Source organism: Acinonyx jubatus, chromosome B3, assembly GCF_027475565.1.
Source record: "Acinonyx jubatus isolate Ajub_Pintada_27869175 chromosome B3, VMU_Ajub_asm_v1.0, whole genome shotgun sequence".
Lineage (NCBI taxonomy): Eukaryota > Metazoa > Chordata > Mammalia > Carnivora > Felidae > Acinonyx > Acinonyx jubatus.
Genome location: NC_069386.1, coordinates 123,407,726 through 123,551,904, shown reverse-complemented (window position 1 = coordinate 123,551,904; position 144,179 = coordinate 123,407,726). Strand labels below are relative to the sequence as shown.

General features: G+C 39.7%; 1 protein-coding gene and 1 long non-coding RNA gene across 3 annotated transcripts; one reads left to right on the top strand and one right to left on the bottom strand.

The window, feature by feature from the left end:
• Window positions 1-40,766: 40,766 nt before the first annotated feature.
• Window positions 40,767-88,751, bottom strand: LOC113601570 (uncharacterized). 2 transcript variants are annotated; one of them, XR_003422862.2, is made up of 3 exons: window positions 88,607-88,745; window positions 77,191-77,398; window positions 40,767-41,008 (listed from the first exon to the last, which is right to left on the bottom strand). It is a non-coding gene; the product is annotated as an uncharacterized LOC113601570 (long non-coding RNA). The 2 variants fall into 2 exon arrangements; XR_003422861.2 differs by lacking the exon at window positions 40,767-41,008 and having other exon boundaries at window positions 77,159-77,398; window positions 88,607-88,751.
• A 210-nt stretch (window positions 88,752-88,961) lies between these two features.
• SEL1L (SEL1L adaptor subunit of ERAD E3 ubiquitin ligase) lies at window positions 88,962-141,816 on the top strand. Its single transcript, XM_015081765.3, has 21 exons — window positions 88,962-89,155; window positions 94,742-94,779; window positions 95,811-96,045; window positions 110,795-110,962; window positions 112,333-112,438; window positions 113,452-113,614; window positions 115,982-116,035; window positions 116,126-116,185; window positions 117,761-117,842; window positions 118,210-118,364; window positions 121,651-121,707; window positions 123,972-124,040; window positions 124,979-125,056; window positions 126,360-126,422; window positions 127,718-127,805; window positions 128,131-128,279; window positions 129,043-129,208; window positions 129,773-129,847; window positions 131,017-131,189; window positions 135,349-135,477; window positions 137,541-141,816. The coding sequence occupies exons 1-21, from the start codon at window positions 89,086-89,088 to the stop codon at window positions 137,748-137,750; spliced, it is 2,388 nt and encodes a 795-aa protein (XP_014937251.1). The 5' UTR covers window positions 88,962-89,085; the 3' UTR covers window positions 137,751-141,816.
• Window positions 141,817-144,179: the final 2,363 nt, after the last annotated feature.

Sequence of the window (144,179 nt, the reverse complement as noted above, 5' to 3'; positions counted from 1 at the left end):
ATTCATGGATTAAGTGGATACGCACAGTCCAAACCTATGTTGTTCAAGAGTCAACTATATATCAAAATGGTGAGGGGACATAGATGGGACAGTAGAAAGAGAGGTGAAGTTCCTCAGGAAGATGTGCTCAGGCAGGTGGGTAAGACCATGGGAACTGGCATGAGATTGACAAGAGTTTGAATCCCAGCTCCACCACTGACCTGCGTGAACCTGTCAAGCTACCCATCTTTTGTCAAATCTAAGACACTATCAATTTAAGACACACAACTATTTACTGGGAACAAGGCAGAGGTCATGGCTTGTAAGATGCATCCTGATTTCAGAAATACTAAAATTTAAGAAAATTTGCATATTCAAATCATGAAACATTGTACTTAATCTCTCTGAGCCTCAGTTTCCCCTACAGAGCAGGGAAGTTAACCTTGAAGCCACGAGGTTCTTACAGGTAACCAACGCCACCATGCAGCACAGGGAGAGAAGGTCCTGCTCCTCCCTGTAGCCCCAGCTCCATCTTATAGTGCCTGGGGCCTCACACACCTGTGACAGGCCATCCCAGTTGAAGCCCGGTCCACATGTGTCTTCCTGCTACAACCAACTGCCCCTCGGTCACCTTCTGGGCCAGCAGACAACACAGTCTGACCTCGGGAGGAAAGACCTGAAGAAGATTCCCATGCGGGTCCTGAAAGTAGACTCAGGGAGACTTGAGCAAGGAATTCTAAGGTCCTGATGACAGGGTGGGAGCAGTCTCAGAATGGGCAGGAATGCTTAGCCCAAGGACCCTTCAAACCATGGAGAGAGGTACAGCCAAGAGAAAGCAGGACGTGGGCCTGCTCACCAGGTTGCAAGGGTGGGCAGGTTATGGTGATCAGCAGGTAATAATAGATGCAGCATGCATGCCTCACTCCTCATCTGGAATCTACTGGAGGCTCTGCAAATGAGTGTTCTCCCTCCCTAGCAGAGAAAAAGTCCTAAACAGAGGCCATTGGTATAGCAGCAGCTACCAATTACTTGGTACCTACCACGTGCAATACAATGGGTTGTATGCTTTCCATTCATTTTTTAAATTTTAATTAGGAGAATTGGAGATGAAACTGAAAAGTCAATTGTGATCAGATTGAGGGAGGCCCTAGACGGTCGGCCAAGAAGTTTCGCTCACATGAGCACGAGACTCCCATTACAAAGCATGTTCCCATCACAGACTACCAGTGCTGTAGAGGAAGGAGATTCAGGGAACTCAGGTGAAAGATGACTATGAAATGGGGGTCAATGAGAAGGACCCCAACTATGATTCATGATGGTGGGAATGGAAAGCAAACGATGGCAAGGAGATAGACCGGAGAGTAAACAATTTGGGATATTGAAAAAGGACAGGGGAAAGGAATCACTCAGGAACTACATTTTTCCAGATGACTGGGGCATGATGGCGGCACTGGCAGGAACAGGGAAGTTACAAAGGAATCTGGCTTTGGAGGGAGGAGATAAACGTAAGTAGCTTAAAGTGATGATTTCACTCTCTGGGTTGTTGAGAGCATCTACTGTGCACTCAGGTTTGTTTATATTTCTCTGCCTCTGCCTCTAGCATATGTCAGAAATTGTCCCCACTGGTGCCACTACAGAGCTCTCATAACCCAGTGAGACCGTTATTTTGGTCTCACAATGCCCATCAAGACATTACTTTTCAGTCTGTCAAAGGACACAGCTCTTACTGTGTTGCCACAAAAACTACAATTTTGCTACAGTCCTAAAATCTAAATGGGGATTTAGGATCCATACTAATGAAACATATATGAAATATCTGCTTGTCTCCACCCTGCCCTTCTACCTATATCTGGAAACTCAGGATAGCCCAACAGCTCTAGAATCACAGTAAATACACTCCTTGAAGTTGTTAACATGGGACAAGAAAATAGAAAAAGTTAATACAACAGTGCCATCTAGTGAATGACAAGTATTTCAAAAGGGGACGGATCCGTCTTAAATTTCGATGTGTACATTTTACCCAAACAGATCCAGTGCGGAAAGAGGAACGGTATTGAATGCAGTTGCTTTGTGTCATCGTCAGCCCTCAGAAAAATCCCTCCGCGTAATCTGATATTGCCAAATTTACGGGGAATCTTAACAGAGGCCACATAAATAGAATGAAGAAATTAGTAGAAATCCATGGTTTCCTCCAGAGTCCGATGTTAAATAAGGAGAATCTAATACCAATCAGTAACAAGAGCCTCAACAGATTCCCAATAGAAGCCTGATCGAAGCCATGCAACCTCAGATACACCAGGAGCACCTCACACTCTGTGCTTCATGCCCAAATAGCCTAGGGCAAGTGAAACCTCTCCGACCTTCTGATTTTTCATCTGAAAAATGGTGATGATATAATAATGACCACTCATGGGGAGCATTATGAGCCCTAAATGAGTCATTTTAGGAAAAGCCTGTAACACAATGGTTTAGTCCAGTCAAGGTGACTTTTCTTCCATTCTGCCCCTTCTCCTATATCTGTTCACTTACCAAATGAGAGTCAGATATCTATGTATGTGTTTGAAAAAAAAAAAATGGTAGCGTTCACATTCTTAATAAATACTGAGGCCCTGCTATATGCCAAGCACCGTCCTAGGCTCAGAGGTAGGACAAGTTTCCTATCTGGTGGAAGTAACCTATTAATGTCAGAATTCTTTATTTTTTTTTTAAATGTTTTTCAATGTTTATTTATTTTTGAGAGAGAGACACACACACACACACACACACACACAAAGTGTGAGCAGGGGAGGAGCAGAGAGAGAGGGAGACACAGAATCTGAAGCAGGCTCCAGGCTCTGAGCTGTCATCACAGAGCCCGATGTGGGGCTCGAACCCACGAGCTGTGAGATCATGACCTGAGCTGAAGTCAGGTCCAAGCTGAACACGCTGAACCAACTGAGCCACCTGGGTGCCCCGTCAGAGGATCTTTAAAGAAAATACAGAATCACAGCGCAATGAGAGATGATAGTCTGTTTCAGGTATGGTGGGGAAGGAAAGTCTCTCAGAATAGATTTTGAATGAGTCGACAAGGCAAAGAGGAGAAGACAGACAAAGCTGAAATGTGCTCTCCTAGAAGATAGTGGGGAACACTCCCCAGGTTATCCAACCAAGTCTCGCCCAAGAGGAGAGGGGCCGAGAGCATAATCTAAAAGGAAGAGGAGATGTTTATCCCCCAAGATAGGTAACCTCTGCCCCCGATCAAGCCTTCCACCCCATTTGCCCCCAGTAACCTCTCTGTCACCATTTCAGGGACACGATTCCATCTGAGGAATGCTCCTGAGTTAACTACACTGCCAGATGGAAGAAATAAAAATCAGGACGCCCCTCTGGCTTTCCTCCTCCTCTGCTATTTCCCTCAGGGACAGCTCACCATTAAATATAAGACAGCAAAATTTTTGGTGTTCCAGTTTATCTGGTTCAGGGCTTATTGCCACCCAAGAGGGCTGGTCTCCACTGATCTTCAGCTTTGCACATCACACGGCCAGATCCGCATGCCAGTGGATCAAAGTTAGCACTTGCCAGAGTTATACATTACGCTACGAGACATTTTTAATTTTTCTCCAAAAACATTTTTTGAAAGCTCTATAATACCACACTTTGGCTGGAAGATACAAAGTTAAGCAGGTTTCTTTTGGAAGGGCTTCTAGGTCCTCAATATCCTAATAAGAATTGTGAATTTCCAATACAGTGTATGCTATAGTTCACAAAATTACTTGGCAGTGGAACCCTTTCTGTAGTTTCTCTTGGAAATACACTTTGCAAAAGGCCAACTTAGGTCTGTCTGGTTCCTGTTCTTCCTGCAGACTTTGCTAGAACTCTGCTGTCTCATGAAGCATTTTCTAGTGCATTACCGCTCCCTACCCACAGTCCCAAATCCAAGTGACCAACGCTACCCCTTTTCTCCCACGACTCTCTGTAAATATTTATGCCACAGCCTCTCTAACAATTTGGTGCCCTTGATTGATTTTTGGTGTGTCCCTTTTTACTTTATTGTAGGTACCTTTGAATCAGGAAACTTGCTTTATATGCCAGGTTCCAGGGAAGCTCATGAAAATCCCTGGGTATCTGCACAGTGTGTGGCACGAAGTTTCACGCAGGCAGGGAGGGAAAGGGGAAGGGAGAAGAGGGCAGACCTGACTTTGATTAAAAAGACTGTAGACCCAGTGCCACAATTTGACTTTTGATCAGTCACAACTTCTCTGGGCCTCATTTCCTCCTCAGCCAAACAAGACTGAAAACATGTGCCCCCACTTCCTCCTAGGATTGCTGGAGGGCTCTAATGAGATCATCAGGGCAAACTCAGCTCATAACTGGAAAGTAGTAGGCCGATGTAAAATAGCATCATAATTAGCACAGGGCCAAAACATTCCTTTCATGTCTTCCCCAAAGAGGCAAGGAAGGGTATCCTGCCCACAGTGCAACAAGCTAATCCATCCTTGCATATACATTTAACTAGAAAGAGCCTCCCAATTCCCAAAGTAATGTCTCTTTCTAAATCCTAATGCTTAGAATTTCTATGATACAAGATAGATGCTTTCATTCACATTAAATGTAATTTAAAATACTTAAAATGTGGGGCGCCTGGATGGCTCAGTTAAGCGTCTGACTTCAACTCAGGTCATGATCTCAAGGTTCGTGGGTTTGAGCCCTGCATTTAGCTCTGTGCTGACAGCTCAGAGCCTGGAGCCTGCTTTGGATTCTGTGTCCCCCTCTCTCTTTCTGCCCCTCCCCCATTCACGTTCTGTTTCTCTGTCTCTCTCAAAAATAAATAAACATTTAAAAAAATTTTTTAATAAAATAAAATACTTAAAATGTGCAAATATCATTGGTATCAGTTCCCTTCTTGGGAGGAAATTTCAAAAGGGTAGGATTCTGAGTCGTTAAAAATAAGTTCAAAGAACTATATGCATCGTTTTTTAAAACAACTAGGTTAGAAGCCACAAAGTGGAATGATAACTTCTTCAGAATTCTATGTAGGGAAATACTCAGATGAAACTAACTTTTGCTGAATATCTACTCAATAGAAAGTACACCAAACATTCTCAAACAAATAACAAGTATATCTGGTAACTCCAGCTGTTGGGGGTGGGGGGAAATCCACACTCTCAGACTGGAAAAACAGACACCAGACCTAAGCCTGAATTCAACTAAAAAAAAAAAATAAAAATAAATTACTAATAAATGAAGAATTTCTTTATGGAAACAGGACTAGGTTATCCACTTTGTAAAGCCTCTCTAGAATCAAGGCTGCAGCTTGTTATCTGATTATCTAAACGCAAGCCATTTTTGTAATTACTTTTATTGTTAATAAATTCTACCCAGTTTGGATGAGGCCATCAACATGTTAATGTGAATTTAGATTTTGAAAGAGAGAACCAGACAGCAGTCACAATCAGGGTGCCCGGATTTCTCCCAATTACTGCCCCCAATTATTTCCACACCTATCGCTGACATGTTTAATCTCCTTCTCCTGGCCTAACCGACAGCTCGCAGGAAAGAAGAATGCTAGCTAAGGCATTGCTCAGCAGAGAGTGTAGGTCCAATTTAAATAATTAGAAGCCTATTTCATTTCTTCTCTCCTTCTTGTAAGTGCACTTGAAAGGAATGTGCATGCCGAGCTTCCTGCCTTTAACTTGTCGAGGGATGACTTATTGACTTTTCTTTAAGCCCCTTTCTTTACCAGCCCCTCTCTGTGCATCTCCTAGGACACTGAGGATAATTTAAAGCTATTGGATGATAATCAATAAGCAAGGGTCATCGCTATTGCCTAGCTTAAAGGTCTTTGATCTAGTAAATCATCAATTACTGCCGCCTGTATTAGCCTTCCCGTTAACCGTGTGACCTGGACTGGTCCTCTTATTCTTCAAGTTAGATGAACACGAGAGCAGCAAAGAGTTTTCTGCTGATGAAGTGGGTTTGCAGTTCAACTTGGGCTAGGGGCCTGTCTCCACTTTCTGCAGTGACTGCCCTCCTCTCTTCAAGTGGTTAGAAATCTCTTTCCACATGGCAAAGGCCTGAGTCATAATTTTGTTGCTTGACTTAGAGACATTCATAGTTGTCCCCTTCATTGATTACAGGCCCATGAGAGCCAGACTTTATGAGGTTCTGGAGACTCAACATGCTCATCACTGACCCTGTATTGCTCTAAGTGCAATTCAAAGATACTTACTGCAAATGAAGATCCTCTGGTCAGAGATCCTCATTCCATATGCTTGAGATGGGTCCTAGGCATCGTCATTGTTAACCCCTGAATTACATCTGGAGCAACACTACGATGGCGATGAGCACAGGGGACTGTGTTCCAGGATTCTGCATTTTTAACAAACTGCGTAATTATTTTGCACAATGGAGTTTGAGAATCTCTAGTCTAGAAGAGATATAAACAAATAACTAACTTGTTATTAAGTAAAGATTAAATAGAGACTGGATAAAGCTACTCGAAATTTGCTGCTGGAGAACAGTTAAGAATAGGAGGGGATCAGAGATTCACCATGGTGTCTTGCCCACGAGGGTGACTAGAGAAGGTGATCATTGAGAATGGGAGGGATGATATTTCAGACAGAAAGAAAAGCATTGGCAAAAGCTCATGGAAGTAGAGTGCAGAGTTTATTGGGGAATTTGGAAATAATCTGATAAACAGGAACCTGAAATGCACACTAAGATTGAAAGTGTGATAGGAATTTAAATTGACAAGGAAGTAGAAGTCAGCCACAAAGGAACTTAAATGTAGTTCTTTAGACAGGAAGGTCAGAGATCTGGTCCTATACTTAAAAATGGATTTAAATAATCAAAAATTACAGAGGGATGGAAAGAAAATGGAAAGGTGGCCAAAATTATCAACATTAAACACCTCTGCCTACTGCCTACTTCATATTTACCCAATCCCATATTTGCTGAATATGTACTATATGCCAGACATAAGAGTAGGCTCAGGAGAAATAATACTAAATAACATAAGCATGGTCTCCATTCCATCATAGGGTTTACAGCTTAGCATTTACTATGTGGCAGGCACTGGACTAGCAGATAAGAAGCCAAAATGACGCCTCAAAGAATTTACAGTGTAAAAGAGGACTGGGTCTAACACACACACATAAACATATACACACACATTTACACATGTCATAATGAACAACGAGAAAGACAGAAATAAAATGTTAGAGGACTAAGTAAAGAAAGATTCCTTGAGAAGAGCTGTAAAGCATAGACAACATTTCTGACCAAGGGAAGATGGAGAAATAATGCATTTTATTTAGAAGTAAAGAAAACAATTGAAGAGGAATAGAGTGGAGACAATGGGGAGAAGGACAACTGTGGCAATGATTTGTCATGAGAGAGTAAGAACTAAGGGTCAGACAGGGCACCAGACACTGCACACATCCCTGACCACGCATCCTCTGAGCAACCCCTCAGAGCAAGAGTATTACCACTTGATATGTATGAAGACAATGCTTTAAGGAGTTGAAGAACTTCCACGGTGCCTGGGTGGCTCAATCAGTTAAGAGTCCGACCTCGGCTCAGGTTAATCTCACAGTTTGTGAATTTCAGGCCCACGCTGGGCTCAGTGCTGACAGCTCAGAGCCTGGAGCCTGCTTCCGATTCTGTGTCTCCCTCGCTCTCTGCCCCTCCCCTGCTTGCACTCTGTCTCTCTGTTCAAAAATAAATAAACATTAAAAAAAAAAAAAGGATTTGAATAACTTCCAAAGATAACAAAGTAAGTGAAAGAGTCAAGACTCATTCATATTCATTCATTCAATTTACTCCACAAATATTTATTGAACAGCTACTATGTGACAGGCAGATCTGTCCTGCACCAAAGTTCCTATAAGTTTCTCTCTGACATTTTAAAAATTAACAACATAAATAAAATTACCACTAATAGGTAATAGCATGAACAAGAAGAAAATGAAGACTATGGAAGAAAAAATAATAATGTTTATAGTAGGTTTTTATGCTTTGCAAAGCATTTTTACATAGGTATATCATTTAACCCCCACTAACACCTAAAAACAAGGAAGGAAAAAGTCTAATGCCTGGAAAATACTGTTTATAAAATGTCTAAACTTCTATTTTTATCCTGAGTTCTTAAAATCTTCAATTCTTAAGGGCTTTTTGTTTTTGTTCCCAAGGTTTTTGTTTGTTTTTGTTTTTTAATCAAAAACTAATTTTACTGTTTTTAAGAGGAAAGGGTAAAAAACAAAAATGGCCCATAATCTCACTGCTGAATTTCTCTTGTTAATTTTTTAACTATTTATTTTAAAATAATTTTAGACAGAATAAAATAGCAAAAATAGTACAGAGGTCTCATATTCCCTTCACTAAGCTTTCCCTAATTTTAACAAATGACATCTCCATAGTATAATTATTAAACCAGGAAATTATCCCTGGTTCAAAACTAATAACTGAACTATGGATCTTATTCAAATTTCACCAGTTTTTCTCCTACTGCCCTTTTTCTATTCGTGTACCTCACGTTGAATTCAGTCATCATGTCTCTTTAGCTTCCAGTCAAAGACAGCTCTTCAGTCTGCCCTTGTCTTTTATGATGTTGATACTTTTAATGAGTACTAGCTAGTTATTTGGAAGAATATCTACCAATTTGGGCTTGTCTATTATGTCCTGATGATTCAACTGAGGTTACATATTTTAGGCATATTACAGAATACCACAAAAGCAGTGCTGTGTCTTTCTCAGGACATCTTATCAGGAGGAACATAATATCAGCATATCTTATAACTCATGATATTAACTTTGGTCACATAATTATAAGGCAACGTCTGTTGGGTTTCTCTACTGTAAAGTCACTATTTCTCTCCTTGTAATTGATGGTATCTTGGGACAGATACTAATACACTATTTCTCCTCAAACATTTACCCGCTGATTTTAGCATCAATCCATGGATCTTCTTTGCAACAATTATTGCTGTGGTGTTTCCTGGCAGTGATTTACTATTTCCCACATTCCTTCTCCATATATCAGTTGGAATTCTTCTGTAATGAAGAGCTGTCTCCTCTTCCATGTATTGATTTATTTGATTATTTACATGAGGATAAACACATGGATATATATCCTTAATATTATTGTTACTTGTAATGTTTCTCAAATTGACCACTTTAGTCATTGGGAGTTCATTAGCTGTGTTCTGTTTTTGGTATAGCTTCATGTTTTTAATTTTTTTTTTAGACCTTCTTTACTTTCTGATATTATAAGATGTCCCAGGCTCATCTTATATTTCCTTGCTGCAACCCTAGAGTTAGTAATCTCTCCCTAAAGAAGACCTGATTTTTTTTTAATCAAAAATGAGATTTAGAGGGGCTCCTGGATGGCTCAGTCAGTTGAGCATCCAACTCTTGATTTCATCTCAGGTCATGATCCCAGGGTCATGAGATCAAGCTGAGTATGGAGCCTGCTTGGGATTCTCTATCTCATCCTCTTCCCTGCTCATGTGCTCTCTCTCTCTCTCTCTCACTCACTCACTCTCTCTAAAAAAAATAAATAAAGAATAAAAAAAATGAGATTTAGAAACATGATCTAGGCTCTATATGTGCTCATTGCTACTGGAGTGTCATAGTTCCTCGGTCCTCTAAGTACACATAGTTGGGAAATAATAGTTTGTATACAAACCCATGCTTATGCTTCCATTTATATGTATTTCTTTATCAATTTATCAGTTTACATATTTAAAAAACATAAGTTTATATGAATACTTCCAATAACAATCCAATACCACAAGACTGACTCCAGTCCTCCCCTCGTCTTACCCCAACAGTGACAAGCCTGGCCTTCATTATTAACACTATGCTCACTTATTTGCTCAACTGCAATATAAATATAAAGCATTTAGTTACACAACTTCTAAACCATACTCCTGTGACAAAAAGATTTATTAACTAAAGTATGGTACTTGTGTCTGATTCTTTCACCTTTAGCCTTACAGCATCCAATCAAAATACCATTTTCCAAAGTTACCTAGGTTAGTTCTTACTTCCCCAACCCCTTCAGTATTTTCAGTTGTAACACAACTGGGTTGTGTTATTTACTATTTGTTTTCTATTTGGAATCCTTCCCCCAACCTCTTACTTGATTGTAAGTATATATTTATTTTGAGAGGTATGTTAAACGTTATCCAAGGTTTTCTTTTCAATCAATTCAGAGATATAGACTTCTTATCTGAGCACCTTCCATGTTCCAGGGACAATCTGGGTATTTTTATTATACACGACTATAAAAACATATCACTTTAATGATCAACACCTAGGTGCTGAAACTATGCCAAAATAAAAAACTGATTTACTTTATCCACTAAAATGTGGTGCCCTTTTTCTCATAGCCTGTTCTTGTTTGCCAACTTTATGGATCTGTAGATTCTCATGGCCTAATTGTTTCTGTTGCCGAAAAATGTATTTGAAATAATGAGGCAACTATTGCAGTTTCTCGCAAAACAGTAATGCAATATACCTGTTGGGGTTTTTTTTAATTAGCTATCACTACTGATAATTCACCCTATAAAATGAGAATATTGGCACTATCTGCATGAATACAAAGACCCACTAAGCACTCTTGAGGACTCTGAGTGACCTAGATTTGGGCCTTTAGAAGACAGGATATCCTCCCCCCCCCCCCATATTTACAAGAACTTTCTGAAAGATGTCCAAGAGGTCATTGGTCCCACCTGACACCGGCCTCTGTCCTTACATGGTTCACAAATAAGTTGGAAAAAATGGATAGTGGATAATACAATTTCTGGAGTCAAAATTGCTGTGTGTCCTTAGGTGAATTTCTTCCTGCAGTTTCCTCATTTGTAATGAGGGATAAACTACATGTACAATTATATATGTGTGCGCATGTGTATAATTTATATATATAAATATATACCTTTTATGTATTATATAATATATATATTATTTATCCCTCTTTACAAATGAGGAAATGGAATTGTGAAATCATATGTGCCAAATGCTTTGAAGATTTCAGCATGTATAAAGCCCTCAGAACATGTCAGCTATTAGGGGGCACCTTGGTGGCTCAGTCAGTTGAACATCCAACTTTGATTCAGTCCAACTTCAGCTCAGGTCATGATTTAGCGGTCCATGGGTTTGAGCCCAATGTTGGGCTCTGTGCTGACAGCTCAGAGCCTGGAACCTGCTTCAGATTCTGTCTCCCTCGCTTTCTGCCCCTCCCCCACTCACACTCTGTCTCCTTTCTCTCTTTCAAAAATATACAAACATTAAAAAAAAAGAAAATGTCAACTATTAGAACTATCATCATTTCATCACTACTCAAAAGATAAACAACAATAGTACATGTTGATAGTGTTTCAGTCTTGACAAAAAAAAAGTCATCATCTGAAATGGACAAGAGGCAGAGAAAGAAAACTAACATTTTTTAGGCCTTGTAACTATCTAATCCTAACAATAATTTGGTAAGATCAATGTTAATAATTTCACTTGTAAAACAAAGATAAGTGAATCAAGGTCACACAACTACTGAGTGACAAGACTGGGCACAGATCCAGATTTCACCATTACAAAGGAAACTGGGGAGTGAGTTAGCTCTTTTAGATATGGACACTTGAGCATCAGAAAAGTGTCCTAAATAATTGCCAAGTGGACCCATAACAGATCCATAGCAGGATCACTCCAGAGTCAAGAATATGTAAAATAGGGCAAAGGAGACTTGGAACAGGATTTGGATCCTGGGTAGGAACATTCACTGATAAGATCCTCTTAGTTCTTTTATCTCTACAGAAAGGGATTCTATGTTTTATTCAACCCCAGCTAATATTCTTATTATTGTGATTTTAAATTCTAGTTCAGACATCTTGCTTATATCTGTGTTGATTGAGTCCCTGGCTGTCATTTCTACCTGTTCTTTCTTTTGGGGTGGATTCCTTCATTTTGTCATTTTGGAAGAATAAAAAGAATTAATAAAATAGAAAATTAAAATTAAAAAATTAAAACAACACAAAAAGATCAAATACAGGAAGCTAAATACTAGGTGTGTTTTGTCTGGCTGTTGGAAGAAGCTTGATAGAATTGAGAAAAAAAGGGAAAGAAAGGAAAAGAAAAGAAAAAAGAAAAAAGTAAGAAAATATTTAAAAATTTAGAAAGATGTACACAATAAAATAGAATAAAATGAAAAAAATAAAATAGAATAAAAAATTTTACAAAAAATTTTTTAAAAAACACAAAATAAAAATAAAATTTTCTTTCTATATCCAAGAATAAGAAAAAGAAAAGAAAAGAAACAAATAGACCAGTGAGCAGAATAAAATCCAAATGAAATTACATCCAGTTTCCCCTAGAAGTCTAACTATGAAGCACTTTATAGTCCATACACTAAGCAGGAGGAGAGACTTGTGGTGTCCTCTAAGGCCTGAGCTTGGTTGGCACAGTTGGGCGGGGCTTGGTGTAATGGCTCCATTCTCCACTAGGTGGCGATGATTATCTCACTGGGGTGGATCAGTGTGGCACGTGCGAGGAGAGGTGAAAATGGTGTCACCCAGCTTCCCAGTAGCTGGTATCAGAACTCTGTGCTCTCACCAACCCACAATCAAGCACCCCTCCTTTGTCTCCAGCTTCCATCCATTCCCTGTTTCTACACTGTCCACCTCCAAGTCAGCCAGTCAGGCAGCACCCCCCTTCTAAATTATATTTCATATGGGGCTGTGTTTCCAAACCCCTCACTGCTGAGAGCCCTGTGGCTTGGACCCACTCTGACCCTCTGGGGGAGGGTCTCACCAAGCAACGGCTAGGAGCCAGCTTGCCCCAGGGAAAGTTCATGGGATCACAGGCAGCAGAGGTTTAGAGATTATGGCAAAACACAACATATGGCTGGTGCCAGGTTTCACCGGCACCTGGCATTTTTGTTCCAATACCAGCAATTGTGTTCTCTGGGGTCCGCTGGGACGTATGTCCATGAGAAGGCCCTATGGCCTCTACCAAATGTCCTCCCATCAGGGAACTGCCTCTCCCCATGTGGCCAGCAGACCCCTCACACCTCGCTGCCTGCTCCTGGGGATTCGCTTCCCACCAGAGCTCTGCCAGGTGTCGAGCTGCAGAGTTTCTGACTCTGCTCTTCCCTGTTTATAGAGTCCTAGTGGTATTGAAACCTTCTCCTTTCTCCTTCCTCCTTTTCCTGTTCAGTCACTTGTGGGTGTTCCCACTCTTTCTCTCCAGCTACTTTCAGGGGGAGTGCTTTTCCTGGACTCTGCCCCCTTTCTCTGTCCTCTCTCCACAAAAACACCTCCCTATCCACCACGGCTTCTCTCTCCCCCAGTTCACCTCTCTGTGCCATGTACCTGCTGAGTTCTGTGGTTCAAGTTATGCAGATTGTCGTGTTAATCCTCAGATCAATTTTCTAGGTGGCCAAAATGGTTTGGTGCTGATCTAGCTGCATTTCAAGGATGAGAGAAGCTGAGAACTTCCATGCTGCTCCACCATCTTGGTCCCTCTCTCCAAGGTCCTCTTAGGAAAAACCTCTGGGTTTTTCAGGTCAGGATTTATCCCAAATACTCTGTGTCATTATTACCATACACACTCTTGGGCTAAGTTACCATTCTCCTAGCTCTAAAATACAATAGAAGAATTTCTAAGAGTTTGTACCTGGCATCTCAAATTGACAGCCTTTCAAGGCCTGCAAACCCATTTTGTCTGGGAGACATTGCCAAACCAAATCTGAATTCATTACAATGCTGCGTGCAAGCTCCCTATCCCCCAGTCTCCCCATTCCTCCCTATTACTTTAGACCAGTCCTCTTCATCCCTACCTTACGCATACCTTATGTGCCCAAACCCTAAGTGAGAGTTTTAAAATTGATCAAGTGCCACTCTAGATTGATTAAGTCAGAATATCTGGAAGGAGGCCAGGACAGAGATGATCTAAAGCTCCCATTCTCACCCAGGGCTGCTAATGAACAACCAATGTTACAAATCACTGGTCTAAGCCCTATTCTCAACATGTCCATCAATCTTTTTTTCTGTCTTGTGTTTCTGTCATTCCTTTATAGTGGTTGAATAGTGTCCCCCCAAAATTCGTGTTCACTTGGAACCTCTGAACATGATCTCATCTTTTCAGATTAAATTAGCCAAGGATCTCAAGATAAAATCATCCTGAATTTAGGCTGGACCTTAAATCCTATGACTGCTGTCCTTATAGGAAGAAGAGAAGACACAGGGAAACACATAGGGAAGAAGGTGATGTTATAATGGAGTTAGAGACTGAAACGATACACCTATATCATTTGCAAAGGAATGGCAAGATTTCTAGGAGCCACCAGTAACTAGGAAGAGGCATGGAGCCTACAGCCTTAAGGGGGGAGCATGGCTCTACAGACATCTTGATTTCAGACTTCTAGCTCCAGAACTGTGAGAGAATAAATTTCAGTGTTTTAACACACCCAGGTTATGGCAGCCCTGGGAAACTAATACACCCTCCTATTAACTCACCTAATGTCTGTTGAGAATTACTCAACTATCATAAATGTCTATGGATATACTTGTGCCTCCAGAAATAAACGGAAACTATCCCAACAATTAGAGGCCCCAAAAGGACTATAGAATGGAAATAACAGCTCACAAAAGACACAAATAGATAGGAGACTCTAGAACCCTCCAGGGACCTATGGAATCAGTTAGCAAAAAGAAATCTAGGCTTCCTAAATGCATTTTTGCATCACGTCATTTACCCTCTGCTAGTGGCAGTGGAGGAAATGTCTATTCTCTTTAGTGCCCAAAATGCTAAAAGAATAGACTCACTGTTAAGACATAAAGCCTTATTGCCTTCTCTCCAATTGTCTCCCCTCTTTCCCATGGTCTCTGCGTATTTCCCATGTTTCATAGTTGTTCTGCCTTTCTTTTATTCCTGCTCCCTCTGCTTTTCAGCCAGATGGGGAGGCAGCTCAACATCTGAAAAGATAGTCTTTCTTCCTCCTCAGGCAACAGCCACTTCCTCAAAACAAACCCGTAAATGGCAGCATCAGGTTGATACATCTTTAAGCCAAGTAGGTCCACAACAGAAGTCATAGTTGAGTCACCAGCAGTGATATAAGGACCCAGGATACACTAGCCATGGCTTGGCTTTTCCAACCCTCAGTACTGCCTGAGAATCTTTATGAAAATCAGGCAATGACAAGTAAGATTTACGATAAACACTTCTCAGCACCATCGGCCCCTGCGATACTCATTTGTGATTCATTGAATCCTTTCCCCACTGTGATCAAAAGGCCCTCAGTATTTTCCCTCCTTAAAAACCCAGTTTACTGATGGGAAAACTATATCCCAAAAGTCTTCTACAAATTCAAAGCCATATGTAGAGTTCCCAAGGGATAAATCTGCTGTTGTCTTCTTTTAAAAATATAGTTACATGTTGATTAGCCTTCTCTCTGAATATTCCACCGAAATATAATTCCTGCAGGAAGTTGGTGATCTGAGTTAACCTAATTTGGGTTGGAGATGGGGTAGGGATCATCCAAAGGATTCTGGCATTGGGGTATATTTCACATGGCTCTCCTCTTTATTAGTAGGGTTTGTCAGGAATGAAAAACATTAATAAGGAAGGAAAACTAATGTGGGAAAGAATTATTTTAACAGCCCTGCCATCTGAAATGCTTCCTACTGTTAATACTTCACAGACCAAACAACTCTATCCATGTGGTCCCCAAGGTTCCCTGCACATCCCAATGACTGGAGGGATGTCCAGGGATACCTGGGTGGCTCAGTCGGTTAAGCATCCCAACTCTTTCAACCCACATCATGATCTCATGGTTCATGAGATCAAGCCCCACACCAGGCTCTGAGCTGACAGCTCAGAGAGCCTGCTTGGATTCTCTCTCTCTCTTCCTCTCCCTGCTTGTACTCCCCCTGCTCTCTCTCAAAATAAATAAATAAACATTTTAAAAACTCCCAATGTCCAGGGAACTTTTAAAAATCCTAATGCCCAGCTCATCTCCCAGAATAATTGGATGGTAATGTCTGTGCATTGGAGCCAGTCAACCATTGTTGTTAAAGACTTCCAGGTGATTTCAATATGCAGCAAAATTTGGCATACTGAATGGTTACCAAAATGACCGGACATTTAGGTTTTTACCATAGCTCTAAGACTGTGCAAAATGGAAATAAGATTATCTCTCCCTCCCTATCAAATAAATAGATTTTCAATGACAAGGGGTTTTGAGATTCTTAGAGAAAAACATTATGTAAATACAGGCTATTATTATTGCAGGTTGGCAGGTGTCTGGGACATATATTTCATGCTCTTTAATCATCCAAATGAGGCCACATGTCCCAGGCATGTGGAGTCAGCCCATCATTATGCCTGATGCTACTGAGGATACAAACACAGGTGATGTGAGTGGTGGCAGGAGTTCCCATATACCACTGGGACAACCTTCAGCTGCACACTTTATTGGAGGCAAACCCCCACTAAGGTCTAGGATCTGTTGCTATTCACTTCTGGATCAGCATTGTGTATTGCACAGTAAGTGGTCTTTTCCTTACTGACTGCTGGGTGTAGAGGAACAGACCTTACTCTTTTATCACAGGCGCATCTAGCTAGCCTCATCATGCAAAATGAGAGTTTAATATTAGTCCAGTCATTTGAGTCCAACTCAACATAAAACATACCCCAATCTAACAGCAAAGTCTAGAACTGCTGATATACCACGCAGTAACCTCCCGAGTCTTGTTTTTTCTTTAGCAGTAACTACAGCAATAAAAGGTTGGAGGAGAGTATAAATATTTAAGGGCCAAAATAAATCTTTAAATGCTGAACAACCGACTTATGCAATGGGTAAACTGGAGACTGGTCCCGAGATGGCAGCTTGTCAAATAATGATAGAAAAAGCAAAACCTTGGCCATTCCTTCTCTATCAGGGTAGCATTAGTGTATGTCAGCTTTGTAATAGCTTAACTGGCTAGAGCCAGCAGATGGTGTTTTTATGGCCCTATATAAACAGCATTAAGTCATTTTAACTCTTTCCCCATAACTCAGGTTTCCACATGAGGCTGCAGTTGTCCACCTCTCTCATCCTCTGAGATGCTCATGAGGAACAGAACTTGCATTTATTAAGCACCCATTAAGCACTAGACACTTCTCACAGGGATTTATTAACCCCAATTTACAGAGAACAACTACTAGAAGCAGAGCCAAGATTTGAACTATTTGTTTGATTTCATGGCCATAGCTCCTCCCACTATTGCCTCATCACCCCTCAACCATTATTTTCATTGATTAAATGCACAGGGAGGGGAAAAACAGCTGAAAACTGCTTGCTGACTGTCCTCCTAATCCATGACTGAGTGTACAAATCAGTAGGGCCTGTTCCCATTTGAAATTATTGCTAGTTAGGGTTTCTCATGTGTTATTTGATATATCGATTATTCTATTTTACACTTGTAAGAAGTATTGTCTCTTCAGATATGAAATTTTATCTTGATTCCTCAATCAAATTAATTCCACCATGCATTGATTAAACTCCTATTTAAGGCTTTCAGCATTTTAAAGCAGTTTTCAAAAAGGTAAAATCATGACTCTGTCCAAATCATGTATGTCAAAGATTTTATTCAACTCATTAATTAATGAGGGAACCAGTGAGATCTATATATCCAATTTCATAAATGAATGTTAAGGTTGCTGGGTCACATACAAAATTGACTGATGTCTTACAGGGCATCATGACCTCTGAGGCTATCACTTCCAATAAACAGGTATTATTTGCCTCTCTACTGGACAAAAATTGACAGGTTAACCTATGCCCTTCTAGAGTTGTAAAATAGACCAGTCAATAGAAAATCAAGCCCAGAGGTGGGTTTAAGCACATGGTGATATCTTTTCCTTATTTTCAAGTTGTGGATAATTGTTCCGACCGTGTTTAAGACACTGAAGTAGAAAAGGTATGTGGTAGATGGTGCCTAGGAAGATCTAATCACTGTCTGCAAAGCCCTACAGTAAAATTTCAGGGTACCAAACTTGGATATGTTCATAACTTGAAAGGTATTCATAAGTAATAGGGTGATACTATAGTGTTAATTGTACACATTTGTGCTAAAATAAGTCAAAGTGGGAGGAAGATTATTACAAGCTGAGTTAATTAAGGAAGGAAGGCATCTTGGAAAAGAAAGTCATCTTTTGAGGAGAGCTTAACAAAAATTATAGAACCTGATTTAATTAAAATGAAAAATAAGAGTGACCAGACTCATGGCAGAGTAAAGGAAGACCCAGAGACGAATCTGGTGAGCGTTGGTTTGCAACCTTGGTAGCCCACTGCCTTCACCTGGAGAGCTTTTTAAAATCATGAAGCCCAAGCTGTACCTAAGGTAATTAAAATCAGCATTTCTTTTTTTTTAAAATATGTGAAATTTATTGTCAAATTGGTTTCCATACAACACCCAGTGCTCATCCCAACAGGTGCCCTCCTCAATACTCATCACCCACCCTCCCCTCCCTCCCACCACCCATCAGCCCTCAGTTTGTTCTCAGTTTTTAAGAGTCTCTTATGCTCTGGCTTTCTCCCACTCTAACCTCTTTTTTTTTTTCCTTCCCCTCCCCCATGGGTTTCTGTTAAGTTTCTCAGGATCCACATAAGAGTGAACACATATGGTATCTGTCTTTCTCTGTATGGCTTATTTCACTTAGCATCACACTCTCCAGTTCCATCCACGTTGCTACAAAGGGCCATATTTCATTCTTTCTCATTGCCACATAGTACTCCATTGTGTATATAAACCAGAACTTCTTTATCCATTCATCAGTTGATGGACATTTAGGCTCTCTCCATAATTTGGCTATTGTTGAGACTGCTGCTATAAACATCGGGGTACAAGTGCCCCTATGCATCAGTACTCCTGTATCCCTTGGGTAAATTCCTAGCAGTGCTACTGCTGGGTCATAGGGTAGGTCTATTTTTAATTTTTTGAGGAACCTCCACACTGCTTTCCAGAGCGGCTGCACCAGATTGCATTTCCACCAACAGTGCAAGAGGGTTTCTGTTTCTCCACATCCTTTCCAGCATCTATAGTCTCCTGATTTGTTCATTTTGGCCACTCTGACTGGTGTGAGGTGATATCTGAGTGTAGTTTTGATTTGTATTTCCCTAATGAGGAGTGATGTTGAGCATCTTTTCATGTGCCTGTTGGCCATCGGATGTCTTCTTTAGAGAAGTGTCTATTCATGTAAAATCAGCATTTCTAAGGGTGGTGTCTAAGCTCCTCAGATGATTTCAATGGGGAGCCATGGCTACTCAAGTGTGGTCCATAAACTGGCAGAACCAAAAGCACTGGGACCTTGTTAGATCTCTAGGCTCTCAGTGCCCTCTTATACCATGGAGCTTAGGTATTGGTGTTCTTGTTGTTTGGTTAGTTGATTTTTAGCACCCTGTCTGATTCATTCTAATGTATAATCAGGGTTGAAAACTCACTATGTTAGGAAGCTACCTACTCTTGAGGGAAGAACAAATGTGATAAAAGTGGTATTTTAGGGATTGTCTGACAATAAAATATAGTTACTTTTGGTTTAAGTATCTAACAGTACCTTATAGCTAAGGAGTGGCAATTAAATACTGGGGATAGTTGTTGGAATGAAGAGAAAAAAAGTCTCTAATAACAAGGATCAGAAAGAGTTAATAATAACTGGGTCGCCTCAGTGGCTCAGTCAGTTAAGTGTCCAACTCTTGATTTTGGCTCAGCTCATGATCTCACAGTCATGAGACAAAGCCCTGCATCAGGCTCTGTGCTGGGTGTGGAGCTTGCTTATATATATATATATATATATATATATATATATATATATATATATACACACATACATATATGTATATATATATGTATGTGTATATATATGTGTATGTGTATATATACATATGTATGTATGTGTGTATATATATATATACACATATATATGTGTGTGTATACACACACACACACACACACACACACACACACACACTCTGCTCCCCCCAAAAAAGAAAAGAAAAAGTTAATAACTGGGATTATGAAAGGGAGAAAATATGAAGAATTATTAAAACATGCTACAAGATTGTGGGGAGGAGAATGATTCAGAGTAGAATCAGCTCCAAATTGGAAACTTGGAAAAAGGAATTAATTTGGTGGGTATAATGGTTAATTTTATGTGTCAACTTAACTGGACTGGGACATGGGGTGCTCAGATATTTGGTCAAACTTTATTCTAGGTGTTTTTGTGAAGGTTTTTGAATGAGATGAACGCTTAAATTGGAAGACTGAATAAAGCAGATTGCCCTCCCCAATGTGGGTGGGCCTCATCCAATCAGTTAAAGACCTGAATAGAACCAAAAGCTCACCTTCCCCCAAGTGAGAGGGAATTCTTCTTGTCTGACTGTCTTTGAACTGGGACATTGGGGTTTTTTGTGTCTCTTGACTCAAACTAAAGCATCAGTTCTTCCTGAGTCTCAAGCCTGGAACTACAGGAACTATTCAGGCTGGAACTACACCATCAGCTCCTGACCTCCAGTTTGCTGAGTGCAGACCTTAGGACTTTCAGACTCTATAGTCACATGAGCCAATTCTTTACAATAAATCATACACACACACACACACACACACACACACACACACACACACATTATATGTATATATACATATAAAATATAAACACATGCTATAACAAAGAAGTCAGCCACCATCAGTTGGATTTAGTGGAGATTCAAAGACAGGGGAGTAGAAAAGAGAAGGCTTAAAGTATGTCCTCATTGAAGGCTGTCAGCATTGGGAAGCTGACGGTCCACTAAGGCACCCTACCTAAGTAGTTCAGGGAACATATTTGTCTTTCTCTCATTGATCTGAGTTGGAGCAGGGGCAAAAATTAGGGAAGCTAGCAGTCACTGACCAAGTCCTAACTTTTCTGGGCCAATTGTTGCAGAGGTTGTGGGTCAGAGTTCCATTGTCACATATGGTCTGGCTCTTGTCCATTTTTATATTCACTCTCTCACATGTTCAATGAATGCCCTACAATATTGGGTCCCATTTCTTGAATTTTTTCAAAGACTTTTTAAAATCCAGTTCAACTTATTCAATACTATTTGGCCACATCCACATTTATACATATACATTTAGATCTAAGGTCTCCAGACCTTAATCTCATCTGGCTTCTACTTTAGAACAGGGGAAGTATTTGACAACTATCTGTTGGAAAGGCCATAAGATCAAGAAACAACTGACAATGAGAGATAATTAGTTATAATAAATATATGCCACTCCATGAGGGGACTACACAGGAAAGCAAGGGAATTGGTCAAGAGGTAGGATTGAGGAGCACCTGGGCAAGAGCCTTCATCTTGGTTTCCACAGGAAGAAACAGACAAACAAGGGTAGATGGATTTAAGATTGGCCCATTTGACTAAGTGAAATAAGTCAGTCAGAGAAAGATATCATATGTTTTCAGTCATATGTGGATCTTGAGAAACTTAACAGAAGACCATGGGGGAAGGGAAGGTGAAAAAAAATAGTTACAGAGAGGGAGGGAGGCAAACCATAGGAGACTCTTAAATACAGAGAACAAACTAAGGATTGATGGGGGTGGGGGAGAGGGGAAAATGGATGATGGGCATTGAGGAGGGCACTTGTTGGGATGAGCACTGGGTGTTGTATGTAAGCCAATTTGACAATAAATTATATTAAAAAAAAAAAAAAGATTGACTTGTTTGAGCCAGGGTATGGGAGGTGCTAACAGGAGTGGTTCTTGAGAGGCTGGGGAAGGTTCAGAAAGGGTATGTATGGGAGACTCCTGAATCTGTAACAGTGTCAGGATTCTTAGCTACAAGTAACAGAAAGCAACTCTGGCTAGTGGAAGCAAAAAGGACATTTATTAGAAGGATATCAGCATCTCTCAGATTCAAGAGGAGACTCAAGACGTGGACTTGGAAAATAAGAGAAACAAAGTGAGCTCCTGGTCTGACAGGGACAACAATCTAGTCTGCTTCCTGCTGCTACTTTTGCCATAAAGAATGACTTCTACTGTTCAGACATCTTTATGACACACCCTCAAGAGTCTACATGCTGGGAGTTAGCCCCCAATTGGCCTAGTGAAGTCACTTGTCCACCTTGGCTTGTGCAGGCATAGGAAGGAAGAGAATCTAGCTCCTCAGCTTCCCTAGTGGGGGCTAGTATCTATGACACACCATAGCCTTACGTGTACTTCTTTCGGGTATACTAGGCAGTGAAGGACCTGGAATGTGGACAACCAGAAAAATAAAAAAATGTCCACAAGAGTCTTCCCTCTTCACTCAGCTGTTCTTGCTCAGGACGAAACCCAGACATTAAAAGTGTATGTTGTGTAAGATGTGTGATATTGTGGGTACACACAGAGACTGCTCTGGCCAAGGGTAGTGATCCATCATGGGCCAGGCCTGCACTGTGCCATGCTCTTCCCCCCATAGTTTCCATCCTCCTCTACTGGACATTACTAAATATGCACCATGCCAGGTCACTCTAGCTGGGCATGTAGATGTACCTTGGAAAGATGGCCTTTCCATTTTCCTTTGGTTAGTAAGGACAACAGTGTCCTTGGGCAGGGAATAGAACTGGATATATGTGGTTTTATTATCTGCACTGATACAAACATTGGTTAATCTGAAAATTAGACTCCAATTTACAAACATCCTACTGTCCTATCATTCCTGAGCCTAGAACCTGTCACCTCTTGCTCTAAATTCCTAGGGCCCATGTATTCCCTATCAGACAACTGAGGATGTTGCTTTATACTATTACTTTATGAATGTTAGTCTTATTCACTTTTCTTTCCAGCATTTGAAGAGATCCTGAAACACAATCTTCTTCCAAAAACTGATTTTCAAAGCGACATGTTGGGATAAGATCCAGGCCAGTCTTCTGAGTGATGCCACTTCTCAATATATGGCAACACAGGATCATCACCTGTGATTCCAGTGTCCCCTCAATCTGCACACTTGCTGCTGTGTCCCATAGTCTGAAAATGGAATTTCTTGATTCTGTCTTCGATCTCCACCACTCAATTCTTTTTGATCCTAAATTTGTTGTCCTGCAATTGCTTGTGCTAGTCCAGGTTTTTCTGCTTGATGTGTTTTGAGGTTTATTGGTGTCGGTGTACCATAGCTAAGATGGTATGATCCCACAAAATTGGAACCCAGACTCTTTGTTCAGTATCCAGCGCAGAGCGCAGATGACTTCTGGGTGTGAGTAGGTGTTGATGGTGATGACGATTTGCAGATAAACAGAGAAAGTCTATAGCTCTAGCGGGATCTGAATTAAACAGCTTTTATCGTCTCGCAGAGGATGCAGACCACTTATGTCTCTTGTCAAAAACCAGTGTTCCGATATCTGTCACCCCATTCCTGAATACTATGTTTCACACCAGCTAAATCTCTAGGTATCGGGAATACAATTTCCTGCTTCATGCTGGGCTCTGTCTAAAGGTTACTATTTTCTTCTGTTGACTGAGTTTTTGTAATAGGTTAAAGGATTTTTGTATGTGAGGTTTATTGAGCACTTGGGCTGTGTGGGGAAAACAGGTGTAAATTTTCAGCTATTAACCTAGTTACTTCTTGTGCCACTGAAATATTCTACTGAAGGTGCCAGCTGGGGTTAGCCACCACAACGGCAAACGCAGCAAGGGCATCCACAGACATGAGAAATATCTGTCACGTTAAATACCCCATACCATGCACCCATTAACCTCCTGATACAGCAGGACCAACGGAATAGGATTTGTAAAGGTGCTTAATATTTAAAGCATCTCATCCTGTGATACTGACCAAGAGTTACAGGTGGATACTGAGGTGGAAAGGCTACATGAAGTTTGCATCAGTATGTAAAACGACAAATATGAGCTCCTTTCTTCAGATTTACATTGCACCGATTTTAAAGAGCCTTAGTTGGCAGGTACAATATTCAATACTAAATTATGTTTCCATATTTAGGAGGTTCAAACATGTTATAAGACTCCCAGGGCCCTGTTTCTACCTCAGGCACTCAGGCTTAGCCTATGACCTTGGCAGAGCCATTCAGATTGCCATGAGCCCCTCTGTTTTCCATCTTGTTAAGTGGAAAGAATAATACTATGCACTTACTTTATGACACTGTGGTAAGGCTGAACCAGGCATTGTTTGCAAGGAACTTCCCCGCTCAGAGCAAAGCACTAGTGAGGCACAGTCCTCTACCTCAGACCTGCACTGCACTCTTGAAAGATTGTTTTCCTTCTACCTTGCTATTGTCCAGTTTAGGAATGGAAAGAACATTGGGCTAGATAGTAATAACAGCAATTCTAGTTGCTATCATAACTGTTGTGATGTTAGTGTATAGAGAGTGAGGGCTTGAATTTCTATTTCTAATTATGCTTCCTTATTTAACCATACTTCTATTTTTTACATTTTGATGCTTTGATATCTGGGGGGATATGACCCTGGGGGAACTCCCCTTCCAGAGCCCAGTTCCTACACACAGTAAACTTTTCTTCCTCAACTGTACATTTCAAATGCAAACAACCAACCCAGAGCCACACCCAACCTCCTATATCAGACTTTCGGGGTCTGAGCTGCTATTCCCCTGCCCTCATTACTTCGGGACCAGGTTCCACATAACTAGGGACAGCCCCTATGGCCCAGAGACCACTGAAATTAACCATTGGTCTACCAAACTAATTCCTTTTTCCCCAAGTTTCCAATTTGGGGCCAATTCTACCTTAACTCCTTCCCTTCTCCACAATCTTGAATCTGAGAGACACTGATAATCCTTCTAATAAATGTCCTTTTTGCTTCCACTAGCCAGAGTTGGTTTCTACAATGAAGAATCTTGACATGATTACAGATTCTGGAATCTCCCACACATACCCTTCCAGAACCTTCCCCAGCCTCTCAAGAACCATTCCTCATAGCAGCTCTCCATGCCCCCCCTTCCACTTATTGGAAGGCTATTGGGACCTATGTCACAGAAACAGCATGCTAAGTTCTTCCTGTGAATTTATTTGCCTTCCAATTCCTTTTCTGATATACTTAATGCCTGAGAGATTTCTCTGAAACTCTACCACCCGCTGCAAATATTCCAGCAACACAGAAGTCTGAGCTGAATGATCTGCATGCTGTAGGAGACACTCCAGAATCGGCAACCGGACAAAATGCAAACTTTTCAATACTTTAAATGCAATGCATTCTCATCATGTACCCAGGGCTATTTTATTTAGTTAGGTTTTCAGGGAATCTAACTTCTATTTGTCAGGTTTATGGTGTTGATGCTTCTCTCTCTCACTGAGGTGTTCAGAGTCTTAATTAGATAGAGAATGTGAAGTGCTTTGACAGCATCAGATGAAAAGTGCTAGAGAAATCCCTAGGGAGTTCCTTTTTTTTTTTTTTTTTGGCTCAAGAGACACAAGAAAATTAGAAAGTTTTAACAATTGAGCTAAGGTCTACAAGTAAACTTTTTGGTTTTTCTTGTGTGTCTTTGTGTGGCATGGTACAAAGTTTGAATTTGTTTTTAATCTCCTAACTGTAAATGAAAGAGCCATGTTGAAACCCCCTGTAGGACACATGAAATTGAAGTTCTCCATGATGGGTCTGTGGGATGTAAGCAATCAAACTATTGTCTGCAGACCTTGAATCTTTTCAACAAAGGGGAAATCCTTCCCAGACTCGTGTATTTAGTTAACACTTCCAAAGGGAAATCTGGGATCCAAATTTTAGCAGAGTTTGCACCCCCTCCCCTAAAATACACATCTCCTGAGTGGATGGCGGGGGGGGGTTCCCTTCCCTGAGACTGAGACATAATATTAATTTGTTTCTTAGGGTTTGAATTTGGGGTTCATTTAATCATGTCTCAGGAAGCCAAATCCTCTGTTTTGAGGCAGACAAATGATGGTGAACAGCAGTATGCACGGATCAAAAGCCTTTTCATTTCTAATGAAAGGATGTGGGTAGAGGCAGGACTCTCCACTGAGCCAGACTCCACAAACAGGGACTCATGTACCACCCCGGGGAGGGAGGCAGATGCTGATCCTAGAGCTGTGTGCAAGTAGCCACCTTTCCAGGGAAGGTTTTTTAAATGTAAAACTCACCTAATCTCTCTTTACTCCCCAAGTTGTTCACAACGTATCCTTTTTCCATTTTATATCTCATAGAAAGGTTGGCTTTAAACAACAACCCAAAAATCTTTGTTTCCATATTTGAGAACAATTCCAAAGAACTCACCTAGGAGAACTGGAAAAATCTATGTGCAGTATATATATCTGGAAAGGACATGTTGGTTTCCTTTGAATATTCCTATATATTTTCACAAGAAAAACAAATATTTGTTAATATGCAATAAAGTATCATTTCAAATGAGTAAAGGAAAGACAGAGCTGGGACAACTGGCTATCCTTTTGGATAAAATAAATCTGGATCCCTAAAGGACTCTGTACCAAAATAAATTCCAGATGTATCAAATATTTAAATATAGTTAATAATATATATTTGTACAAAAAATAAATCAGTGAATTTTGTTTATCATCTCTTATGGAAAAATCCTTTCTAGACATGACATAAGATTCAGAAATATAAAGGAAATGATTAGTAAATTTAACTACATAAAATGTTAAAATTCTTTATGACTAAAATGTCCTAATCGAAGTCAAAAGATAAGTGACAAACTGACAATTTTTAACAACTGTGACAAAAAATTCATGTCATGAATAAATCAAGATTTTTTAATAAACATATTTTAGAGAGAGGGAGAGAGAGAGAGAGAGAAGCCAATAAGAAAATCACTAAATAACCTGAACAAGCAGTTCACACAAAATAAAATAGCCCATAAATGCGGAAAGGTTGAAAATTAATCATAATTTTAAAAATACAAATTTGAAAAAAAATTGAGTTTCTCCCATTATCCTGACCAAGATAAAATATTTGCTAATTTTGGGTGTTACCAAGGATGTGAAAAAATGGGCACTCATTCACTACCATCGAGTGTGGATTGACATAATTTTTAAAAGGCAACTGGCTATGTGTAACAAACTTACACCTCTAGAAATTTATCCCACAGATATACAAATACAAACATAAATAAATATTTGCTGCAGCATTATTTGTAATAATTAAGATTCTGGCAATATCCTGTATATCCATTCAGTAGGGAATTGGTTAAGTAAATTATGGAAAATCTATACAGTAGACTGCAGCCATTATAAACATTGAGGTAGATCTGTATGCACTACTATAAAAAGGTGTTCAGGATAGATAGTTAATTACACAAGGATAGTTGCAGAAATGTGTGAGTGTAGTATGATTTCACTTGTGGAAAAAAATGTGCTTGAGATGCAGACTCACTGGACATTTCTGGAAAGAGACACAGAAAATTTCTAAGAGTCATTTTTCTCTACATAGTGGGAATTTCATTTTCATTTTTACTCTTTTGTACTTTTGAAATTTTTACCCTGGACTTGCTTTACCTTTACAGCTTAAAATCTAGTTTAAAAATAGAGGCTCGCCTACTACTTACCATTAATGAAACCAAAAGTTTTACTCAACAAATATATACTAAGGGTAGACTATTTACCAGACTCTGAAGATATCAAGTTGCCTACAATGCAAGCCCTGCCCTCCAGGAGTTCACCTTATGTCTTGAGAGGTGGGGAGAGACAGGCATATAAATAAACCATTGTCCCCCTAGTTAAGTGTGGCAGAAAGACACCCATACTTCAGGATACCCAACACTTTCCCAAGCAGGACTCCGAAGAAGCCCACCCTGAGCTCACTCGCACAAACCACAGCCTTTCTTGTCATCTCAGACGCCAGAATAAAAACCCAACCAGGACACAGGGTCTTCACAGGACGCCCCTGGAATTGGAATAGAGCCATCCTCTGAAAGTCTTTTGTCAGTCCATCAATGAAACATTAACCTTTGGAACTCATCTGTCAGAAAGCCTGGGTCAAGGGATCTGGCCGGCTCTCAAACATGAGCCCACTCTCCACAGGAACTGCAGGTCTATTAAGCCTTACATACGGAGCAATTATGAGGAAGAGGGAAAGTGAACGCTTGAGGCTTTCATAATGGGCAGAGGGGTCTCGGCTATGGCTGTGTAACAAGTATTATTGGCAAAGCTTCGTTGCCCCTCCCTCCAAACCCCGCTTTAATGCTAACATCCGGCTTGTCAAAAGAGCTTGTTTGATAGCTGTAAGGAGAGCTCAGAGGTAGAGTGATTTCCCAGCTCTCCACACTTCCAAATGGCAGGACTCCAAAGTCTGCATTCTTCCCACACAGCCCTGCTGTCAGAAGAAGAAAATCGAGGTCAAGAAACAATCCAGCATATAAAGATGAACCGGGCCCTTCAGAGCTCTGGGCCCCACATGGCCCTTCCACCTGCAGCTCCTAGTGAGCACACACTTTGCTGTGAAGATCAGCAAATGGGACTAATGAGGTGGTATAGTGTGATCCCGCTGGGAATATGGCCTTGTGCAGAGATCCTAATCAAAAGATTTCACAAACTCGGGCAGAAATTAAAGATGAGGCAAGTTCCGCTAGGTTGGGCAGGGGAAGATGTCATCACCCCTCATCAGCAGCCCCAAGCGAGTACAACTTTCATGAACAACTTTGGCCTCTTTCCTTCATACTGTGTATTATCTCAACAGGCCTCCAGAGGGGCTCCCTGTACATGAACAGCATGAAATAGCCCCACCATTTTCACAACCACTACTCAGAGAACCAGACAGAAATATTGTGTGGGTGGGAAGGGATAACAGAGAAGTTCCCACCACTTTCCACTGGCAACAAAAGCCCCCTGACAGGCGAGAACTCTCCAGAGGACTGGAGAGAAAGAGTCAGAGGCCTGGTCTTTTGGACCAATGTGGCCAGACCTTAGACAAATCACAACCTCTCTGGACACAGTTGCCTTGTCTGGAAAATACTGCCTGCCTCACAAACTATCAGGGTAAGTAGAGACATTAGTGTGTGAGCTTCATAACTGTAATGTCATATTAGCATGTACCCCTTGTCAGGTAGCTGACATGTACATTTCCTATCTCTGGGATATCATCCCCTCATAGTCAAGAAGCAGAGAAATGCAGAATATCTGTGCAATAGGTGCTCAAACTTCATATACATTTTCGGGACACCTGGGTTAAGCATGCAACTCTTGGTTTCAGCTCAAGTCATGATCTCACAGTTTGTGAGATAGAGCCCTATGTCAGGCTCTGTGCTGACAGCAGGGAGACTGCTTGGGATTCTCTCCCTCTCTCTCTCTGCCCTTCCCCCACTTGCGTGCACGAGCACTCTCTCTCTTTCTCTCTCTCCCAAAAAAAAAAAAAAAATTCCTATACATTTTCAACTTCAGGGGAGGCTCAGCAGATAATAAAAAAAGGGACTTACTTCACATTTGTCCTTCCAAAGAGATTAAATAAATTTCACAAATATTATTTTATTTCTTCACAGAAAATACCAAGGAAAGGGGAAAGAGGAGTGTGGGTGTGATGGGACACTGTAATGATAATATTAATAGTGTAATAGTGTGTTGGTCTACTGCTTGGTGCCCAGTTTCCTCACTGGTAACAGTTCCTACTTCATAGGCCACTGGAAGCAGGTAGTTCATGCTGAGTACCCAGGAAGCCCTGAATAGCTGTTCTGTTGTCCACAGCCCCATTCTGTGCTGGAGAAAATGAGGCAGAGATGATAACTTCCTTTTTCAGGAACCAGAAAGCGAAGTGCATTCCAGAGAAAGACTGATCCCCAGTCTGTGGCTTTCTCAAACCTGCCCCTTTGTTTTGTTTTCTACAATACAAGGACAAAACTCCTTACTGGCCTCCCTGCCTCCTTGTCCTGCTCCAATCCTTCATTACTGTTTTTTATCCTGTCTTTCTAATTCCCAAGGGTCAGGTCAAACCTTGCATTCTCCAAAATGCCCTTCATTTCTACTCAACATTTATAAAAAGCTTTTTTTAAATTTTTTTTTTTTTTTTTTTTTTTGAGAGAGAGGCTAGAAAGAGAGGGAGAGAGAATCCCAAGCAGGCTCCTTGCTGTCAGCACCAAGCCTGACACAGGGCTTGATCTCACAAACCGTGAGATCATGACCTGAGCCTAAATCAAGAGTCCACACTTAGCCTACTTAGCCACCCAGGTGCACCCCCCCACCACTCGGATTTATAAACTCAGTTTGGGCCCCTCCCCCAGGCCTCTTATACTCCCAGGCTCCACCCATTCACAAGCCCCTCCCATTCTTGGGATTTCCACCCCCCACTCATAGGCCCTTCCCACTATGGGGTTCTATGTGAGTAGCTACTCTTCTTTTACCATTCTGAACTAAGATGACTACAAATTTTACCTTAATTTTACACAACATTTTGGAGACTAGGTTGTAATATTTAACATGATTTTATTCCAGGCTCAGAGATAGGAGAAAAAAAATTATATTCAAGGAAGGACTTGTAACTCCTAGATTTGGCTGTTTTGAGGACTCCAAGATTGGCCTTTCTCAGAAACCCCCCATAGGGGGCGCTGTCTCCCTAGGCAGGTCATCTTCCTATACCCTCTAGAGTGTTCACAACACATCTAGGCTAGTCCATGACCAGGTCCAGAAATCAGATCCAAAGGGGCCCCAATCTAAGGCCTACCATCCTGCTACTGCCCAGGACAAATGATAATAGGCATGTTGGAACTGTTTACTCTCTCAAAGAGAAACCCATCACTGCCCAACTGGATGGGCTTGACCTCCAGTCACAACAGGAAGACTGCTCCATATCCAAGTCTGAGTTGTATCAAAGGTACAGTCCAGGGTGTACTCCCCCATTTTGGTCTTGCTCTTTTCTTACAGCCTTGCTCCAGTGCAAGGTGAAGACCACTCTTGCTGTCTTTTCCTGCCCTCCTCCAGTCTTCATACCAACAAAGAAACAAGTGACAATCTTTACCCATAGTTCACTCTAAATCAATACACAAGAAAGCAAGCATTTCTCTAAAAGAAATAGAGTCTTCAGAGATGCAAGAAGCCAACAAAGTAAACATTCACAGTTAAGTTCCTTTGAGCCACAGCCTCTCAGACACATCTTCTGATTATAGTGTGCGTCACATTTACCTAATAAAATTGTATATTTGAGTCCTTTCCATAACAAAGAAAAGGATGCTTCAAAAGATCCTCCAGTCTTTATTTCATTCAAGAGAGAAAATTGCTTAGAGTTTGAAATGCAGGTTTATCAGCTTTCATCACTCCCCTCTAGGTCCTGAGAATCTTAGGACCAGGCTTTCACCAAGATTCGGACTCTTGCCAGCCTTCTCTGACGAAAGGAAGGAAACACAGAGCTCAGGAATGGCTACTCACACCTGACATTACTGAAGAATATCGAATTTATTCCCCAACACCATTTCCTTTTCATTGTCTTTTCCCTCTGCAGTGATAATGGAACTTTGCCACAAGCCCACACCCATCCTCTTCAGCTGGGACTTCCTATCTCACCCTACTTGAGAGCCCAAGAAGTGAGCTCAGCCTTGAGGTTTCCAGACAGCAGGAAGGGCAGTCTCCCTACCCCTGAAAGCAAATGTCTTATAGAAATGTCCAATCTCTCGCTATGGGAAGTTCTTGTTTTGACACAAATTATATAGAAGAAGGAGGGGAAGGCCCTGAAAAACAAATGAACAACTTTTTAAAAAGCTTTCAGAATCAAATGTAAAATTCATTAAGAAAAGTAATGGAAATTTTATGGCTGATGCACAGATAAATTCATTGCTGCCTCTTAATTCATCAAGCCTACATACAAGAGTGTATACCAAATTAATTGGAACTAACAGCCTCTCAGAAACTCTAACCAGCTGCACACTCAGGGTAAACTAGTCAGAACAAAATAAAGAACCCCTCCTCCTCCTTCTTGCAAGCCTTGATTGAATTAGAGGCTAAGTTTTCTAAACTCTAAAAATGTCAAGCAACTTTGTTCTTCCATGACTGCCAAGCCATTATCTGCTGTTCAGGACCAACCTGGGTCACAACTAGATACAAATGGGGTTTTCTTGAATATTAAGAATTTCAATTCTGGGGCACCTGTATGGCTAAATTGATTAAGCATCGGACTTCAGCTCAGGTCATGATTTCATGGCTTGTGGGTTCGAGCCCCATGTCAGGCTCTGTGCTGACAGCTCAGAGCCTGCAGCTTGCTTCAGATTCTGTGTCTCCAGCTCTATCTGCCCCTCCCCACTCACACTCTGTCTCTCTCTCCCTCAAAAATAAATAAACATCCAAAAAAAATTTTTTAAAGAATCTTAATTCTGGGTGGCTCAGTCAGTTAAGCATCTAACTCTTGATTTGGGCTCAGGTCATGATCACACAGTTGGTGAGATGGAGCCCGCATCAGGCTCTGCACTGACAGCACAGAGTCTCCTTGGGATCCTCTCTCTCCTCTATCTCTGCACCTCTCCCTGCTCATTCTCTCTCTCTCTCTCTCTCTCTCTCTCTCTCTCTCTCACTCTCTGTCTCAAAATAAGTAAATAAACATTAAAAAAAAAAAAAAGAAGAAGAATTTCACCATAGCTATGAAGTCATGATCAAAAAGTTCTGGAAAAGAGAGATATTCTAACACTGACCTTAAATGGTGTTCTCATCCAGGTGGAGTTGAATATGAATTATTTACTTCCCATTATTTTCTAGGAGCTTAGAGAGAAGGCTTTTAATCCCTTTTTTAGGTTAACACTCTGGTTCTTAGACACGGTTTCCAAACAGGCTATCCAGTAGATACAACAAGAAAACCAAAGAGACTCTTTAAGTTATTTCAATTATTTGCTTAAAATAGAATGTGTAGGCCATGTCCCCTTGAAGATAAATCTGCACTATTCACCTTAATCTAAAATAAAGCCTTGTCAGACCATTGTAAATATTATTTTATTAGTAAATATTAATTATTCATTTTGACAATTTAACAATGTTAATTTTATGAATAACAAGTAACATTTATTGAGGGTTTAGGATATGCAAGGCAATGTGCTAAGCATTATATACATATTATCTCATAGAACCATCACAACAACCTGATGAGATCTATACTACTACAATTCCCATTTTAAAAATGAGGAAACTGATATTCAGAGAAGTTAAGTAACTTATCCAAGGTCAGACAGCTAGCATGTCTGGTCCAACCTTAAGTTTGTTGTGAAAGCTCAACCATCAGTTGATGGCCTGATAGGTAAAAAGTAAAGGCAGAAAGCTTTCAGGGCTTTGTCCTCAGAGACACCACAGAGAATTTGGGTGAGCCGACAGGAAAGCTTTATTTTAACAACCACAGATAGAAGGTGGTTTTAGTCAAAAAGGTGTTAAGGCTGGATTTTGATCCTTCTGTTTAGGATGCCAAATCCAAACTGAGAGGTTTTCAAACTCCTACAGAAGATGCCCTGAGATTCACCCACATGGAGAGAGGAGAAAACTTCCACATGATTCTACAAATTACTCATTTGGAGTTACATAGCTAAGAAAGAAGAGATAATCTGGAAACAAATCCTCACTTACAGTTATTAGAAGTGCTGGCCAGTTACTGTAAGAGGGAAAGTCTTCTGAGAAAAACAACTCCCTGATTTGAGTTACCTATTCTTTTTATCTCTTCCACACCACTGGGAGATCTTAGACAACTTCTAGAAGGCATCTTTAGGATAGCAACAGCCTGAGTCAGTATTGTCCATGGACTGGGGCAGCCTAATAAAGTCTGAGGAGTCTTCTCATAAAGGGACAAAAAAGAACAACCCCTAAATGGCAAGTTATTTTTCCTTGCAAGGTGTTATCACAATTTATCAATATGATAAACATTTGCTGGTTGCCTTCTGTATACCAGACTCAAAGTAAGATCTGAAGACCCAAAAATGAGTAATCATAAGCGATTTCCCCTTTCCCCTTTAATGAAGAGAGTGGCGATTCAAATGAAAAATTACAGTCATTTTAAACAGGGGGCTTTGGGGCTGGAACACAAAGGTAAATGCTTTGATCAGTCTACACCTTTTCAAAGATATATCTAATTAGGTCTCTGGAGAACTGATAACTTCAGACTTGCAGCATTTTGTGTATATGGTTGTTTTAACTGTGTTTTGGGATGACTGCTTAATTGGCCACTTGTAGGAGGTAGTGAGGAAGCAAATACATATGGAATTTGTTTCAGTGGTGGTTTTGGCAAAATCTCTATATCAGATAGAAAGTCATTTTTCTGTGAGTACAAGAAAATCTAATTAATAGCAGCTTAAACGTATAAGGTACTTGTCTCACCTAGCAAGAAGTCTGTAAGTACTTTCAGTGCTGGAAAAGTGGCCCAAAATTGCTACCAGATACTGAATCCTCTTTTTCTCTGCCATCCTTACCATGTTAGCCTTCATTCTCATGCCAGTTGCCTCCTGATTGCCAGTGGCTGCCACATTGCCAGCCATCATGTTTGAGTTCCAGAGAGGAATAAGGAAGAAGGAAAAGAAGAGACAGCAGATTTTGGCTTATATCTCATTGCCCAACACTATCATATGGCCCCTGCTGACTTCAAGGCAGACCAGAAAATCCATTTTTCTTTGTTTTTTTGTTTTTGTTTTAACAGCCTTTCTAACACAGACGGAAAAGGGAGAAAGAGGTTGGAAATGAAAGGTTAGTCAATAAAAACTGTTACTCCTCTCACCTATACAGAGAGGCCTAGGCCAGTTTTTAGGGTTCCTAGATGTTTTAAAAGAAAGAAATGCAAAAAAAAAAAAGGCAGTTTCAAGAAATGTCGTAGTGTTGCAGTGTATATATCATGTATTTCTAACAAATGGGCTTTCTTGATGCACTAACTATAGGTAGAACCTCATTTGCCAGTACCAACCTTTGAGAAGCCAGGCCAAATGGTGTTCCTACCTTCCCATTGCTCCCCCACACCTCCATGGTAAGTGTTGGTCATGGGCTCCATCAGCAATGATGATGGGAAAGGCCTGGAGGCCCTCTCAGTGAGTGTTCTCAAGAGAAATTTATCATGACCGTCTTCCACATAAACCAGGAGAAGGGAATCTGGAATCAAAAGGAGAGAGAAAGCTCCTGAAAAGAATCTCTATAAATCATAAAGGGATATCACTTAATAATGTTCACAAAATAAGAAAAGAGAAACATACAATATGTATGACTTATGTGTTATTTTGAAGGAAATCACAGATTTTTGCTTTACACCATTCCTAAATGAGTGCTTCCCTTTTTTTTTTAAGTTTATTTATTTATGATTTGAAAGAGAGAAAGAGCACAAGATCATGAATGGCAGAGGGGGTGGGGCAGAGAGAGAGAGAGAGGGAGGATCCCAAGCACGCTCTGCGCTGAAGTGGAGCTCAATCCCACAACCGTGAGATCGTGACTTAGGCTGAAACCAAGAGTTAGACACTTAGCGGACTGAACCACCCAGGCATCCCAAATGAGTATCCTTCTTACATTCATCCAAAACTCCACGTCCAGGTACAGTAGCCATGAGCCACATGTGGCTGTTGAGCACTTAAAATGTGGCTGGTCCAAATTGACATGCATACTAGTAAGTATTAAATGCATACCAGATTTCAAAGACTTTGTAAGAAAAAAAGAATGTTAAGATATCTCATTCATAACTTTTATGTTTTAAATGCATACTAGATTTCAAAGACTTTGTAAGAAAAAAAGAATGTTAAGATATCTCATTCATAACTTTTATGTTGAATACATGTTGGAACAATAATATTTTGGACATAGGAAATCAAGTAAAACATATTATTAAAGTTAAGCTCACCTGTTTATTTTTTTAACGTAGCTACTAGAAAATGTAAAGTTACATATGTGGCTCATACCTGTGGCTGACATGATATTTCTATTGTACTGAGCTGGTCTAGAAGGATGATACCTTACAAGCGCCTATCTGTAACAGATGCTGTGGTGCCCCGCCCATGTGCCACTGGCTCATTTCTGAGTTCACCAGCAGCCTCAAGGACCATTATATGCATGCCAACAGCTTCCCCATGCCCTCTGTAAGGCAGGATCTCTCTGCTTCTCTGCCTGAAGGCCTTTACTAGTGCCTTAGGAACTTGCTCAGGGCAGCCCACGATTTAATGCTCCCAGGAGCAACTTCCAATCAATAGAGGATGAATAAATGCCCCATCTTCAGCAGGCCTTCAGCAGGACAATTTTTTTTAATTTACTATTGAAGTATAGTTGATACACAATGTTATATTAGCTTCAGGTGTACAACATAGTGGTTTGACAATTCTACACATTAGTCAATGCTCACCACGGTAAATGTTGTCGCTATCTGTCACCATACAACATTATTGCAATATTATTGACTATATTCCCTCTGCTGTACTTTTAATCTCCATGACTTATTTATTTTGTAACTGGGAGTTTGTACCTCTTAATCTCCACCTACCCTTTGACAACCACCAATTTTTTCTCTGTATTTAAGGATCTATTTGTTTTTTTAGTTTTTTAGAGTCCACATATAAGTGAAATAGATTGATATTTGTCTTTATCTGACTCATTTCACTCAGCATAATACCTTCTAGGTCCATCTATGTTATCACAAATGGCAAGATTTCTTTCTTCTTTTATAGCTAAATGATATTCCATTGTGTATATGTATATGTCTTCATTATCCATTCATCTATCAATGGATACTTGGGTTTCTTCCATATCTTGGCTACTGTAAATAATGCTGCAATAAACAGGGGTGCAAATATCTTTTTTTAAAAAAACTGATGTTTTCATTTTCAGCTTTGAAGTGTGTTCTACAAGGCCTCTCAGAGGGCCCCCAAACAGAGCTGAGCCCCAGTTGCCCACAGCAAAAGCTTATTCATTAATATAGATTTTATTGACTCTTGACCCTTTCCAGCTTACCTTACTCATGCCTCCTGGAGTCACCTCACAAATGAACCCCCTGCCCCAGTGTTTTCCTCACCTCTGCTTCAGGGGGCCCAAACTAGGAGAACGACTCAAACATTTTCACAGCCCCTCTTTATGGGGCCCATGCCAAGTATGCTTTGACTTTACAACTCATGCTGAAGTTTTTTTCCTGGGCTATTATCAGAGAAGATGTCTTTAATTACTATTGTTTTTCATCAATTCATTTAGGACTGTATTGTCAGTGGCCTTAAAAAAGGACAAAAAAGATCCTGTTCTAATTAAACAAATAGTGTATCATTTGAAAGAGTTTGCATATTTTTTCCTTTCCAAGTAATTTGTTTACATTTAAACTGTGCTTATGTAGTGTTGTCTTAATTATCAAGTCATTAAGGACTTGGTCCTTAATGTGGTCCTTTAAACCATTTTGTTTTGCTTCGGGGCAGTGACAGTTTCTTATAGATAGAATCAAACTCCACAAGATTAGTAAACACTTTTCTCATCTGATCTGCAAAGAGGGGCACAACCAGTGGGGTTACAGGGTTGGTGGGGGACAGCCCCCATTCCCTGGGCTCTGCAAACAAGGATCAAACAGTAGGTATATCTATCAGGTATTCTGGATGCCCTGACCTGCAACACAGCCCTTGCCCTCTGATCCCTATGCCTGCTCTAACAGTAATGGTACAGTTAAAAAAAGAAGAAGCAGCAGAAGCAGAAGAAGAGGAGGAAGAGGAAGAAGAGGAAGAAGGAGAAGAAGAAGAAAGCTTTAGCCACCAAGGGATACAGATTTCAATCCTGTCTCCACCACTTGCTAGTATGACCTTCAAATCACTCATTCTTTCTGAGCCTCAGTTTCCCTATCTATTGTATGAGGGTGAGGGCTATTACAGAGTGAGCATGAGGAACATTTGACCCATGTTTATAACAGTCTCATGTTTAGATTTTTTTTTATTTTAAATTTATTTACCTAAATTCAAGTTAGTGAACATACAGTGTAGTATCGGTTTCAGGAGTAGAACCCAAAGATTCATCACTTACATATAACACCCGGTGCTCATCCCAACAAGTGTCCTCCTTAATGCCCATCACTCATTTAACACTTCCTCTGACCCACACCCCCCCCCACTAACCCTCAGTTTGTTCTCTGTATTTAAGAATCTCTAATGGTTTGCCTCCCTCTCTCTTTTTATCTTACTTTTCCTTCTCTTATGTTCATTTGTTTTGTTTCTTAAATTCCACTTATGAGTGAAATCATATGATATTTATCTTTCTCTGACTGACTTATTTCACTTAGCATAATACACTCTAGTTCCATTCACATTGTTGCAAATGGCAAGATTTCATTCTTTTTGATTACCGAGTAGTATTCCATTATATGTATAAATCACATCTTCTTTATTCATTCATCTGCTTTTTACACAGTCTTCAAATAAAATCTGTGTATATACATGTGTTTAAATGCACACATAAATATACATATATATTAAGGTTTTAAAAAAATCTACATTTTTATATACTTTTCTGGCATTTCTCTAGTTTTTGACACACTAGCAGCCTTAGATGTATCTTGGGCCTCTCTAGACCCAGACCATGAAGAGAATAAGAACTCCTATATGTCCAACAGTGGCTTTCATCAGGGCACAGTGAGAATTAGAAAACAGGAGACTTGTTCCACACAACCTGCCCTTTCTTTCTTCCCTTTATTTTTTCTTGGCAAGCTTCACATGCAACCCTCCCTGAGCCTTCCCACTATAGCCTTTCTGTAGTCCCTGGAGTCCCCCATACTCTATCTTTCATCTTGTGTCTGGCTGTCAAAACAGGCATTCGTGTGGACTGTCATTCCAGGAACAAATACTTGGTGTGGCCTCAGATTGCTCTCCTTCATGAATTATCTCCATAGAAGGCCCTAACACTCTCTTTCCCGATCACTAGACTAGACCCTGGTTCTCTATCCCTGTTGGATAATATATCCAGCAAAATCACTGGCATACACTACTCAGCCATTGCTGTTTCCCCTTCTTCTGCCTAATATGTTTCTTCTGGTCTCAGATCTCAGGAATCTGGAAGTTTATTCAGTGTTTCGTTTAATTGGAAATAATTAATGTGTGCCTACAAAGTACAGAGAGCACTTGCTAGATTCTAAAATAAGGGAAAAAAAGATGACAGGTTCTAAGAGATTTAAAATGCAGCCACTTGAGGGGCACCTGGGTGGCTGAGTTGATTGAGCTTCTGACTCTTGGTTTCTGCTCAGGTCATGTTCTCATAGTTTGTGGGATCAAGCCCCATGTTCAGCTCTCTGCTGACACTGCAGAGCCTGCTTGGGATTCTCTCTCTCCCTCTGTCTCTGTTCCTCTCCTGCTCACTTTCTCTCTCTCTCTCTCAAAATACACAAATAAATAGATAGATAGATAGATAGATAGATAGATAGATAGATAGATAGATAAAATGCAGCCACTTGACCTTCTGGGAATTTATAATCTAGCTGAATCTAGTATACAAAACCTAATGGATCCTCAACAGAAGCTTGTTAAATGAATAAAAGACATCTACAATACAATGAAAAGTTAAAAAAATTTTATGAGGGTTTTGATGAGGTTTGAGATGCTACTGACAGAGACACCTAGGAATGCCCAAATCCTGCCATAGCCTACCTCCCTTCCACACTGTGAGATCCCTGATATAAGGGAAAAGGACAAATAGGAATTAAAGAACTCTGCTATTTTTAATTTCCTGGAAATACGTGTGATTTAATTTCCTGTGAAAGGTTGGTTGATAACCTGATAGAATCATGTGTTCTGGCAGAAGGCCAAATGGGCCTTTGCCATCTTCCTAAACCCAAACCCTAATCTTGGGACTACACCACACTCTGGCTAGAAGCATTGTATAGGGTAGGCACACACTGAGCACCCACAGTGGGGGAGGAGGAAGAGAGAGGGAAGCCGGCCAGACCTGCCAAAGACTGCCTATCCAATTGCTGGTTACGTTTCTAAGATCACTGAAGGGAGGCAACACCTATATGTGAAACTAACACACAGTGGCCCTGACTCCTAGCAAACATGGCCCCAGTTTTGCCTCTCTTCCTGCTAGGCTGATGTGAAGCCGTGTCTCCTTACTTGACAAAAAAACGACAGACAGAAAAATGCTCTAAGACTCAAGGAGGAGCAAATTCACTTTGGGCCAGAAGAATAAAAGGGGGAACAGGGTATTATTTGGCGGAGCTGCTCTTGCCTTAAACATGGAAGAGTCTTTCCGTTTCAAGTAAGGTCAACGATAAATCTGCTCCTCCCCAACTCTCACCCCCCTGAACATCCTAGGTTTTCTTACAAGCGGGCTTGCTGTGTATTGCTTAGTATCTCCTACAATCTCAATAAGATGCTTGCTCCAGGAACAACCCAATTCTGTAGTCAATTACCAGCAGGCTGATCCCTCTTCCTAGCATACAGAAGAGAGGAAAGCTACTTGGTTGTCTAATGATATTCTTTTCGCAACTTCTTTCTGGGTATTTTCCATAATTGAATTGTCTGCAAACAAAATAAAAATTGTTGCTTCTAATAGTACGTGGCACTTCCTAGACCTTTTGAGTGAAATGTAACAAAGCACTCGAAACAAATGTTCATTAACTGTGTAGTTCCGGGGACAAGACACTCTACATTTCTTAAATGAAAGAGTGCAAGCAATCTAAAAATGTCTAAGAAATAATGAGTAACTCTTGTTCATGAGGTATTATGGAAAATAGCATTTTGGGACAAAAATTAATTTTACTTTTTAAAAAAATTTTAATGTTTATTTTTTTGAGAGAGAGAGAGACAGAGAGCGAGTGAGTGCATGAGTGGGGGAGGTGCTGAGGGAGAGGGAGACAGATTCCGAAGCAGGTTCCAGGCCCCAAGCTGTCAGCACAGAGCCTGATGCAGGGCTCAAACTCCCAAACCACAAGATCATGACCTGAGCCTAGGTCAGACTGAGCCACCCAGGAGCCCCGACAAAAATTAATTTTAAGATGTTCTTTATTTCACTTAGTTAACATATGATAGAGAGAGAAAAGTTATATTTTATGTTAGCTAGAGGAAATAACTTAAATATTTTGTTAACCCAACCCCTTTTATGTATTCTATCCCATTCTGTTACCTGAGTATCTTTCTGCTCCTTGGACCAAGTCTATATCCTGAATGTATGTTGCTTTCTCATCTCTGTCTTTATGGACCTGGAAACAGTGATAAATGTAATACAAATTACAAACCTATTTTTTCCACAGTTATTCAGCTTTTTCTTGTATATTGGGTCACACAATCACAAGTCTTGGGTCTTAAAAACTAGGCCAGAATGGTGAAAACAAATCCATGAAATCAAGATTCTGCATTTGGTTGTGTATTTGTACCTGTCAGTTTTTTGATATCCCATTATGTTGTCCCCTGATTTCAAAAACAATACAGTGTATAGGAAATGGAGAAAAGGGGCATTGGGCCACGGGAATACTCAGATGCTCCAGACTGCTCCAGCTTTCCATTCCTACCTTTAGAATCTCGAAAAATACCCAAAGCCTATTTAATACTCCATATATGTCTGACATGCAAAAGGACCTTGAAGGGTTTTGAAATTTGGATATCTAAAGCACCACACTCTGATGTCCCCCAAAGCTAACAGGAATAGTACACAAACTTTTTCCAGGGATACACTGAACATGATTCTAATCCAGGAAGGCTAGTTAGGCTAGTAATTGACAAATATGAGACGTCTATGCATTTGCTCCAATATTTGACTTATAGGCTGGTACAGTGCACCCCACAGCAGACACTTAAAGTGGGCAGTTTAAATAGCTGTCCACATGATCTAAGGAAAATAATACCGTGCCACAGATTATAGCGGGAAGGCGCCAAGGGGGAGGAAACAAAGTGTTTCGCTGGAATAATCCAGACAATCTATGGAGAGAAAATCCACTAGTTGATTACTCAGTTCGTTGATTTGGTTATTGCCATGCTACGCCAAACAAATGGACAAGATCAACAGCAGGCGTGCAGCTAGATTCCAGGATTCAAAGGCAAATGAGTTAAGGCACTTCTTTTCCACAAGCCCAGAATCTAATGGGGCTATCTATAAAAGAAAGAAAGGAAGGGAAAAGGGAAGGAGATAAGGAAAGAGGAAGAAAGAAAAAGGGAGACAGAAATAGAAGGGGGAGGGAGGGAGATAGAGTCCACTTGGGTAGTTAAGGAAAGAGGAGATGATTATTTTTAAAAGGTTCTACAAAGATGTGTCAGCCTTCATTCACCCAAAAGACAAGGTGATAGAGGCATCTGGGCCATGGAACACTTGGGCAAGATATTTGCATTTTCTATTCTATGAACTAGAACTTGCTGTCTGAATCTACTTTCTAAGTAATACAAGGAAGGAAGACTGTCAAATTAATATAACATTCCTTAAAAACAGAAAATACATTTTAGGGGCACCTGGGTGGATAAGTCAGTTGAGTGTCCGACTCTTGATTTTGGCTCAAGTCATGATCTCAGGGTCGTGGGATCAAGCCCCACATCAGGCTCTGTGCTGAGTGTGGGGCCTGCTTAAGATTCCCTCTCTCTCTCTCTTTCTCTCTCCCTCTAAAAAGAAAAAGAAAGAAAATACATTTTAATAACCTAGAATATTGGTTCTCAGTGTGTGAGCTCCTGACCAGCAGCACGAACACCGCCTGGCAACTTGGTAGAAATACAGATTTGTGTCTCTCAGCCATGGATTCAGAAACTCTGAGGCTGAGGCAGCAACATGTATTTGAAGATGCTTTTCAGGGAATTCTGATGCTAAAGCATGAGAACAGCGGCCCCAGAGCAAGCAACTTCAAATCATCCTGTGATATGCTTTCTCCATCTCACCAGCCGAGGTAACTAAAACGTTCCTATGCCTAATTCATAGAAATGTATTCTACTGGTGATTCCTACCATATGATCTCACTCATATGCAGAAATTAGGAAACAAAACAGATGAACATAGGGAAAGGGAAGAAAAAAAAGACAGAGAGGGAGGGAGGCAAAGCAGAAGAGACTCTTAATGATAGAGAACAAACAGGGTTGATGGAGGGAGGTGGGGGGGATGGGCTGATGGGTGATGGGCTAAGAATACTAAGGAGGGCCCTTGTGATGAGCACTGGGTGTTATACGTAAGTGAGGAATCATTGAATTCTACTCCTGAAACGAATACTGTACTGTATATTAACTACCTAGAATTTAAATAAAAAATTGGAGGCAAAAAAAGAGAAATGTATTATACTAGTGATTCCTAAACTTCTGTCCATGCATAGCATTCATACCTGCCTTGACAAAACTTTTCATTGATTCCCAGCAAAATGAGATAAATAAAATAACCAGGAGTTTTTTATGAAGCTAATTCTTTTATTCATTGGATAAATTTAAAGGCCTTTATTGTGAGATTATATTCTTCCTACCTTTTTACTGTTCAATCTTCATTCTTTTTTATGGAATAATGGTATTAAAACAACACTGACTCTTTTTTTTTTTTTCCAAATAAACTTAATTCACAAAATAGATTGCAGCCAATGTTGGTCTTCAAAATGTTGTTGTTGTTGTTTTTAATGTATTGGTCCAAAAATCCAAACATCTGTAAACCAATGAAATTTAAAGGATATGCATAGCTTTACCAGAAAAAAATGTCATGTGAGTGTATTTTTCTACCTGAAGCCAATAATGTTTTACTAAGATCTTTATCTATCTGTATTCCAAAAATGTCTAAATTAAGTTTCAGATTCATAAAACCAAGTTTCAGTGGTACATAAATTTAATAAATGTCCACCATCTCTAATGATTTTTATTCTAGGATTACCATTTTTTTTTTATTAACTGTCATTTGGAGGAGTTCTTATTTGTGAAATACACATGTAACAATATCTCCTCTGGAAATATGTGTGTGCAGGGGAATGTGGTAGCTTTTTGAGATCCCCCAAGCACCTTGCTGAGAGAACAGAAAGGGTGAGTAGAGAGAGTATCATAAATAAACTATTATTATTTATAATGTACATTCTTCATTCTCATGCACTAATGCACAATGTTATTTATTAGTGTAATCACTGTTGCAAGAATTGTTATTATTATTTCATGACATAAAACTGAAAATGGAAATTGGAAAATAGGAAGAGAAAAATACATTCTATCTTGAGGACATGTGAGATTTACTATACCTAATCTGCACATAGACAAACCATATTTATTTCTATTACAATACCTTATTCATCAATGTATTAAATCGCCTCCTACTCCAGTAGCCATTGAAGAATTAGACCACCAGAACACAAACCTCTTTCCTTCTTGTCATCTCCCACACCCTTCCCCTCATTTCTAGTCTTATAACCTTCCTAGTCCCACATTTCAACCCATCAAGCCTCAGATAACTGCAAGGCAGAGTCGGCTACTTCTGCAGACCCAAATGGTTCAGGGGTTTCTGGGGATTAAAAAATTCTGAATGCATCAGCTCAGATGTCTCCATCCCAAATTTCAGAGTCCTCCTTCCTCCTACTCAGGGTCTGGGTCTTGACCTGGTGAGGGAAACCTGCTGGGCTGTGAATTCAACCTTCTCTGGAGATCCACAGTTCATATAATTAAATACCGAGCCATCTCTTCAACCTTCCTGCCCTCTGGCTGCAATAGTCAAGAATATACCTACAGGGGCACTTGGGTGGTTCAGTTGGTTTGGCATCTGACTTAGGCTCAGGTCATGATCTCACAGTTCATGAGTTGCAGCCCTGCATTGGGCTCTGTGCTGACAGCTCAGAGCCTGGAGCCTGCTTCGGATTCTATGTCTCCCTCTCTCTGCGCCTCCCCTGCTCACACTCTGTCTCTCTGTCTCTCTCAAAAATAAATAAACATAAAAAAAAAAAGAATATTTATACCTACCAAGGAGGACCTCTAGCCTTCACTAGTCAGTGACTTAAACTGGTCATTGATCATCCTCAGTCTTTCACCAGGGCATCAATAGCCCCCCAGCAAGAGCTATTCAAATACAAGACCTTATCATTAATGCTTTCCCCAAACCCTTCAATAGCTTGCCTGAGCTATTGAACCACCAGTGTTCTCTCTTACCCCTGGCCAAGTTCTAATGATTACACAATTCCAGCAGGCCAAGGGCTAGCATGACTCCACGTGCCATAGGCAATGGGGCTTTCATTGTTCTCAATTTTCTCAGAGTCTGCTTCTTAGAAACATTTGTGTCTCAACTGGCTTAAGTCAGGTCCCCTAGGAAACAGATGCTGAAACAGCAGATTTCCATGCAGAAAGCATACAGGGAGTGCCCTCCTGAAACATACCTGCAAGGGAGTGAGGAGCAGAAACGGGCAGAGGGAGACATTGTTGGGGGTTGGGGGGAGGGCAGAGACCTTGGCATGTCACACAGGAGCTCTGAAGTTGGGATGGCTCTTAAGAGTTGACCCACCTTTGGGGCAAGGGGACGGGGCCTTTGTACCCCCACATCAACTAGTCATGAGAGTGAATGAGGCAGTTCATTTCGGGGGAGAAACTCAACTATGGGCTCTCAGCTGGCAACATTCCTGGCAGCTGGGAGAATGTGTGCCTAGTCCTGAAGGGGGCATATGAGCAGTGCATGTACCCAAGGGTCCACTTCATCCTGGGAATCAAGAACCAGGACGATGCAAATGACAAAGAGGGCCAGCACTTCCCAGCCTGGCATCTGCTGATTTCTGCAGCCTCATCTGCCACAGTGCCTCCACTCAGACTTCTTTAGCCAAACCAGTCTACCAGGGACACCAATACTCCAGGTATTACGTGAACTAAATAATTCACAAACATTACTGCCCCTTAGCCTTGGCTCAAAGCTTACCTCCTGCCTGCTTTCCCTCCTGCCTCCTCACTGATTCTCTTTTGACCCAAGCCCCGCCTTTTCCAGGAAGTCTTACTGGTGGCTTCAGCCCACACTGCCCTCCTGTGAGTTGCCGGCTAACACCCTGTACTCATCATGTGAACACTGACAATACCCTGCATCCACAATTCACTATTTTTATGTGCATTTTCCCTGACCTCAACCAGACCTGAAGTTCTGCTCCTGGCTAGGATACAACCTTGTACAGTGAATGAGTATGTCTCTGAGCCTCGGTTACTCTGTTTGTGTTAAGCCTGAAACTTATTAACTTATTACTTTAGTGAATATCTGAGCACCTACTATGTGTTGAGCCTAACAACAGACTGTTTCTTCAAGAGCTGGGAGGTGACCTTGTTTAAGAAATCTTTAGCTCAGCATGTAAAAGAGTAAACCAATGGACATGCCTCAGCCGTAGGAGGAGGAGAAAACAGGTACAAGTAAGAGAAAGGTAGATTCTGGGGAAAATGAACCTGGCGGTGAGCAAAGTCTAACCCCTGACTCCATACCCACCTTCTTCCACTGTGACTCTCTCTGAAATTCACTGCTTACACCTGATGTCCACAGTTCCTAATTTTAACCCAATTCTCCTGACTCCCCAAGGACATTCTTCTCCTCTCCAAATATAAAAAAGACTTCAGGAAAAACAGCAAAAATAAAAAATTAAAGTCAGTGGGGAGGAAAAGGTAACTTTGAGAGTTTGTCTTTAAATCTGTGCTAGTTCCTTTAGATTTTAGGGCCCCGAGGCAACGACCATTCTTTAGTCTTAACTTACTTTAAGCACCCAGCTCCCCCACAGGTGTTTGTCTCGTTGGCTTTTAGAATTGTGCCCTTAGAATGAACTTCTCCAGGGCTGGGGTAAATAAACATCCCTCTTCTATGAGATCATGTCTCTTTTTCATAAAGTATCTTTGTTCTGTTCTCCTGTTGTGGCTAAATGTGTGCTTTCTCGATTTTGCAAATGGGAAGACCCTGGAGAAAGGAAGAGTGAGGAGAGAGGGGACGGGTAGGAGGTTGAACATAAAAATGCGGCAAAGCACAAATCTTAGCACAGCCCTGTCCAAACGTCTGCCAGAGGCTCCTCTGGAAAGAAGCACATACTTCCAAGATGCAGACTTTCAATCCCCACGTGAGGGAATAAGGTCAGCCAAATCTGCCCACTTCAGGCTAAAGACCTGTGTCTAAGAGGCAGTCACTATAACCCTCACCTGTTCCCAAGTCTCCATGGACCTGTGTCCTCCCTGCATCACTTCATCACTGAGCCACTCCTTCCTGGGGTCTTGAAGTAAACCCCTCTAGGTGAGACCACAACAACTACATACAGTGCCCTATCTTCATTCCTGACTTCTCTACCCCCAACTCTTTTACTGTCCAGCAGTGCCTGGCCCGTGGTCCCTCGCTTCTGGACCAGGAGCACTCCAGGGTCTAGCTCCGGCTTTGTTCCTGAACACTGTCTTCTTTGCAGTCCAAGAATGTTCAGGTCTCCTCCATGTACACATTACCAATAACAGCTATTGACCACTGAGGCTTCTAGAATTAGACAATGTGCTCATCAGCAGATGAACCAAGGAGAGAAGAAAAGATAGCAAGGCTTCTTGATAACATGGAGTGGCCATTTCACCACAAGGACACACAGGTTGCTGGAATTACATCATCCTGATGAATGGCGCATGTGCTCCGCCAAAAAGGTTTCAGGGTCAACTCCTTTTCCCCAATCTAGGTTCTGAACTTCCGTGCTTCTCCGTAAGCTAGTCCTTCCATTCAAACTTCCCTGTTAGCCAAAGTAGAGGTATGAGCCTAAGCAAGCCTTCACTTCTCTGAGTCTCAGTGTCTTTACCTAGAAAGTGAGGACACAAAGTCAGCTTTAGTGTCTCTACTTCCTGGAGAAGGAAACTGTGGGTGGAGGAGCAGGACTTTGACATTAACCTTCATGCTCTTTTGACTCTGCCATGCCTGCCTGTGTAGAGCAACGAGTAAAGAATCAGACCAGCAATGGTTAGGACATTATGGACACATAGCTACTTTTTAGCCATAGTAGCTTTGTGTTTTACCTACTGTTTAGGCATCATATCCTCTTCCTATTAATATAACAAAATCTGCTCTTATTTTTGGTATAAAATTTTTATTGTTTCACTGGTTTTCATTGATGTATTTCCCTCTGTGTCGAATGCTTAATAAGTAGAATAAAATTCCATTACAAAGTCAATGAAAAAATTAACACCTATAAGTGTTCCCAGACTTTACAAGGTGTTATGCTTCAAGGGGAAAATTGAGTCATGGCATATTTAAGTATATGCAATGATGAATAGGTCTGACTGTTCTCTTGAAATTTCTTTAATTCTGCTAGTCTCTCAAAAGAGACTCCCAGTACCCAGACACTGTCACTTTTCTCCTAGACCACCCAAGAGTGGCCATGTACCACACCAGCCTGTCACCCTGCAGCTTATTATGACAGATCCCACAACCCATTCGGGCCAGCCAGTCCTTCTATCAACCTGTCCCTAAATATATTAGGCAGTCCATAAATGAGGCCTGCATGATTGCTATTCAGTTGACATGAAGCAGATATTCCCAACTTATCCTTTTTATTTTTCTCTCTACAAGTCTTTAAAAAACTAAACAAATTCAGAAAAGTACAAAGCAAAAACATAACAATCACCCAATTTCCACCAACCTAGAGTTGGCCACTATTAATGCATTGTGTTGACTTCCAGGCTCTCCTAGGTTTTTTTAATTTAAAAAAAACACTCATTTTCAGAAAAATGCTACAAACCTACTATAAAAATGTAATGAATGTAGGGGCGCCTGGGTGGCTCAGTTGCTTGTGTCCAACTTTGGCTCAGGTCATGATCTCACGGTCTATGGGTTCAAGCCCCGCGTCGCGTTCTGTGCTGACAGCTCAGAGCCTGGAGCCTGCCTCGGATTCTGTGTCTCCCCCTCTCTCTCTGCCCCTCCCCCACTCACCCTCTCTCTCTCTCAAAAATAAAATAAATAATAAATAAATAAATAAATAAATAAATGTAAAAAGAATGTGGAAAAAGAATGTAGAAACAAATATTGTATAACGAAGAATGTAGAAAACATAAAGCCAAAGTTTGAAATAAAATCAAAATCCCACAGCCAGGAATAACTGTTCATATTAAGTTAAAATGATCACACATGTTGGGGTGCCTGGGTGGCTCAGTTGGTTGGGTGTCTGACACTTGATTTAGGCTCAGGTCATGATCTCACATTTCGAGAGTTCAAACCTTGAGTCACGCTCTGCGCTGACAGGGCAGAGCCTGCTTGGGATTCTCTCTCTCTCCCCCTCTCTCTGCCCTCCCCCATTCATGTTCTCTCTCTCTCAAAATAAATAAACTTTAAAAAAATCTGAAGATTGCAGGATTTTTTTAAGCTACTTATTTTGATACAAGTTTCTCTTCACTCCCAGCTATTTGCTATGAGAGATGAAGACTTTCATATTCTCACATATCTTCCTATCCTCTCCCCTCTTCCTGATATTTGCTAGTTACATTATAGTTTCTACACTGTCTGTGTTAACAACACTCACATTTTGTTCTTTACACATAATTCTCATAGCTGTTTAACATGAATTCTACATTTATATGAATTTAGTGTTCAACACAGTATTTTCTAGGGTTTCTACATTCCTGCATTCTGCATTTTGATTCACACATTAAGTGGCTGGCTTTAACTGCATGTAGTTTTTTTCCCCAAGAAGCTCATACAGGTGCTGAATTCTTTAAATTCTTCTGTTTCCCTGTCAGAATGGCTAAAATTAACAACACAGGAAACAACAGATGGTGGTGAGGATGGGGAGAAAGAGGAACCCTCTTAACACTGTTTGTAGGAATGAAAACTGGTGCAATCACTCTGGAAAACAGAATGGAGATTCCTCAAAAAGTTAAAAATAGAACTACCCAATGATCCAGCAATTGCACTACTAGGTATTTATCCAACGGATACAAAAATACAGATTCAAAGGGGCACATGCACCCCAATGTTTATAGCAGCACTATCAACAATAGCCAAATTATGGAAGGAACCCAAATGTCCATTGACTAATAAATGGAAAAAAAGATGTGGTATATATATATATATATATATATATATATATATATATTATAATATACGTGTGTGTGTGTGTAGTGTGTATATATATATATATATATATATATATATATCACATCTTTTTTATCCATTTCTTCTATTTTATCACACACACACACACACACACACACACACACACACACACACACATAATGGAATAGTACTCAGCCATCAAAAAGAATGAAATCTTACCATTTGTAATGACATGGATGGAACTAGAGTAGATTATGCTAAGCGACATGTCAGTCAGAAAGAGAAAAATAAAAGACCATATGATTTCACTCGAAAACAATTCGAAAAACAAAACAAATGAACATATGAGAAGTAGGGTGCAGAGAGGAAGGAAAACAAACCATAAAAGACTGTTAATGATAGAGAAGAAACAGAGGGTTGATGGAGGGAGGTGGGTGGGGGATGGACCAAATGGGTGATGGGTATTAAGGAGGGCATTTGTTATGATGAACACTGGGTATTATATGTAAGCGATGAATCACTAAATTCTACTCCTGAAACCAGTATTACACTATATGTTAACTAAAATTTAAATAAAAATTTGGAAAAATAAATAAATGAAATAAAATAAATTCTTCTGTGTTTCAAATTCCCTTTACACCTGAACATCATCTTAGACAGGTAAGAGGGTTCACAGTCAAACGTTTCCCTAGGAATATTTTAAAGCTCTAGTTCCATTGTCTTCTGCCTTTAAAAACTGTGGGAAAACCTAAGACCAGTCTAGTTTTTTTTCTCCTTGTGAAGGACTTGCCTTTTCTCCCTAGATTCCTAAAGAATTGTTTCTTATTATTGAGTTTTAGCTTCTTAACTAAAACGTCTTAGTGTTGAGCTTTATTCTTCTAATTTTTCTAGAACATAGTATGCCCTTTGGATTTGTATACTCAGTGTTATCTTTAATTGAGAAAACAGGTTCTTCGTTATTTCCCTGAATATTTTTTAGAGCCACCCAATACTTTTATGTTGATTTGTTTTCTTGCATTTTACATCTATTAGTTTCAATTCGATTGCTTTAATTCTTACCCTTTTAATTACACTTACCTAGATTGCCTCAAGTCTTTCTTCTATATTAATAATTCAAATTTCAGCAATGTTTAAATGTTGTTCTTTGCTATTCCCAGTTATTAGTTCCATAGTGATATCATTTAGTTCTTGAACTGAATTCCACAGGTTTCCATAACTCCTTGATTGCATGCTATTGTTTTACTATGTTTGAGTTACCAATTTATTATATTTGTTCTCTTCTAAAGTCAAATTGTTCTATAACATAGATTGCAAAGCATTTTCTTCTGTTCCTTATGTTTTTTTCTAAAACAGAATCTGTGTAATATACTTCTTGCTTATTGACTTTGGTTTGTAGTTTGTTGTGTCTTCTGCTGTAGAAGGTTTGCATTCCTGCCATGCCATTTATATTTTGTTCATGCTCGACAGCCCTGAATGGACTTTCTAGCTGCTCTGTTGTAGTGGGCTGACTTCTTGGCACTCTTCCCACTGTAGCTGAGACAAGTTTAGTTTCCTGTCCAAAACACAGATGGGAGAGCTCACCTGGAATTGGTGGGTAGAGCAGCTTTGGTTAGAAAACTTAATCCTGCTCTCTTCCACCATCTTGATATCTGTACTGTCCAAAGGGCCACCCTTTGGCAATGTGTGTATCTTGTTCCCATTGCTAGATGACCATGCATGTCAGTGGGTTTCTCTAGTTCCATGCCTAACCAAGGAGCTACCTACCCCTATGCCCCTTTCTTTCAGGATTCATTCCCACTATTTCTCAGTCAGATGAAGAAAAATAGAAGGTTGGTTTGCTCAGTTTCCCTCTTTTCAAATTGGGATTATTCATGAGATTTCTCAGAATGTTATTGCCTCTGGCTTATCCAGTCTGGCTTCTAAAGAGTCCAGGGCAGCCTGGGATTCTACTCTGTTCCAGCATCTTCTCAGTGTCTTCACAGTGGCTAGTTTCTTTAACCTTATTGATATATACTATGTCTCTTTCCTCCTTTGGTTACTGTATTTTTGTTTGTTTTTGCTTTTACAGTTTTTCCTTATTTCATTGGGTTTTGGGGAAAAGATGCATTGTGAGTCTACCATATTAACCCAAAACATGCAAATTTCTCTAGACGTTGTTAAATTGTACAACATACTCCCACATGCACCCAGGGTTGTGAGAAGTTTCTGGCATGCTAGCTGTACCTATTTCCTTTCTGTCCTACTCAAGAATGCATATAAGGAAAGGAAATGAGAGCCACCCACTCATTCAGTAACTACTATTCTGTGAGCAACTACTCTATGGTACACACTGTGCCAGATGCTAAAATATATCAATGAGGAGAACAGAACACAGTCTGAACCACCATGGAGCTGAGATCCTCGTGAAGCAGGCAAACATTAATCAAAGAATCACACAAAGTTAAAATTATTTTACGTTTGTAAGATGAAAAGAACACTGTGGATGGATTGGTGGTCACAGTGGTCCACAGTGGACCACACTGGTGGTCACAGTGGATGTGTTTAATGCCACGGAACTATACGCTTAAAAATGGCTAAGATGGGGGTGCCTGGGTGGCACAGTCAGTTGAGCATCCAACTCTTAATTTCAGCTCAGGCCATGATCCCAGGGTCGCAAGATCCAGCCCCATGTCAGGCTCCATGCTGAGCATAGAGCCTATTTAAGGATTCTCTCTCTCTCTCTTTCTCTCTCTCTCTCTTCCCCTCTTCTCTCTCTCTCTCAAATAAAATAAATAAATAATAAGTGGTTAAGATGGCAAATATTGTTATTTGTACTTTACCACAATTATTAAAAATGAGAGTAAGTGTTATGAGAGGGAGAAAAACAGTGCTATGAAAGCAGAGAAGAGGGTAGGTCAGGAGACCCTTCCCTGAGGAAGAAATGATCAAACTAAAATCCAAATGAACAATAGGATGGAAGTTATTATAGGGATAACCTTGAAACCACTCCAATTTATAAAAAAGATAAATCATTCACAAATGTTGGTACTTTATTATTGGTATGGCAGGATAATATATTTGAAATATTAACCAATATTTTTTCTCTGTATCCCTTTTCACCTTTCTATCCTTCTCCTCCTGCCCACCCCCAAGCATCTAGGTTAGCCTGGACTTGTTTTGTGGGGAAAAGGGAGGCAGAGAGACACAACAAGGAGAAAATCAAACAGGCTTCAAGATTCATCCCAGATTTTGGTTTTCCCAAAAGGCCAGACATTAGGTGAAACAAAGAGAATTTGGGGTACAGGTTTTTTCTTTTAATTTTATTTTTTTAATTTACATCCAAATTAGTTAGCATATAGTGCAACAATGATTTCAAGAGTAGATTCCTTAATGTGGGGTACAGGTTTTTAGAGATAAATCATGAATAAAAGAGCAAGGCTCCCTCCCACTCCTAAATTTGGAAGAATTTCCCAAGCTTGAGGTAGAAAGCCTCAGGGGAAGCAATGAGATCATAGAAGCTGAGGATGCAGAGAAAGGGGGGCCTACTTTGGGCCAATCCCAGGGAGGCATTGAAGTCCCCAGGCAGGCTTGAGATGAGGCATCAGAGAGCAGGGAAGAGGCTCCCCATTCTTAGGGAAAAACTCTGGGAGGCAGCAAGATTCAGAGAAGGAAGAGATGCCTGGTGTTTCTGGGACAACTAGACAGGGCCACAGCAGCCCCACAGAGTGGGACAAGGCAATCTCTCTGCCCCTAAAGGCACAGGAAGTAGGTGAATGAGCTAATGAATCTGAAACTTACAGGAGAGAGGATGGATGTCTCCTTGGTAACCTGAGTGAACTGATAACCAGGGACCAGATGAGTAACGGACTTCTCAACAGGTGTCCATGGCCCAGATGACATCCAGGGCTTACAAGATTGCCTCTGTGGACACACCAGTGTCTTCACGTCACCCTCTGCCCCCGGCCGCACCACCAACCCCAGAATTAGACACACAAAACAACTAAAGGAAGTTTCTGTCATCCTACCAGAAGGAGGGAACAAAATGAAATGAGAGTGACTCAGGAGGATGAAGCGAGCTACAGTTTGGGCTGCCTGATTTCCAGGCTGAGATCCACAGGAACAGCAAATGTTCCCTTATTTACTCCTTACAGTTCCCAGTTTACACCCGTGTGTCATGGCATGAAGATTTAGAATCACTAATGCAAATGTTCGTGGCTGGGACGTTGCATTAGTCAAGTCCAGGACATCAGCCATGAGCGAGGGCCAGCACTGGGCCACTCCAACAAAGGGATCTGAGAAAGTCAGTTACAAGCCCTGATGCAAGAACTGATCACCGTGCCCTATTGTTTCACACACTGGCTGCTTCTTTCTTGTCACTTTCCATTTAGGAATTTGATAAATCTGATCTATTGCTTAATGATAGTGATAATGACTTCATTTGAGGTTTTTTAATCTCCTGCTGAATAGTAAGCACTGAAAACAGCACCTGGTACCTAGTAGGTCCACAATAAATATATGTTAAATGAAAGACTGCATCTTCAAATCTTCGATCTAGAATGTCTCAAAGTAAAGAATTTATATGAATCTCAAATGGCAGCCAGGAGGCCTAAGTTTAACAGCTTGACCAATTCCATGAAATTCTGGATTTAGCCAAAGACAGCCTGATGCTGTTAGATAACTTGGCTTAATTTTTAAGACTCAACAATTCAGATCCAGCTGAGTCCTCATTGCAAGAATATTCTCAACATCTGGAATGCAGAATACTTAATTGATCGTTCTTATCAATACCCAGTTGACTAGAAGCCTGGAGGTTAGAACCTGCCACTTTTAAAATATTATACTAAGCTATTTAGGCCTTTAAATGTTGCGTTAAACTCACAATATGGGAGTAACACTGTGTTGAGTGCTGAGAGCCATCTGTGTGGGGAGAAAGCTGTGTTCCAAATAGTGTGGTTATGCTTCCCTCTCGTGGTGAAATGCCATAGCATCTGAAACATTTCTGGGAAAACCTTCCCACACGGCTAACTAGTACTGCCAGTAATAAATGTGTGCTGACCATCTTCTGTGACTTTGTAAATGTTACAGATGTTTTTTACTTTATATTTAATCTCCGTAACAACCCAACTTTCACGGATAGTACTAATATCCCCAAATTACAGATGCAAAAAGTGAGGCTCAGATAAAGTTGGTATGCCCCAATTCACTCTAGAGGTCATAAGAGTGTATCCAGATCCAGGTGAGTCCAATTCCAAAGCCCATACTCTCTCCTATATTATTATTATCAATAATAATTTGTTCAAAGTTTTATCTCTGGTGTCTTACATGTAGTGGATACTCACTAAATGTTTGTTCCATGGATAAATGACAGAAGTAGCAGTTGCAACTTTGCAACAGAGTGTATATCACCTGTCAAGTGCCTGCCATGCACACATATCATTTGATTGTGCAGGGCAAAGTTAAGACTTGTTCTGATATAGTTTTCAGGTCATTATTGAAAAGCATTTAAGTACTGTCTTTATACAGATATATGCATTCATCACATAATAAGTATTAAGAACCTACTATGTGCTAAACATGGTTCTGGCTGTGGCAAGGCTTCAACAATTTGAGTGATGTCCCTAAAGGCTCGTAGCCATTGTGCTGCCTTTCCCTTCAATTCTCTAAGAGCTGAAACTGGACTGCAATCCTGCATCTATTTGCTGTGTGGTGTTTTGGAGCATGGGTCTTGATTATTAGCATTCTAGATTATCTAAATTACTTAATAGTAGTATGTAATAGCTTTAAAAGAAAAAAAAAGAAGAGGGTGGAGACTGTGTGTTATGCTTTTGAACTGCACTCATCAAAACAGCCCTGGCAACGTTGTCAGTATTTGTAAATCTGACCCTCCCACAGTTTTTGTAACTGTTAAGGGAGCCCAGCTAGGAATGGTAAAATGTAGGATTAAAGCATTAAGACCCCAAAGCTACCACCTGTTTCCCACCTTAATGAGCCACTCCACAAGGAAACATTCAGGAAACATGAGCAGCAAATGGGAAATTTGAGGCAAGAGCAATCTGAGTATCTATCCAATATATATTCCATTCAATTCAAAAACAAAAATATTTAAGTGTATGTTATTGAACCAGCAAGAAATGCAAGTCATTAAATTCCTATTTGTAAAACAACAAAGAAACCAAATAATCACTAAGATCCCTTTCATCTCCAGAATATTCTGATTGAAATTAGATGAAAATTGCCTTTCTGTTTTCTTTTCCCTGAGATCAGAGAATTCATGCTAAACATACCCCACCGTGTTCCAAAATCTCAATCTCTTTGTTACTGCCAATGTATTCATTCAATCAACAAAGATCTGTTGAATAATGCTGTGTGCACTAGCCTAATATAGCTTTGCGGCTGGGTTTGAAATGGAAGGAGAGCTGACATCATTACTTTATATTCTCCCTTCAGCCATCAGCTCTTTGACATCCTGGATGTTTCTTTCTCTCTTACAGTAGGTAAGCACCTTTCCAAAAGGCCTCCTAAAAAGTTAGAGAGGGGGAAAGAGCCAAACCATAAGGGACTCTTAAAAACTGAGAATACACTGAGGGTTGATGGGGGGTTGGAGGGAGGGGAGGGTGGGTGATGGGCATTGAGGAGGGAACCTGTTGGGATGAGCACTGGGTGTTGTATGGAAACCAATGTGACAATAAATTTCATATTAAAAACAAACAAACAAAAGGCCTCCAAAGTATGGCAGAGAGGGACAGAGAAGGAGGCGTTGGTGGGGAGTTAAACCCTAAAGGTGTTCTCCAGTAAAAAGTGGCCATGAGAAGGAGACAGGCAGGGAGGTCAGTCTTGTAGACTTAGTTGATCAACTGCAGGATGCACTGACCTTCCCCTTCTCAATTCTGATGTCTGAGTCTCCAAAGCTGAATCCTCCCATCCCCAAGTGTCACGGGCCTACATATAAGCTCTCTTCCTCAGAAATTGCTAAGGAGAGAATATTGCACAAAAGCCTCTGCTGTCCTCCTAGCCAGCTGGCCACAGCAGGCAGCCAGAGGCCAAGCAGTGGCGGCGGGAAGCTCATCCATGCAGAAACCGTTCACTTAGGACTCACTGATGGCCCTAGGGGCTCTCCCAAGTCTTCCTGGTGGCTGTCAGGGAAGCCAGAGATTCCCACAAGACTCATGCATGGGGACAAGTGGACTGAGGGACTTGAAGACAGCCTCAGGAGAGCCAGCTTGTCATTCATACCCCACAGACATAGACTTCCCATATTCCAGTCTTATCATAGCACACCTTCAGATTACTGGAATCCTAGTCAACTGCTAGCTAGGTGTTGTAATCTTTAGCAAAACTCTGACCTCTCTGGGTCTATTATCTTTCCTAAAATGACAGGGTAGGATTAGATAATATCAAAGGGCCAATCTAGCCCTAAACTTCACTTTTAAAGGAGTAAAAGTCAACTGCCATCCTAGGTAACCCCATAGTCTTCAAAACCGATGGCTTTGGAAGCTGCAAATTTGCGAGCTCAGTTCCACCTTCCCACCAACTTGCCCACCAAATTGCACAAGACGTGTAATTTGCTAGATTGCTACCTACATTTTTCAAGGCCACTGTGTCCCTAAGGTTGGATTTATTACATTTCCTACTAGAGTCCTACTAAACTGGACTCTAAAGTAAAACTAGGTAAATAAATAAGGAATGACTGGGATGCCCATTGTGAACAGAAGGGCTTACTTACCTGCTGCCTGAACTCCACAGTGCTTGCCTTATTTGGGTCATTTGGTTGTGTGTCAAGATGCCCTCCTAAAGTAAACCCTGCTGACTATTTGCTTAAAACTCCACATAACCTTGAACCTGAACCATTGTTTCTTAAGCTTCAAACACATAAAATGCTTTTCTGTGGGCCTAACTGGCAGTTTTTGTTTACATTCCTTCTAACAATGGCTTTTTACTCAACTCCCATTTGAGTACAACAAGCTGTTAGTTTGTTGCACTGACAGCAATCCTCCAGGGGCACAGCTGGATCCCAGCCTCACTTCTACAGGTAACAGCATTTCTGGGGGGTTTTTTTGCCTCTTATCTGTAAGCCAGGCAAGGCCTCTCCCATCTCCCCTCACCTCCTCCCTCTAGTTTACCTTCCCCAAATGCGGCTGCAGTCTCACTATAAGCATTAAAGTGGCTTTCTTTGCTTACTTTCAACCAATATATAAAGTTTCTACTCTCTGAACATTCTTTCTGAGTTCCCCAGATTTATTGCTATCCATTCTCTTCTTATGTCTCCCAGTCCATAGCCCCTGGCAACCTTCCACAATCATACAATCTCACTAACTCTCAAGATACCCTTTCAAAAGGAGTGAAAAACTGGGGTCTCTCTTTTCAGCCAGAGATTCTAGGGTGCCTACAGGCTCGAGACTCTGAAATGTTGGGTGATTTTCCCCCTAAATATCCATCTCTGTCACTCCCAGCCCAACATTCTAAGAGGGGCCTCCTTTGCTTGCTGAGAAGCACCCCTATTTACTACACCCATGTAGGTGCAGGCCTATGCACACACTGTCCATTATCTCCCAGCCCCTGCCCTGTTGTTTGGCCAGAGCCCTATGCGCTCTCTCTTGCAATTCCACTGCCAGCATGCCACATGGCAATTGTTTGCATTAAAAGAGATTGAGGTTAATTTTTTTAATCCCTGGAAATGTTTACAATAACTCCTGAAAGAAGTGGGGAATGGGTGATTGTGAGTAGTGCTTATATCCTGTAAGGACATCGTCCAACTGTAAAAACTAAGGCATCTCTCTTGGAATGAGTCATAAGTGTCAGCAATGAGCAAAGTTGTCAGAGTAGTTTTGTTACCAGTAATAATGCCAATGTTTTATCTCTGACTCCTGTGTCTTATTTCTTAATTGACTCTGAACCCAGAGAAGGAAGAAGGTGAGATTCGTTATCTTCCTCAAACCTCATCAAGGAAAACAAATATTAAACAGATAATATATAAATTAAAAGTTAACTGCAGACTGGGATACGTGCCATGGAGTATAACCAAGTGAGTGAGAAAAGTCTCAGTCCTCCTGGGTTTCTCCTCTACTCTCACTGAGCCACCACACTTACTACACTTCTGACACCAGGTGGAGGGGGGAGGTCCCCACACCAAGCATTTCTGTGACCCCAGCTGCGTGTTCTACAATTAACTCAGTAATGACACTGTCTACCCAGAGATAGTGTCAGATCCCTCAGGTGAAGGGCTCTGTCCCACAAGAATGCCCCTCCGCCCCCTTCAGATGCCAGCTGAAAGTCCAGGCTGTCCCCTGGCTTCTAAGCCATCAGCTATAAACCAGGTCCCCACCACAGCCTCCTCCGGTTCGACTGAGGCACATTAACAAGTACAGAATCAAACTAGACACCAAAGTGGCCAGGGAGGAAGCTTTCCACTGGCAATGCTGAGGGTCATGCTCGTGTTCCTCCAAACGGTCACACCCGCCCCTAGCATTTCGGGGGCTCAGGCTGTGAGTACAAAGGGAGGTCTATAGGCCACACCTCTAACAAACTAAAAGTTCTAAATTAAGCAAAATATGTTCTACCCTCCTGTCAAAACAAATACACCTTCACAAAAAGCCACAACTGCAAGCGGGCAAATATCAGACAGCTGAATTTAATTATTATTGCACATGCCTGGGTGTTCTGTTACCGGTCAAGTTTGGATGAGTCATAAAGTACAGACACATGTAATTTACAAATTACACACGAGTTCCGAAATATTTATTTTTCTTGCCTTAATTTCGGCAATGCCTCTAATTATGTTGTTTAATCATATTTTCCACAAAATTTCTGTTCTATTGATGGTAGTGCCAAATTATGTGATTTTTCTTGAGTCACTGAAGTTCTTACATGATTTTCTAATTCCAATTTTGGGAAGATATTCTGCTGAGGCTATAACAATTTGAATTGCTATGAAGTCTTTAAAGCCTTTTTGATTAATATTTTCTATTTTTTTAATGTGCCTTGTACCACAAATAATAAATTGCTTATGGAACAACTCTGAAAAACACAGCAACCACTGGAGACACAGGGTCTTCCTCACTGAGATTCGAAAGTGATGGAACAGGACTGTGTAGGGTGATGTCTTTCCTAAGAGTACAGCATGGAAAGGGGGAAAAAGAGAACTTTATTTTAGAGAAAGCTGATGAACACTGCCTCAGCCAAGTGATCAAGGTCAATATCAACAGTGATGAGTTGTATTGACTGCACGTACCCTTGATACGACGTGATGAAGAGGGTCCTTCACCTCTGGTCTTCCTCACAAAACCCATAACCTCAGTCTAGTCAAGTTCCAGTTGAGGGACATTCGACAAAATACTCTGCCAGTATTCCTCAAAATTGTCAATCTCATCAAAAGCAAAGAAGACCTGAGAAACTGTCACAGGCCAGAGGTCCCTAAGGAGACATGATTCAATGTAATGAGGTACCCTGAGTGGGATCCTAGAACAGGAAAAGGACATTAGGTGTAAAAAAACAAAAAACAAAAAACAAAAAAACTAGGGAAAGCTGAATAAAGTATGGACTTCAGTTAATAATAGTTTCTTAATACTGCCTCATTTGTTGTGACAAATGTCCCTTAGGAATGTAAGATGTTACTACTAGGAGAAACTGGGTATGGAATATATAGGAACTCTTCTATCTTTGCAACTTTTCTGTAAGTTTAAAACTATTCCAAGGTTAAAGGTATATATATATATATATATATATATATATATATATATATATATACTTTTTTTTTAATGTGATAGAATATGTCAGAAGGACAAAATGACCTCAGATGAGGGCTCCTAGCAGGAAAGGAGAAGCTAAGAAGACACTCACCATAGAGAAGATGGTAGTGCAATCATCCCACGGCCCAGACTGTCCTAGGAGAGACCTGTCTGGGCACAGTAGGCAGTGATTCATCTTGCTTCAGCTGACATCCTGACATCCTGGACACACTTTGCAGGAAGTAGCCATGTTTATGTCACCAACAGCCATCCATAAGCCTGGGAACCTCAGGCCATTTTTGCTCTGAGCCACTTTGACTGAATCAGACTGAGTGAAGGAGCTTCCTCCCTCCCACCCAGAGCGGGAGCCATATCAAGCAACGACCACAAGGGGGGGCATGAGGCCACAAAGAGCCCCAGGAGGAGCCCTGGAAGGGGGTGTGGAAAGCAGCTGGCCACAGGAGAACCTCACTTTCGATTTTTCAGGTCAGGGTAAGGATTGTGACTGAGGACATACTAGATGTGCTCATCCATCGTCACAGCAGCAAATAAACTGCATTGCAACTCATTTTATTTTTTGAACTCTTGTGCCAGCCCCTTCACTAATAGCAGACGGTCCTTCAGGGAAAGTTTACATCACAAAGTAGCATCCAGGGGGAAGAGAGGCAGTGTTCCTGGTTGCTCATCTCCTCCACTGTTCTCTCCACCCGGCGATGGCTCTGAACTCCCCCTTCCGACCTGGCCCACAGGTTGGCCCTGTGACACAGAAGATTCTGTGAGACATCAGCCATGTATTTTATGGCTGTCCACCTGCTCTGTTCCCGGCAACGAGCCTGCTGATTGTCATATTCCACCTTCCCTATCCCCAGGTACATGAGAGCATTCAGATCCCATCTGCACCCCCAACCACATTCTGGACCCTCCTGTGAATAGATGGGCCAGGTCCCCATTTTCACCGCTTCTCCATGCCTAGTGGTATGAGGAGAATCTATGGGGTTTGTGACCTCTCAGAATTCATATATTAAACCCTCCCCACCTATGTGATGGCATTAGGAGGTGGGGCCATTAGGATGTGATTAGGTTTGGATGAGGTCAGGAGGATAGAGCCCTGATAAAGGGGATTGGCACCTCATAAGAGTCTTTCTCCCTCTCTGCGCTCCACCATGCATGGATATGATGAGAAGGCAGCAGGCAGTCTGCAACTACGAAGAGAGAACCCAACTGTGCTGGCCCCCTGATCTCAGACTTCCAGCCTCCAGAACTGTGAGCAATAATCAATTTCTATTGTTGATGAGTCTCCCAGTTTATGGTATTTTGTTATGGCAGCCCAGACAGACTAAGACAGTATCTCAAAAGATCTAGGCAGAAAACGAGGCACAAAATGTCTTTATTTGAAACCCTCCAATTCAAGGAAGGAATTATTCTCCTGTCCCGGACATTCCTCATGACCACCTGCAGCCCATCCCCACAAAGACACACCCAACCCCACCACGGGTCTGTGTGGGGAGAGGCAAGGTGGGGTCACACAGAACACTCCTCCTCTCCTCAGGCCAGCTCATTGGCTCTGCTGCGGCAGATAGGGGCTCCTTTTACCTGTCTCTTCCTTCCTATTCCTGGAACAGGAAAGTAAATTCTTTTCTCTGTGCCACATCAAAATCCATCCTGCCTTACATTAGAGTGATATAAATCATGAACTTGGCATCTTTGTCTCACCCTATAAATTGTACCCACAGCTCTGGATGCTCTTTCCTTTAGCTATCAAATGAAGAGGGAGGACAGCTATTCTTGGCAGGTAAAAAGACAGTGCCTCAATTAATACTTTAAAAGACTTTCCCACCACATTGGTTTTCAAGAAAAGAATGCTAGAAAAAGAAAATGGCTTTAGGCTAATGAGGGCAGATAAGAGCTTAGAGTCACTGTACTTTAAACATTTAAGAAGCTGCCCTTATTTTTACTTTACATGCTAAAGTCACTCATTCCTAGTTATGTGGACATGGCAGGGTTGAATCCTGCTTTGCCAAATCATGACCTGGGTTGGGGACTGCCATGCGACATCAGGAGGCAGGGTGGGAGGCCATGGAATTGAAGACTGTTTGAAGGCAGCGAGCAGAGGCTCATACATATCCTGTGGGGAGGGGCAAAACTCAGGGGAGAGATCCAAGCAGCCACCCATCTGCAGGGTGCGTTCACTTCAGGTGTGTCATGGGCTTGTGTGTATCTGAGTCCAAAGTAGCGAGACTTGTATTGCTTAGTGTGCCCAAGTCTACAACTCTCGTGGAAAATAAGTTAGCAATTCATCTTAAAACAATACATATCCTGGAGGACCCAAGATGGCAGAACAGCATGGAAGGTTTTTTTGCATCTCACATCGATGAAATACAGCCAGATCAACACTAAACCATCCTACACAACTAGAAAACTGATTTGAGGATCAACACAACAATCTGAACACCCTGAACCACAGAACTCAGCAGGTACTATGGGCACAGAGAGGTGAACTGGGGGAGAGAGAAGGGCAGAAGGCAGGGAGCCGTTTTTGCATGCAGAGAGAGGATGGAGATGGGGGGGAGAGTTCGGGAAAAGCGCCCCCCCCCAAAGCAGCTGGAGAGAAAGTGGAAAAGGGGAAACAGCCACAGGGACAGAACTAAAAAGGGAGAAAGGAGAAAGGAGAGGGTTTAAATTCCATTAAGACTCTATAAGCAGGGGGAGCACAGAGTCTGAAACTCCACAGCTCAATACCTGGTGGTGCTCTGGTGAGAAGGGCGAATCCCCAGGAACAGAGTGGGGTCTGGGAGGTTCTCGGGCCACATGGGGAGAAGCGGTTCCACTGCTGGAAGGACATTTGGCAGAGGCTCTGCGACCACCCAGTCCCCGCAGATTGCAGAGAACAACCACATTCCCTGGTGCTGGAAGAAGGTCATTAAAGGTGAAGCCTGGTGCCAGATGGGTGTTGCGATTTTCCATAATCCCCGAAATGCTGCTGCTACACGTTCGCATGAACTTTTGCTGGGGTGGGCTGGCGCCCGGCTGCAGTCTCTGGGCATTGACAGCAGCACGGACCCGCGAACATTCCTGGGAGGGGCCGGCACCTGGCCACTACTCGGTGAGACCCTCCTGCAGAAGGTCTGAGTGGGTCAAACCTGCAGTCCCTCAGAAGTGAGGGCTCGGGGAAAACAGCCGCACCTGAGATACAACTCAGGAGGGAGGTGCCGTCTGGCAACCTGACAGCTTGTTCACTGACAGTGTAAAAGCATGGAGTGGACAGAAGCCAGAGACAAAGGACCGGTGTGTGACTGCAGGTCTGGAGAGCACAGAGTTCTGACACCAGAGACTGTGTAGCTGAGGGACGCCATTTTCACTGCTCCCGTGCATGCGCATACACACCTACGAGCTCCGCAGCAGTCCACCCCACTAAGCTAAGCAGCGCCATCTAGTGGAGAATGGAGCCGTTACACTAAGCCCTGCAACTGGGCCAACCTCACTCTCCAGAAACACAAATCTCTCCAACTACTTAGTTTACAGACTATAAAGTGATTCACAGTTTAACTTCTAGGGGAAAACCAAGTAATTTCAATCATATTTCAGTCTGTTCACTGGTCCAGCTATTCAGTTTTCTTTTTTTTCTCTGTTTCGTTTCTTTTCCTTTTCTTGAATATAGAAAGAAAAAAAATTACTTTTACTTTCAATTTTTATTGAAAATATTTTTATTTAATTTTTCTCTACTATATTTCTTTACTTTTGTGTAAGTTTTTTCAAATTCTATTTCTATCATTTCATTTTATTTCAGTGTATTCATTTTTTCAAATTTTCAAACTATTTCCCTTTTTTTTTCTTTCCCCTTTTTTCCTCTAATCTATCAAGCCCCTTTCAACACCAAGACCAAAACACACCTAGGATCTAGCATCATTTATTTGATTTTGTGTGTGTGTGTCTTGTTTTTAATTTTTTACTTTTAATTTTTTTTTTACCTCATTAATTCCTTTTCTGCCTTCAAAATGATGAAACGAAGGAATTAGCTCTAAAAGGAAGAGCAGGAAGAAACAACAGCCAGGGACTTTAACTAATACAGATACAAGCAAGATGTCTGAACCAGAATTTAGAATCACGATAATAAGCATACTAGCTGCAGTCGAAAATAGATTAGAACCCCTTTCTGCAGAGATAAAAGAAGTAAAAACTAGTCAGGATGAAATAAAAAATGCTATAACTGAGCTGCAATCTCGATGGATGCCATGACAGCAAGGATGGATGAGGCAGCACAGAGAATTGGCGGATATAGAGGACAAACTTATAGAGAATAATGAAGCAGAAAAAAAGAGGGACACTAAGGCAAAAGAGCACCTTTTTCAGAATTAGAGAAATCAGTGACTCATTAAAAAGGAACAACATCAGAATCATAGGGGTCGCAGAAGATGAAGAGAGATAAAAGGGGGTTATGTGAGCAAATCATAGGAGAAAACTTTCCTAACCTGGGGAAAGACACAGACATCAAAATACAGGAAGCACAGAGGACTCCCATTAGATTCTACAAAAACCAACCATCAACAAGACATATCATAGTCAAATTCACAAAATACTCAGGGAAAGAGAGAATCATGAAAGCAGCAAGGGAAAAAAAGTCCCTAACCTACAAAGGAAGACAGATCAGGTTTGCAGCAGACCTCTCCACAGAAACTTGGCAGGCCAGAAAGGAGTGGCAGGATATATTCAGTGTGCTGAATCAGAAAAATATGCAGCCAAGAATTCTTTATTCAAGATAGAAGGAGAGATTAAAAGTTTCCCAGACAAACAACAAAATTAAAGGCGTTTGTGAACACTAAACCAGCCCTGCAAGAAATTCTAAGGGGGACCCTCTGAGGGGAGAAAAGATGAAAAAATAAATAAATACATACATACATACATACATACATACCAAAAGCAACAAAGACTAGAAAGGACCAGAGAACACCACCAGAAACTCCAACTCTACAAGCAACATAAGGGCAATAAATTCATATCTTTCAGTACTCACTCTAAATGTCAGTGTACTAAATGCTCCAATCGAAAGACACAGGGTAACAGAATGGATAAGGAAACAAGATCCATCTATATGCAGGAGACCCACTTTAGACCTAAAGACACCTTCCGATTGAAAGTAAGGGGATGGAGAACCATCTATCATGCTAATGGTCAACAAAAGAAAGCTGGAGTAGCCATACTTATATCAGACAAAATAAAGACTTTAAAATAAAGACTGTATCAAGAGATCCAGAAGGGCATTATATCATAATCAAGGGGTTAATCCTCCAAGAAGACCTAATATTGTAAACATTTATGCACCAAATGTGAAAGCACCCAAATATATAAATCAATTCATCACAAACATAAAGAAACTCATCGATAGTAATACCATAATAGTAGGGGACTTCAACACCCCACTCACAGCAATGGACAGATTATCTAGTCAAAAAATCAACAAGGAAACAATGGCTTTGAATGACACATTGGATCAGATGGACTTAACAGATATATTCAGAACATTTCATCCTAAAGCACTGGAATACATATTCTTCTCCAGTGCACATGGAACATTCTCTAGAATAGACCACATACTGGGCCAAATCAACCCTCAACAAGTACAAAAATATTGAGATCATACCATGCAGATTTTCAGACCACAATGCTATGAAACTTGAAATCAACCACAAGAAAAAAATTTGGAAAGGTAACAAATACTTCGGAGACTAAAGAACACCCTACTAAAAAATGATTGGGCTAACCAAGAAGTTAAAGAGGAAATTAAAAAGTACATGGAAAATATGAAGATGATAACACCACAGCCCAAAACCTCTGGGATGCTGCAAAGGCGGTCATAAGAGGAAAGTGTATAGCAATCCAGGCCTTCTTAAAGAAGGAAGAAAGGTCTCAGATACACAATCTAACCTTACACCTTAAAGAGCTGGAAAAAGCATAGCAAATAAAACCCAAAATTAGCAGAAGACAGGAAATAATAAATATTAGAGCAGAAATCAATGCTATCAAAACAACAACAACAAAAAAACACAGTAGAACAGATCAATGAAACCAGAAGTTGGTTCTTTGAAACAATTAAAAAATTGATAAACCACTAGCCAGTTTGATCAAGAAGAAAAAGGAAAGGACCCAAATAAATAAAATCAAGAATGAAAGAGGACAGATCACAACCAACAAAGCAGAAATAAAAAACAATAATGAGAATATTATGAGCAATTATACACCAATAAAATGGGCAATCTGGAAGAAATGGCCAAATTCCTAGAAACGTATACACTACCAAAACTGAAACAGGAAGAAATAGAAAATTTGAACAGACCCATAACCAGTAAGAATTGAATTAGTAATCAAAAACCTCCCAAAAAACAAGAGACCAGGGCCAGATGGCTCCCAGAGGAATTCTACCAAACATTTAAGGAAGGGTTAATACCTATTCCCTTGAAGCTGTTCCAAAAATAGAAATGAAAGGAAAACTTCCAAACTCTTTCCATGAAGCCAGCATTACCTTGATTCCAAAACCAGACAAAGATCCCACTAAAAAGGTGAACTATAGACCAATTTCCCTGATGAACATGGATGCAAAAATCCTCAACAAGATATTAGCCAACCAGATCCAACAATACGTTAAAACAATTACTCACCACGACCAAGTGGGATTTATACCTGGGATGCAGGGTTGGTTCAATATTTGCAAAGCAATCAGTGTGATTCATCACATCAATAAAAGAAAGGACAAGAACCATATGATCCTCTCAATAGATGCAGAGAAAGCATTTGACAAAATACAGCATCCTTTCTTGATAAAAACCCTCAAGAAAGTAGGGATAGAAGGGTCATATCTCAAAATCACAAAAGCCATATATGAAAGACCCAATGCTAATATCATCCTCAGTGGGGAAAAACTGAGAGCTTTCCACCTAAGGTCAGGTATAAGACTGGGATGTCCACTTTCACCACTGTTACTCAACATAGTATTGTAAGTCTTAGCCTCTGCAATCAGACAACACAAAAATAAAAGGCATCCAAATCGGCCAGGAGGAGGTCAAACTTTCGCTCTTTTCAGATGACATGACATTCTATATGGAAAACCCAAAAGATTCCACCAAAAAACTGCTAGAACTGATTCATGAAGTCAGCAAAGTTGCAGGATATAAAATCAATGCACAGAAATTGTTTGCATTCGTATACACCAACAATGAAGCAATAGAAAGAGAAATCAAAGAATAGATACCATTTACAATTGCACCAAAAACCATAAAATACCTAGGAATAAATCTAACCAAAGAGGTGAAAAATCTATACACTGAAAACTATGGAAAGCTTATGAAAGAAATTGAAGAAGACACACAAACAATGGAAAAATATTCCATGCTCCTGGATAGGAAGAACAAATATTGTTAATTTTTTTTTAACATTTATTTATTTTTGAGAGACAGACCATGAGCAGGGGAGGGGCAGAGACAGAGGGAGACACAGAATCCGAAGCAGGCTCCAGGCTCCAAGCTGTCAGCACAGAGCCCGACGTGGGGCTTGAACCCACAAACTGCGAGATTATGACATGAACTGAAGTTGGACGCTTAACCGACAGAGCCACCCAGGCTCCCCACAAATAATGTTAAAATGTCAATACTACCCAAAGCAATCTACATATTCAATGCAATCCCTATCAAAATAACACCAGCATTCTTCACAGAGCTAGAACAAACAATCCTAAAATGTGTATGGAACCACAAAAGACCCCGAATAGCGAAAGCAATCTTGAAAAAGAAAACCAAAGCAGGAGGCATCACAATCCCGGACTTCAAGCTGTATTACAAAGCTGTAATCATCAAGACAGTATGGTACTGGCACAAAAACAGACACTCAGATCAATGGAACACAATAGAGAACCCAGAAACGGACCCACATACGTATGGCCAACTAATCTTTGACAAAGCAGGAAAGAATATCCAATGGAATAAAGACAATCTCTTCAGCAAGTGGTGCTGGGAAAACTGGACAGTGACACGCAGAAAAATGAACCTGGACCACTTTCTTACACCATACACAAAAATAAACTCAAAATGGATGAAACACCTAACTGTAAGACAGGAAGCCATCAAAATCCTTGAGGATAAAGCAGGCAGAAACCTCTCTGATCTTGCCCACAGCAACTTCTTACTCAACACATCTCCAGAGGCAAGGGAAACAAAAGCAAAAATGAACTATTGGGACTTCATCAAAATAAAAAGCTTCTGCACAGTGAAGGAAACAATCAGCAAAACTAAAAGGCAACCGACAGAATGGGAGAAGATATTTGCAAACGACATATCAGACAAAGGGTTAGGATCCAAAATCTATAAAGAACTTATCAAACTCAACACCCAAAAAACAAGTAATCCAGTGAAGAAATGGGCAAAAGATATGAATAGACACTTCTCCAAGGAAGACATCCAGATGGCCAACTGACACATGAAAAAATGTTCCACATCACTCATCATCAGGGAAATACAAATCAAAACCACAATGAGATACCATCTCATACCTGTCAGAATGGATAACATTAACAACTCAGGCAACAACAGATGTTGGTGAGGATGCAGAGAAAAAGGATCTCTTTTGCACTGCTGGTGGGAATGCAAACTGGTGCAGCCACTCTGGAAAACAGTATGGAGGTTCCTAAAAAAATTAAAAATACAACTACCTTACAACCTAGCAATTGCACTACTAGGTATTTACCCAAGGGATACAGGTGTGCTGTTTCAAAGGGACACATGCACCCCAGTGTTTATAGCAGCACTACCAACAATAGCGATAGTATGGAAAGAGCCCAAATGCCCATTGATGGATGAATGGATAAAGAAGATGTGGTATATGTATAAAATGGAGTATTAGTCGGCAATCAAAAAGAATGAAATCTTGTCATTTGCAACTACGTGGATGGAACTGGAGGGTATTATGCTAAGCGAGATTGGTCAGTCAGAGAAAGACAAATGTCATATGACTTCACTCATATGAGGACTTTAAGACACAAAACAGATGAACATAAGGGAAGGGAAACAAAAATAATATAAAAAGTGGGAGGGGAACAAAACATAAGAGACTCTTAAATATGGAGAACAAATAGAGGGTTACTGGAGGGGTTGTGGGAGGGGTGTGGGCTAAATGGGTAAGGGGCATTAAGGAACGTACTTCTGAAATCATTGTTGTACTATATGCTAAGTAACTTGGATATAAATCATAAATAAATAAATACATACATACATACATACATACATACATACATACATACATACGTATCCTATGGCCCAGTGTAAGGGTGCACAATGCTGAACTCTTTTTCAAAAAGACCTGCTAACAAAGGGTAACCTTAATTCATCATGAATTCAGGTGGATACCATGCTTCTCCCAACCTGATCCCAGCCAATGGCTGAGCACACAGGGGACTTGAGTCAGGCCACTTCTGCCTAAACAAACACACATCAGCTTTTGCCCTGGGCACCCCATCAGCTGCAACTTCCATCTCTCCCTTCACAGGTGTTGGCTCTGCACCATGGCCAGAGGGTTCCCCCAACCACTCCTGTTCCCTCCCTAATTTATCATTCTCAAGATTCTCCCACTTCCCACCTACATCTTCTTCTCAGAGACACAAATTGACATACTTAGTAATTTCACGCTTATAAAAATGTAATCCTTAATTCAAAATAAGACCTGAACAAAAAATGATTATCTAAGTATTATTTATAATGAGAAGGGAGGAGGGTGAAAACAACTTAAATATTCAACCACAAGAGGCTCCTGGGTGGCTCAGTCAGTTAAGTGTCCAACTCTTGATCTCAGCTCAGGTCATGATCTCACAGTTCCTGAGATGTGGCACTGAGCCCCTCATTTGACCTGGCTGACAGTAGGCAGCCTGCTTGGGATTCTCTCTCTCTCTCTCTCTCTCTCTCTCTGCCCCTCCCCTCCTTGTTCTCTCTTTCTCAAAATAAATAAACTTAAAAAAAAAAATTCAACCACAACCACAAGGTAAAGCTAAATGTAGAACAGCCACTCAATAGCAAACCATAGCGCCATTAAAATTGTTTCTGTGTTTATTCATGTGAACAAAATCACAGGTAGTACACCCTACCCATGACCTTTACTTCAGATTTCTTTGACCCCCTCTAACTGTCTACCCTAGTGCAGTGTGAAGCTTCCCGCAAGCCCCCTCTTGAGCAGGGGAGGGTGGATCCACATCTCCCTTTGCCCTCCTCACCCTCAGTCTCTGTCTGCCTGGTGTTCTGCCTCTGCCCTGCTGTATCAGTCAGGGTTCAATCAAAGAAGCATATACCAAATATGGGTATTTACATATATCATACATACTAGCTACATAAATCTGATCTTACACAATTGTGGGAGTTGATTAAATACTCCTCCTTTGTGTCTGATATTAGAACTTGAAGTCCACAAGGCAGACAGGCTGGAAGCAAAGGTGAAGTAAGGTACAGAGAGGACATGAGGGAACCCACACAAATGAGCCGGGGTCCACGATGACAGGCTAATAAGCCCACGTCACTTCTTGTGGCCTCTGACTTTGATAATTGCTCTGGGCTGAATATTGTTACCCCCCAACTCACATGTTGACATCCTCACTCCCACATGATGGTTAATGTTATGTATTAAAGTGACGGGGATGCAGGGTGCCCAAATTAAACATGATTTATGGATGGGTCTGCAGGTTGCTTCTGGATGAGATTAGCGTTTGAATGGGTAGACTCAGCAAAGTAGATGGACCTCCCCCCGACCCCCAGTGTGAGTGAGCAGCATCCAATCAGCTGAGGGCCTGAATAGAACAAAAAGTAGAAGAAGGGATGAATTTTCTGCCTGCTTGAGCTAGAACATCAGTCTCCTCCTGCCCTTGAACTGAGATTTACCCCATGTGTTCCCCTAGTTCTCAGGCCTTTAGTGTCAGACTATAATTACACTCTTGTGTTTCCTGGATCTCCAGCTTCCAGGAGGCAGATCCTGGAATTTCTCAGCTTCCATTATTACGTGAGCCAATTCCTTATAATAAATCTCCTTTTATACATATAAATTATTATATATATAATATTAATAACATAATATTTTTATTATATAATTATATTATAATTAATATAGTATAAATAGGATATAGCTATAAGCATATATGTATGTATAGATATGTACCTATATATACATTTATATCTTACTTACATATTTTTGGGGGGTCTTATTGGTTGTTTTTCTGGAGATCCCTAATATACCCCAGTACCTCAGCATGTGACTATATTTGGAGATAGTGTCTTTAATAAGTTAATTAAGTTAAAATTACTCATTAGGGTGGGTCATGATCTAATGTGGCCAGTATCCCTATAAGAAGAGGAAATTAGAATTGAAACACACACACACCAAGGGAATCTGATGTGAAGACACAGAAAGAAGATGCCATCTACAAGCTAAGGAAAGGCTTAGAGGAAACCAACCCAGCCAACACCTTGGTCTCAAACTCATAACCTTCAGAACTGTGGGAAAATACATTCCTGTTGCTTAGCCACCTGGTCTGTGGCTTTTTGTTATAGCAGCCCTGGCAAACTAACACAATGACATGGGCATCCTACAGAAGCCACAGCCCTTCTCCGTGAAATTTCATGCACCGGAATGGGAGATGCTGAAGGAGGGTTCAAGGAGATTAGAACAGTTGCACATTCAGTTGCTGCTTCACACCAACAGGGTGACCAGAAACCTACCCTGACCAGAAAAATCCACTGGAGAATGCGGTTCAGCCTAGACAAGTTGGCATACTACAAAGCCAACATAATCACCCAACACAAAACGTAGCCACTCCTACCATTTCCATTACAACAGGGGTTCTCAACTGAGTTTGCCCCCATGGGATACTTGGCAACGTCTAGAGATACTTTTAGCTGTCATAAATGGAAGGCGGGCTGCCATCGGCACCTAGTTGGTAGAGGTCAGGGATGCTACTAGACACTCTTCAGTGCACAGGGACTGCACAACAAGGAATTATCCAGCCCCAAAAGGTCAGTGGTCCCCAGGCTGAGAAACCCTGCATTGCATCAACAAATCCTTCACACCAAGAATTCAAACTTCTAGCAGATGCAATGAAAACTGAACTGGGGAAAGGAACATTGCACAGTGTGCAGCAGTGTACCATCACCTCTCTGTCCTTCCTCTCTCCCTCTATCAGCTCTTCACTCCCACCTCCCACACTTCCTGGGAGCTCCAGATTCTGCTCCTCCACCTTGCCGTGTAGCTTTCTCCTTCTCTGACATCTTGACATCATCCAATATCCTGAAACTCAGAGTCCCATCTTATGCCCCAAGGAATTATCAGAGTGGTTTTTTTTTAATACTGTGACATCTTCCCCAAAGGGAAATTTGAATGCTGAGAGGTGAGGTCCAAAAATTGTCTCCACCTTGAAATATATCTATATGAGTATACTCAAAATATTCAGACCAAAATAAAAAATCTGAAAGTGTATGACACTCAGGCTGAATTCTGAATATTGCAATTTGATTTATTTTCCCTTTTTGCTTATCTACACTTTCCATTTCTTCCACACTAAAGAGACATGTTTACTAAAGAAAAAAGTATGTCTATGGGGATGATATAGAACAACATGTAAAAATTCTTACAAAATAATGCCAAATGAATGAAGTATCAGATTTAGTTATATATAGTATATGACTCTATTTTTAAAGTATGGGGAGAAAAAAACCCAAAGGGGAATAGGGAAGGGCAACAAGAACAAATGACTAGAAAGAAACACATTATGGTGTTTTATTCAGAAAGCCACACCAGAAATGATTTTTTCTCTGTTGTTACTTGTCCTAATTTTTAAAAATTAATCCAATATACATACCCAGTATAACCCTCTGGCCTACAGTGTGGGTGAGTGCTTCAAATATGATGGGTGTCCTTTCCATGATTAGGTTACATTATATAACAGAAGTGAGGATATTTTTACAAATATCAGGTCCCTAATCAACTGACTTTGAGTTCATCAAAAATGGGGATTATTCTGGGAGGACCTGATCTAATCAGGTAAGCCTTTTAAAATATACATATACATATATATATATATATATATATATATATATATATATAAGCTAAGGAGAGCTTAGCTTGTGTGTATGTATGTGTGTGTGTGTGTATATATATATATATATATATATATATATATATATATATATATATATTGAGAGAGAGAGAGAGCATGAGTGGGGGACGAGCAGAGAGAGAGGGAAAGAGGGAGAATCCCAAGCAGGCTCCACACTGTCAGCACAGAGCCTGACGTGGGGCTAGATCTCACAAACTGTGAGATCATGACCTCAGCTGAAGTCAAGAGTTGGACACTTAACTGACTGAACCACCCAGGCGCCCTAGGAAGCCTTTTAAAAGAGGGTTTACAGGCCAGAGATTTGAAGCAACAGACTCTCGTGGTGGCCTCAAAGAAGCAATGAGTTTGTTGTTGCTATGAATTTTACATCCTCAAGGAAATGAATTCTGCCAATACTCACACGGGCTTGGAGGAGGACCCCCAGCTCTCAAATACCTTAGTTGCAGCCTTGTGAGACCCTGAGCAGAGGATTCATTTCCACTGTGCTGAGACTCCTGAAACATGGAAGCTATGGGAATAATAAATGTCTGTTTTAAGCAGCTTCATTTGTCATAATTTGTTAAGCACCAACAGAAAATGAATAGAACCAACTAGGCTTTCAGTGGAAAAATACATTTTAATAAATAAACCATAGGGGCACCAGCGTGGCTCAGTCAGTTGAGCGTCCAACTCTTGGTTTTGGCTCAGGTCAGGATCTCACGGTTTGTATGTTCAAATCCCACATTGGGCTCTGCGCTGACAGTGCAGAGCCTGCTTAGGATTCTCTCTCTCTCAAAATAAATAAACTTAAAAAATAATAAATAAATAAACCATAGAATGGGAAGAAAGACATCTGGGTCTCTATCATCACCATTAACTACCTATACGATCTTAAGTCACTTCTTAAGATGTGAAGTTTTAAAATATGTAATACGAGAGATAGAGGCTTGAAAATCCAATGATTCTAAATCTTGCCACAATCAACTCTCAGTTACTGCGCCTTTTTCTCCTCTTGCTTATAATGGAGTCTCATAGTGCTAAAGATAGGTAACCCATTAGTTAGGCTGTCAAAATCTTTTCATAATAGAGAGATGCTCTTTATAGCAGTATTTATTCTTCAAAATATGGCACTTGCCTCACTACAACCCAATTGTAATTTCAGAATAAAAATATATAGCAAAATGCTTAAAATCAAGTATACACAAACTAAAATGGCACAAAGGAGTATTTTATGAAATGGGAGAAAGCCCAACAAAAGAAGGATTAAACTGAAAGTGTGCTTCTTAGAATTTAGAATTGGGTTTTGAAAAGGAAGAGAATTAGAAAATAAAAGCAAGCAGCCCAACCCAAAGAAAGGAACAAGTAGGATTAAATAAGCAGGTAAAACTACATCTGAAACAGAATGTTTCTACAGACTGAATTGTGTCCCTCCTCCCAAATTCACATGTGGAAACCCTACCCGCCCCCTCCATGGGATGGTATTTAGAGATGGTGATCACCTCCTTTGGGAGGAGATTAGGTTCAGATGGATCATGAGGGTGGAGCCTTCTGCTAGGGTTACTGTCCTTGTAAGAAGAGACACCAGAACCTGAGAGCACGCTCAGTCTCTTTCACAGCCACGTGAGGACACAGGAAAAGGCAAGAAAGCTCTTGCAGGAGCCTGACCACACCAGCACCCTGATCTCAGACCCCCGGTCTTCAAAACTATGAGAAATACATTTCTCTTCTCTAAGCCACCCAGTCTGTGGTATTTTCTCATGACAGCTGACTAATACACATGTATAAGGGGGAAAGAAAAAAATAGGATTGCAGATGTAGAGGAGAGGAGGGAAAAAGATGCTTGGCGGCCATGCAGGGGAGTTTGAATTTGTTGCCCAAGGTTAGAAGAAGCCCTTATGACTTCTTGAGCCAGACAGATTGAGGAAAATGAGTCTGATGATAATCTCATCAGCAAGTTTGTGTGACATGAAGTTATGAGGGCTATAACCAGGATGGTGACCGCGGAAAAGAATGGAAGCAGAACTCCCAAGAAACATTAAGTGACTTGAATTGCCAGAACTTCAAAATAAATTTAATTATTATTATATAATGAACTCATTCCTTAAGCCTGACAAGTGAGAAACTCTGATAAGGGACATGGTGGGGATCTGGCTAATTAATGAGGAATTGATGAAGGAACCTGGTCCTCTTTAACAGAGGCACCTATCTCCTGGGCTCACCAGCAAACCTCTCAAAGTTTTCTGGAGAATCAATAAGAAATTGAAAATGTTGTTTGACCTTTAGTAGGACTACTGAAGAACAGAATACCCAGGTTGACCTCTTTCTTAGGTGCCAGCTGATCAGTGCTAAAAAATTGCTAGGGGCGCCTGGGTGGCTCAGTTGGTTAGGTGTCTGACCGGCTCAGGTCATGATCTCGCAGCACTTGAGTTCAAGCCCTTCATCAGGCTCTGTGCTGACACAGCTCAGAGGCTGGAGCCTGCTTTGGATTCTGTGTCTCCCTCTCTCTGCCCCTCTCCTGCTTGCACTCTGTCTCTCTCTCTGTCTCTGTCTCTCAAAAATAAATAAACGTTAAAAAAATTTTTTTAACTGAAAAAAGGCTTTACCTTTTTGGTCTTTTGTTATTAGAATGCTTTCTTATTTTATTGCCTTTATTCCTCATGACAGTTCTAAGAGGTAAACCAGGTTTAACAATCGTGATTTTGTAGACTCAGAAACTGAGCCTTAGAGATGTTACATAACTTTCCAAAGTTTCCACAGCTGAACTGCTGAACTGGCAGATGGCACAATTCAGAGTAGTGTCCAGGTCTGTTCCACAATATGGCTTTTTTTTTTACTTATTTTTTGGTAGCACATGAGACTGCTCATTTAAGTGCATTTTTTATTTTATTTATTTTATTTTGAGAGAAATCACATGCGAGAAAGGGAGGGGCAGAAAGAAAATCCCAAGCAGACTCCATGCCCATCTCAATCTCATGACCATGAGATCCTGACCTGAGCCAAAATCAAGAGTTGGACATTTAACTGACTGAGGCACCCCACGTTCATTTTTTAATACCTTTTTTTTTTCAAAATGAAGTACAGACATACCTCAGAGATACTGTAGCTTTGGTTCCGGTACACTGCAATAAAGCCAATATTACAATAAAGCAAACGTTGCAAAAAAGTGAGTCAAATGAATTTTTTGGTTTCCCAGTGCATATAAATTATGTTTATACTATAGCCTATTAAGTGTGCAACAGCATATGTTGTAAAAAATAATGTACATGCCTTAATTTATGCTAACCATCCCTGAGCTTTCGGTGAGATGTAATCACTGACCACAGATCACTGTAACAAATATAATAGGCACATTGTGAGTGCCCAATGAAAAAGTTTAAAATTTTGCAAGAATTACCAAAATGTGACACAAAGATAGGAAGTGAGCAAACGCTGTTGGAAAAATGGTGCCGATAAACTTGATCCATGCTGTTGCCACAAGCCTTCACCTTATGAAAAAATGCAATACTTGTGAAACGCAATAAAATGAGGTATGCCTATATATCTTAGCTTCTTTACTATTGCCGCTTATTACAAATTTCCACAAACATAGTGACTTAAAACTACACAAATTTATTATCTTACAGTTCTGAATGTCATAAGTCCAAAAATGGACCTTCCAAGGCCAAAATCACAAAGTTGGCAGGGCTGTGTTCCTTCCAGAGGCTCCAGGGATAATCCATTCTTTGCTGTTTCTAGCTTCTAGAGTCTATCTGCATCCTTTGGTTCATGGTCCTCTTTCAGAAATAGCATCTCCTCTTCTCTCTCTGACTTTGGCCCTCCCACCTCCCTCCTGTAAGAAAGTTTATGATTACATTATGATTATCCATTCTCATTGGCTAATCCGGGAGAATCTTCCCATCTCAAGACCCTTAACTCAATTACATAAGCAAAGTCCTATGCTTTCAAAGGTAACATATACACAGGTTTGGGGATTAGGAACATCTTGGTAGGGGGTGCATTAGTCTGCCTGCCACAAGGTATCATCTACATACATGAAAATGCATGGATCTTAAGGGCATGGTTCTATGAGTTTTGACAGATGTATCTCTGTCACTTATGTGACCCACAAGCTAATTAGACTATAGATGATTTCTATTAACCAAAAGTTCCCTTCTTCCCCTTTCCAGTTAATTTTCCCCTTCCCACCCTAACCACTAAGCAACTGCTGTTCTGAACTCTATCACTATAGGTTAGCTGTAACTGTTGTCGAGTGCCACAGGAATGGAATCATAAAAGATGAGCTCTTTCATGTCTGTTTTCTTTTGCTCAGCATGTTTTTGAGATTCGTCCATGATATGCACATATCAATAATTCTCTCCTTTCTGTTGCCAAGTAACACTCCATTGTATCAATATACCAGTTTGCTTATCCATTCACAAGGTGAACATTTTAAGTGATTCCAAGATCTTCCCTATTATGAATTTAGCTACCAGAAACATTATTGCATGAGACATTTTATGAACATAGGATCTCATCTCTCTTGAGCAAGCACTTAAGAATGAAAACATTAAGTTACAGGGTCAATATATGTTTCATGCACAAGGACTATGGATAAAAATTTTTTTCAGCAGATGTACCCTTTCACAGCCCTATAAGTTCCAATTGCTCTACATCCTCATCAATACTTGTCATTGTTTAAAAGTTCTGCCATTTTAAGGGGAGTGATATTTTGTTGTGATTTTAATTTACATTTCCTTGAAGACTAAAGATGTTGCACACCTTTTCACGTGCTTATTTTCTACTTACCTATTTTCTTTGCAAGGGCATGTTCAAACTTTTTCCATTTGTGGGATATTTTTATTATTATGTTTTATTCTATTTGTATATTTATTATTGTATTTTGTATTTCTATTTATTACATAAATATATACATGTGTTATATTTATGTTATTCATATTACTTAATTCACATTTATTTTATGTCTATGTTTATAGCCTGGATAGTTTTAAATAATATATTCATTATGTGTTTATTATCAAGTTCTTAACACATTTTGGACACAAATTCCCTTTAAAAATATGCACTGCAAATATTTTCTCCTGTTTTCTCTGTGGCTCATTCATTCATTTTCCAGAGATTTTAATATATAGAAAGACATAAATAGATATAGAAATGGGAGCACCTGGGTGGCTCAGTTGGTTAAGCGTCCATCTATTGGTTTCGGCTCAGGTCATGACTTCATGGTTTGTGAGTTCGAGCTCCACATTGGGCTCTGTGCTGACAGCACAGAGCCTGCTTGGGATTCTCTCTCTCCTTCTATCTCTGACCCTCCCCTGCTCTCTGTCTCTCTTTCTCTCTCTCAAAATAAATAAATAAACTTAAAAAATATATGTAGAAGTGGGTATAGATATTTGTAGTTATGTGTATTATGAATGTGTGTATGCATTCATTTATATATACATACATATATGCACACATAAACATACACACATCTATACCTACACACACACACACACACACACACACACACACACACACACACACTTCCCAGCTCCATCTGCTAAGATATTTTAGAAACATTAACAACCCAGTAGTAATGAATACTCTTGGAATATAAACACCATTCTCCACTGAGGAAAAGCAGGCCTGCTTGGAGAAATGGCTGATTCCAAGACTGGATCAAGGGAAGTAGAAAAAAAATATAAGTAGTGCAAAAATGTAAGAATGCTCTCAAAAAGATACAGTAGTCAGTTTGAAGAGGCGCCCACTGGCTAAATCTGAGATAATCTGAACATCAAAATAATGATAGGTAGGATTATAACGTATTGAATAAAAAATGTATGAGTCTATAACAATGTAAATTAATCAATTAAATGAAGAAATAAATAAGAAAAATCTCTGCCTACGCTAGAAAGCTAATAATAAATGTAGAAGGAACGATAGAATTAGAAAATCACCATTTGGCAGCTGTCATAGTAATTATTGATTCAGGCAAGAATCATGAATATACATGGTAAAACTAGTGGGTGAATGTTTAAGGAATAGTGAGATATTTGCAGAATCTCAAAGTGTCTTCTTCAAGATACATATTAATTGCAAAAAGTAAATACAATGAAACACCTCCTTAACTAATTGATTAACATTATCATTGCCAGAATTTGGACTAACCAATAGCATTTGGTGCCTGACATGATGCACTAAGAGAATTCAGCATCATTTCTGTGGTGGTCTTCCCAAATGTACATAACCTGAATCTAATCATAACACAAATTGACATTAGGGTAAATTCTATGAAATAACTTATTTATACACTTAAAAATTATTAGTATCAAGTGGTTCAGAAACACACACACTTTCAAGAACTGTTCCAGGTTAAAGGACACTAATGAGATGTGACAAACTGGATGCAACTGATGATGCTGAATTTTCTATTGTTAGAAAGGACATTATTGTGGCAAGTCAGTACAAGATCAATAAAGTCTGTAAATTAGATGATAGTATTGAATCAGTGTGAAGTTTCTAACTTTGATCATAGTTCTGTGGCTATGTTAGAGAATTCTTTGTTTTCAGGAAATACTAACATGTTTAGAGAAGCATCATGCCTGCAACTTATTCTCAATTGTTTTAATTATATACATTTGTCCCAATGTGTACAAACATTTTTCATGCATATATGAAATATGTATTTATTGTATATCTTAGTATATACATAATACATACATTTCTTTTTTTTGTCAATGCTGCCCTTCAAGGTGGATTTATGTGAAGTCAACATGGCATAGCTGGGAACCTATTCAAGAATAGGGAATGATCAGGGTTGCCTGGTGGCTCAGTCAGTTAAGCATCAGATTTGAGGTCAGGTCATGATCTCATGGTTCATGAGTTCTAGACCTGCATCTGGCTCTCTGCTGTCATGTGGAGTCTGCTTCAGATCCTCTGTCTCCTCTGTCTCTGTCTCTCTCTCTGTCTCTCTCTCTCTCTCTCTCTCAAAAATAAAAATAAAACCTTCAAAAAAAAATTTTAAGCGTAGGAAATGATCAAAGGGTGCCTCGGTGGCTCAATTGGTTAAGCATCTGACTCTTGATTCTGGCTCAGGTCATGATCTCATGGTTTGTGAGTTCAGCCCCTGCATAGGGCACCTGCTTGGGATTCTCTCTCTCTCCCTCTCTGCCCCTCCCCCACTTGCTCATGCACGAGCTCCTCAAAATAAATACACTTAAAAAAAAACTTATTTTGCATTGTAAATGTTTTCTAAACTTACTTCCATGTGACTTGCATTTACAATAATATTATTTGAATATTTTGGGGATCCTTATTTGAAGATCTTTCTCTTTTACCATCTCAATTTTGTACTTACCATCTCAGTTTCTAACTCCTGCTGAATCAAACTTTTGAGTACAATTGTTTTAATTGGTTACTTTAGCATTATATCCAAACTATTAATAAAAAGGATTATGTAATTATTTGCTTATTTTCATGCAGGAGGGGGAAGCTCCAGGCCACTATCCAAGCCACACTTCAAGAGAGCCAATCTCAGAGTCATAAAAAGTAGCATTCTGACTACCCCTTAATATTGACCTAAAATCCCTACACCATCTGGCCCGAGTCACTCTCGGACTTCCTCTGCTCCCGTTCTCCTGCCATCTCCTCCTTCACCTGCTTCTGCAGCCATAGGATTCCTTGCTATTCTTGGAGCATAAGAGACGTGCTCTTGTCTTAGAACCTTTATTGGGGCTGCTTCTTATTCCTGGAAGGCTCTTCATGTCCACATTTTTAAAATTTTTTTTTATTTTCTATTTGAAGGGTAATTAACATACATTTATTTATTTATTTATTTATTTATTTATTTATTTATAAGGATATGTATGTATGTATTTATTTATTATGTTCTATTTATTTCAGATGTTACACAAATCAAAACCACAATAGGTTACTAGGAAGATGGTGGCATAGGAGCGCATCCTGCTGATCACTCAGATTCCACCTACACCTGCCTAAATAACTCAGAAAACTGCCAGAGGATTAGCAAAACGGAGTCTCTGGAGCCAAGCGCAGATGAGAGGTCACGGAAGAGGATGACATGATACTATACATGGAAAGTCCGACAGACTCCACCAAAAGTCTGCTAGAATTGATACATGAATTCAGCAAAGTCGCAGGATACAAAATCAATGTACAGAAATCAGTTGCATTCTTATACACTAACAATGAAGCAACAGAAAGACAAATAAAGAAACTGATCCCATTCACAATTGCACCAAGAAGCATAAAATACCTAGGAATAAATCTAACCAAAGATATAAAGGATCTGTATGCTGAAAACTATAGAAAGCTTATGAAGGTAATTGAAGAAGATATAAAGAAATGGAAAGACATTCCCTGCTCATGGATTGGAAGGATAAATATTGTCAAAATGTCAATACTACCCAAAGCTATCTACACATTCAATGCAATCCCAATCAAAATTGCACCAGCATTCTTCTTGAAACTAGAACAAACAATCCTAAAATTCACATGGAACCACAAAAGGCCCCGAATAGCCAAAGTAATTTTGAAGAAGAAGACCAAAGCAGGAGGCATCACAATCCCAGACTTTAGCCTCTACTACAAAGCTGTCATCATCAAAACAGCATGGTATTGGCACAAAAACAGACACATAGACCAATGGAATAGAATAGAAACCCCAGAACTAGACCCACAAACGTATGGCCAACTCATCTTCGACAAAGCAGGAAAGAACATCCAGTGGAAAAAAGACAGTCTCTTTAACAAATGGTGCTGGGGGAACTGGACAGCAACATGCAGAAGGTTGAAACTAGACCACTTTCTCACACTATTCACAAAAATAAACTCAAAATGGATAAAGGACCTGAATGTGAGACAGGAAACCATCAAAACCCTGGAGGAGAAAGCAGGAAAAGACCTCTCTGACCTCAGCCGTAGCAATCTCTTACTCGACACATCCCCGAAGGCAAGGGAATTAAAAGCAAAAATGAATTACTGGTACCTTATGAAGATAAAAAGCTTCTGCACAGCAAAGGAAACAACCAACAAAACTAAAAGGCAACCAACGGAATGGGAAAAGATATTCGCAAATGACATATCGGACAAAGGGCTAGTATCCAAAATCTATAAAGAGCTCACCAAACTCCACACCCGAAAAACAAATAACCCAGTGAAGAAATGGGCAGAAAACATGAAGAGACACTTCTCTAAAGAAGACATACAGATGGCCAACAGGCACATGAAAAGATGCTCAACGTCGCTCCTTATCAGGGAAATACAAATCAAAACCACACTCAGATACCACCTCATGCCAGTCAGAGTGGCCAAAATGAACAAATCAGGAGACTATAGATGCTGGAGAGGATGTGGAGAAACGGGAACCCTCTTGCACTGTTGGTGGGAATGCAAATTGGTGCAGCCACTCTGGAGAACAGTGTGGAGGTTCCTCAGAAAATTAAAAATAGACCTACCCTATGACCCAGCAGTAGCACTGCTAGGAATTTACCCAAGGGATACAGGAGTACTGATGCATAGGGGCACTTGTACCCCAATGTTTATAGCAGCACTCTCAACAATAGCCAAACTATGGAAAGAGCCTAAATGTCCATCAACTGATGAATGGATAAAGAAATTGTGGTTTTTATACACAATGGAGTACTACAGGGCAATGAGAAAGAACGAAATATGGCCCTTTGTAGCAACGTGGATGGAACTGGAGAGTGTGATGCTAAGTGAAATAAGCCATACAGAGAAAGACAGATACCATATGGTTTCACTCTTATGTGGATCCTGAGAAACTTAACAGAAACCCATGGGGGAGGGGAAGGAAAAAAAAAGAGGTTAGAGTGGGAGAGAGCCAAAGCATAAGAGACTCTTAAAAACTGAGAACAAACTGAGGGTTGATGGGGGGTGGGAGGGAGGGGAGGGTGGGTGATGGGTATTGAGGAGGACACCTTTTGGGATGAGCACTGGGTGCTGTATGGAAACCATTTTGACAATAAATTTCATATATTGAAAAAAAAAAAAAAACCACAATGAACCCATCAGAACAGCTAGATCCACTCCATGTCTTCATGGTTCATTCCTCATCAGTTTAAGTCTCTGCTCAAATGTGAGCTTTACAGGGAAGTCTTCCCTGACCTCCCTGCTTTAAATGTAAATGGTGGTCCCCACTCACCCCCCGGTACCCTATTCCCCTCTGTACTATTTATGTTTTTTCTCTGTAGTACTTATCACCTTCTAAATAATTATAATTATTTCTTTTATTCTATTTCTCTAGAATGTACACTCTTATGATTTTTGTCTGTTTTATTAATCACTGAATCCTCAGCACCAAGAACCTGGTGTACCTCAACAGTAGGTGCTGAGAAAGAAAAAGAGGAACGCCTGACAAGCAGAAGCTGGCCTGACACTCACAACCAGGCCATGTTCTCCTCCTATTGGACATAAACAATCACAGAATACCAACAACAGACAGGCTACTCTGCAACTAAGATTAAATGAAACAAAGCAAACCATTTCACGATTTTATCTAAGCACAGACAGAAACAAGTTCCCTGTGTCATCCACAAAGTACCAAACACTTCATCTCTTGGCTAAAATAAGTAACTACTGTTTCTTCACCAATGATTGCTTCATCCTCATTCTAGTCTCCTCTCCTTTTAGATAAGGTTTACTGCTTGATTTCTACCAAATCATAGAAATCGGGGGTACTGCTAACAGCATCCAATCTAGACCAAACCCAACTTTCCTGGATCCTCCCACCAATTACCCAACCAAAGTCCAAATCCTATAATAGGTTCTTTATAAAGCCTCACTACAGAGAGAGATGCCATGCATGTGTTCTCCCTCATTAGGAAGTACTAAACCTAATGGTTCAACTACAGGGGTGTCCCTAGTGGTCTTTAGCAGAAAGGCATTGACAGTGCCCAGAAAATATTTGTTGAATGAAGGAAGGAGGGAAGGAAGGAAGGAAGGAAGGAAGGAAGGAAGGAAGGAAGGAAGGAAGGATGGATTATCCTATGAATATAATGTTCTTAACCCAACATTCACTGATTAAATACATTGCCGTCTACTCAATTAAGTATTCTAAATTTAATGGGAGCTCTAAAGCATTTATCTCCACTTTATAAGGTTCACTTAATCAAGTTCTTATTGAAATTTAGTTTTAATCCAGTCTCTCTCCAGAACTGTAGTTAATAAATCTATGAAAAAATTAGACCAAAAGATGCCTGTCCATTTCTTCAGGGTATAAAGGTATCTCGGCCTTTCCTTTATCTGGTATGAATCAACACTGCTTAGAAAGGATATACACCTCCAAAGTAAATGTCACTTCAGGATTAAACTTAGTAGAGCCTGAACACACACACATACACACGCCACACCCTATTCATTCTATCAGCTTCAGAGCTTAGGTATATTGAACACGGTGCTCTGCAATCAGGATCTACACTCTGATCTTTATGACAATTATAACCTTAGAGAGCTATATGTACATTCAAAGTTTATTTGATGATTAATTATGTGTCTGCTATAAACAATCCTGGAATTACAGTTAATACAATGAAGTAAAGAACCTATTGCCCATTTACTCAAGGAACTGAGAATGTGCATGAGGAGATGTCAGGTTCTAAATTATGATTCGGTGCAAGGATTTCAATTTTCATTTATCCATGAGAAGTGAACACAAAAATAACGACTTAAATTTACCTCATCTATGTCAAAGAAAGTATATTCTCTAAGCTTTAAGGGGAAAATATTCTGCTCCTTGTCTCTCCCTAATCCTGCCCTGGCAGATATGTTGGTTCAAGTGCTGACAGCCTGTGCACATGGTCAACCAAACAGATGCCTAAGAATAGCACAGGAAAGGATATACTTGACTAGAGTTAATGACAATCACTGCATTCTTAGGAAAAGGCTCTGGGGGTTGTCTTATCCATAAACAAAGAGCAAACTGGATTTATGTGCTCAATACTTTCAGGACGTTCTCAATACATGCCGGTTGTTTGATTCATTTCAACGGAATAAGGTCACATCAGTGTCCTCTGCATGAAAAGGCACTTATTATCTACCTCCATTGGGTCCTATGCTGTGTTGTAATGCCAAGCAAACAGGTTTTCTGCAACTTGGAAATCTATGACACTGATCCAGAATGTTGATATAGGACAAGTTAAACAGAGTACAGACAGCTGAGCAAATATTAAAGAAGTCTATGAATTAATAAATAATATTAAAATTTTGTACAAGTAGAGTGAGTACATAAGTTTAACTGGGAATGTTGGCAAGAAACCTTGATGAATGTTTGCCTGGACTAGGTAAGGCCATGGAGAATTCACAACCTTTTCAGTAATTAATCATCATGCAATCTAGCAGGCTGTTAAAATAAATCTGGTTTCCCACACCAGTCTTCCCCACTAGACCTGTTTTGGAGACTTGGAATTTCCCCAAAAAGCCAAGGTCCTATGAGCATTCTCAGAAGATGTCAATTATTCGCTGTTGGCTAAAGACAGTAACTCTAGCAGCTCTAAACCTTTTTCAAATTAAGTGAATAAAACTAGTTTTATTAGTCTTAATAAAAAGTAGTATTTTGGTTTCCTTCTTTGCTTCAACCAAGCAATCAATCAGAAATAATATTTGTAAAACATTCTCTTTTCCTGCATACCTCTTTTGAGGTATTAACCTCACAACAGATCTGGTGAAGAAGATGTTATTAATATACTCATTTTACAGAGCTGAAGAGGAATGAAGTAAATTTCCTGTATCCTAAGGGTGCAAATGCTCCTTAATATTTCCCTGTAAAATATTTTAAGATTAAGCTTATAATAGATAGCAAGGACTTTGAAGATCTTACTATTAAAATAATAATCTATAATTATCTATTATCTATAATAAGATCTTATTTTTATTAAAATACTTTATAACTAAGGTGTACTATCAATCAACAAAAATTATTTAGTGGCAAGTCCAATGATATATATCTATGCACAGAATTAAATAATTGTCTTTGGCCTCAGAAAGTTTACATCCCATTTAAAAGGCAAGTTTGTGAATGTTCTGTGAACCCTTAGAGACATGAAGAATAATGAGAACTGGCCTGGTCAGAGAAGGCTCAGCCAAGATGAAATCCAAGTGAAAGTGGGAAGGATGCCATGGCTGTGGCTAAGAAGAGGAAGCAAGGGCAGTGGGGAGAGGGTAAAGGAGCCCATGACAAGGCAAGAGTGTGTTCATGTGGAAATCAGGAGATTAGTCAGAGAAGTGGCAAATGTATTCATGCAGCATTTAGCACCAAACCTTGAATATAAGAAGCACATAGGAAAGAAAAAGATGAAAAGTAAAGCTGAGTCTCAAGCAGTGAACAGTCATTCCCTAATCTATCAATCAGATAATCGCTGCTTCTTCCGCAGAAGGCAGAAATGTCTTCCCAGTACTTCCTCAAGAAAATAAAACTGTCAGCACAAGTTCCTATTTTTTCAGGAGAAGTTCTAATATTTTTTCGATCTTATGACAAAGGCAGTCATTGAAATTTTTCGAGTAGGAATTTCAATTTAATTTTAATTGAATTGAAATTTAATTTTGAAAGGAAAATGAATCTGGCTGTATGAGACTTAGGTAAGAGTCATGGGAGAATGACGGTGAAAATAGCTAGAACTCAGGTGCACGATGCAGGTAACAGAAAATGAGACCCAGGAGGGAAATTTTGAGTGAGAAAGAGAAAAATAGTCACATAAAAGAGTAACTACATAGCTCAAAGTATTAGGATGCAATGATCGATAAGATGAAAAAGGGACGAAAATAACCAGATTTTACTCTATGATTTAAAAAAAATTTTTTAATGTTTATTATTTTTGAGAGAGAGACAGAGAGCAAGCAGGGAAGGGGCAGAGAGAGAGAGGGAGGCACAGAATCAAAGCAGGCTCCAGGCTGTGAGCTGTCAGCACAGAGCCTGATGCGGGGCTTAAAGTCACAGACCACGAGATCATGACCTGAGCTGTAGTCGGCCACCCAACCAACTGAGCCACCCAGGCACCCCTACTCTATGATTTAAAATCAGAGGAACTCTGAGGAAACATTGTAGTGACAGAAACAGAGATGAGTGCCAAGGAGGCAGTAGTACAATAATAATAGGACAATATTTTTCCTTCATCCCCTCCCATGTGAATGTGGAACAGCAGTTAGTTTTTTGTTGTTTTCCCAGCAGTTAACTTTTTATTCTCGTCCTGGAAAAGAGGACTTTCTAATCAAAGAAGACAGAAGAAAATGTCTGGAGGTGTTAAGACGTAGCTGGTGTCCTGACCAGAACCCTGACCTCAAACTGAGCTCAACTCAGTTCCAGGACTGAGTTGAGAGTGGGTGGATGCTAGGGAAAACAAAATGACACAGTTTGACGCAGGGGCAGCAACAACAAGCTACTGCCCTACTACCGAAGTGGGAGCATGCCTGAAGTTGGTAGTTATCATACAAGACTCTTTCCTTTTCTGCAATGCAATCAATCACCATCACATTTATCTCCAAATACATCAACCCAGTCTCCTGAACTTAGTCAACGAAGAGAACAGTGTCACTTACAAAAAGAGAAGGATAAGGACAAGTGTTTGAAAGGGTTTTTGCAAAGGCTGTTGCCACGTCTTCCAGATGATTATTATCTGGTGGTCCTCCTAAAAATAAATACTAGCATTGAAATGATCTGCACTGGACGGGGTTTCTTTCCTTTTGTTTTGTCAGGGAAAGGGGGGCAGGTAGGGAGTTCTATCCTGGTTTCTGTACATATGGCACGGTTTTACCTAAGTTCAAAAAAATACTTCGAACTCAGTCTAGCTGTTGTATTTTTCCTCAGTGTTGATATCACTTTGTCCCATTCAAAATTTCTAAATAAAACAAAGAGGAATAAGAGCTTAATACACATTGCAAACTATTACCCTTACAATGTGTGTTGCTTGATACATATTTTGGCACGCACACACACACACACAGAGGCTGTGAGTTCGTGGCCTTGAATTAATGTCTGCCCCAGATGTTACTTAAGTAAGTTCTCTTAACTTCGACAGCCACCTACCTGCATTTTTAAATCTTGCCCCACAATGTACTACGTTTTCCAAGAGCACACGTCGAGAGAAGCCCATGAAGTGCATTGTGGGAATTGTAGTCCTGGGTGACTTTCTTTTCTTCCCGGCCCTGGACCCACGCTCGGATTCCGGGAGGGTTGAACCCAGGATCTACCAATTAGCTGGGGCCATGTCGGTGAGGCCGTGGTCCTACCGGGAAAGCCCGTGTGGGAACCTCGCAAAATGATTGGTCAATGCATGACCCCGGGGGCGGAGCAATAGGGTGGGCGGGAAGACTGCGACGATTGGGCACGGAGCCCGCGGCGGCGGGCGGGGATTGGCTGCGCACTGGGGCAGGGAGGCCTGGGAAGGGGCGGAGGAAGGAGACCAGAGCAGGAAGAGCAGCGGCGAGGCGGTGGCGGTGGCTGAGTTGGTGGTGGCAGAGGCGAAAGCGACAGCTCCAGGGGGTGGCAGCGGCCGCGAGAGCAGGATGCGAGTCCGGGTTGGGCTGACGCTGCTGCTCTGTACGGTGCTGCTGGGCTCGGCCTCGGCGTCCTCGGGTTAGTATCCGCCCCCTCGGATTGGAGGCCGGGAGCCACCGCCCCCCGGCCTCCATCCCGGGGCAGGGCCGTGGGGGCTCAAGCTGGAGACTCCACTCTCTCTGGTCACACCTCGCACTAGCCTGTCACTCGTTGTCTTTCCTTGGACTTTGGCTGGCCTGGACTAGAGCGGTTATTTAGGGAGCTAGAGAGGGGAGGGAAAGAAGGGGCGGTCACCCTGCCCACACCTCTCCTCACTTAACAAACTTTAAGCGACTCCTCGCGAATGAGGAATTGACCCTGGAAATGAATCCCAACAGCTGGCTTAGATCCACAGAGGTACCTGAGCCTTTTGGAACTTCCTCGACTCTCATACGGATTATGTGCTTGAGATTTGTAAGTTAAGTAATTGACACACCTGGATCTATCACTGAGCCAGTGATCTATCACTGAGCCCTATCACAAGGGCCATCAAAACCAGGATGTTGACAGTGGTTTGGCGGATTTGCTTAGTACCTGAGGTGGTCCCTTGTCTCTTTGTCTATTTAAAAATGAAGACTTTTGATATAATTGTGCCCACTCTCTATCCCTTTTCAGGAAATATTCCTGAGGAAGTGGTGTTTACCTCTGTCACGGTGTTGGAGTTGCCCCATGTTTGTTGACAGTAACTCTATGATTTTTGAGAAAATTTGGTCCCTATAGATTTAAAATGTATAGCAACTCGTTTTCATTTTTTGGATAGATATAGAAATATGCCTTTGACTTGATTTTCCAGTTAGCTGATTGATACTGTGGTTTGGTTTTTATTTTTTAATAGTTCAGTATGCCTACATCTGAAAACTTCTATTTTGAAAATGTTGATAAAGAAACAGTGTTTCTAACTGTTGGTAAAGAAACAATTAGTACAATAAAGCTTTTGAATTTTAATCAGTTTAGTTAACAAGACAGCTGTTCTGTGGCTTTAAATTTTTTTGGAACAAGGCAGGGTATAAATGTCAACTCTTTTTTTTTTTTCAACAGAAAATTTCCCAGATGGTTATTTGAATCCCCAAATTATCTGTCCTAGTTGTAAGTCGATGCCATAACGTCATTCTGTTTCTAAAATGAGAGGTCTAAACCTAAAATTCTATCCATAATGTGGTTTGAGATACCATTTCAAAAGCAACAAGCATATGCTAGTTACTTAACTGCCAACATCATCCTTTAAGGTCTGCCTTATCCCCTTTTAGTGATGGTTTGTATCCATAACCCAATCTTCAAAAACTCTACATAACTCTTGAAGCCCTGCTTGCATTTATTTGACCAAAAGAAGTATGAAATGGAGCTGTTGAGTGTAATGGATAGAGTAACTGATGGACCTCAGACCACTTGCATCGGAATTCCTCTTAGCAGTTTGTTAAACATGCAGTTTTAGGTCTGGAACAGGTCAGCCATCTGTAGTTTAACAAAGTTCACAAGTGATTTCTTCACACTAAAGTATAAGAACTACTTAAGGAACATGGTAAATATTCCTCCGAGTTCAGTCTGCACAATTTAAGGAAAATTAAAGCGTAGAAACATTTTCCTGCATCTTCCATTAAGTTATTTCATATACTTAGAGCTTCCTGTCAGTGGAGATGATACTTGAAGAAGTCATTTAAGCAACAGTTGGGATTCTCGGGTAGTTATAATAGTTTATTAAGACTGAAATGTTAAATCTTTGGACTGTGTTGGTGTAAGCAGAGATTTCCATTGTAGTTAAACTGCCAGAGCATTTCTCTGGCAGAGGCAAAATCCATGTTTAGCCACAACTAAAACCGTATAGATGTGCGTGCTGACAAACAATAAAGGCAGTACTGTACTCACATGAAGTGCAAATATGGTAAAACACTTGTGTGAGGTAAAGTTTTAGAAATTGAGCACGTGGCTTTTTAGTTGACTTTTTTATTCATTAAATTGCTTATTCATACAGGAAGTCCATCTCATTATTAGTTTAGATTTAAAGATTTGCTCCTATTTAAAACTCAAGTGTTGGGTCATAATTTCTGTTGACTTAAAGTTTGAATATTAGTGGTTACCTAGAGCAAGTTGCATTTATTACCATTTAGAATATAATCGGCCAACAAAGGAAATATCTATCCTGTCACTGTTAGTAGCTATTATTTCATAGTTTGTATTAGAGGCATATAAAAATATGAAACTTTTATTAGCAATGTTTTCTTTTTCCTGTGAATAAATAAAGGAGGGCATTAAAAAGGCATTTCTCCTTCATTCTCTTGATAATGAAAAATGCTATAATTTTTCTCACTTAGAAATACATGTTTTCTTGGGTTGCCTGGGTGGTTCAGTCAGTTAAGCGTCTGACTTCCTCTCAGGTCATGATCTCACTGTTTGTGGGTTCAAGCCCCGCGTCAGGCTCTGTGTTGACAGCTCAGGGCCCGGAACCTACTGTGAATTCTGTGTCTCCCTCTCTCTGCCCCTCCCCTACTTGTACTCTGTCTCTCAAAAATAAAAACATTAAAAAAAAAGAAATACATATTTTCTTATTTTCAACAGGAAGAGATAGTTTACTTTTTTTCTTTATGCCAACAGTGTTACAGAATCTTTTAAATTAGATCCACTGCTAAGTGTTTCAGATAATAGTTCTATTATCATACTCAAAGAGTAAATTTGAGATTGCAGAGGATGTTTAATTTCATTGTTCTTTTGTTCCTTAAAACATTGTGAGTCAACGGGGCAGGTGGTATTACTCTCTCTTGATGCGTTGAGAAAAAGGCTAAGGAAGCTTGCTGTATTGAACCATGTATGTATTAACATGTAATGAAGGCGGGTTTTGAAGCTAGCTCTCCAGGCCTTGATTTGGGAGTAATTAAAATCAGGGGTATTGTAGGATCTGCACAGAATCTGTGGCAAATCAGAGAACAGGATGTCTGCTGTCTTTCACCAAACTCTTAATACTTTCTATGTTTGAAGGTCCATCAGTCTGTTTAGTTTACATAACAAATTGGAAAATGAATCTGTGATGATTACTTTTCCCTGAAAGAATATCCCTGATACTTTTTGCAGTTTGGTTAGCTGATATAATGAAAATGAAAATTGGTCTTTTTCAGAGGAAGGTGTACAATTATTAAAGTAATGTAAACCATTATATTTTGGATGTGTTGCTATTGAATGAGAAATGTGTAACTCTTCGTTGAATACTTTTGCATTTTTTTCTTGCTGTCTGTGTTCTGATAAAAGCATTATTATTTTCTTTTTATTTATGCGTAACTTCAGTGTCTTTAATTGTTACCTGACTGCTATATGTGAGAAGTTTCTAGATTATAGCAACTTCTATAAAAGTGTTATGTGAATGGATATATCAGTTTGAAAGAGAAAATAGCTTATGCCTTAAGACTACCATCTGGAGTAGTCTTTCCCAGTTTAGTAAATGAGAGAGAGTTCTCTTATTTACCGGTAACCTTAGTATATATTCCTAGTTTGAAGAGAGAAGAGACAGAGAGAGAAGCATGATGCAATTCACGTGAAATAACCCTGATGTCACAAGTTTCCATGTCTCTTGGAGTTCAGAAACACATTTTGCCAGTCAAACGTCTAATAGCTTGTAGTGTCTCAAATGTACATATCTTAAAATTTATTTATAGGTGTCTGTATTATATACCTATTAGCTACGTATGTGACCTGTGTTGAGAAGGTACTAAATTTCATGATTTAGTGATCAGTAATTTAAGAGTTCCAGCTCATCTAAAGTTTCAGTATGTAGGTATATACTGTATATATCTGTGCATTTAATGACTGCTCTTGATATATTAGTTAATGTTTGTGATTAAACACATCCATACATACAACCTTTTTTTTTTTTTTTAATGTTTATTTTTGAGAGAGAGAGAGAAGGAGACAGAGCATGAGCAGGGAAGGGGCAGAGACAGAGGGAGACACAGAATCCAAAGCAGGCTCCAGGCTCTGACTTGTCAGCCCAGAGCCTGATGTGGGGCTCGAACCCGCAAACCGTGAGATCATGCCCTGAACCAAAGTCAGATGCTTAATCCACTGAGCCACCCAGGTGCCCCCATACATACAACTTTAATATATAATGAAGATGAATTTTTTTCCTTTATCCAAGATTTGCTGAGAATGGAATTTGAACTGTATGTTAAAACTTGGGCTTTGGGTAAAACTTGTGAAGAAGTTAGCATGAAGGATGATTGTTCATTAACTGGCATCACTACCTAAATGTTATGGGCCCTATGGGACTAATGCATGCTATACCTTCCTCATCCCCACTCATCAGAAAAAAAACATATTTGGAAGGCAGTCTAAAAGTAGTTAATGTGGAAGTAGCTATGGTTTAAGTATGTGAATTGACAGCACTTTTCTTATATGGCAAAACCTCAGTAGTAGACTAGTTTTCTCAAATATTCAAGAGAAATACTGTGAAATAGTGTTGTGTATTTTGTACATAATGAGTTGCTTATACTTCTTAAAGTTAGCTCACTACTTTGATAATACAAACCCCAAAGCATGTTTTTGTTAGTCTTGAAAGAGTTGCAAGTTATGAATAATATTTAGGGTGTAACCATATGAAGTAAAGATAAATGACAACCAGAACACCAAATTTCCTGGTAAAAAGCACATGGTTTTATAGCATTTTGTCTGCTGGTTAATTTCCCATATAACTTACAGAGCAGGCAATACTGAAGCTCACTCCTGGATAAAATCAGGTAATTGTAAGACTAAGAAGGCAACTTAGAGATCATGTGGCAGTTGTTTTTAAACTGGCCAGGAATACAAAGATCAAACACATGCATATGGACACTGGGTTGTTGAATGTGTTTGTATAAGATCAGAAAAAAGAATGACAAGTTGCCAGAATAGAAGCTATAGGAAAGCACAAAAGGAGGAATAGAAGGAAGGTTAACATAATTGGACAAAGCCAAAGCAGCAGATAGGAGTTTGGAAGAAAGGTGTAACCAGGGTCTGGATTCATTGTTTATTTAATAAGAGATCTTAATTTCTTAATAAGAAACATGATGGTTTGATGCTACTTTTTATTTGTATCTGGTTATATCCTGAATAGAGTAGAACACAAATCCTAAATATCTTAGTCTGGCAATTCTACTGTCACATAATAATAATTCTTAGTGTCCATTTTTAGTAGTCTCAGTGAACAGTAAGATGCTAATCAGTACTAAGATAAGCTATGTAATTCCAGATTCTGATCAGAGGAAAATAATAGGTAGTATCCTGAACCACAAAATCAGAGATTGATTTTTATAAATTTAGTAACACATTCTTAGTAGTAGACTTAATATGTACAGAAGAATTGGATGGTTATGTGGAGAAGTGTCTGGTCTTGGTGGTGGTAGAGGTAGCTGGTCTTCCTGCCTGTATAACAGATGGAGCTGCATTGTGCCCGGGGAGAGAAGAAGGACCACTCCAGCCAGCCCCTTGTTTTGCTTTCACCTAGTATTTTCTGAGCAGTTGCTGAACACAAGCAATTTTTAGGTAATTCTAGGTGTATTTATCAAGTGTCTGATTATTATTTGTTGTACTTATTAAGTGCTTTAATAATACCTGCAATTTTCCAGCAAGAAGGATGACTAAAATTGTCTTAAAATTTCTTTACAGATGAGGAAGGCAGTCAAGATGAATCCTTAGATTCCAAGGTGTGTACTAAAATTCGCATTGACCAGTATTTAATGCCCAATTTAAAAGTATGAATTCATGTATCTTAAAAAGGATATGAAATCTGCATCTTTTTAGCATAGAATTGGGTTAAGAAAAACATAGCTGATATTCAATGTACTAGTTCTTCCGGAGGGGGGGAGGGTAGGAATCACTGACCTGTAGGAAGGAGAATAATAAATACTGTGTTTTCATTCACAGTGTTGATTATTAGGTTTAATTTTAAATTAAATGTGCTGTGTAAGAGCCTGAAGGCAGTAACATTTTTTTTTTTAACGTTTATTTATTTTTGAGACAGAGAGAGCATGAATGGGGGAAGGTGAGAGAGAGAGGGAGACACAGAATCTGAAACAGGCTCCAGGCTCTGAGCTGTCAGCACAGAGCCCGACGCGGGGCTCGAACTCGCGGACCCCGAGATCATGACCAGAGCCGAAGTCGAACGCTTAATCGACTGAGCCACCCAGGCGCCCCAAGGCAGTAACACTTTTCCTGCCTAATGAGAGATTGATTTTATTTCTGTTTTTTTTTAAGTTTTTTTAATTTTGAAGGCTTAACCTCTGCCATTTGTTTCCACTTCTATATCAATTTTTATACATCTGTTGAGCTAAATTGGTTGATTGAGTGAATAAGGCTGATTATTATGTATCCAAGGAAACCATGCAGTTATGATCTCTGATCTCTAGATTTGAGGAAACACAGATAAGAATCAGAAAGTTGCAGTACAGGGCTAGCATAAGGGGAAGTATAAGAGATGTTGGGAATTTATAGGGAAAGACCCTAATCCAGACTTCAGGAATTAAGGAAGGCTTCCTGGGGGAAGTAACATTTAAATTGAAATTGGAAGAGTCAGGTTAGGCAAGTGATGAAGGCGTGTGATGAATACATACCACAGTGGTATGTATTCAGAGTTTAGAGAGACGACCAGCTCCTTCACAGCTGAAGGAGATGTATCTGGATTAATAAAAGTAGTGGTCAAATTAGGTTGGAAACTAAAAATACTTTACATTCTCAGACCCCTTTGCCATCAGATGAGTCTTCGGTAAAGGACCACAGCACAGCAGGCAGAGTAGTCGCTGGTCAGATCTTTCTTGATTCAGAAGAATCAGAATTAGAATCACCTATTCAAGAAGAGGAAGACAGCCTCAGGAGTCAAGAAGCGGAAAGCGTCACAGAAGAAATCAGCTTTCTAGAATCTCCAAATCCAGAAAACCAGGACTACGAAGAACCATCGAAAGTACGGAAACAAGGTAGTCTGGGCATTTTCTTTGCTTTTGCCTGATTTAGGAAGGAGACAACTAAAATTTAAACCAGTGTAGAAAGATGCAAATGTCTGGTTTCTAATTTTGAACCATATATAATATATGAAGTGTGGTAGTATAGGATTTTCTAGATTTTTATATGTCAAACTTATTTATTTAATGGATTTGACCCGTTACATAAGCTGAATTTAATGATCAGAATTGCGTTTGTATTACAGTAATATCCTAACATTTCTTTTTGCACTCCAGTATATAATTATCTGTCCGTGTGGTACACAAAATAGAAACTCAAGAAAGATTGTCTAATATGCTCCTCTGGTTATTTTCAGAATTGTGTTAAGATTTTTGCTACAATAACCTTCCCTGTCACCCTAGGAAATTGATGTAGGTGTTTATTCCTCTAACTGAAGCTCACATACACTTTAATTCTTTTCTAACTTTAACCTTCTTGACACCCTCTGTTTTTAAATTTACAACTTGCTCTTTCTCACAATAGAGTGTGCTAAATACCTATCCTTCTAAAATTAATTGTTAATGAATCCACTCTGCCCTGTCCCATCAGCCTCCTGTCATTTAGTTTATTATTTCAGATAGCACTACCATACCCACTTATTATTTCCATTACTAGCTACTTTTAGAAATTGATCCAGATTTGACCTTTCAAAAATACAATTTCTTTATTATAAATACCCATACTTGCAAATAGAAAAACTGTGTAAAAAAATTAAAAGCATCTTAATTCCATCAACTAGACATAACAGCTGTTAACATTATGGAGAAAACTCAGGATCTTTTCTAAATGCATAGTTTTCAGAAGACTAAAATGGGACAAAATGTGTATTTTATAGCCCATATTTTGTGCCTTAACAGTTTATCTTGAACAATTTCCTTTATCATTTAGTATTCTTTTACAATGTGATGGTTAATGACTATAAAAAATTTTACATGTAGCGGTGCCTGGCTGGCTCAGTCAGAAGCGCATGCGACTCTTGATCTTGGGATCCTGAATCTGAGCCCCGCGCTGGGTATTTACTTAAATAAGTAAAACGTAAAAAAAAAAAAATTGACATGTCATAAGTTGGAAATAGGTTGTTTACAATGCTTTTTGTTGGGTGACCATTTTAGATGTATCCTTGTGCACATCTATGAAAATTTTCAGAGAATTGGTTTTTTACATATGCTGGACTAAATATAAAATTTTAAAAGACATTCGATACATACTGTTAAATTGTTCTTAGGAAAAGTAATTGTTTACTTCCTTTGAAACTGCTCCTTTTCCTGCACCTCAGCCAGTGTGTATTACCATTTTTAAGTTTTTGCCAAATACTATAGCTTAATTCAGTCTTTTTTATGTTTTATAAGGGAGACTTTGAAACATGCACAAAAGTAGAGGATGTAATGGGCCCCTGTACCCATCTCCCAGAGTCAGTGGCCCTCTACAATCCCATTCTTGTTGCGTCTCTGCCACCCCACACACATTAACTCTTTTCTTTCCTAGAGTATTTACAGTAAATTCCACATGTTATTTCACCTATATATGTATCTCTCAAAGTATGACTTTTTTTTTCCAACAAAACCACAATAGTATTGGAACACCCACAAAATTAGCTGTTATTCCTTAATCACTCAATCCCCAGGCTCTCCGTTTTCCCAGCTGTTTCAAATATCTTCTTAGAAGTGATTTGTTTGAATGAGTATCCAAACTAAGATCATAGGTTTCTCTTAATCTATAACAATTCTCTCTCCCTTGTTTTTTATTTCATTTTACTTGTTAGAGAAATAATGTCCTTTGTGCTATACAGTTTCCCACATTCTGGATCTAGTTGGTCATATCCTTGTAATGTAATTTAACGTGTTCCACTGTCTGTTGTCTAGTCTGTAAACTGGGAGTTAGCTCTACAGGCTTGGGTAGATTCAGCTCTGGTTTTTTATCGAGAATATCTCATAGCATATTGTTACTTCCTTTTACATTGCATTGCATAGAGTATCTGATTGTCCCACTTCTGGTGATGAATCAGTGAAGCTGGGTGGTGTCAGCCTGATCCAGCCATGCGAAAATTCCTCACAGACATTTCACCTAGAGGTTTTGGCAACCATTTTGTTTGTTGTCTGGATTTCACTAAGAATTGCAAAGTGATGGCTTTCTAACATACAATTCTACCTGCATTTGTTATCTGGGATTCTTTTATGAAGAAAAACTTTCCCTCATCAACTATTTGGTTACCCTGAAACATAGTCCTTATAAGCAGGATAAATGCTCGAGTTTTTCCTTTGAAGTATTTTCAAATAATAACTTGGTACCCTAGTAACCTCCAACGGAGGCCAATGAGTACATTTTTTTGTTTGTTTTTGTTTGCTTTTGCTTTGCTTCTGAGCATCATTAAAGATTTGTGGGTTTCACATGTTGGTGCTTCACGCTATTGCAATCACCCTTCTTCATTGCTCACGTGACCCCAGTTGTGCCTGTTTACAGTTCCTTTAAGTTCATTCCTTTGTTCTTTTGACTAATTGTAGGTAACTTTTAAACATTTTTTCTTTTCAGGCAGGGTAGGATGTCTTAAATTATCTTTTACATTTCCTAAGCCAGAAATGAATCAGCCATCCCGTCCCACCCCCCCCACACACACACACAAACCAGATTCCTGTTAGTGGAAATTGTATTTAGACACTACAATCTAGGCAGCAGGGACATGCACTGCAACTTAGTTGTCAGTACTGGTAGCCCTTTTTGGTGGGTATGTTTAGGAAATATATCATTCATCCTGATTCTTCCTTTTCAAATTAAATATTGTGAGAAAACCCAATGGGTCAGATTGGTATATTGGACTCCGACGAATGAGAGATCTTACCCAGCACCAAACCTGACTAATATGTTCAAAGATACAATTACCACAAGACACAGGTGAAGTGTCGAGAAGTATGTGACTGCCAGGGCTGCTGCCAGCTACTGCTTGCCTCAACTAGGATGCACCCTGGCCTGGATTTTAACGTACGAAGCCTCTGAGTGATGCATATGGAATGTTACGTCCATGAATGGGGCTATTTCCATTATGAAACATCTCCAGTTTATTCTGTGATAACTGCATAGCTTGTGTGATATTTTCTAGGAAGTCATTCCTCATAAATATATACATCCCAGGTTTATGTACAGTGAGCAGTGTAGACATACCACATGCATACTGCTAAAGCATTCCATAGGTAGGAAGGACCCGCCTGGTAGTAAATACCTTTAGTGTGCTTGCCAGAAGTCTTTTGTCAGCATGTTTCTAACATGATTTGATCATGTCACCTCTCTGTTCATGTATAACATAAATTATATATGCATGGTTTTGTGTGCAGTCCCACCTACATTAGAACTGGGTACTATGATATTTACTTTTAGACTTGCTTCCTTTGTTGTTCTCTCATCCACATCTCTGCCATATTGATCTTCCTAAAACCCAAATTTGATCCATAACTCCCCTGTTTACAACCCTGCAGTATCTTCCCGTTTGCCCGTGAGATGACACATAAGCCCCTTGGCATGATTCCCAAAATCTTCCACATGCAGCATGCCTGCTGGCTTCTGTGACTTCATCTCTGTGGCTCTGCCCCAGACCCTCTTTCAGTGATATCAAACCCATTACCATTCCTCAGATACACCGTGCAGTTTATGCCTCTAGGTCTTTGTACAAGGTTTTCCTGCTGCTTGGACTACCTTCCTCACCCCCTTGCCCAAATTTATCCTATTTTTACTCATCCTTAAAGAAGAACTTAAGTTTCTCCTTTCTGAAGTGGATCTGAACCACCCAAGGATAGTTGAACAGTCTCATGTCTGTAAGAACTTCCTGCCTCATGTCCCTGCTTTCCCCCTTATGTCAGTTCTCTAACAGCAACCAGACCAGTTTTCCTTCCTGTTCAGAGCCTCCAGTGGCTTTCTATCACATTCAGAATAAAGTCCAAATAAGGCCTTCCACAATCAAGCCCCTACTATCTCTCTGACTTTATCTTCTGCCACTTCCCTTCACTCACATGATTCCAGCCACACTTGCCTTCTTGTTGAATATTTTACACTTAGTTCCAACTGTCTCTGGGATCCCCAGGACCACACCTCCAGGCTCGATGATTTTCCATGAGACTCATAGGACTGAGCATGTAGTCATATTTATAGCTATGGTTTATCACAGCAAAAGAACACAGAACACAATAAAGAGAAATATGCATAGGTGAAGCCTGGGGAAAAACTGGATGCAAGCTTTCTATGGTCCTCTCCCTGGGGGGTCACACAAAATGTGTTTAATTTCTCCAGCAACAAGTTGTGACAATATGGGTGACATGCTGTCTACCAGGGACACTCATTAGAGACCTATACCTAGAGTTGTTTTAGGAGGGTGGTCATGTGGGCACTCTGTACCTAGCACATACCAAAACTGCAGACTCGTGGAAGGAAAGCAGGTGTTCACCATAAACCACATTGTTTGTACAGTTGGGATGAGTCACTCCTAACAGGGTAGCGGGAACCCTTCCAAAATCTTAAGTTCCCAGACACCAGCCAAGGGCTAACCTTATAAGCAGGTCTTTTCAAGGACAGAAGTTAAAACCTGCTATGTGAACTCTTCTCTGCATAGTCTACCCCCTTGGTCATTAGCTGTCTTGGCTTTACAGCAAAGTTACTCTCAGTGAGACCCAGACAACAGAGTGAGAACAGTCTGCAGTATTGGTTTCAATTATGCCCTTCATGGGTCCTGGACTCAGCCAGTCAACAAATCCCATTAATCATAAAGGCCTGCTTTAGCCAGGTGGCTTCCCCCTTAAATACCTGTATTAACCCTTTTTACCTGGCCTTAAGCATCATTTCAGGCCGAGCACAACTGGCCAGTAAGTTGAAGCTGAGGCAGTGTCGTGATAGTCAGGGTGCACATACAGAAATATAGTCCCAGAGGGCACATGTAGTAACCCTGCAAACAAAGAGTTTACCATCATTGGGGCACCCCAAGCAGGGCATATGTTAGGCACTATGATGTGGCCTCCTACCATGGGCATCTTGTCCTGGGGTTTCCAGTCCAAGTCACTTAGCTCAGTCTTTAGTTTCAGAGGGACTACCAGTCAGCTCCAAACAGTTTTGTTGTCCGTGAGACCAGTGCATCCACCTCATGAGTGGGGACAACAGCTGGAAGTTTTCTGCATGGCAGGTGCAAGGGCCCGGCCGCCTCCTGCTACCTCATGGTCATCCCTGTCAGATAGGAGCACAGGCTCAGCACTCTGAATGCAAAGCACGCTAAACAGCTTGGAATGGTGCAAAGAGGGGGAAGAAGCTTCCAGGAATAGTTTAAAAATACAAACATCATCATGCCTTCTCCCCTCACTCATGCCTCTCCAAGTGCAGGAGTTTCAGTTGATTTTCCTTGGTTGTTACAAAATCAGTGTTTCCATTCAGCAATCATAATTTTGTATTTTCTTAGTCATCCCCTAGTCTCATCCATACCTTTCACTTGGAGGGGTTCTGTGTAAGAGGGGCAGAACATCTTCTCAGAAGAGCATTTTTATAGAGCTGAGCCAGAAAACCACCATGTTCGAAAATCGGTCAGGACAAAATCTTGAATTTTCAAAAAATTTCATAATTTTCAAAAGTTTTAGAGGTTTACATAATTTCCCACCCCTTTTGCCCTGATCACATAACCAGTAAGCAGCCTAGAAAAGATCAACCCTTCTCTGAGGACAGCCGCAGTGAATAATCAGATTGCACTAAGGTGTGTGCACAGGAGAGGTGAGGGAAGCGGTCACGTAATCAGTCCTTGTTGGAGATGGCAGCTTATCAGGAGAGCCAGACACAATTAAGACATGCCCGGAGTCCACTCAACCTGTAAGGAGTGAATAGAGGGTCATCGTTCCTGTGATGTACCCTCTCACAAATTACAGCTTGGGGCAATAGTCACAAGTTAAATATGCAGCCAGTCAGCAGCTTGATTTCAGGTAGTCCCATCAAAGAACAATTTCTTTCCTGTGAGCATTTGTATGTGACCCAAGCATTCACGATTTCCTCATAATGTGGGGACCCACAGAAAGGTGGCCTAAGGTACAGAGGTCACAGAATCCGAGCTGTTTATTGAGCCTATTCCTGTTTTCAGTTCAGTCCAGCTCACACTGGAGCTGGAAGCCTGTCCCAGATAGCATCAGGTTTGAGCTTAGAATCAAGTCCAGGCAACTAGGATCTGTGAATTCAGGATTTTTTAAAAGCCAAAGGCTTTTTTTTTTTTCCAGCAGCAAAGGCAAGATGCTGCAGGGCCAGAAATTCTAAGTGACATGCAAAGTGACTTTGCTACACCTTTTGTGTTGTCACCCTTTGAGTTCCCTCCCTTTCTCTCTCTCCCTCTCCCCTCTTTCCCCCACCCCCATCCCCACAGGCACGCATTTCAGGCTCTAAGGTCTGACCTCTGCTTTCACAAGCCCTCAATAGCCAGCTAAAACCTGTTCTTTAGAACTTTAAAAGTGTGTATCTGTAGATCACCTCTTTCTTACTGTCTCCCTGTTTATAGGGGCTTCACTAAGCAAACATCCAAATCTTCCATAGCAAAACCCAGCAATTACAGAGACTTGTTCCGTTTCCAATACTCAAAGGAGTTTAAATTCCAACCCGCCCACTGGTGGCAAAAAGCAAGGAAGTTGTGTCCCACTAACACATTTCTTTTTTGCAGCTTCTCCTGATCAAGATGATTCCTCAGGCATGTATGGAATTATAAGTATTAAACATTATATGTCAATTTATATCATGCATCCAGCTGTGATAGCCACGAAATACAAAGCTACCAAAGAAATTCCTTTTCTTTTTTTTACCTTGTTGCAAATTTACTTGAACTGCCAAGAAATAAATTCGGCATTTACGTGTTAACATCACAGCTGCCAGGGAAGATCCCGGCTGGAGGCTGGAACGCAGGGGAGGAAGGGGGGTAGGGGAGGCTACTGCAGCAGCAGCTAGACTGAAAACAACAACAACAACAACAAAAAAAAACTGCTTGGGCACTCCCTCCCTCCCTTTTCTTTCTGGTTTCTCTGAAGTTTTGCTCCGGCCCTAGGACCTGGTTTTATTCCCTCTTGCCCCCCACCCCCCCCCCATCCTGCCCCTCCACCCCACCTGGAGGAGAGAGCACTGTAAACTTTTAACACTTTTGGCCCGTTCACCTTTGGGAATTTGGTCTCCTATCTGGAGGAGAGCATAAAACCCAAAGGCATCACTTTAGCTACTGTGTCCAGAAGCAGTGAGCTCACTCCCCTGGAGTTGGATCTATCATTTTCAGATTCCACAGGTAACGTTTATGTCTCATAACAGAGAGCAGCTCAGCTGCTGCACCCCACGGATGACCCTGTAGCCACCTGGCCACCAAAGATTCATCACAGCCTGTTCGCTGTCCTTCCTTTCCCAAACAGTGCTTTCACCGTATTTCAGTGGGTCGGGGTCATCATAGCGGATCCTACTTCTGATGCCAGCTGACTTGGGGTCTCCAAGACTTGGTTCCATGATTTGCTGGGAGGAGTCACAAAGTAGTTGTACTCACTGCTTTGGGTGATTATAGCAGAAGGGATACAAACCAAAATCAGCATGAGACGAAACCCAAATGAAACAAGGTGCAAGTTTCCAGCAGTCTTCCAGGGGACTCCTCAGAGAATGTACTTAATTCCCTGAGCATGTGTGGCAACACAGGTGAAATATTACCTTCCAGGGAAGGTGGTTAAAGACCCAGTGCTTGGAATTTTTAATGCAGACTAGTCATGTAATCACTCTCAGCCTAGCCTGTACCAAAATTATAGGTTCCCAGAAGGAAAACAGATGTTGAGCATAAACCACATTGTACAGTTTAGGCCCAGTGAGTCACTTTTATCAGTTAGGGTAGTGGGAACCCTCCCAAAATGTAAGTTCCCTGATTCTAGCCAGGGGTCCACCTTTCAGAGGAAAACAGCCATCTCTGTGGTGACTGTTTTTTGCACATTATCCCAGTAAATGTTTTTTGCAAACAAATAAATAAATGGCCATCAAGAGGGGAAGTGATCACATTGTGGTGTTTCCTATTATAGAATATTTGCAGTTTTTAAAAAGAACATTGTTATTGCAAATGACAAAATCTGTTAAAAAGTGGCAAAAGCAGAGGGTTTTTTGGTTCCATAGGCTGTTCAGGGCTCATGCCATTGAGGACTCCAGCTCCTCTCTCTCCTATTCAATCTCCCTAGTAAATTAGCTTCATCTTCATGTTGGTTCCATGTGATCACAACTGATGGTGGCTGTACCTCAGGAGGCTACAGAAGGCTGTACCTTCCTTGGTCCTCAGGAAGAAGTGATACCTGCATCAGAAGGGCAGGAACCTCCCCTAGAAGTCACTAGTAAAACTACCAAGACAATCATTTGACCATCCCTAGCTCTACAGAAGGTGAGGAAAGGGTTAAGAGTGAGCCAATTCGCAGTCTGCCACCTGCAAGAATAGTAGTGTAAAGTGAAAATGCCACATTGCAAATAATTCACTTAATTTGATCCTTGTATTGATCAGCGTTCTCCAGAGAAATGGAACCAAAGGCTGCCTGCTGGCAGAATTCCCTCTTGCTTGCTCAAGGGAGGTCAGTATTCTGTTAGGCCTTCAACTAATTGAATGAGACCCACCCACTTATGGAGGGTAATCTGCTCTACTCAGAGTCCACTGATTTAAATGTTACTCTCCACAAACACCTTCATAGAAACATCCAGAATAATTTTTGACCAAATATCTGGGCACTGTGGCCCAGTGAGCTGACACAGTTAACCATCACAGGTCCCTTTTGTAAAAGAAAAGACTTTTTCCCCCCTATATATTTGCAAGTGAAAGAGAAAAGTGAACTACTTTTCTAGTAACAGTGGTTTGTTTACCTGGGGAGAAAAAAGGGAATTTGCAGTGGTAGCTAAAGATGACTGTGATTTTTCTTTAATTTTGTATTCTTTCCTATCGCTGTGATTGTCTCTGTAACAATAAACACGTTATCCGGATAGTCTTAAAAAAGAAAAAAATTAAGTCAAATGTTGAGCATCTTGCTTTATTTCAAATGGCACAGAAGGAACTGAGTTTAAACTTGATAAATCATGCTTAAGTTGGGCTTTGAAATAAGCAAGTTGGTTGAGTAATAGGATGGCATTTCTACCTCACTGTCACTCACATGGGGGTGGCTGGGAATAAAACCTTAATTTAGTGATCAGACGTAACAGAAGATAGATGGCTTAGGAAACATAGGTCATTCCCTACAGCAGGTTGTGACTTTAATGAAAAGATTTCATTGTTTTATTTTGTTTTTTGGGGTGTGCAAGAAATTAGTTGTGCAAGAAAACTCCTTTAGGAGACCATCGTTGTGAAAAAGCACTCCACCGGGTGCTGTTCAAACTCTAAGAACTGTCTTTAAAGCCATTATTCAGAGAAGCTCACTCTTAAATAGCTCACTCTTAAATTGCTTCTCCTGAGCAAGTTTCACTCTGTATGGTTTCTGATTGTGCCTGTCACTTAAGTGTCATGAAGCCTGTCACTTTCTTCTGGGCACATGGGCCAGTGCTTGTTTGTCTTTCTCCTTTAAAATTAGATCTCTTGTGAATTCTTATCTTAATGTTTTTTCATTTTCCATATTACTACCTTTCATTCTTGTTCTGAAAATTGTTTTAATCCTTAAAGCAAGGCCTTCCTGCATAGTCTGCTTCTCTTTCCTTCCTTCCTCTCTCCCTTTCTTCATTAACATGTCATTTCTCAGCTGTAGTTAGAATTCTCAGCACTGGGTGAAAACAATCTCTATAATAAATTATATAACATTGGGAATTTCCCTAAGAGATTGTTGTACCGTATTTCCACAGTAAATACCTCTTTATTTGCCCTATACCATTTGCTCTATCTCAAGTAGGGTTTACTTTGAATCATCTGTAGTTGGGTTTGATTTTAGTAATTTGGGGATTTTTGATGATGGTTGGTTGGTTGGTTGAGTTTTTTGTTTTTTTTTTTTTAATATGAGATTTATTGTCAAATTGGTTTCCATACAACACCCAGTGCTCATCCCAAAAGGTGCCCTCCTCAATACCCATCACCCACCCTCCCCTCCCTCCCACGCCCCATCAACCCTCAGTTTGTTGGTTGGTTGAGTTTTTATCTTGGTGTTTGCTAAAATTGGTGAACACTATATGGTTCAACACTATATGGTTGATAGCTTTTTAAGATTAAGTGATTGCATTTCAACTATTTTCTACTACAAATATATTTGACTAAAATTCTACTTACTGTTGTATGCTTGGAAGTGCAAGATAGCTTCAAACAAGCAGCATGATTAAGTAGTTTTCTTATTAATAGAGCACTTATCTAAACTTACAGATACAGTATCAGTCTTTACTGGCAGTATAAAAGCTCCTAAGATGAGAAATTTGCAAAACTAAATCCTTTGCTTTTATCTTTATGGATCAAGAAGTTTACTTTTTTGGGTTTCATTTTGATTTTACCATTAGAAATGAGGGAAAGCTATTGGGTGTTGCTATTCCCAGGACATTTAATTCAGTTCATATAGCATCATTCTAGCCGAACTTCCATTGCTCCCTCTCTCTTGGGTTCTTTCCATCAGCATTCAGACATGCTGTAATAGCTTATATTTTAAAAACCAAAACCCCTTCTAGCAACCTCCCTCCTTCCCTACTCCCCTTTCTAACATTGTTCTTTGGAAGAGTTGTCTTTATTCACTTCCTCTCTTCCCATTCTCTCATCTGACTCCAGGGATGCTCTAATCCCCTCAAGAACTGTCAATCCACTGTGCTCTAGTCACATTCTCATTGCTGGATACTTGGTCAGTTCTTGGTCCTCATTTTACTGACCCCTCACATATTTTTTCATACTCTGAAGATAGTTTCTTCATTTAGCTGCTGGTTCCCTGGAATCTGCCTGACCTTCAAATACAAGATTGCCCTGACACCCAGACTTTGATCCTCTGCTCCATCTACACTCCTCCGCAGTGACCTTCCATCTGTATTGCTGCCCAGGTTTTCGTGTAATGGCCACACTGTCGCTGATTTAACCAATCTCCTATTGATAGACCTTTGAGTTCTTGTTGGTTTTATATCTTTATATACAAACACTCTCTTACACATATCTCTTTGCATCCTTATTGGGAGCATTTTTACAAGTAAACATCCTAGAGGTGGAAAAATGGGATCCAAAGGTATGGACCGTTTAAATGCTAATAGGTATTTCTAAAGGTCCCTCGTGAAAAGCTTGTACTAATTTATACTCCTGCCAGCAGTATGAAGGTTCCCATATACCCAGACTCTGGCCAGCGCTGAATGATTTCAGGCTTGGGGTTGTTGTTTTGGATTGTCTTTTTTTTTTTTTTTTTTTAACTTTTTCTAGCTATCTTGAATGATTTTTACTGACTTTGCAAGAGCAAATCCTTACTAGTTTAAATATAAAGCAGTCTGTTAATTATCATAAGTTTTCATATAACATAAATCATAAATATCTTACTGTCAGGGTTTAAATAGATAGTGGTACTGTGTCATCATTGTAGAGTCAAAATATGAATCCTCTAAAAATGTGATTTTTCACAGGAAGGTGCAGAATTGACTTAAGGACACATTTTTCCCCCTTTCATTTTGTCAGGTTTGACTACTGGTATCATTAACTTAAATTGCATAATCAGTCTGCTTCATTGCACCAGAGCAGTGATTACCATTGTTTTTGTGGCAGTTTTTTAAATGATAGCTTTGAAACTCTTGCAGAATATCTTCATGGAAAGAAAATTAACTGAATAATAATGCTATTGTAAGAATATCTACTTGAGATAATTGACTTAGAACTAGCAAGTCCCGGTCAGGAACTTTTAGAAGACTTTACAACCAGTTTAAAAGGTAGTAGCAATTCCCTGTTGGGATTTGGCTTAGAGAATGTAGCTGAGAGATACAAATTTTCTTTCTAGTTAGTTACTAATAAACACATTATTTAGACCGAGATTCACTTTAACTAAATTGGTGAAGTACATGCACCCTGGGGTTTCTTTCTACTTAAGTTAGTGCTGAATCAGCCTTGGGTTAAAACCCTTTGTTGCCAAAAACCTTTGGGTTCTTTCCAGTTTCTTTGCTGGCGTATAGTTTCATCACATGAAAGAGAATTCTTTCATATATTTGCACCCCTTAGAAAGCTTTGACAAATTAGAATTCTTAGGACAAGCTATTTTTTTTTCTATTATCATAGCAAAAATTAAGTATTCTTTTAACCTATTACATTATTTAATTTGAAATTCAAGTTTACAAACCACTGTTTTACAGATACTATTTTTCTCAAGCAAATTTGAATCTAGTAGCAGTGCATAGGAGTGCCTTTTTCAAACTCTGTAGTTAAAGTTACCCCTATAGGGCTGTTACTAAAGGACACTTTAGCACAGCTTATATGCTGTACTAAAGATCATTTCTTATAAACATGGACAGGTCAAAGTATTTGTCCCTGGTAGTAATTACCAGGATAGTGAATGACATTTACCTGCCGGTAAACCATTTGAAATTTATTTTGAATTTTTTTAATGTTTTTATTTTTGAGACAGAGAGAGACATAGCATGAGCAGGGGAGGGGCAGAGAGAGAGGGAGACACAGAATTGTAAGCAGGCTCCAGGCTCCGAGCTGTCAGCACAGAGCCCGACGCGGGGCTCAAACTCACAGACCGTGAGATCATGACCTGAGCCGAAGTCAGATGCTCAACCCACTGAGCCACCCAGGCACCCCTTATTTTGCCTTTTATAACTCACTGAAAATAGTTTTCAAATTAGTATCTTCATATGTACTCTTCTTTGCCCTGGAAAGAAGGAGAGCACATTTCTAGCCTTTCAGAGCAGGCGTGCCTGTAATAATAGCAGTTGCCATCTCTTGAATGCTTATTACCTTAAGTGGCAGGCACCGTGATGGGTCCTTTACATGTATTATTTCAGTTCATCTTTGTGAATAACTCTATGCAGCAAGGACTATTATCTCTATTTGTAGATAAGGCAGTTATCTGCAAATAATTTTACAGAGAAATGAAGAAATTAAATAATTTGCTCAAAGTGCACGGCTAATAAGCAGTAGAATTTGAATCAGGCATTCTAACTCCAGAATCTCTACTCTTAATCACTAAGCTCTGCTGCCTAATTAAATTCTCCATGTAAAATCAACCAGTGGAAGTTGACATGTACTCACCCTTAACCATGTATGCTTCTAGGCTCAACCCTGGCCCGCTGGTCTTCTCCTGTACTTCTCATTTGGCATTCTTATGCATACTCTTGGCCTCCAGTATATCTGGGAACTGGAGAACTTCCTCCAGTTGTCTTAAGACGTCTTGTTTTTGTTTTTTGTAGTCACTTTGAATGTAGCAGGATCAAAACTCAACTTGCCCCTGATCCATTTCATCCCTACCCAATAACCTCCTCCTTTAGTGTTCTCTTAGTGAAGACAGCCATCTCCTCACTCCCTGAAGCCTAATACCTAGGAGTGTTCCATGACTCCTCTCCCCTCTCATCTACCTAGTCAGTAAGTGATACTGTTTTTGCTTCCTTGGATCACTTGAGTACATCCACTTCTTTCATTCCATTGTCCTCTTCAGGCTACCATTACCTCTCAATTAGACTGCTGTCACAACCTTTAAACTGGTCACCTTGCATCCAGCCTTGTTTCTCTCTATTCCATTTTCCACTCTCTTAATAAAAATGCAAATATGAGCATGTCACTCCTGTTTAAAACTCTTAAGTGAATTTCCATTGTTCTCAGGATAAAGTCCAGGCTCCTTAATTAGATTTGTCAGGGCCTTCCTACTCTGGCTTCTTCAGGCCACTTTAGCTTTTAGCCTCTTCTCTCATCCACCTTGGCACTCACACTGCATGTTCTGACATACTGAACTTGTTGTAATTTTTCTACTGTACCATGCTGTCTTTCATTTGATTCTCAGTGCACAAGGTTCTCTCTGTCTATAATACTTCTCACACCCCACCCTGAAGCAGTTCATCCACCCTCGTCTCCTACATATCCGTGAAGTTCAGTATAAACTTCAGTTCCTGACAGGGGAGGCTTTCCTTTTCATAACATAGATCATACTTTTGTTTAATGTCTCTCTTCCTTGCTAGGCGGTAAGTTGTGTATAGCAGAGGCCTCTGCTCCACCTCGTTTCCAGCACCTGGCATAATTTCCAGCACCGAGAAGATACTCAGAGCTTAAGAACAAATTAAAGATATGGTCTTTACTTTTAACAAGCTCGGGGTCTAGTGGAAGCTAGAATATGGAAAGAAAGAACCTCAGCACGTATGATAAGTACTCTGATAAAATGCTGTCGGATCACAGAGGTGTACATGAGTGATTAACTTTACCTGTATAACTTTATACTACTAAAGAAATTGAATTACAACATTCAGATAGAAAAAAGAGTTGTGCTGAACAGTGGAATTTGGTTGTATTTGCCTTGTTTTTTGCTCACTAGTTAGCTGGCAGTTTTGCAGTAGACTCTTAACATTCCAAGGTTATCATCTCTCAAGACCTTCAGAGATTCTAAGCTAGATACAGAGCTGAGTAGTCAATCAGCCATGTCCACTAAGTTGACCCACCCTTAAATCGTCCCTACAGAAAATTGATGCTGACCCTTTCATGTTCCCCATTTATTTTAAATCATGTATTTTTGTCTTCAGATTCTAATCATTAGAATGCACAGTATTAAATCCATGAATACCAGAGGTGCTCTTCATGTTTAGAGTTCTTTCTTATCTTTTCAGCTTTGACCGCCATCGAAGGCACAGCACATGGGGAGCCCTGCCACTTCCCTTTCCTGTTCCTGGATAAGGAATACGATGAATGTACATCAGATGGGAGGGAAGATGGCAGATTATGGTGTGCTACAACCTATGACTACAAGGCAGATGAAAAGTGGGGCTTTTGTGAAAGTAAGTATTGTTCAGTAGGAGGCGTGTCCACATTGCTCTAGGTCTTGCATAACATTTTTAAGGCTTTTTTCTAGCCATCCTTTTCCCACCTTGATCAGAAGTGGTCAGTGCTGATGACATAGTTATGGTCCTAAAGACTAGACTTATGAGTAGGAAGCTTGCAGTGTACTTACTTCCAGGCTGTCACTTGGGCGGTGTATCCCACTCGTGTTTTATTTAGAGGTGATTTTCCGTTGGTGTGCACAGGTTGTCCCGTAAACCCTCGGGCAGGCTGCTAAATTAATTAATGTAAAACATTTTTTGGCAATGACGGAAACAGAACATTATGTTGAAGGTTAATTAATAGCACTTAGAAGAAAAATAATACCTTTTTAAAATAACTTTGAGTGGAATGTGCTGTGCTAAGGGAATATTTGGTAGATACAGTATATTTAACTGCCTGAAACGTTAATGTCAGTATTGCCTCTAAAGGCAAGCCGTGTTTTCAGGTAAAACTTTCTGTCAAAGAACAACAGAAAACCTTGAACATACCTCCTTTGTTACCAGGTAACATTTTCAAAGTACTGGTTCTGATAGAATATTTAGGCATTCCTTAGAGATATCACCAAATATAGTCTACCTTCAGATGTGGGCCAGTATGATTTAGGTATTCCTGTTTAATACATCAAATTTTGTTGTTATATTACAAGAAGTAGTCTCTTCTATTTCTATAAATATTCCTAACAAAATATTCAAATGTCTCTTGATGAGTTCTAGATTTCTACTAAAATGCTCCAGTATAGTAGCAAAATAATTTGGGACATCTATACCAATGCTATGATTTCCAGTGTTATATCACTACACTGGGAAGTACAGAGAACTTGAATATTAAATCAAGATCTCTGTTTAATAAAAATCCTTTTTATTTTTTGTTATGTAATTAGTCAGATATCTTCTTGTAAAGATGTAACCTTTCAGGTAAGGCTAAAGAGTACTTTGACTACAACAGTATTTTTCTGACTATTGTTTTTTACTCTTCTTCTGTCCTGGTTTTAGCTCACCTTGGTATATAATCATAAGGCCCTCCTGGAATTTTAGTTTGAATTATATAAAAAGTTTTATAATTACTGGCAGGAAAGCACCTTCCAAAAACAGGTTGATAATTGCTTTCTTTACAAGAAAGTGATTTCAATGAGTTTTTTTTTTTTTTTTAAGTCCTCTTTTGTCAGATAAAGGCCACACACAAAAACCATGTGTCTTTAAAGTCAGATTTGGAAATAGTGAAATATTGTGTTTGTATGACTACCCAACAGAAAATATATACTGATGTTTGATACATAACTGGTATAAAATTAAAATACATTTAAAAGCATCTGACATTTTGTTTTTAGCTGAAGAAGAGGCTGCTAAAAGACGGCAAATGCAGGAAGCAGAAGTGATGTACCAGACTGGGATGAAAATCCTCAATGGAAGCAATAAGAAAAGCCAAAAACGAGAGTAGGTAGCACTACCAAGTCCATTCCTCCCCTAACACAGGCCATTACTGAGATAGAAAGCTAAAGTGTGGTATTTTTTTCTTTTTGAAGTCTACTCCCAAAGACAGGATTTCTTAAGTTGTACTATAAGAAAACCTACTATGTAATATGGATATTAGGGCCACTACTTTTATCAGATATCAGCTTGTTGGGATTAAAACATTATAAATACTCGTCACAAGAATGAACAATAAGCAAAAGGGAACTGATTAAAGCTGTAATGGTTTCTGAGAGCCAAGAATACCTACACTGTTCAGATTTCAAAATGACATGAAACAAAAGGAATTGTTGTTAGGTGTTTTGTTTTTTTGTTTTTGCTTTGTAATTATCTTGCAGACAAAGACTAGAATTTAGGAATTTGGAAAGAATATGAGATGAGTTGACTGTCTTCCAACATTTTATGTGCCTTACTTTTAGTTTTAGCTGACTTTTGTTATAGTCTGTGCAAAGATTTTAAAAGAAAATTGCCATGGTTATCATTGGATTATTTATTGGATACCACATTATTATAATTTGTCATTGCAAATCTGGATAACTTTCTTAATAGAAATTTTTAAAATTAGACTGTTCTAAAATATTGGAATAACAGAACTGGTACTTTATATAAAAACAAAAGTAGCCAGAATGCTTTCTACATATATAAGTAACACAATTTAGTAGAAATCAAATGTCAGAAGGATTCTATAGAACAGGGAAATTAATTTTTCTGCATTTTAGCTTTTGTAAAAAAAAAAAAAAAAAAGAAAACTTTTTCAAGTTTTTTTTTATTTCAGTAATCTCTACAGCCAATGTGGAGCTCGAACTCAGAACCCCAAGATCAAGAGTTACATGCTTTTCTGACTGAGCCAGCCAGTCGCCCCAGATTTTGTCAAAAAAAAAAAAAAAAAATATATATATATATATATATATTTTAATAGTAGTTCCAAAATATTGCTAATTTGTTTTGTTTTGTTTTTTAATTGCTTATGTTTAAAGAGCCTATCGGTATCTTCAAAAGGCAGCAGGCATGAACCATACCAAGGCCCTGGAGAGAGTGTCATATGCTCTTTTGTTTGGTGATTACCTGACACAGAATATCCAGGCAGCTAAAGAGATGTTTGAGAAACTGACTGAGGAAGGCTCTCCTAAGGGACAAACTGTAAGTGCACTTCCACGGCAGAATTTCTTGGCACACAGCACTTGTTTATTTTCACAGCAGTTTACTCTCGATGGTCTGCCTTCCTTTAGTAAGGATGGCTGCAAGGTAGAATATCTTTAAATACTAATTTTGCAGCAGATCATTTTACCAATCTTCTCGGACAGTCTTTTTCCTTAGTCTGAGAACACTTGTGGTCACTTACGGCGTTCTTGAGGTTGCATCTTACCACAATTATATTTGTAGTTTTCCAAATTCAATCTGTAAAGAGTGAAACATGAAGGTGATTATTTTTTTTTATCTGAAGTCACTCCCCACTGCCCTCTTTCCAAACTTCAGATGCTGCAGCTTTTGGTAATCTTGGTGGTTTTTTAAATGTTCATTATAGTACATGTCCATTATAGGAAACTAGAAATACAAATTAAAAAATACTAAGAAAGTAAGCATCCTATCTGTACCACCCAGATCTGAACATTGGTAACATGTTACTGCATGCACACCCTTCTTGACCTTTCTCTTTGTGTATTTATACTGTGAATTTTTTATTAAAACGAGATGCACAGTCTTCTGTTCCATTACTTGCTCCTCCAGTGAATAGCCCTCACTGCTTCACTCTGGTAAATGTAATACCCACACAGTATTCATAGGGTGTTGAACCAAAACATTTTCTTTATACTTGTTTTGTCCAAAGCAGCATCCAGCCTAGGACTACACTTTATATTTGGTCTTTATTGCTAGCACAGTTCCCACTTTTCTTTCTTGTCTGTGTTAGAAACAGGACCCATTTTTCATCTCTGTTTCCTACAGAGGATGTCACAGCTAAAGGCTGATGAACACAAGGAAAATACTTTTGGCCCAGACTGCCTTATGGGGGGTGTTCTGTATCCCAGACTGCATCACACCAGTTGGTACATGATACCTGCTTAATTCCCCTTGGTAATGGTAAGATTGACAGCTGGATTTAGGGGGTCACCCCATTTCTTTTAAATGCTCTCAATAATTCAGGTTTATTGAAGGTATGGGATATGCTTAAATATAAAATTTCTAGTCACAGAGGAGGTCTGTTTTCAGACTGTGTAAACAATAACAGGAATTGTGACCATAGTTTTCTGTAGGACCGAATACCTAACCAGTCTGCAGCTCTAACATGGTCGTGGTTTAATTTATAAACAGGTTATATGTTAACTGTTCCTCCTTTGTTTTCAAAGCTTTTTTTCCCTTCTTTAAGTCATTTTATATAAAATTCACACATACATTCTTTATCTGCAGACACATTTGGCTCTGAAGTATGGTTTTTCTTCTAAGGCATCTTTTCCCTCTAATAATAGCACCTTACCGTGCCACGGTGCTTTGTTGTACATTGCAAAACACTCTCTCTGTGGTAATTAATTCTAGCTGATGTAACAGACACAGCCCCCAAATCACAGTGGCTCAGCACTACAGAGAGTTATTCCTTGTGCATGCCAGGGTCGGTGCAGTTCCCCTGCCTGCGTCCTGTCTTCCAGATGGTGACTCAGTCAAGGGCTGCTTCTGCCACATAGCTGCAACCGTCTGAAACGTAGGGCTTTGAGCCATCATGAAAGGAGAAGTGAGGGCTGGAGGATTCTCTGGAAAGTTTTTAATGGCCACACCTAAAAATGGTTCACATCTCTTTTTGCCGCATCCTAGACATGTGGCCCCACCCAAGTACAAGGGAGGCTGGGAAATATAAAAGAGCTCATAGATTTTGATGAGCACTGGCACGTGATATATCTGCCTTTCTAACTTTAGCTTATACTTCCGTGTCATCAAGGATTGTCCTCAGAAGGCAAAGATTAGAACCTTACCAATGCATGTTTTGGTTGGTTGGGTTTTTTTTTGTTGTTGTTGTTGTTTTTAATGAAAAAGTGTGTGTGCTTTAGCATTGTAAAGTGACCTTTCTCTGTTGACCCCTTCAACTTGACCCTTGCTGCCCCTTTTTATTGCTAGGATAGTTTATCTTGGTAGTCTCTTACCATTTTCATTGTGTTTTCTCCTTTGCTAGGTAATGTGTTGATCATTATATCATTATAGGGGCTGTTTGGTTCTCAAAATAGCTATTGATCAAGATAAAGTAAAAGCCACGTTTGTGTTCAGCTTTGTTTTTCTAGTTAATATTTTACTAAGTTGTCTTTAATCTTCAAGGTAGACTATTTGTTTAAAGTTGTATTTCATTGTGTAAAACCTTGAATGCATTTCTGAGTCACTTTAATTCCACAGTTGTACATACTTGGGGATTCAAGTCTTTCGGCATCTAAAGATTGTTGCGTCTTTTCGTAGTTCATAAAACCATGTCTCTGCTGGATACACTTCCACTAGGGAAGAATTCTTACTTTTATCATTTTATTTCAGGCCCTTGGCTTTCTCTATGCCTCTGGACTTGGTGTCAATTCAAGTCAGGCAAAGGTAATAATATGAAAACTTTATCATGTGCAACAATTTGAATTGGGTCAGTGTGTGCCTATGATCAGTTAAGTGTCTTTTGTTCTTTCACAGGCCCTCGTGTATTACACTTTTGGAGCTCTTGGGGGCAACCTGATAGCACACATGGTTTTGGTAAGTAAGATTTCAGGGGAAGACTTAGAAACATTGAGTAGCAGAATGTTTGGGTTTTGAGGAGCCATAACTTTTCTAGCTTTCATGAACAAGATCTGCTTATATTCATTCAGATCAAATATTCAGTTGAACGTCCTTTAAATTCTTATTAACAGATATAACACTTGAATCTACATGTGGATGAAAATTTGTAGAGTCCACAGTTTTTCTTTAAAATGATTAGTTTGGCTGATTGCCCTTAAAATAGAGATCTGATAAATGGCTCTTTTTTTTTTTTTTTTTCTGTAAGTTGGAAGCTTGTTTGTCAGAATCATTTCCTAGGTTGAGTTTTCACAGATTTTACATTTAAGTTGATTTTCCATTGAACATTGATTTGTTTTACATTTATATTCACATGAGTAAGGAGATCATTACAGTACAAGAATCACCTAGAAAGGCACTTAATTCACACTGGTGTCAGAAGGAGAGGTTAAAGGAAAGAGGTTAAAAGAAAGTTTCTTTCTGAGGAAAGAAACAAAGTAACTTTTGAGGGATAAACAGTAGTGAGTGAATAGAAGTGGAAGGGCATCCATATAGCAGAAGCAATATATACAGAGGGACAGCGACAAGAAAACATGGTGCTTGCAAGAAAATACAAGCTTTTTAGTGGCTGGAGAGGAGAATGCCAGGAAGTGCATCAGGAATCACGTAAGTGAACTCTACATCCTGCCAAGGAGCTTGGACCTTGTCTGTGACAGACACAAACTGCTGAAGTAGTTAAAGCCACTGAAAAACAAGGATGTTGCTCTAGCTTTCTGAAACATTCCTCACTAGTTCTGAAGCTTTTTTTCCCATTGGTTTTTTCATCTGTGGTCACATTTATTCCTCAAACAGTAATTGAAAAGTTGCTTTTAGATGAATTTTCCAGAAATTTGAAGCATTTATTTTTGTGTGGCAAAAGTATGTTAAATATTTTTTACGGATAACCTTTTTTAATTTACCAATCTTCTTAAATAATGGCTACAGGATAAAAACATGAAATATTATACACGTAATTATACGATAATGCCCTAAGGATTGTGACAGTTGTAAAGTTGAGTCTGTGCTAAACGACTCAAGAGGCTCTACTTTGCGTCTAATGTTCTTTATAATTCACTATCTTCCCCCTCATTCTGAAATCATTTTTTGCTGGTGTCTTTGCCTGCATCCAGTAATCGTTTGTTTTCCCTGTTTTGCTAATTGTTGCTTCTTTGCTGGTTTAGTAAATCAACCCTGTTTTGGTTAAAATCCTGTCTAAAATAAGATTATGTGTTCTTAGCAAGAGCCCAAGTAATTTTCTTTTACACATTAGATACGCAGAGTTCATGCATAAGGTTCATGACATCTGTTTTGATTTCTGTGGGAACTTCATTATTTCCTAGTGCTTAGCTATAGTCTAGTTGTTGGAGTTGCCAAACTTAAAACTCAGGATGAATGAGGTGGTGATGTACTGGGATCAAGGAACCATAGAATTACATCCTGAGTGCAGGTGGCTTTCTTTGTTACAACGAGAGCTCCAGTGAAACTGCAGGCTTCTCACCAGAGATTGTCTCACAGGGTTACCGGTACTGGGCCGGCATCGGAGTCCTCCAGAGCTGTGAATCGGCACTGACTCACTATCGTCTTGTTGCCAATCATGGTATCTATTTTTTTTTTTTTTTTTTGCCTTTCACCGTATCAAAAGAAACAAAAACCAAAATGGATTTAACTTTAAATACATCTATTTTTGTTGTACTACTTGAAATAACCGTGACTGACTCTCTTAAGTGGAATGGTCTTTACCCTAGTTGACTAAGAACTTGTGTGTGTATGTGCACATGTGCTTTGGATTCCACTTCTTAAATAGTTTGTCGAAAAAACTAGGCTTCTGTAGATTACTATTTTGTAATCTGTAGATTACTGTTTGCATAAGGTCTGTCAACATTTGGCAGCTGAAATGATACTTTTTTCTGTGGAACAATGCTTCTGATCTTCCTCCATGTTATTACTTCGTCCCCTTGTTTCAGTTGCTAGTGACATCTCACTGACAGGAGGCTCAGTAGTACAGAGAATACGGCTGCCTGACGAGGTGGAAAATCCAGGAATGAATAGTGGAATGCTGGAAGAAGATTTGATTCAGTATTATCAGTTCCTAGCTGAAAAAGGTGATGTACAGGCACAGGTATGTATTTAAACATCTCACGGTATATCTTACTTCATTTTATATTATAGTCTCGGGCAAGAACTTACATCTATTAGAAACATTTTTATTGCTCTGAGCGATTATTAACTATATATTAGAATCACCGGAGGAGCTTTTTTTGTTTTCTTTAGAGTATAGGACTCTTCGTACTTTAAAAAAAGTTCCATTTGGGGGGCGCCTGGGTGGCGCAGTCAGTTAAGCATCGACTCTTGATCTCAGCTCAGGTCATGATCTCACGGTTCGTAAGTTCAAGCCCCTCATTGGGCTGTGTGCTGATGGCGTGGAGACTGCTAGGGATTCTCTCTCTCCTTTTCTCTAATCCTGCCTGGCTTATGTGCTCACTCTCTCTCTCAAATAAACTTTAAAAAAAAAAAAAAAGACATTTCCATTTCCGTTAGGATTCATCTGGGATGTAGACTAGGCATGTGTTCCTAGAAGCTGGCCCCGTGATTGCACCACAGTTGAAAACCATTGCTTGAAAAGAGCAGAGTTTTACAGATGATGAGGCTCTTATTAGAGTCCTCAAGGATGAAAACTGCTACTTTTTTTAAACAGAAAGTCTCTGGAACATTTATAATTTCAGATGCCCTTCAGAGCCATTTACTGTTCATGTTTCCTTTGCTTGTCGTAGACCATAATTTCCTCAAGGTCATCAACTGAAGTAGCCCAGTTCAATGCAAATTGTACAGTATATCAATCAAAACACCATGTATAATTTGTTATTTCATGGATTATTTGATAATCCTAAAACAAAAAGGAGAACTTCAACATCTTCCTGTTTTTTTCTATGAAATTTAACAGATCTTTTCTGATTTAGAAATTTAGAGATAAACATTAGATGCTTTTTGAGAACAATTAATTTTGAGACTTAACAGAAGGGAATCTTAGGTTTAAAAAACAAAACAAACAAACAAACAGAAAAACGGGCCACCTGGATGGTTCAGTCGGTTAAGCGTCCAACTTCAGCTCCAGTCGTGATCTCACAGTTCGTTAAGTTCAAGCCCCGCATCCAGCTGTCTGCTGTCAGCACAGAGCCCACTTCAGATCCTCTCTCCCCCTCTCTTTCTGCCCTTCCTCTGCTCTTTTTCTCTCTCTTTCAAAAATAAATATTAAAAATTTTTTAAATTTAAAAGAAAACCTGCAGTGGAATATCTAAATCTTAGCTTATGGAAATTATAATAGTTATCTTGTCTAATTAAACATCTTTCTTTTATATGAGAAACCAGTTAAAATTCAAAACCATCTAAATGCCTCAAAATAGGGAACTACTTATTTCAAATATGACACTTCCGTGTGATGGAATTTTATGCAACCATTAAAAAACTATGTAGAATATAGAATACTTCAGTGTATTCAGTGGAAAACTCAAGTGAAAAAAATCCATATGTGGTATTATGTATCATTTACTTCTTTTTACTACTTGAATTATGACCTTAATATAGAAAAGTACATAAATCTGAAGCATACAGCCCCCTGAATTATCACCAAGTGAGCATCCTGTGTAGCACAGCTAGCATCCCGGAGCCCCCTCTTCCCCAGGGGTAACCCACTGAACTGACTTCTAACACTATGGATTGGTTTGGCCTGGTTTTGAATTTTATGTGGAAAAAAAAAAAAATCCTACATATTTTTTGGAATCAGCTTGTTTTGCTCAGCATTGTTTATGAAATCAATCCATGTGTTTTCATGTAGCTGTAATTCATTTACATTACCCTGTGGTTATTTCATTGTATAAAATCCCACAGCTTACCTACCCACTTTACTCCTCCCCAGATTTGGGCTATTGCAAATAATGCTCTGTGCATATTCTCTTGCATGTCTTATGCCAGTACTGTCTTAAATTTCTGTAGCTTTAATGGATCTTGATATCTGGTAGAATACATTCTCCCGCTGTCATATTCTCAATATTCTCTCATATATTCATATGTGACCCATGTGTAAATTTAGAAGTGAATTGCTTAGTTTTCATATAAATGGGGATTTTCTCCTTTTTTGTTGAGTTCTAGCTTAATCCACCATGGTCAGAATATACTCTGCATGATTTCAGTTGTTTGAGATGTCCTGACACTTGATTTATGATCCATCACTTGGTCAGTTTAGGCAAATATTGTATGCTGAAGAGAATATGAATTTTCCAGTCTTTGGGTATAGTGTTCTTTGTGTGTCAGTTGAGTCATGTTTCTTAGTGCTATTGTTCACATCTTGTGAATCCTTACTGAATTTGTCTGCTTTTTCTGTCCAGTGCTGAGACAGTATTGTTTAAATTTCCCATTGTGATGTGGATTTGTCTCTGTCTTCTTGTATTTCTGTCAATTTTGATTTATGTATTTTAGGCCAGGTGGAGTGCACTTAAACTTAATATTGTTATCTTTTTGTTAAACTAGTTTGCACATCATGAAATGTTCTCTTTTTATGTCAAGAAATATTTTTTGCTTTTGTACTCTGCCTGCTTCTAGCTATGCCACTTTCTTTTGGTTAGTATTTACATGGAGTATCTTCTGTATTCTTTTGTATTCAACTTCTTGTGCTTAAGATACGTCTCTTGGAAGCATCAGAAGACTACTTTTATATCTTTATCCATTCTGACAGTCTTTTAGTTGAAAGTAGTTTGTGATATATTCAAGTTTAAATTTTCTATCATGCTTGCCTTCTTTCCTTATGCTTTTCCATGCTTCTTTATCTCTCCTCTCTTACCTTCTTTTGGTTTGAGTGTTTTTGCTGTTGCTTCTCCTCCCTTCTACTAATGTGATAGTTGGACTTTGTTTTACTACTCTTTTATCAAAGTTTAGTATGAATGAGCACTTTTTACCATTTCTTGGACAGTGCAAACTTTAGAGTACTCTGTATGTTTTAATTCTGTCAATTTTTGAATTCCACAAGATATTATTTTATACAGTCCATATAATTTAGATTACTCACAAATTTAACTTTCCATTGCTCTTTATTTCTTACTGCATCTTTAGGCTTCCCAGGATAAATTTCCTACCTCCTAAAGCACATCCTTTAGTGTTTCCTTTAGAGTAGGTTCCCTGGTGACAAGTTCAGTTTTAGTTTGCCTGCAATAAATGTTTTATTTCAGAAAGATGCCTTGTAATAATTAAAAGCAGGCATTTTCAGTTCTTAGAAAATGTAGGTTAAAGTAGAGTAATATCTTCAGGAGTTAAGACTAAGTCTTTAAATTTTTGAATGATGAACAGAAACCTTTTTGTAATTGTAATTACACACCAGATGCTACCATTTACTTCTCATTTTTGTTAATTTTCAGGTTGGTCTAGGACAACTGCATCTGCATGGAGGCCGTGGAGTAGAACAAAATCATCAGGTAACTTTCCTATTCCCGGGGCTTTGCACTTCATGTCGTAGATGGAAATGATACCCCAGATGTATTTCTTGTCAGTCAATGACAATATCAAGTTTGTGTTATTTAGATAATCTTCACAAACCATCTTTTAAGATCCAACTAACCCCTGAGAAAGCTGAAGACTAAAAATGTGATTATACCTCATAGTGGTGGGAAAGGCTTTTTTAATTCTGAAACCTAGTTCTCAATACTGCCAAAAATACACACACAGTGTCTTGGTTTCCTATAGGTATGTGATAGAAGTATGTCTTAAAACTCCCATTAGAAAATATTTTAGGGGCGCCTGGGTGGCGCAGTCGGTTAAGCGTCCGACTTCAGCCAGGTCACGATCTCGCGGTCCGTGAGTTCGAGCCCCACATCAGGCTCTGGGCTGATGGCTCAGAGCCTGGAGCCTGTTTCCGATTCTGTGTCTCCCTCTCTCTCTGCCCCTCCCCTGTTCATGCTCTGTCTCTCTCTGTCCCAAAAATAAATAAATGTTGAAAGAAAAAAAAAAAAATCAAAAAAAAAAAAAAAGAAAATATTTTAGGGGCACTTGGGTGGCTCAGTTGGTTCAGCATCCAGCTTCAGCTCAGGTCATGATCTCGCAGTTCATGAGTTCAAGCCCCACATCGGGCTGTGTCCTGGCAGCTCAGAGCCTGGCTCCTGCTTCGGATTCCGTGTCTCCCTCTCTCTCTGCCCCTTCCCGGTTGCACTCTATCACTGTCTCTCAAAAATAAATAAACATTAAAGAAACAAAAGAAAATATTTCATAGAACTGAGGAACAGTCATTGTTGAGGTTGTGAGCAGTTAAGGAATATACAACTATAGCAGTCAGGTCTATATCCAGTCACCAGCTTTTGTCTGCTTTATGCCTGAAATCTCTCTCATCTCTTCCCTTCTATCAGTATACCTACCACTTGTGTGAATCATCTCCTGCTTGCATTTGCTAAGCAGTAGCCTGTATTTGTAAGCCACACACCTGATACTATGTTCCCTTGCTTAAAACTCTTGAGTGCTCCATAATTGCCAGTCACTTAAAGACCAAAACCTGGCCTTTTGAGTCACAGGCACATGGACCTTTTCTCAGGTTTTTGAAAATATCAAGAACCTCCCTATCCCCGGATTTCTGGAATACTAGTCTCTCTGTATAGAGTGAATATTATTCTACTTCCTTTCTTTATGTAACTAATTCCTCCTTATCCTGAAGAATTCAATTCCAGTGTCTCTTACCCCAAAATATCTCCCTGGACCCCTAACCCCACTCCAGGAATAGGTCATGTACCACAGTTACAGTTTCTGAAAATCTGTATTTATGGCCCTTTCCCATTGTAAATGTGTTAATTATATAATTAAGTTGTTTCCTCTGCTAGAACTAAGTTGCAAAAGAGCATGGACTTTGCCACTTTATTCCCAGCATCTGACAATATCTAGTACATAGTGCTTGATAAATGTTTGTCAGACTAATAATTGTTATTCTGCCATAACAGTTAAATATTCTAATTAAGGGTATTTCATTCCCATATCCCATCAACTTTAAGAATTAGATAAGAGTACACTTAAAACTATACCAGATACCCATGCTTTGTTACTATTTATTTTTAATTTTTTTTCCAGACAGCATTTTGACAGCTTTCATTGTCTATAGGTCTTTAAAATGTATATCATTAGGCCAGATGAATCAGTTAATAAAAATGTCAGGTACAGAATTCTGGATGGTGAGTTTGCTGCATACCTTTTATACAAGTTTTGGAATATTCTTGGTGTATGGTACCGACTTGTGAAACATTCACACAGTGATCAATTTTTTCAGTACCTTCACAGAAGAAATAAACTGAGTTCCCAATATATAACTGCATTAACTCAACAAATATCTGTTGCTTTAGGTGACCCAAGGGAAAAAGCAAGGGAGATCAAGGAAGGGAGTGATCCATAAGTTCAGGGCAAGATAGTGTAGCTTAGCCTAGAATGGTGGTAGTGGGGGATGGTAGGTGGATTCAAGAGGAATTTGGTAGTGAAAGTTACAGGACTCAGTGATGGATTGGATATGAGATTCGGCAGGTGGCGGGGGGCGGGGGGGGGGTTACCTTAAGCAGCCAAGAGATGTCATGTTGCTATTTACTTAAACTGAGATAACTGCAATATTACAAGATTTTTTAAATGTTCCTGAAATAATTATTTTGGTTAAAAGCCAAAGGCAGATAGATTCGATAAAAACTAATTATCTTAATAAATTCTTTTCTCACAGAGAGCATTTGACTACTTCAATTTAGCAGCCAATGCTGGTAATTCACATGCTATGGCCTTCTTGGGAAAGGTACTGTATGTCCTGTGAACATATTATGTAACAGCAAGAGGTGTTTGCATAATAAGCACATGTTGTATTTAGGATCTACAGTTTACCAAAAATAAAGTGGAAATGAGGTTTCTAATACAAGGATGTTGTGTCTTGTGGCAAAGTAAGAAAAACTTCCTTTTTCATTATTTTGAAAACAAATACAGTATAAACCAATGGGTATTTTCATCTATAACAAATCCTAAGGTTAGGATGCTCAGAATAAATATGTCACAGAAATTCTTGCAAATAGAAAAATCTCAGCAGTGTTTGCCACATAATTGCAGCAAGTTATTTGGGGCCTGAGAACTTTACATTCAGACATCCCATCTATTGTAGCATAGAAATTGGTATTCCTCATATATTTTTGTTTAAGCATTAATTTTCTATTCTTCTTTCTTTTGGCCCTTTCATCATGTTCCATATGTGGTACTCTGATCATTCAGTGTTTGAAACCTTTTAGTTCTTTCTTTTCCTGAACTTAAGACCTACCCCTTATCTTACCCTGGGGACAATAGTGGTGGAAGAGAAATGGAAGCAGATATTGGTAATAACACTCCTTTTTTCTCATTTAATCACTGATCCCAAGCAATTTATCAACCACTTGACTGCCTTGGGATAGAGTGAGAGAAAAGATTCACCTTGAGTTAAAGATTCCCCTCTTGAGATTGATCCGTGAGCTGATTTTAATGTATTCATATTTATAGAGAAGTCATAATGTGATATGACAAAGAATATATAATAATGCTAAAATGTTTACTTTTAATGCTTTGCTTTTAATTCTAAAATATCCTGTGGGGAATTTTAAACTTTGTTGAAAGATTTCATGATCTCTCACAAACACCAGAATGAGATGAGCTAGAAATACATTATAGGAGAGACGGTTATAGCTCATAATAAAATTAGCCTTTGTTTTGTAGATGTATTCAGAAGGAAGTGATATTGTCCCACAGAGTAACGAGACAGCTCTTCACTACTTTAAGAAAGCTGCTGACATGGTAAGATCTCATGACTTACCATATTGAAATGTGTGCCATATTATTATTTTAGTAAGTTTATTATACTGAAGGATTAGTCATAACCAACTCATGCCTCAAATTATTGAAAGCACCTGTGATTTGTGTGAATGGATTGGCTAGAAAAAAACATTCCCAATAAAAGGCATTTTATTGGTTGGGCAGGGTGGATAGAGAAGACCAAATTATTGAATATTAAGCCTCTGTTTCAATTTCATTGAGAAGTTTCCTGATTAAGGAAATACTGATTTTAGTAATGCAATTGAAAGTCATATAATCTACCCTATTTGTATTGCAATTTGAGGCTTAAAACTTACACAACTAGGTACTTTCAATCTTAAATACATAATTTAGACTTTCTTTGGCCCAGAGAAAACTACATATGAATTTTTAAGACCCCGTATGCCTCCAGTGTGTGTACTTATCTCCTTGCCAACTACATGTTACTTTAGTTCTAAATGTCAGTTGAGTATTTCCCAAAGGAGTGCTGTGACACTTTTTAAAAGATGCCTCTGTCCCTATTAGTTTAGATTGAATTTTAGATTTTTCTCTTGCAGGTCCCAAAACAGTGATTATCTTTGTTCTGTGAGACTCCAGTAACCTTTAGCATATCTTTGCCACCTGATCCCAGTGTTGCTTTTTACCTGGTTGTTGACTTGACACCATAGCATCTTCCTTCTTTATTGGGGAGGGTGATTACCAATGAAAAACTACAAAAAAAAAGTGATATACTTTTTGGGATGCCTGCGTGGTTCATTTGGTTAAGCGTCCAACTTGTGCTCAGGTTGTGATCTCACAGTTCATGAGTTCAAGCCCCGCATCAGACTCTGTGCTGACAGATCAGAGCCTGGAGCCTGCTTCGGATTCTGTGTCTCTCTCTCTCTCTGCCCCTCCCCCACTTGCACTCTGTCTCTCAAAAATTAATAAACATTTAAAAAAACAAAATAAAATACTACCTATTAAAAAAAGTGTTTAAAAAAGTGACCTACTTTTAGTTTAATAAAAAAGAAACACATTAGTCATGTTTTCTATCATAACTCATGGAACAGATGGTCATAAGTCACCAAATTCTAATTCTAGATAAATTTACTATTTGCTCTTTTTCCGCAAATTATTGACCCCCAAATCTCTAAAAGCATTACATTTAGCCTGATGGGAAGGAGAATTTTGAATTGAAAAATCCAGTGACATTTTTTGAATATGTTTGTAAATTATTTCTTTTGCATTCATTTATTCTTGCCTAGTTTCTTAATGAATCCATTCACCCTTTTTTCTCGGTTTGCAGGGCAACCCAGTCGGTCAGAGTGGACTCGGAATGGCTTACCTCTACGGGAGAGGAGTTCAAGTTGTAAGTTTTCAGTGTAACATTCTGACTTAAACAAGCAGTCAGCTGGTGAGTTGGAGAAATATAACTAGCTTCCAGCCTGGGTGAAATCCTTTCTTTATAACCAGAGCTGAACCTTTTCCTGTTCTCTGACTTTGGCTGCTTACCAACCTTCACCCCGCACCTGCCATATGACTGCCTTCTTCGAATAGCTCTGTCTCTGGCACCTTTTCTAAAGGTGTGAAGCTGCTTCTCATTCTTCTGTCTATGCTGTCTACTCTCCAAGACTTAAGCTTCTCCCTCTCTACTTCTTCACTCAAGGCTAAGAAAATGCTTGTCCCTCCCATTTAGGAGAAAAGCTTTCTGTTCTATTCTTTGCTCTTCTCTTCTCTCCAGTCCTTCACTGCAAAGCCAGGTTTCTCCAAAAAATGAACTATTAGTGGCTACCACTCACTCATTAGCTCTTAGAGTTAGGCTTCTGCCTCACGTAACTGCTCTATGCAGATCACCAGTAACCTCCTAAGGGTCAACACCTGTTGACTTTTTGGCTCTACATCACTTGAACTCTTTCCTGCCTGGAATTCTGCAAGTTCTCTTGCTTTTCCTAAGCCATTGCTTCTTATTCTTCTCTACTACTTCCTCATGGTTGCCCCTGGATTCTCAATGCTGTCCTCTTCTCTTCACTTTATGAACCCTCCAAGTAGTATGTTTTTAATTGGGCCTGAAACTAAGCATTAGGTTTAAGATTCTAATCTGTAGGTGTTCCCTAGCACAGAAACCAGTATAGCTTGGTCTCATTTTGATTCTTTTTAGTCATTTTAGGACACTAAAGTTCAGTAGTGATCTTTTAGTTTCTCTCTGTGGATACGTAGGGTATTTGAAATCTAATAATCATATAGTGCTTGATAAGTTACACAGGAAAAGAATGAATAAAGAGAATAATTTTCCTTATTTAAGGAAATCAGAAAAATTAAGGTTTAGAAAAGATTTGTCGGTTAATAGGAAAGATTGTTTCTTAGGTCCTGATCTTGTGTTTCACTGGTGGTGTGTATGCTTTCTGAGAATGAACACAGCAAATTGTTTCACAAAAACTCTTACTTGCTTTCCTTTAGTCTTAAATATTTAAGTCCCTCTGTGACTTAAAGTAGACTACCCTCTGTATATTATGAAAACTTAGAAGGTAGTCTTTTTAATGGCTCTTTGAGAATATCCTCTGTGTGTTTTGTTGACTCTTTTTAATAAATGAATCTCCTAACTTCTAAGTATATCAGCCTTTTGAGCTTTCTTATCATGTGATCATGTGACCTCTTTTCCTACAGAATTATGATCTGGCACTAAAGTATTTCCAGAAAGCTGCTGAACAAGGCTGGGTGGATGGGCAGCTGCAGCTTGGCTCTATGTACTACAGTAAGTAATACTGGAATTAAATGCTTCATCCACCAACATCGAAATTGCCTATTTTCCATCAGATACCACTTTGATGTGGAAACGAGAGCTGTCGCATTCGGGCTGATTAATGTTCTCCCATTTCAGTAATTTGTGCATCTTGTTTTTCATGGTAAATTAGGTTCATCTGTATTAATATACAAATCTGTATTGTTAAGGTTCCCATCTTTCCTGAGTAAGAATTCTGAGTTTCATTTGATTTTACTCATTATATAAGGCTGCTCTCATGCTTCAGTTAAATCTTATTTAAAACTATTTCTGACCTTTCATGTGATTTTCCTTACAGATGGCATTGGCGTCAAGAGGGATTATAAACAGGCCTTGAAGTATTTTAACTTAGCTTCTCAGGGAGGCCACATCTTGGCTTTCTATAACCTAGCACAGATGCATGCCAGCGGCACAGGTGTGATGCGATCGTGTCACACGGCAGTGGAGGTAAGGGCTGTTCTACCAGCTCGTACACAGGAACTTCATTTTCCCAGGAGGAAAGTCTGTCGTTTTAATTATCGTTTTCTTTGCATGATTTCTTCTACAGTAGAAAGAGATTCGACCTAATAGCTTGGATACACTGAGGGAAGACACTGAGAGTCTGTGTGTCACCCTCATGCTTATTTGTTTCATTTGGGTCTCCACGTTTGTAAGGACAGTGGATGTTGTCTGCAGTCTCTCTAGCACCTCCTAGACAGTATCTGAGCACCACGAGGTCTGTGTCGAATGAATGTTGCAAAAGGCAATGCTGATGTCTTCTAAATGGAACTTTTCCTCTTTAGCTCTCTCATAACTGGCACTGCAGAGTGGCATTTGCTAAATGCTTAGCACAGTTTCTAAACCTCTCTGTGTTTCAGTTCCCTCGGTTGTAAAATGGGCCTATTAATAAGACTTATTTCATAGAGTGTCCCCCGTGAACCTCATGGGAGCTGTAAGGGAGTTTCTGTACGTACTGTACATAAAGCACAAGAACAGTGCCTGGTGGGGGTAATAGTATATAATTGTTTACTATTATTTTTATAAACCTGCTCTAAAGACTAACTGAAATCTTCAAGTAAATATCCCAGACTTTTATATATATTTAATAAAGTTGCCAGAGATTCAAAGAGGTAGCTTAATAATCAATCACTTGTAGCCAAAGTGCAAAAATGATATTCTGGCATATGTTCCTTGTTTTGTTACTGGTTTTTTTTTTTTCCTGTTCTCACAGTTGTTTAAGAATGTGTGTGAACGAGGCCGGTGGTCGGAGAGGCTAATGACTGCCTATAACAGCTATAAAGATGGCGACTACAACGCCGCGGTGATCCAGTACCTCCTGCTGGCCGAACAAGGCTATGAAGTGGCACAGAGCAACGCAGCCTTCATTCTCGATCAGAGTAAGGTTCACTTTCATTCTGCCTTGGGTTTAGACTGTGAAGGCTCATGTCAGGTAGCTCATTTTTATTTTAAAGAGAAAACCCACAAAGAAACTTCTTTATTGTTGTAAGTAGACCTTAACATCGCACGTGCTGGAGTACTTTACCTCAGCTCCCTAAGCCATCAAAGTTAGTTTTGCAATTAGCGTTGATGTAGAAATCAATTTGCCATTTTTCACAAAATTAACTGCTTTCAGTAAACACATTTTTCAAAATACAGCAGATAGAAGAACCTCATTTTTCCAGTGGTCTGTAGATCCCTAGAAGTGGCTCCATGGTTACTGTCCGATTAGTTCTGTGGATAAAACACGTTGCAGAAAGTAGTGTTGTCCTGCTTACAGTGATTCTTTTGAACTCGGTATTTCCTTCTAATACTTGTTTAATTTCAATACAATACTTTGGTCATTTAATACTTGTTATATCCCAGTTATGCTCCACATATCCACCCTAGCTTGTAAATGAAGCCTAAAAGTCTAGTGCCTTTCCTTAAATGCCTAAGGTGTATTTATTTCATCTTCCCTGTAGGAGAAGCAACCATTGTAGGTGAGAATGAAACTTACCCCAGAGCTTTGCTGCACTGGAACAGGGCTGCCTCCCAAGGTGAGTAGCCCACTCATTCTAGGGCAAGAGTTTCACCCAGGGATCTTTCTGTACTGTTTTTGTTTTGTTTTTGAATCTCCCATAAAAACTAAATAATGTCATTCATCAACATACTAACTGTTGCTTAAGTTGCATCGTGATTTATCTATTCTTAAAACGGAAGTTCTAGTCACAGGGTTTCTAAATTATTGAATTGTGATTGGTCATTTATATCACATTATGGTTTATTCTTTGATTTTTTGTTTGAAGCCAGTTATATTGCATAAAATGAGAATCACATGGAATATATAATAAAATATTAGTCTAAAACCCAAAAAGAGTTCAACCTTTCCCCATCTTTTTTTGTTTGACTATTTTATTCTCACACATACTCCTCTCAACAGTGCCTGGCTATCCCTTCTTCAAACCTAAACAATGGTCCAGTTGAACTACTTTAAAATGTAAATGGCAGAATATTACTCAGCCATCAAAAAGAATGAAATCTGGCCATTTGCAGTGACATAGATGGAGCTAGAATGTATTAAGCTAAGCAAAATAAGCCAACCAGAGAAAGATAAATACCATATGATTTCACTCGTATGTGGAATTTAAGAAATAAAACAGATGAATTTATGGGAAGAGGGGGACAAAGAGAAGAGAAGAAAACAAGCCACAAGAGACTCTTGGCGATAGAGAACAAACTGAGGGTTGATGGAGGCAGGTAGGTGGGAGATGGGCTAGATGGGTGATGGGCATTAAGGAGGGCGCTTGTTATGATGAGCACTGGGTGTTGTATATGATGAATCACTGAATTCTACTCCTGAAACCAACATTGTACTATATGTTAACTAACTAGAATTTAAATTTAAAAAAAAAAAGGAAAAGAAAGTATAAATGGCATGATAGACTAGAACATGCTCATTTGAAGAGTACTGTTGTGACATGGGGAGTACCACCCACCTTGTTATACCTCTCCCTGTTGCAAAACCTGCTTCAGAAGAGCAATACCTCTAGTTTCAATCTTCATTGAATTTATAGCTTGGCTGAAGGATTTGTTATAAAGTTTACATACTACCAATTAAAATTGTGTTTTATGTAAGTAAGCATGTTAACAGTAGGAGAAACAACAATTTGGTCCATTTTAAACGCACTTTATTTACTGGCAGTTTTGCATTTAATTTTTGTTTAAGGCTATACGGTGGCTAGAATTAAGCTTGGAGACTATCATTTCTATGGATTTGGCACTGACGTAGACTACGAGACTGCGTTCATTCATTATCGTCTGGCATCCGAGCAGCAACACAGCGCACAAGCCATGTTTAATCTGGGGTATATGCATGAGAAAGGACTGGGCATTAAACAGGTGAGGCTGGCTTCAAAACAAATGTTAGAATGATGTAATTGTGATTTGGGGGAAACGTCTGCATTTATTTCTAGAAAATAGGCTTGCTTTTGGAATGTGCTCCAATTTTAGGTACTAAGTTATGAGGCAGTTTTGTAATATTTCAGAAGCCCGCCCTTGCACCTCTCCCATCGTCAGACATACGCATGTTGCTGTCACATGCACACTGCTTTATGTACGATAAGCCAAAAGCAGAGTCGTGGAAATGGAAATATGGTGCTGCCTCGATCAGCAACTCCTTGTTTGAGAAACTATCTGTCCATCTTCAGCCAAATTCTGTTCTTTGTAAAGTATTTTGAAATGAAGTAAGATGTTTGCTACTGACAAACGTATTTCTGACTCTTATACCTTCCTAATGGAGTCTAATATTCTTTAGAGCCATGGTCTTAACTTTTTGCCTATATGCCCTTAAGAGAATTTTGAACAACTGTGTTTTGTCCTGCACATTTTTATTTATTTTAATTTTTTTTGTTTTTAAATTAGGGTGACCTCAAACAGGGGTAGAGGGACAGAGGGAGAGAGAGAGAAAATCCCAAGCAGGCTCCACACTGAGTGTGGAGACCAACGCAGGGCTCGATCCCATGACCCTGGGATCATGATCTGAACCAAAATCGAGAGTAGGACACTCAACCGACTGAGCCACCCAGGCACCCCTTTCCTGCACGTATTTAATTTGACATTTAAAATTTTTCATCATAAGCTTCAGAAGCTCTGAGTTCTACCTATTTTAAGCATCAACCCTTTTTTTTAAATAAAATGACTAAGTTACTCCAAATAACAAAACGTTGATACCCTCATCATTAATTTTTTTAAAAACACAGCAAATTTATTAAATGAAAATTGTGTCTTTTCCTTTTCTTCCTGAATTCATATTTTCAAGTCATTGTTTTCATAGATTTGCATGTAAATGTAATGTTTTTAATGCTTAGATATTTTACTGATCAATCATACTTACGTGAAACAAAGTATGTAAATTCAAATTTTGAATTTTATTTCCTATGATTATAGGCTCTAAGTGTTAAGAAAAATTCATAAGATACTAGCCATAGTTGGTTAATTATCAATACAATATTGAACAAATCAACATAATACTGTGAATTTCACTAAAATTTTACTTTCTGTGATAATTATTAAAAATGCATTTTTTAATGAGTTGAATGGAGCATCTTTTAAAAATTAGTTTAGGGGCGCCTGGGTGGCTCAGTCGGTTGGGCGTCCGACTTCAGCTCAGATCACGATCTCGCAGTCCGTGAGTTCGAGCCCCGCATCAGGCTCTGGGCTGATGGCTCAGAGCCTGGAGCCTGTTTCCGATTCTGTGTCTCCCTCTCTCTCTGCCCCTCCCCCGTTAATGCTCTGTCTCTCTCTGTCTCAAAAATAAATAAAGGTTAAAAAAAAAAAATTTTTTTAAAAATTAGTTTAAGTATCATTGAGTAAATTTAGCATTCATTTCCTTTTTTTTTTTTTTTTAAAGTTTATTTTGAGAGTGTGAGAGAGTGTGAATGGGGTAGGGACAGAGAGAGAGAACCCCAAGCAGGCTCCATGCCATCAGCACAAAGCCCAACACAGGGCTCGATCTCAAGAGTTGGACACTTAATCAACTGAGCCATCCAGGCGCCCCTCATTTTATAAATGTATGGCTGGAACCTTGTTCACATAAACAAGTATATGGGAATTGGGGAGAATTTTATTATAGCAAGGTCACTTAGTTCTTTAAACTGCTTTTGAGTTGCTTGCTGTTTTCCTTCAGGCTGCTACACAAAATACCATAGGGTGGCTTAAATAATAGAATTTCTCACAGTTCTGGAGGCTGAGAAGTTGAAGTTCAGGGTGGCAGCAGGTTTGGTGTCTGGCGAGGAGGCCCTGTTTCCTGGTCAGAGACACTGTCCTCTGGCTTTTGTCCTCATCTGATGAGCAACGAGCAGGAGAGAAGCAGCAAGTACTTAGGGATTCTTTAAGGATGCTCATCTCATTCATGAAAGCTCTACTCCTTTAACCTCATCTAATCCTAATAACCTCTCAAAGACCTCACTTCCTAATCCCAACCATCACATGAGGGAGAATAGAGTTTCCACATAGAAATTTAGCAGGAGGATGGGACACATTTAGTCTATAACATATGCCAAAAATCAGAGTGATCTGTCACTGACACTTTGGTTAGGTCCCCCTTCAATCTTGTTGGAAAGTGGAGACTTGGAAAGGATACATTTATTTATTCCCTTGTCACTGGAGTCATTCATTTTCTAGTTTCTGTGGAGAATGCTGCAAGGCTTTACCTAGGTTTATCAGATAACTAATTATATTCCTCTTCATCACTTAGAGACACTTTGTTGACCTAGTGTGCTTAAGGGCAAGTTACTCATTTTCATTTTGCTAATGCACCATTTTTTGTCAAAGTGCCTTTTATTTTACCACATTTGAATATGTATTTTAATCCCAATATGTAAATTTTCATATTTTACATTTATGTTACTATTAGATACCTGAATATAGTTTTATCAAGACTCTGGAACTGCAGATGGAGTACATTCAGTTTGTGGAAGATCTCTGCCATGTTGACCAAGCTACCAGAGCCTCTCTTAATTGGCAGACCACTCAGCTAGGTCAGACTTTGCCTCCATCAGCAAGACTGACTTCATTTTTTTTAATTCAAATAAAATTAATGTGTGTTTGATGACTAATAAAGATTACACATAGTTGTGGTTGTTTTGGGATACACTTCATAATAATTTACTGAAAGCAATCAAAATTAAAGTGATAGAACTCTGACAGTCTGCTTTTATAATAGATTAGAAACCAAGAAAATTAATTAGTGTGCATTCTCATAATGTAATTTGCAATATAATGTTATATGTAGCTTATATAAATTCTTGTCAATAAAGACGATGATAAAGAGCATAGTATTCCTTTGATAAGAATGGGGAGGACAGAACTCAGGGATGCAGCTTTTAGGAATAATTAATCATGTGTAAAGAAATGATTCCATTAGTTTCATTCCATGATTATCCATGATCATCTTTTCTTATTTTTTCCCAATTTTAAAAGAAGGAAACTTACATACTACTAAAAACTATCAATCCAGCATGTAGTACAGCTAGAAAAATATTAAGGATTAAATGAGGATTGGTGTTACACAGAGTAAATAATTCAGGATGTGATTGATAAGATTTAGTTACCCCTTTGAATCATCCACACAAAAGTCTATGTTGTCACATAAAGTTTGATCCATGATCTTGAAGAATGTGGCAGTCCAGAAAAAAACTTGTTACCTTTTTTTTTTTTGAACCAAAGACACTGACTCTACCAGTACTGTTGTTGGTTGGAAGGTGCCCTTTTTCACTAACGACACCCCCTAGGGACAGTATAGGGAAGAGCTGACAGTAACTGCTTACACTGAACTATGTGGAAAGGTCCTTTTTCATGTTTAGCCTTTCTTTCCCATGTCTCATGGAATTCTTGCCTTGGAGTTTGGTATCCTTTGACAGTAGTCAGGGCATGGAGAAAGGGACATTGTTAAATGAAAATTTCACTGTGTCTCCCCATGCCATTCAACATTTATCTGAATGCAGAGCACTCGGTCTGGGCCCGGATTCATAATGACTCGTTTCACCCCTTACGGAAATATGTCTAAGGCAGGAAACCCAGCATGCAGGTCCCTTAACACTATCCATGCAAGTACCATTTGAAACATCTTGAGCATATTACCAGTTTGAGGATCACTGCTCCAGGCTGAAACCTGAATTGCTTACACTGACTGAAGTTTTAAGAAACTTACTTAACTTGACCCAGAACTTGAGACTTCTAGGTTCCCCCCGGGAGTCTTCAGAGTGACAGTGTTATGCATACACAGCAAGTAGGATGTCAGACAGGAGGAGCAGGAGTTAAACCTTAACATTGTTCAGTTAGATTTTTCAAAATTAAGCCATTAGATGATTAAAGAAATATTACCTAATTAAAGGTGGGGTTTATCCTTTTAGGTAAGGGAAATTTTAAAATGAAAACTTGAAAGGTAAAGTCAATGCTCTGAATGCACAAACTGATATAATATGACTATATAAACTAAATAATATTATTTTACTTATTGTACCAAGAGATGAATTTTGGTTTATTTCCTGTATTATAGGATATTCACCTTGCAAAACGTTTTTATGACATGGCGGCTGAAGCCAGCCCAGACGCACAGGTACCAGTCTTCCTAGCACTATGCAAACTGGCTGTGGTGTATTTCTTGCAGTACATCCGGGAGACAAACGTAAGTGTTCCGTGCCTCTTTTAATTAAAATATAAGTGATATAAGCTGTTCGGTCCAGAAGTTTTTATTGGAAAAGTTCAGGGAGAAGGGAGGGGTGTCTTCAGGGGTCTGGTGCTTTCCCTTCTGCCCCAGATGAAGGACCAGGAGATCGCATCAGCTGTGGGGTGAACATAGCCACAGAGCAGCATGTTTTCAGGAACCATTTGACAGTAGCTCCAGGTGCTAAAGCAGTTTCCACTGATGCAGGTGTTTTCTGGCTCAGAGAAAACCGAGACCAACCCTTGGCGATTTGAAGGAGTGGTTAACTAAATTCAGTAAACATTAAATCAGGTAACTGCCTGGCAGTGACTCAGACCAGACCCTTCAAAAGGGAGAAGGAGAATCTGAGAACTTGCCCAGGCTGTTGTACTTCAGATTGTGCTATTAGCAAGAAACATGTTAAAAACACGTCTCGAACTTTGTTCTCTAAAAATACCTTGAACTACTTTAAATAAGCTCATGGTGGAACCTAGACAAGAGGTGGGTTCCCCATTCCTTTCAAAACTGCTGACCTTATTTACCAGTATTTCTGTGTAGGTGCTCTTGGGTTCTCCAGTTTTACATTTTGTTAACTGTACTTCCTTATAATGGATTAACTGGAACAGGATTTAACTCCGAAAGTCCTGAAATGTGTGCAGAAACAAGGGCTACAAAACTTGAATTTACTCCAGACCAGTACAGGATAATGTTTCAGTCTTTCATTAACATCTTTCAGAACAGGTTGATACACCGTTTCATATTAGATTCCAGAAAGGGCTTTTCCTCCTATGTGATACAGGTGGAAAGGGTGATGTTCCTTTTCGCAGCCCTGTCTGGTGTACTGAGGTCCTCCCCGCATAGGGCTCCGAAGGACTGGAGGTGTTGGACTCCGTCCTCCTGGTTGCTTACACACTTGTAATGGCACCTTTAGAACTGTTTGGTGGCCTGAGCCAGACGCGCCGTACCCTCCACTAGTGGAAACAGTCTTTGTTCCTTTCACTGAAAAGCTAACAGTGTGGCAGCCTGCTGTTTTTCTCTCGGGGCTATTTCAGACCCTTGTCTCTCACAGTTTGTAAGACTAAGAACTGTTAGTTACAGACTAGGATTTAGTCACGCCTTATACCATACTAAGTGTATCCTATCTTTGTTGTTTTTTTAATACAGAAGTATAAAGAAGACAATAAATGCTCCATAAGCCTACCACCTAGATATTCCAACCAAAAGAAAAGAGTTACCAAGTATTGATGGTGAGAAAGTCAGTGCAGAAAAGACAAAAATCCCCTATCACAGGTCCCACCCCAGGAAACACAGTTAATAGTTTCTTAGAATCTTTTTCCAGGAAAATTTAGCACCTGCATCTACAAATCTATATTATGGGGACCTTTTAAATATAATTTTAGTTAAATATAAAGGATTATACCGCATGTTGACTTCCTTCGTAGGTAAGTAGCAGTCAGGAAATTTCAGGAGTAACTTCTCTTAAGTGACACCTAAACAAAGTATTATGGACTAAGAACATAACTTTAAAGTTCAAGTTCAAAAGTGTTAAATATTTAGTGAAATCCCAGTTGAAAAGCATTAGTCATTCAGCTATTAAACGCTTCAATTCCTGCCATCTCCAGCTAGATGAGGGAGGAAGTGAAATAACCCTGCTGTCATGAGAACAGGGCTGCCATCACTACAGATAGGTGACAAGTGCTGAGAGACTGATTGCCTCCCCGTGGCCTTCCATTGTCCCCAGTATTCCTTGCAAATCTTTTCTGTGAAAAGTGGTTGGAAATGCATGCATTCGATTACTGATGGAAAGGAAAGGAACCCGGCTAGACATTCTGTATCATCTACTGTCATGAAATAATAACTCAGTTCCTGAGACACATTATTTTTTGAATTCTTAAAGCCTTTTTATTTAAGCCATTGCAAAACATTCCTAAAACCAGTTATTTTAATAAGTTCTGTATTCGTCTCTGATTTGTGATACAACTTTTTCCTGCTTCCTTCTCTGACATTTTAGTGATCGTAATGATTTTTATATTATTCTCATTAAGATTCGAGATCTGTTCACCCAGCTTGACATGGACCAGCTTTTGGGGCCTGAGTGGGACCTTTACCTCATGACCATCATCGCTTTGCTGTTGGGAACAGTTATAGCTTACCGGCAGAGGCAGCACCAGGACATGCCTCTACCCAGGCCCCCAGGGCCACGGCCAGTGCCACCGCAGCAGGAGGGGCCACCAGAGCAGCAGCCACCACAGTAACAGCCACCGTGTCCAGCCTTGATCAGTGACAACCAAGGAAATTGTTTGCTGAGAACACTTGCATTTGATTTAGGACTTCGGATCAGTGGTCACCTCCTGGAAGAGGCACAAGGAAACATTGAATTCCTAAAGCTGCTTAGAATCTGATGCCTTTATTTTCAGGGATAAGTAACTCTTACCTAAACTGAGTTGAATGTTTGTTTCAGTGCCGTATGGAGTAACAACTCTCAGTGGCTTTACCCCTCCCACCCCCCCATTTTTTTTCCTGGAAACATGTGAGACGCAGTGTCTGCTGTACCCAGCTGTCTTTCTTGGGTCCTTTTGGTCATTCTCTCAATGTGCATAAGTTCTTCTATCAACCACCTTTAAGGTCTTGTGCATCAACACTAAAAACTGATCACTGTAAAAAGGAAAAACCAGTTAGTTGCAAGTTTAACCTTAACATGTTTGAAAGTCTGAAAATAGAACTTGCCTTTTAAGTAAAAAAAAAAAAAAAAAAAAAAGGTCTTCAAAGTGTTTCAGAACTGCAATAACTGAGAAACTTTTACCAATCCACGTGCAAGTATACGTATTCAACATATTATTTTAAAAGGGAAGGCTGGGAGGTTTCTTCTTACTGGTGATTGTCACACTTGATACGGTACTTGTGTCCTTCAAAGACTGAAAGTCCTGTTAAAGAGTTTTACGTGAACTTCACTTCTCTGGAACGGAATAGATGAAACATTGTGAACTGACTCCTTGAGCTAACATGTGAATTTGCCCCACCTACTCGATGTAATTTGCTTGTTTGTTTTGAGTATACAGAGCCTTGATCCGGAAGCCAGAGGATGGACTAAGTGGGAGAAATTAGAACAATGCTAAAGAACTCTGGGTGGGGTACCAAAATGATAGACACACTTTCCCGAAAGATGAAGCATTTGTTCCCAGGGTTTATTTTACTTTGCATTTTTTTATTGCAAAAGAACAGTTTGCACCCTCCTGAATTCTTTAAATTTGAAATATTATTGCCAAGATGTGGCATACAGTGACTACCATTATAAAACTAAAACTCTGAGAATCTAAGATGTAAACTCAGTGGTTGAGGAAAGCCAAAGCCTGTTTATACTGTTCAGGTAGATTTTTACTTCTGCAGTTTTATATTACAGTAGAAAGTCAACCACTTTGTTAGCTGTCCTATTCACCACCCTCCCACTGTTGACGTTAGGAAAATCAAGGCCATTATACTTCAGAGTCTGGTTAAATAGCGTGAAACACAACAACAACAAAAACCGAGGATTTCACATACCATACAAATGAAGAAATTTAAACCGAATTTGTATTTCTTTTTACTATCAGATGGTGGTATTCACCAGCCTATGTCTAGTCTGAGACTACATTAGTATCTGAGCAGGCTTTCTATGCCTACTGACCTCAGTCTGTTTATATTAACCTTTATACTCTTTCCGTAGTCCCTCATCTGCCAGAAAACTTGAAAGAGTTTATTACCTGTAGAGTTGTAAGACTTTGGGTTTTGAAGTTGGGATTGTATTTAGAACTAGATTTAAGTAGTCTAATGAACACGAAGGCTTTAAATGTGAAGTTGTATGCTTTTCGTGTGTGTTTAGAGTATTCTGAGAAACCTGGTAAGCAAATTTTACCCCCACGTTGTTGCTTCCAGATTTGAAGAGGTGGCCACAGAGGGAACCATATGTATAAATGCATATCTGAAAGGTAGGAAATGCCACCCTCAAAAACATCCCCTTGCTTTGGGCAGCTCTTAAATATTAAGACTTCTTTGATCTCTTACACAGAGAGAGAGAGATCTGAGTGCAGTTGGTACAGTATGTTGGTGTCTTCACCACTGCATCTTCTCACCCTTCAAAACTGTAATTCACAGTAGCAGCCACATTTCTTTTCAAAAGAACTGTTGTAATTTATTTAAATGCTTAAAAACCCCTCTAAGGTGAGTAAACAACCGTTTGTTTCCTCTACCACCCACCTGATTTCTCCTTTAGCAGCATTTTTATCTCTAGCTTTACTTCCCTCCATTAGCACTCTGAGAAGACATTTCATAAAACAGTGTGCACTACCTAAATAAAGCCAGATGGGAAAGCGCAGTCTTGTTCTTCATGCAATAACAAACTTCCTGTTAGTTTACAACTACTTGCCATTTCCTTTTTATTACTAATATTCTAACCCTTTTCTTGGCCTTTTCCCCCCATCCTGCCAAACCCTTGAGTCATTTGCTACTGGAAATTTGAACGGTCTATTTAAAATAACTTAGTTCCTAGATGGCTTTGTGACTTCAGTCCTTACGACTGTCTCAAAATACTCTGCTCCCTTTTTCTTTTCTGTTCACGGGACATAATACCTAGGCAAGTAGGAACTGGGTTTGGTGTTTCTCCTAAAATAATGCTCAATACTTACCTAATCAAATGGCATCCATTTGAATAAAATGACAGTAACTAAAGCTAGTTAATGTCAGTGACATTAAACTAACTCCAGAATTCAGGAGTTTTAATGTTAGAACTTAGAGTTAGCAGATTGAGCACAGCTTCATTTCTCCATGGTAGCCTGTCTCCTGACCCCTTTAATAGCCTGTCTTCCTGCCATCAAAGGTGACGACAGTAGTACTCCACTTAGCTTATATTCTCCTGTGCGTGTGCTTTGTGGTTAGCCAACTGTTCCAGAGTTTTGAGACCATTCTTCTTCTTTTTTGTGTCACAGAAGTAGCATTGGTGTTTGGGGTTGTTTTGTTTTGTTTCTTTCTGTGGTTGAATTTTTTTGTTTCTGTTCTCTGAGTAAGGCTTATCTCATTTTTGGTTAATATTCAGTGTCACAGAAAAAGTAACTCCCCCCCCCCTTTTTTTTCAAAATTCATTATTTAGCACTGAAATGAGATTAACTTGGGAATCGTTTATCTTGATACTCTTGAGGATTTGTTACCCTTGTGCATATAAGGTTAATTTGTGAAAGTTTTACTGCTAAGCTGTTCTGTCTCTGTACCATTGGAAAGTTGTAGAAACTCTACCATGATCTGACCATGATCTGATGCTTTATTTAAGGAGCTGCTGTTGCCTCCGGGAAACTTAAGTATTTTGTATAGGGTTTTTTTTTTTTTTCCCTTGCTTCGTTTTTCCCTCTTTTCTTTGCTGCTCATATTTGTTCTTCAAACCGGTGTTTTGGAAGTATGCATGCAAGCCTGTAAATGGAGACCACAGCTCTTCATGTGTGTAGCATGTGTATTACTGTCTAGCCCCGTCTGCAAAAAAACTTCCCTCACAGAGGTTTGGACTAACATTTCACATGCACATTTCAAAACAGTGTCAGATAAACAGCCCCTTCACCTGCCAAGAAGAGCAGAATGGGCTACTTTTGCCCCGAGGACAGCCAGTATTTATTCTGGAAGTGAGTTTAATACGTGTTGCACCACATTATGACTAGGAGAATGCAAGAAATAAAGCAAAAGAAAACGATTTTCATGAAAATCTTTTTCCTCAGTCATTGTCCTCCACTATAAATGAAAATGGAAAATTTTTGAACACCACACTGTCTGAGGCACTACCTGATTTTTAAATGTGTGGCAGTCATTGAAAAGCAGCTAAATTTCTCCTGCCACTAGGTAGTTCAAGAAAACCTAAAATACCCCAAGTAAAAATGATTTGTGTTTTAAAATGACTGTTTGCACCAGCAAAACTCTGATTTTGTGTGCATGGGAAGGATGTCTTGGCTATGTGCAGGCAGTCCTCTTTACACGCACTGTTTTTCCTGTTTGCAGTGACAAACACGCTGACACTAGTCTCTTTGATTTAAAAAAAAAAAAAAAAAATCATAGTGTCGATTCGATCAAGGTATAACCACTGTCAATACTTAGGAGAAGCTTAAAAAGACCATAAGCTGGCATTGGAAGGAACACCATGGTAGACTTTTTTGTAAATTTATTTTGTATTTAATTAAATACGGTATAAAGGCTGGTGAAGTGTAATATAATTGTGTAAACAAATCCTGTTAATAGAGAGATGTACAGATTCGTTTTGTACTGTATCTTGAAACTTGTGAAATAAAGACTCCACCTCTGGTTATCCTGTATGCTGTAATGTGCCATGACCACCTTTCCAGTCAGACTCTTTGTTTTTTGGTTTTTTTTTAACCTGAATGATTCAGTTTTTAATGGCCCTTTCTGGAATTTTAGAAGCTTCTGGGAACATTGATTTGGAGTAGTTTGAATCCATCTTTCATTTACTTTTAACTCCCTAAATTCAGATTTTTAAAAGTTGAATTTTGCCCTAGGGACAATATGAATATGTTAAGAAATGTTACTTTTTTTTTTTTTTTTTTTTTACATTATAAAATCGCCACCATACGTCTAGTTACCATCTGGCATTATATGAAGTTATTACAGTGTTATTGGCTATGTCCCCTGTGCTGGAGGTTACATCCTCATGACTTATTTATAACTGGAAGTTTTACCTATTTTGCCCTATTACCACTTTTTAAGTAACCTCTACTCCCATCATGGGGCTTGAACTCACTACCCTGAGATCAAGAGTCACATGCTCTACTGACACAGCCAGGTGCCCCCTCCATTACCACTTTTTAAATCTCTGAGATCTTTGACCTGAACCAGCCTGTGATACATAGTGAAATGTATCTAAAGTGTATTTTATGCATTGCCCTATCCCAGAAAGTTTTTGAGAGCTTACAGAGCCTCACACAATGATAAAGTTTACAGAGATTAAGGTGATCTGAGTAAAGAGGAAGTAAAGAGGAGTCACTTGGTACCCAAAATGCATGTTAGAAATGAACTATGCAAATCTGGCCCTAATTTTGTAGCAGCCAACTCAAACAGTAAATTGAGCCAAAATGTACCAGTTTAGGGGCATCGGATCCTTGGATAAAATGTCTGGATGATGCAAATTGTGGCAAGTGAGAAATTGGATCTCAAATTTTGCTTCTGGGAATGCAATCAGCCACCCCACATGACCTTGACTGACCTTGGCTATAATTAACGTGGGGATGTTGGACGTCAGAGCTGTAACATCAGGGGTTTGACCATGCAACTTGGGGGTGATGCTTATTTAGTGCTTAGTCTCTCTCACAAGTCGTTAAAATGGGTCCTTGGTCTGCAACTGGGTGAAAACAGCCTTGCTCCTTTAACTTCCTTTATGATACTATACTAATTTTGATTGGTTATACTAGCCCTGACATTTGCCAATACTATGTAACAGCGTATACATGAATATATGCAAGTAAATAATTGGAAGCAACTTCTTTAGTAGAAACTCAAAAAAACATGATTTTTCTTACTTTTTGGATATTTTTAGGCAAGTAACAAAGAGGTTTAGAATCTGCCTGTTCAAAAGGAGGTGCTGTGGTGTTACGGGTTTCCTATCTTTCTTCCTGCGTCATTTCTGCCCCTACTTGGAAAGTCATCGGGTTAACCTTATGATTGAATCCTGAAAATTCTACCAACCTTATAACTTACTGTTAGTATTACATTTTGAGCAAAACTCTTGATCTTCCTAGTGTCCACATATTTTTTTTTGGGGGGGGGTCTGGATTAATTTTTTAAACATGATCTAGTGTTAATACTGAATTGTGTATTAAACTCTTAAAACCCCACATGCTTTTTTCTCATATAATGTGAGTGGAATGTGGCCAGTTACTTGACTTCAGAACATTCGTATAAATTTCTTCTGTTGCTGCTGAATGCATTTTCCCTTTGCCTTCTTCCTACCTCTCAATAGAACTCTGTTAATTAGCCTGACAGGATTGAAAAGAATGTCTCAGAAGTAAGTGCTAGGTATGAAGTTCAAGTATCCTAAATAAGGATTCTTAACTTTGAACATAAAGCCGTCATTGATGTTTTGCATGATTCAAGATTTAAATGTGAACAACAGAAACTTCCGTTCTTGGAAGCAGATTTATTTCAAGATCTGACAGCACAGCTGTGGGTTTCAGAGTCGGCACATCTGGGTTTCCCCACTTGCCTCCATGCCCTTGCCTGTAATCTTTTTTCCTTAGAAAAATTTCATTCATTAGTTTTTTTGTTCTAAATGAAATCTTTTGAAACGAGTAGAAACTAATCGTGCTTGTGCAAGGGAAGAGAGGGAGGGGAGGTCAGGGAGTCACCCAGCCCCTCGCTTCCCTTAGGTCCTCATAAAGAATTTACTTGAATTTTTCCAACCTATACAAATATGTTATTTTCTTTTCCATACTATTTGGAAAATGTTCTTTGGTGACATCTTAGATGATGCCCAGAAATTTGCTGCCAGAACACAGAGGTGAAAACAGTGCGCTGTTTGTCTACGGTCCCTATTTTGACTCTCGATGGAATAAGTGTGGTAAGTGGAACTGTCTACACTGGAGCAGTGAGCCGTAGCCTCTAGTATTTCAAAGGCAAAGGGGAAAAAAAGTAATTGAAGAAGCCTTAAGTTTGTTTAATTGGTA

Bases quoted from the DNA above. Each gene is read 5' to 3' on its own strand.
- SEL1L (XM_015081765.3), top strand. From the start codon at position 89,086: ATGCGAGTCCGGGTTGGGCTGACGCTGCTGCTCTGTACGGTGCTGCTG. The intron at 94,780-95,810 runs GTGTGTACTAAA...TTACATTCTCAG, and splicing joins ATGAATCCTTAGATTCCAAG to ACCCCTTTGCCATCAGATGA. The intron at 110,963-112,332 runs GTAAGTATTGTT...TTTTGTTTTTAG, and splicing joins AAAGTGGGGCTTTTGTGAAA to CTGAAGAAGAGGCTGCTAAA.